The 121,931-nt window shown below is 37.5% G+C and overlaps 1 protein-coding gene across 3 annotated transcripts; it reads right to left on the bottom strand.

Annotated features, from left to right (window-relative positions):
* Window positions 1-1,571: 1,571 nt before the first annotated feature.
* On the bottom strand, window positions 1,572-112,870 carry asic4a (acid-sensing (proton-gated) ion channel family member 4a). 3 transcript variants are annotated; one of them, XM_079882086.1, is made up of 11 exons: window positions 112,781-112,870; window positions 104,609-105,477; window positions 16,875-17,019; window positions 16,498-16,625; window positions 14,928-15,081; window positions 13,939-13,992; window positions 11,930-12,083; window positions 11,713-11,804; window positions 7,383-7,462; window positions 7,030-7,149; window positions 1,572-5,369 (listed from the first exon to the last, which is right to left on the bottom strand). In XM_079882086.1, the coding sequence occupies exons 2-11, from the start codon at window positions 105,182-105,184 to the stop codon at window positions 5,253-5,255; spliced, it is 1,620 nt and encodes a 539-aa protein (XP_079738212.1). In that variant the 5' UTR covers window positions 105,185-105,477; window positions 112,781-112,870; the 3' UTR covers window positions 1,572-5,252. The 3 variants fall into 3 exon arrangements, with proteins under 3 accessions (XP_079738212.1, XP_079738211.1, XP_079738210.1); XM_079882085.1 differs by lacking the exon at window positions 112,781-112,870 and adding an exon at window positions 105,820-105,867; XM_079882084.1 differs by lacking the exon at window positions 112,781-112,870 and having other exon boundaries at window positions 104,609-105,722.
* Between the last annotated feature and the right edge of the window lie 9,061 nt (window positions 112,871-121,931).

Here is a 121,931-nt window from a genome sequence, read left to right as displayed (position 1 = left end):
CAAGTTGCTCAAGTTTAGGAATAGGAATGTTGTCCCATTCTTGTCTAATACAGGCTTCTAGTTGCTCAACTGTCTTAGGTCTTCTTTGCCGCATCTTCCTCTTTATGATGCACCAAATGTTTCTATGGGTGAAAGATCTGGACTGCAGGTTGGCCATTTCAGTACCCGGATCCTTCTTATACGCAGCCATGATATTGTAATTGATGCAGTATGTGGTCTGGCATTGTCATGTTGGAAAATGCAAGGTCTTCCCTGAAAGAGGCGACGTCTGGATGGGAGCATACCTGTATGTTGTTCTAGAACTTGGATATACCTTTCAGCATTGATGGTGCCTTTCCAGATGTGTAAGCTGCCCATGCCACACGCACTCATGCAACCCCATACCATCAGAGATGCAGGCTTCTGAACTGAGCACTGATAACAACTTGGGTTGTCCTTGCCCTCTTTAGTCCGGATGACATGGTGTCCCAGTTTTCCAAAAAGAACTTCAAATGTTGATTCGTCTGACCACAGAACAGTTTTCCACTTTGCCACAGTCCATTTTTAATGAGCCTTGGCCCAGAGAAAACGCCTGCGCTTCTAGATCCTGTTTAGATATGGCTTCTTTTTTGACCCATAGAGTTTTAGCCGGCAACAGCGAATGGCACGGTGGATTGTGATTGGTGATCCTCTGCCCATCTTGACTTCTGAGAGACACTGCCACTCTGAGAGGCTCTTTTTATACCCAATCATGTTGCCAGTTGGCCTAATAAGTTGCAAATTGGTCCTCCAGCTGTTCCTTATATGTACATTTAACTTTTCCGGCCTCTTATTGCTACCTGTCCCAACTTTTTTGGAATGTGTAGCTCTCATGAAATCCAAAATGAGCCAAAATTTGGCATGACATTTCAAAATGTCTCACTTTCAACATTTGATATGTTATCTATATAAGTTTATGAGATTTGTAAATTATTCCATTCCTTTTTTACTCACAATTTGTACAGTGTCCCAACTTTTTCTGATTTGGGGTTGTAGATGAGATTGCAACCATTGGGGGAACTTTCGATTAATATGTCATAAAATGTTATATTATGCTGCTCTTTTAGATTTAACATTTGTTTCTTTATACATTTTCTTCTGGGTCGTACATCATCTTTATCGTGCTGTTAATTACCACTTAAAATTGTCCAGTTTGTAAAAACAATTAATATTCTTACAATGGAAAAACATTTTGGACAGAAATGTGGTTTTCTCTAAAAAACATCATTCAAAATCGCCACCTTAGTTCGCCAAAATAGTTCTCACGAGATCAGGCTGTAAATATCAGTAATGTGTGTTTTTTGAGATGTAGAGTTGTCTAAAGCACCCTTTTAGCCTTCTGGTTATGCATCACAAAAGTGATTTAACAAAAAAAAAAAAATCTTGTTTTCTGCTGCTTGCTATCATACTGTCAATAGGGTTTAACTTGTAATGAACCCAGAACATTCAGTCAATATGTCCAGCATCCTCGGTGGAATTATAAGCCATCAAAAAGCACTTGGTGAGACGTGCTTAGCTATATCTCAGTGAACAAGAGCAAAGCAATTAATTTATCAAGATTTTATTATTGGACTGCAGTACGTACCATCGTTACATTTATAAAATGTGTTCTAACAGAAACCATGGTCATAACAGCAGACCTTTGTACAAACTGTATTATGCGTTCTCTGTAGTCTGGTATACAGTCCATTAGGTTCTGGAGTGTAATGGGTAATTAGCCTGATTAGTCTTGATGCCTTTAATCGTGTGGAAATCTCAACAGTCTGTTTGCGCTATATGCTGCTTCAGTGCCTCGTTTTATGGCCCCCTCTCGGAGCTAATAGTGCTCCGGCTGGCAAAAGCGCGTGGAAAAGGAACAGCATGTCAAAGTTAAAGCAGCGTAGCACAGTTTTAAAAATACACACAGAGCTCAACGCTGCCCCAATCAGTCTAGGATGGAACTGACATGTGAAGATGAATTAATATCAGATAAAGCAGGGGTGTCCAAACTCGGTATTGGAGGGCCACTATCCTGCAGAGTTTAGCTCCAGTTTGTCTCAACACACATGCCTGGATTTTTTTTAGAGAGCCTAGTAAGACCTTGATTAACTGGTTCGGGTGTGTTCAATTGGGATTGGAGCTAAACTCGGCAGGACAGTGGCCCTCCAGCTCGGAGCAGAATTGGACACCCCTGAGATAAAGGAATATTACAGTTTTCTGGACAGATTTGACATATTTCTCCAAACTAAGCTTTATATATTTAACTAATAATGTAGAACTAACACAGCAGGTTTATGCTAAATTCAATACTGAAGAATCAGATTTCTACCTTTCAGTTCATGAGTGTGAATTTGAACTGAATTGGCTACATTTCACAGGAAGTTGAATTTACTGAATTGGTCCCACTTTATATTGTGTCTTTGACTACTATGTAATAACATTTAAATGATTCATTGATACAATGCACTTATTGTGTACATACATGTTTTTACATTGTACTTATTTTTAAAAAGGTATTTTTCTATAATTACATCTATATTACACTGACTCTTCCCTTACACCTCCAAACCTGTCCCTAACCTTACCCGTATCCCACCTCAATAGCAGCAAAAGTGTTTTGCAACACTACATGAACACACGTACATTGTATCTAAATACATATTAGTTAAACACCTAATATAAAGTGTGACCCTGAATAGTTATTCAAATAAATTCAACACAGGTAATGCATTCTAGGATATATCTACATCATATAATGATTTTTCAAGTTATGGATCCAAGAAAAGAAAGTGGTTAAATACAACACTTTTCATCCCCCGACAAACTACTCCACAACTGAATTTAGAAAAGGAAAATTTGCTGGAAGAAACACTATAACTAAATGTGGGTGATTTTCAATCCATGCACGCACCAGCGCTACATGGTGGAATTGGACATTGTCCCAAACCACAAGTTGCTCCGGTTGTTCCTGCTGTGCCTCCAATATTGCTATTGCCTTTCCTCTTCCTCCATCATGTCCAATTTCACGCCTATCATCTCTTTCACCTGTAGTGTTTCAAGAAAATGATGTAATTTGTATGAAATCATGAATCAGTACAATAAATTTAGGAAAAGATAGCTGTGTTAATTGCTTAACAAGCGTGTAACAACATTGACCTCAGTTTGGAGAAACGTCTAATTGGTGTGCAAGCATCTTCCTTCTGATGCAGATCTGCCTTCTGGATTGCACAAAACCACCTTCTATTGCTCCATAGAAAACAGTTTCCACCCTAATAGCAAGGATTATAAAAGATAGTCCCTTTTTAAAAAGACCTGTGATTTGTGCACATGCAATTGCATTTCAACATTTGGGGCAATTCCTCCTGCACAGGTAAGATAGGCCACAAATGCAGAAATTTACAACTGGACAAGCGCATGAAGTTGACAGATAATGCTAAATCAAATCTGCGTGATTTGTTCCCGGGCAAATCTTGGACAATACACTGGTATGTCAACTCTTCTGGTCTCACTGCTGACAGCACAGTTATTTATGACAGTAAACTGTATTATTATGCATAACCGACTCAGTATGCCATCAAGACTCTTACTGTGAACCTTTAAAAATGCCACTCTGATATTAAAAGCCCATATTACCCATGATTACTTTTATATGGATGGACTATGTGCTGCATGTTTTGAATATGACATCCGAAAATGCATTCTGCAAAACATGAAAATAACGATGCAAAATCTCTCTCGCTGATGGGATCTACCCAACAGAGCAACTAATCTCTAGAGGATATACAGCTCTGTCATATATAGGACAATTCTGTGGTGCCCTATGTGGAAAAATAAAAAAATACGTACCAAATGTGCAGAAGAAAATTATGTATAATTTCTGCTTATTTTAATAGCACAACCTTTAAGCCATGAACTGTACCTGAAATGTCAGATTACAAGAAGAAATATTAGGGGTGCTACACAGTTGACTTACAGTAATATTAGTCATATCTGTAACCACAAATTCAATATGGGCATTTATAATATTAGGACTAGTGAAAATGGAAACGTTTTTAGTCTATGAATTGTCAGTGCTTGCTGAATTTCACACACAGAAAAGCCGGTGGTTTCTGATCGAAATGCTTTGCACATCTGGCCTTTTGTCAAAGAGACCGCTAGACATTTCACAGCTAAGAACCCTGAGAAAAACTCATCAACCGACTTTTAAACATCTAGCCATACGCTGCGGTGCATAAGATTACTCATAGTTTGCGAGTATGCTGAGCAGACCCGGTTTATCATTCTCTATGGGACTGTTGCACTCCGTCTCATTCAAAAGTGAAACTAGGAACATAAGGTCTGTTTTATTAAACACTTTTGGGAGGTCTGGGGGAGTGGATCCATCAGCTGATGGATGGATGAAACAAACCTTTTCCATATGGTTACCGCAAAGGCTTCCTCTGGCTCTGGTAGGCTGGGGGGCTTACTGTACGCATCATTTGGCTCTTCAATTGGAAGTAACCTCACAATAAGATTATGTTATTACTGCTAATGACACCCATTACCACTCACACGTTACATCTCTATAAATAACATTACAAAATTTGTGGATTATTCAATATACTTTAAGTTAAACCATTTGAGATAAAGGAAACATTTACCAAACATATCCAATAGAGATGGATACAAATTACTTTTCTGAAACACAAACTATTCTACACCGTCCCCCATGATTTCAGTGAAAAACCAGAGTTAAGATATTTATCTTACCCTCTGGGTCCTAAGAGTTGATAGCCATGATTCAAATACATAATTTACATTTTTAGATTAATCTGAATGATAATATTTCACAAGATAAGAATTCACCAAATAAAACTAACAGCTGACAAAATATAAAGTAAGAATGTAATGCTTCAAACAGGATATGTAGTATAAAGTGGCTCTAGATGTCATGCAGTCTATGCCTTGATATAGTAGAGGCCCAATACCAAGGTATTCGGTGTAGAAATTGTAGAGTTTCCACTGGTGTCATTTCCTGCGAGAGGATGGGGGAAAGGACAGGATTTCAGAGAGTCTCCTGCTGGAACGTAATGTCCGATCCGTGCCTGTGTTCGGTTCGAAGCGAGGGTTTAGAGTTCGACTTTGGCTGTAGCTTTAACTGGTGACAGCGAGAGAGATTAGCGCTGAGTTCTGAGGGTCTTTCACTGAGCCCACCTTCAGCACTGAGACCACTCTTTCTGCAGACGTCAACAGCACCAGACCTGCCGGCCGGCTTCCTAGCAGGCAAAGTCTTCGAACACTCGGTGGTGGGTACGGTGGTGATGATGGTGATTTGGGAGGATGGTGTTAGCATAAGCTCCCTCCGAGTGGCTCCGGCTCATCTCGTCAGAATCCTGATAGGAACAGAGAATGTCAGATGGGATTCTGTGAGGCTCATACATCTTACACACTATTCCATTGTGAATAAAACACCTTGAATGACTAACACCGTGACTCATTGTTTAATCTGTGGTGTGATAAAGAAAAAGCCACTTAAGGTTGAGACTTTACAGTGCTTTCTCATAGTTAAACCCCTTTGAACATAAACTAACTCACTGTTATATATGATCTTGAGTGGCTTATTGCATCGATAAAATGGTGGCAAATGTACAGTGATTTAAAGACAGCAGAGTTTTGAATTACTTAGATCACAACAACAACAAAAATAGTTAATAGGCTGTTTATGAATTAAAAGTTCTGTAAGTAATTTCAGCTGCTTCCTATTAGACTGAAATAGTCTGCCCCCATCTATTCCACTTTCGTTCCAGAATCTTGCCACCAATGAAAACAGAATATTTTTATGGAAACCATGATACAAGAAAAAATCAGGATTCTAAAGTTCAAAGGGGCAGCATTTATTTTAAATAGAAATCGTTTGTAGTATTATAAATGTCTTTACTGTTACTTCTGATCTATTTAATGCATTCTTAACAAATAAAAGCATTTACCCTTGTGTGACATTTTTGTCTTTTTCAGTTTCAGATCATTTTGCCTGTATTAATGCCAACTCCATAAATTGAATAAATTTCAATTAAAGCTTAAGTATTTGTGCACATTTCAGTATAAAGAAAAAAATAAAGAATGAATTGTTGGATCCTTAAAAGGGGCGTGTCATTGATTCAGACCATGACATCAAAATCTCACTCCAGCAGGCAACCAAAGTTGACAACCCTGATACTTGACACATTAATATATAATTGAAGGACACAGGTAAGCATAACCTACAGTACTGTGCAAAAGTCTTAATATAGGTTTTAATTCAGTTATTTATATATTTTGTTGTAGTGTGTCAGTAGGAAATATCAGTTTACATTTCCAAACATTCTTTTTGCCATTAATTGTAATAATCCAGTGAGATTTCTGTATGCACAAGGAGTATGCACAATGATCTGATCTCACCATCATCGAGTCCGTCTGTGATTACATGAAGAAAAAAAACTGAGATAGACTAAATGTGAAAAGTACTGGCACTTGTGTTAAAATGCTGTAACGTGAGAATGCTTTAAAAAATAAAATCACAAATTGAATTTATTTATGTTTTAACTTATATTAACTAATTCAAATCAATATATGGTGTATCGACCCTTTGCATTTTAAAACGGCTTTTGTCCAGGTACACTTGTGCATAGTTTTTCCAGGTAGCTTTGCAGGAAGGCTTGAAAATTATTCAGATTTTAGAGTTGGAATTTACGGTTTTACACTAATCGAACAATCTTAGGTCACGACGCACTGGCCATGCTGAATTGAATTAGTTTTGAGCATACTCCATTTCTCATGAATATAATGTGCTCTGCCAACATCTGTGTTCCTCTTCCATGAACAGAAGATCGGATTGCAAAAAAGAACAAGGGAGATTTGATTCAATCCTGGTCTAAGCAGACAGCCTGGCATCCCATTCATGGCTCAATATCCTGCCGCTGATGTCGTATTTCCCTCCGGGCTTTGTTCCTATTCACAGATTTGATCTGTGCTGCATCCTAACACTAGCGCTCCAGAGATTAGCTTGTGGCTTACCTTAGCTTTCATTTCCTCTAGGTTTACTGTGGCGACTGTGCTGGCCTGTTGCTGCTGCTGGGTTTGCTTTTTGTCATCTCTCTGTGGCCTGAGCAAACGCTCCAACCTGTGTTTGATCACCTAGGAAAGCGAGGGGGAGTGAGGGTGAAGAGGGCAGCAGGGAAAGTAGGACAAATGAGGGCTATAAACAGTTTTGCAGAATCAGCATTCCTGCTGCTCAGCTCAGAGGTCCAGTCTTATCTGCTCTTATGGGAAATACTGCTCACAATGGGGAAAAAACAGTGCAGGAGAAGAGTTATTGGTTAAAAATGAATGATTGTGGAATAGGCAGGGTGAAGACAATGCACGCTTACCTCATATACATAATCCAGAATCTCCAAAATGGTAAGAACGCTGGCTCCTATAAAAAGACCCATCTGCCCGCCAATGTCCCCTGAAAGCAAAAAATAACAAATAAGATTTTTTTTTTCAGACCATTTTACTTATTAAAATGCCTTTTTCTGACTGAAATTGTGTTGTTATTGTCAAATAAAAGTATTAAAATAGTTTTTTGTTCATTAAAAATAAGGCAGCAATAAAATAAAATGTAAATATTTGATGAATATTTTACACTTTAAAGGGGGGGTACAATGGTGTTTCATGTATTCAGAGTTGTTTACAGTGTTAAAGAGATGCTATGCTATGCTAAACATGGGCAAAGTTTTAAAAAAATATTTTGGACGAATAACGGAGAATTTCTATGCTGAAAATCTTACTTCCGGGTTGGTACAAGTTTCGGCTGGTTTTTTTTTAGATCGTGGATCTAATGACGTAGATAAGAGTGCAACTCCTTATATGAGCATTTCTCTCGGAAAAGCTCGCCCGCGAGCACGTCGACCAGAGGAGAGCGAGACCGCGCACATCAACGCGCTTCAACAGGAAATCATCGGCGCCAGCGCTGCATAGGATTTGTTCAAGAATGTCTCCAAAAAAGTGTGTATTTGGATGTGAGGGAAAGCTTACCGTGTTCAGTTTTCCAAAGAACCCAGTGTTACAGGAACAGTGGATGCAGTTTGTTTTTCCGGGGCAGCAACGGAGTGTAGGAAGTGCGGTTGTGTGTTCTGGTCGTTTCAGTGACGAATGTTTTATTAACAAGGCTCAGGTCGACGCTGGATTTGCAAATCGTTTGCTATTAAAACGTGGAGCGGTCCCAGTGATAAAAGACCCCATTTATGTAAGTACAACTGGATCAGATTTCTGTCTTTTGCTGGAAATCAAGAACTACCGCTTGACTCTATAGCTCCGCCTCCAGGACCTCGGCTTTTTCCGGAGAGAATCGGAAAGCTGTATTTTTCTTTTCTAAATATAATAAAACTAAACACTTTTTTGAGATATTAAGGATGCACTACTACTCTATAGGTACTCAAGATTAACATGAGATTAGGTGAAACTGTGCATGTTATGTACCCTTTAAAAACTTGGAAAAATAGAAATGTAGCCTTGGCAATTAACTGAAATAAATTAGGTTCATGTTAAAGTGCTAAAATTACTAAAACAAAAGGCCCTGAAATACAGAACTTCAAGCGAAATTGAACTGATGTGACGTCACTTCGAACAAAATCAGGCCAACACTAACTTCGTTTGGAGTTTGTTTTGAGAGTTCGAAACAGCTTGCCAAAGCGAATTTTCCATAAAAGTTCGCTTCGGCTGGTAAACACCTTTGTACTACCTTTGGTCCGTGGCGATTACGTAATAGGTAGGTCTTTCACTTCTTTCACGTGGAAATCTTTTCCACTTAATTTCTCCTGTTTAATCCTTGGAGGTCAGACGTCCGCGAGTGAAAACATGAACACACATGGAAAATGAAGTTGTAGGCCTACTTCTGATGAAATGAGACACTAACACTGTTTTGCATGTTTAATAAGGTAAAGCTGCTTGATTTTAAGCAATCAATTGTATAAAGTGCTAAATAAATGTGACGTGACTTTACTAAAGAGCCGAAATTGTAGAGTTCGTGCAAACATCCACGTTGCTATCATCAGATGCTTTACGCTTTCTTAAAAATGCTTGCTGTTTGCTACATTTTGTTGTGTGTTTATTTTGATATTGAGAGAGGAAAGTGCGCAGCACATTTACATATTCATCTAAACGCTGCTCTCATGTGGGCGGCGTAAGATGTTCGACGGTAACAATTTTGCTGGTCATGTATTTCAAACTTTGTTTTACCCCTAAACGAAGAAAGAAAAAGAACTTCGCCATGAGTATATTGGGGCCTTAAAACAAAGAAATAAAATGAAAGCTAAACAGAACTATTTTAAAAAGCAAACTAACAAGCACATGACAATATTCTTAAAAATTAAACTTAAAATGAAAACTAAAAATATGCAATATAAAAATAATTCAAAATATTAATAAACACTATAATATTATTCTAATAATACTAAAATAACACTGGACTTAATTTTTTTTTGTTGTTTGTTTGTTTTTTTGAGTGATCTAATAGCCTGTTTGGCTTAAAGGCACAATATGTAACTTTTTTGCTTTAAAGTAACAACATGTAGCTTTTCAACCTTCATAATATATTTCCAAGACCCTTGTGATAGTACATCGACTTACAATAGGTTGAATGAGACGTCTGCCAGAGCCTGACGGGGTCTGTATCGCTTTTACTGGCACTATGTAACTTCGCGGTGCGGGTAGTAACCAGCGCTCAAAAAGAACTACAAAATTCGACTGCTTTACGGCATACGTCACTTCGCCCACCACTTCCTCAAATGTGGCCAACCAGCGCGTTTGTTTTCGTGCGTCTGTTTTCGTCATGGCTGAAGCAGCAGCGAAACGTAAGAAGTCCAAGGTTTTGTCGGAGTAGAGTCGGAAGAGGAAAAGGGAGAGTGATAAACTGAAAGGCAGGACGAGGATCAATATGGGTGTATATCACCGATGCTGACTTGGCCGTCATGCTGTTGAACTAGTAAGTAACTGTAAATTGCTTGCATACTATCTTTAGTTTTTCTAATCTGTTGTCTGCCTGGCTACGTTACGGAAACTATCTGGTCCTCCATTTATTTATCTTCATGAATCAGCTAGTAGATGATTGAATTATCAATCTGGTAGCTAGTAAACACTAACATGCGTTAGTTTTAGATGGTTAGGATTCTATCGCTATCATTCTCGTTCAGATTTGAGCATTGTAATCGACATGCAAATCGCAAATGTTTGAGTTAAAATGTTTAGTCTACTAAATATGTATAAATTATAAAAGGAGGAAGATTAATAATATTATCATTGCCCATATGAAAAAAAACCTACATGCTTCATATACAGTAACCGTAAATCATTTTACGACAGCGGTAATGGACAATTCCGCTTCCAACCTGTAGGGCGACCGCAGAGGAAAAGTTCCATGTTGTTGCTTTAAAAATAGCAAAAATCACTATATGTTATATATTTTTTTTAGTTGTGTACTTACATTATCCCGACTGTTTCCAACAACTTTCAAACCAGGATAAATTTGTATTTAATTCGAAGACACGGCACGTTTCTTTATTTCCGTTTTGTCGCCGTCAATGGCGTCATATCCGTGTTGTCCCTGATTTCCGCTGGTACTGTCATAGCAACCAGAGCTATGAACCAGAGCCCTCTGATAGTAACCAAAGCGAAAGACGCAGACAACTGTGTAGTTCGCAATGTCTGTTTGCACGCTGTTGTTGTTTCGTTCAAACATTATGGACCATGGCAAGCAGACTTTGGAGAAAAAATGAGAACTAAAATGAGAATAAATATCAGCGCGGTGTTTTTGCGATGCCTAGAGCTCCCATAGACAGTAGCCTATAAACGAGAGCTCCACGTCCGAGACTTCGACCGCTCCTACATGTAGCCTACTTTATTAAACAGGTGAGCACATTTACATAAAACTAATCAATGTTATATAGTTCAACAATGATAAAATGTTATAATATGGTCTGTATGTTATTCAAATGTTGGTCTAGCTTACTGCTAGTCTCATACAGACAAACTAACACATAAATTTCAACACATTAAAATGCAGTTTAGTGTGCTAGTGTAATGTTAGACCAAGTGACACAGCGCTCCGTTACCTCACAAGTTTAATTTGTCTAATAAACTGACCTGTGAGTTGTAATTCTGCACTTGTGTGTAGTTCGGGAATGAAATGTCCATATTCCTTTTATATCCGCGGGACTCGCGTCGCGTGTGGAGCTGATAGCTGTCTCTTAGCAATCCCGAACTGCTTCATATCACAGTCATGATAAAAGCATTGATGTATTCAGTCATCCATAAACATTATTAGATCAGTCGGGTTGACGACAAGATCCATAGTTCTTAGCAAATGTTGCGTCATCAAACTACGCCTTTGTTATTGTAAAGAGGTTAGCGACCCCTAGTGGCGAAAAAATTCCATACTTTCCGTTTAAGTGATTTAAGCAAAAAAAAAAAAAGACGAAAAAATAAAGGGAAGCAATTCATGAGAATGCGCAAGAAGTTGATTAAATTATACAAAATTATGCAAGTTGGAACAATGTGAACCAAGGAATTGTTCACAATAAGACCAGGAACTTGCGTTAAGAACGTAAATAGTAAATTTTATTTTATATTGACATTAAGCTCAGAAATGCTCAGTTAAGATGCACTGAAAATGATAAAGTTTAGAAAATAATGTGGTAAAAGGAAGCATAAGAGACCCACCTAATAATCCTGCAACATCATATGCTTTTTTCTGTTCTATTGTTTCATAATTTAGAGCTTCGAAGAAAATATCCAAAACAAGAAAGTTGTCTCTAAAACAAAAGGACAATACAAAAGTTATGTGTAAATCATATATATTCATTATATATACAGAATCAATACAGTATTAGGCCTTTATTTGTTTAAAACTATATTGAAGGTGGAAATGTTGCCAAACCTGATGTATTCTTCTGACTTGTCATATTTTCTAGATAGGTAGCGAGCCGAACCCTTGCTGGGGATTTTAACCATGGACAGCTCTTTACCATAACGGGTCAGGTTACAGGGAGTTTCACAGGAGCATGTGTCACCTGAACTTTTCTGAAGCAATGCTGCAAAGAGGACACACATATCAGTTTAGAGCAGGAGACAGATGTGTGTGTGTGTGTGTGTGTGTGTGTGTGTGTGTGTGTGTGTGTGTGTGTGTGTGTGAGAGAGAGAGAGAGAGAGAGAGCAGGTGCTCTAGCCTAGCCCACACCTGCACACCCATTCTTCATTCATCAAACTAATGTGGAGAGATACCAGTGCTAAATAATCATCCATAAGATGCTTGAAACACACTTAACGTGTTGTTCAGATTTAATTTGTTTTCTGAAGGGCATCCAGAAGAGAGCACACACACACTTGACCTCCCTGAGAGGAAGTATCCTGAATGTCATGCTCATACATTTTGTGTACACTGAATGCACCAAGTATTAAGCATTAGTGCCTTCCATTTATAACAAAACTTAGTTTACATGCCACGGCATGCCCTATTTGATTTATATTATTATATGCAGATGTTGCAGAAAGGAAGCTATTTCACAATTTGTCAAGCCTCTCATAATTTAAAGTTCAACTACAGTCAAGCTACCCTTTTGAAAAAAGACTCTAACCACAAAGCTAGTTAGAAGCTAAAACTATATAACGAGGAATATTTATGAATATGTATTGTATACAAATTATGTATATAAATTATGTAAGCATACTATTTCATCCACAATATATAAACTACTGTTCAAAAGTTTGGGATCTGTTATATTTTGAGATGAGATCACAAGTAAAAATAAGTGTTTTCTGATTTTATGTTTTAAAATGTAATGTATTCCTGTGATCATTACTCCAGTCTTCAGTGTCACATGATCCTTCAGAAAAATAATTATACATGTTGATTTGCTGCTCAAGAAACATTAATATCATCGGTAAAAACCGCTGTGCTTAATGTTTTTGTGAAAACCATGATACTTTTTTCAGTATTATTTGATGAACAGAAAGTTCAAAAGAACAACATTTATTTGAAATATAAACTATTGTTACATTATGATTGTATGTACTGTCACTTTTGATCAATTTAATGTGTCCTTGCTAAATAAAAGTATTCATTTCTTTCAAAAAGATATGAATAGATATACTGAATAATACTAATACAATTGAAAAACTGTAACAATAATTTAGATTAGTCAAAATACCTGCAAATATTTGATATTATGATTACCCCTTATTATTATTATAAATATAATTTTTAGAAGAATTGTTGTAATAAATATTCTAAAGTTATTTAATATGAATCATTTACATTTTAAAATAAATTTTAAATTATGCATTATATGAGAAAGTGGGTATTTTAAGCCAACTTTTTATGTGTTAATAGGCTGTGTTGTGCTGTTATATAGACATGTTCCTGTATTAGGGTGAGGAAATAAATAAATATTAAAGTAAACTATCAAAGTTTACAGAATATTTGAATAGCCAGTGAATGCAAGTACAGTCCATTCTTTTAAGAGATATCTGGATTTAGTTCAACTACCCATTAAATGGGGTCGAGTTTCCTTTTGACTGCGGAGATAATTAAATTTCTGGCTTATTAGATAAGGGCTATCATAATTGTACCGATACATCTCTCATCATCAACTTTTCATGAGCCGCTCCATTTGCGAATGTCATAAAATCAGTGGAACAAGACACCTACAGCGAGCGATAACACCGCGAGAGTATCAGAGGGTAATGCACTACAGGGATACTCTAAAGGATGTCAAAGCGCTGGAGAACACTCTCCTTCTCGGACTGACTGAGTAATCCTGTTTCTCCCACCCCAGACCTCACCACGCACGGAATCATCTGTTTATCTGGGATTTAATTATTTGTGCCCACAACCTCCAGAGATATTACACTCCAGGGCGTTAGCAAAAATGAAAAATGCTTGCTTACCAAGTGCTTTGTCCACACATTTGATATTGCTTGGAGTACAGATATCGGCATCTCCTGAGAAACAAAATGCATAATGACTCTGATCAATCACAAGCAAAATGATTGCTGTTATTTCACCGCCAGCCAAGGAAGAAAAAGTGCGAGCGGCAGAGAAAGAGACAGCGCGGCTCTGCTTTGTTATTCATCCTAAAATGATGGAAGGCAGCGTGTGACTGAGGGAGATGGGTTTGTTTTCACCACGCCTCCCTCATGACCATCATTCTAGGCCTAATTGCACCCAAAATGAACTGATCCAAACCCTCCCTAAAGGCACATTTATAAAGTCTTTAAAACCCAACCCCCATCTACACACAATACCGCAGGAGGTCCCCCCCCATCTATCAAAATCACAACTGGTCTGAGGAAATATGCATGGCACCTAAGAGAAAATGGCCTTTGAGTTAATGCTTTTGGTCTCTCTTTTCAATTTGCATTATGGGAGATTGATTTGGAAACATTAAAGGAGAAAGGCAGAGAAGCAGAGCTTCCATTAGAGCCCGGCCTCCAACAGCCACACGCTCTCTGAGAAGCCACACTGATAACAACTCAGGTGTGGTGGAGTTAATTAGAAAAGAGGTTTCTGGGGACAGAGAAAGTCCTCCAGTCCATACGTCGTTGGTTTTCAAAAGAGAAAATAAATGCATTTGCTTTTTTTGAAGTTTGCCAAATGCTTCGAGTGGAACGTAACAAATCAGCAGGTCTGGGTTCGTCATTGGTGTCAGATTGCGATCGTCTAGATCTTCCCTCCAATCGCCCGAATGAACTATTCGAGCTCCTCGTATTGTGTGAGACAGTAAGTTAATTTAGAGACTTGCATTAAGCTTTCGGCTCCACTGCCTGGAGCAAATTAGATGAGAAGAGTTTATTCATTTAGTATTTTAGCAATTAGCAGAATACATTAGCACGCTGATTAGGTTGAGTGGGAAATTAATGCGGCGGTGTAGCGTTACCCGGCATGTGCACCATCCTGCAGTTGCACTCACGCAGAACCTCAAGAGTCTCGCAGCGCAGGCGGCAGGCGCTGATACTGTAGGTGTCGTAACCCGGGATCATCTGCTCACTGGTGGAGCGGCAGTTCCCCCAAGGCTGGGGCAGGTAGGTCAACTACACACAGAGAGGGAGAGCAAATGAGAAGAACAAGGAAGATAAAGTGAAAGGGAGACAGACAGAGAGAGGTTGCAAGAGTAGGAGAGAGACAGAAACAGAGAGAGAATGAGTAAATGCAAATTAAGTATGCAAATAAGCAGCGTTCTCAAGCTGAAGTGACTAAAGCGTAAGATTTTATTTGTATGTGGCTCGATTTTCAGAAGGCAAGCTTGATGAGTGGCCTGCCTCTGAAACAGAAATATTGCATTCAGCACTCATTTTTAAGAATGACATTGATCAAGTACCAGTCTGACAGAGGAATTTGAGATAGATCTGAGTTTTAAGGCATTCCAAAATATACTGGACTACAAAAATTTGTGTTTGTAGTACAAACATACTTTTGAATGCACTTCACCCTATCTAATTTCTAAATGCATGTTATTGATGTCAGTGTGAAAGATTCACCCATGCATGTTTTTTTTTTACCTCGTAATTTTTAATCAAGATGTCATAACTTTATCTTCCAGTGAAACGACATCCCTCTCTCTGGTGACGTATACCGGATTTCTCTAATCATTTAGTGTTCTTCAGTCCCGCACCTTTCTAACAATCGACTGCAAGCTTGCATTCAGATCTCCCTTCATTCAATCAACAACCGATGGATAGAAACAAGTCCCCGCACAAGATCTTTTTTTCGATAATCTCTTTCACTCGGATGAACATTACAAAATGGAGAAAAAAAATCAGTCACTACTTCCATTTCAAGTAAAATTACTCCTCTATCAGGAATATAGTTTATTATTATTGTCTGTTGCTCTATCCTCCTGCTTAAAATACCTGAGGGCATATGGCACACAGATACAGAAGGTACAGTTAGAGTTGGGGTACTTGGACTTGGACTGCAATTATGAATACACTCGGATTTAAACGCACTCGAGTGGACTTGGACATGGACACGGACAATAAGTAACAACATAAAATCAATAAATGTCTTCCACTCAAACTCAATAGTTTAAGGACCTGAACTCAACTTTGACTCGATAAGATGGACTCGGACCCAACACTAGTTACAGTAGGTCCCGAAATTGGAATATCTTCTCCAAAAGTCATCCATGCATATGTCACAAATAAGTAAATCCGCATTATTTGTGGTTTAACTTTGCAAGCAAGTTGCCCTTCAACTTTTAGTCACTTTCTCAACTCTGTGTGTGTGTTTAACACTGGCAAAGAAATCCCCCTCCACTAATTGCTTGTTTACTGGCTTACTTTATTTATTTATTCGCTTCAATATAACAAGGAACAATGTGTTCCTGAAATTTTGAATGGCAAGTACTGCATAACAATTCGTTAAAAAATGTACTTGGAAGGTTGGATTTTATCATAGGTGGTACTTGGCCTGAAAAGTTTGAGAATGATTCAAGAGAAGGGTTATACCCTTTGCTCTTGACAGGATACAAAGGTCTGGAATCCCGGAGAGACTCCAAATCCCAGCTGATGGATGTAGGGCGGCTCATCCTGACTGTGGATCTGAACACGGATTCCTGCCTCTAAAGATGTTTCATCTGCAAAAAAAACAAAAGAACAACACTGAGGTAAGAGAGCAGAACAGGCAATATGAATGGGAACACAAAGATAAGCCTCACATATCCCCCTATCAATACAAATGGGAAAAACAACATCACAAATAAACCTTGAATTTAAACATGTTTATCTTAAGAGCTTGTGCAGACACACTTCTGAGAAGCAGAAAATATGGGATGACTTTGCAAGTTTCAGACCAGAAATCATCTCTGTGTGGCATTATAACTCACTTGTCTCTTTCCAGATAGGCAGATATTCATCCTGCTGGATATCCAACATAATCTCCAGCCCGTTTCCCATCCCTCCTTGCTTTGTCTTCCTGGAGGTTGATTTGTTGCCATTGAAAGTATAGCATTTCCCATATCTTGTGTAGACCTATGAAAAAACATAAATGATTAATTAAAAATGTCATACTCTGGCATCGGGGAGGCCATAACAACACACAAGCTACAATCTTTGAAAGCCATAACGTTTGTTTTTATACGATTTAATACTTTAAAATGAACCTTTTGAACCTTAAAAGAGATGCCTTTTTAAGATGTGTATGATTAATTGGGGAAAAGGCCACTTTAAACATCAAAAGTGTGATGCTTTTCCAGCTCGTATGAAAAGCCAAATCAGACATTAATTAAAAGTCGTACAATGTATCACTCTGACAGTAGGCATTTGTATTTGGTGGCATAACAAACAATGTTTTCTCTGTCTCATTCCTGTCATATTCATTTTGAAGAGAGGTGAGACAGTTCTACAAGCCATACTACATTAGCATGCAATGCGTTTGTTCCTCAAACAAGAGGAAAATTAATAGTCCACATCCTCAGAAACATATCTGCCTCCAAAATGAAATCATCACATAAAAAGAATTGCTCCACGCGGGTAATATTGATAAGAGTAGACTAGATCAAAAGCAATAACTTTTGAAAATGGACTTAATATTCTTCCATAAACCACAACCACTAAATAAATAAATAAAAAGAAAGCAATTTGTTATTTATAGTTCCTGTCTCTCTTCAAGCAAAAGTGACAAAAAGACTATTATTCAGGTACAATGCATCCTGACGCACAGGACTCAGTAATGAAATACTTAAGAATAAAAGACAAAACCACTGACAAATAAATGTCAGGAGATAATGGATCAACTAAAAGCACAGGTGGATGAAGAAAAACTCTTAGTGGGTGTCTAGTACCTCAAAATACAGGAAAAAACACAGACACAATAAAACATTTTCATGAAATAAGTTCTCTTCACATCAGTCCTGGGAGCCCAATTCTTTCTGACCTTTACTTCTTAACGTTTTCAGATCCAATCTTTAGCTAACATGCCAAATCGAAACACTACCATAAATAGAAACAAAGCTTGATTTGTTGGATTAACTGAAAGCACAAACAAAGAAATGTTAGAAAGACTCTTGGCAAAAGTCCAGTACAGCTCTGGTCTCCAGCATATGTTGTATTTTGGATGCTGGTCCCAGCATGGGATGAAATTAAAATGAAAAGTCTGTCCTCATTTATTCAACCTCACATCATTCCAAACTGAATGGCTTTCTCTTACGAGGCATTTAGCAGAATGTCTGAGCCACTCTTGTCTTTAAAATGGATAGTTTAAGTTGAAGCAAAATTACTGAAATTTAAATAAAAATAAATTGAAGCAATAGAAATATATATATATATATATATAAATGACAAAAGCACACAAAGTTACTAAAACTTAAACTAGAATTAAATGGAGTGTCTATTTACACCAAGTGAAAATAGCCCACTTTTTAGAGGCTATTTACACTTACTCCGCCCACCATTGACCAGTACCTACCCAGTATAAACCAACCTACAAAGAAATTCATGCTGGTTTAAGACAAACTTTTCATCAGAGTGACTGCCAATAAAAAAATATTTTTATAAATCAACCAAATTTCTCCATCAGAGAGGCTTGTTCCGATGAAAAGGGACTGTTAGGGGCCACACTTGTATGTAACACATAGCTGTTCATTTAGCAGCCTGCATGTGGAGTCTGATATCAGCTGGCTCTGTGCTGAATCAAAGCAGGGCTCTCCGAGCAATATGGGTGTGCAGTAATTGCCAGCTGCAGCTGTGGACGCCTCACACCACACAGCTGTAATTAAGGCTGGAGACAGCCAATGTATTCACAAGCAGACGCTGGTCAAACGGGATACAAGAAAACGGATATAAACATCATTTTACATAATCAGACTGCAAACAGAAAACACACAAACGCCACCATAGCCGTACTGTTTAGCTCATATAAAGTGTCACACAAATGTGTCAAATACATTGATGCAACATGATTAAGTAAAGCACTGTATTTTCTAATATATTTTATAATCCAATGAAAGAAAATTTAAAAAGGTCAAAATGTTAAATATGGCATTTAAAGTAGTCATATTAGTCAGCATCAAAGCCAGATTTTCAGCATGATGGTGTGCAAACTGCCTTTTTGAGTGACATGAGGTGTATTAATGTGAGAAGGGGCAGTGGAGGAGACAGAGGTCCAGCAACAATCGATTCAGTCCTGTTTATTGACATGTTTAAGTTTCCATTGCTGCTCTAATCCGGTCCGATAGAAAACCAAAGGGACTGCATTGAAAGAAAAGACCTCTCATTTCACAATTTTGCTCTGAAACTTCAACTTTCAGGGGACGGTCCACTTTGTTCACAAATTATTATTTTTTTTTGGTAGGGCAATGGAAGCTTTCCCATCATGCAGCAGTGGAAATGTCTGCTGGCACAGTCTCCTCTGCCTAATTTCTCTGCTTTAGAGCCCAGTGCCCAGAGCGCCTCTGATTGATGGACCATTTTCTCTTGTAACATCTTGCCCAAAGTCAGCAAAGGTAAACAGTCCAACATTTGTCTGTTCCCAGAAACAGCCATCCAGCCTAGTATGTTACTATATCCTCCAGGTGCACAACTGCCACTGTCTGATGAGTTATGGGCATTCAGATTATTATTATATATTTTTTTTAAATGTAAATCTAAATATTTTTTATCAAAAGAAGTATATGTCTATTAGATCCCATAGAGCACAAAAAATTATATTCTTTTTTTATTTTTCTGGCCAAAATATATCTTTTAAATATGCTAAATAACTGGTGTAGACAGTGCTGCTTAAAGGTGCAGTAAGCAATTTTTTTGATTTTTGAAATCAACCCAAACAAACACACCTCTCCCTTCATTTCGCCACCCCCAAAATGCATGAACACGCAATGCAAGAGTTGAAGCGATGCAAAATAATGCTTTGTGAAAAATAAAGCAAAGACGACGAACGAAACAAACAAAAAAGGAAGAGTTGGTTGTCAGTCCCCAGCAGACAAACAATGGCACTCAAAACTGTCCGGTTACTATATAAATACAACAAAAGCATATCTTGTTTCTGTAAAACAAAGCAAAATGTTACTCATATGAAGAAGAAACAATGCAACCTCTGTGTCCTTTTTCAGTCCTTCCTGCTTAGATTTCTCCAGCACTGGGAAGATTTTTCTAATATTAAGGCAGGTCCTAAAGCTCTTGCCTGATCATTTCCAGTGATCATTTCCTCTGCTGGTTTGGGGGTGATATTTGTAATGTTTTGTAATGTCTCTCAGCCACAGGGCCGGTTTTGTGCTGAATTCTGTGACCCTAGTAGGCGACGGTACGATTATATTTAGGATTGGGATTAGGAGTAGGTTGGATTGGCTCAATACAGCGCCTACTAGGATCATAGAATTTAGTGGGTCACAGAATGCGGCACAACACCGGTTTTCCCTATGCGCAAACTACACAATGTGCGTAGGACCCCCAAACCAGCAGGGGGCCCCCTTGCTCTCAAAGATAGCATATCACTATTTAATGTAAACATATTTTTTATAACATGCGTCTTGACATATGGCTTCCAAACCCCGACAGCAACATAGTGTCAGCCCAGATCCGGCCCACATCTGCACATGGATTCCACACGGCCCAGATGTGGGCCAGATCTGGGCCGACAATATGTTGCTGTCTGAGAACGAAGCTATCTGTCTGGAGCAGAAAAAAAGAAAATGTGCCAAGAACAAAGTAGTTATGTATTTTTTGTAACATTTTAAATTATTATTTAGTCTTGACAAACTAATAAATTCATCAAAAAACAACAACAACAACAACAACAACAACAACACAATACTCCATTCCAGATAACCTGATTCAATATTGGTCAACTTTGTTTCATTAGAAATGCCCCATGGTGAAATGTAATTTTCAGCTTGTGTGTAATGTCAAAATGTTCTTGTGTGTGGTTTAATTTATAAACACATTCCTGTTCAGTCATGCAAGCTGTCCTGTGAGTGCTTTAGAAACAATTCCCAGAGAATTATCGATGTATTTTCATATGTTTACTTAAGCTTTCTTAATTTAGGTGTCAATGAAAATTTGGATTTGATTTTACTTTATTTTATTTCTGGCAGTTTTTATAGAGTTTTCCCTTTACATATTTATATACTTTTTTTTCATAAAGTGCAATTTGTTGCATCTTGCATAGAGAATACCATTCTTATTATACTCAAATTTATTGAAATTCAACTCACTGTATAATGTCCGTTGGCATTGACAATGAAACTGCTCTGAAAGGGGGCGTTGATTTAACATTTTTAAGCACTTTTATCTTTGGTCAAATAAATACAATCTTGGTGAGATTAAGTGACTACTTTCAAAAACCGGTAGTATATGTGTATATATATATATATGGATTGAAACTGATCTAAAAATCTTTTATATAAATCAGTGGATTGAAAGAATTTGTTCTTCCCAAATGTAAATATATCATTACAAAACAAATGCTTGTAGAAGTACAGAATGTCCATTTTTGACAAATTTCCATCTAAAGCTAATCTGAATGTAATGAATTTGCTGAAATAGCAGTCTGTTCAGAGGTGGGGAGTATAATTTTGTTGTGACAAACATATAATATTTGCTTACCTTTGAAACCATTTCACAGTGAACCACTAACCCACAAGCTTTCAGTTGCAACCTTTGTTGTAGAGATGCCTGACTGCAAAGCATTTGCATAAATCTTCCCTTTTCACTAACATCCAACTTAATTGGGCTTAATGTCTGGCCATTAACTGTCCTCAGCTACTATTTCCCCTCTAAATTGCTTTGTTTCTTCCCCCTTCCACACAGTTTGATGTGCCTTTACTGTCTTTCTCTTCCTGCACTGAATTTCTGCACAAAGATGAAGTAAAACCCAAAGCCTCTCATTTATGGCAGGCATCTGACAGATTCCACTCTCGGCTCTTCTTCAATTATCCAGGGAAGCTACATGAGAACTTCAGTTTCTTAACATGCAGGGTGTGAGTTGGTGGACAGACTCTGAGTACAAATTCAGCTCTGGTGTTTGAAGGATTTGTGCTAACTGCCTCATAAGAAATTTGTAAGGATCAGAGTGCTTTAGAGTGAAAAATGTATCAGTCATTCCCTGGTCATATAAAATGTGGTGCTTTGATTGACAATATGGTGATTTAACCATTAAGCCAAGAGATATATCTGAAAGGTACAGTACTATTGCTGACTGAATTTCAATGTTAAATTAGTAGAATTTAAAGGTGCCCTTGTAAACAATATGGGGTGCTTTTTCCAAAAGCATTTTTATTCAACTATGTTCGCAAGTTTCATCATTAGCAACATGGTTCAACAATTTTGTGTTTCCCCACTCTTGACAAGTGGTTAAGCATAGTTTCTTGTTAGTACATCATGGACTTAAATAAGAGTCTATATTGATAGTGTATATCATGTTCTTGGGCAAAATATTAAGCTAACTTGCAGAACAATCTATATCTTTCATTATAGGCCTACTATATTTAATTTGTTTTTACAACTTTTAGTTTGTTAATAGAATAAAAACACCATTTTTGAAGAATGTGTAGAATTGAAATAATCCAAGATATTTGAAACGAACAAAGACATTTGCTTGACTGTTTTTCTACTCCCTATTTCTATGACAAGGACCATTTGGAGTTCCCAAAGACACAGTAGTGATCAAGGCCTGTAAGCCAATATAGCCCCTTTCACACTGCGCTTTGAACCCGGGAAATTGCCGGCAAATTGCCAGAGTGCCTTCTGTGTGAACGCAAACACGACCCGGGATTTATTCCGGGATCGATGCCGGGTTGGGGACCTAGTAACATTGCCGTGTTCAGTCCCGGAACGCGCGCTGTGTGAACAAAAGCCGTAATAATGCCGTGTCTAGTGATGACGCTGAAGCGCGGGATCGTTCGCCAACTGTGAAACGGTACGTAATGCGCAAGTTTATGATCGAATCAGAGAAAAAAATGCACAAGCGTGGTTTCTCGAGAGAGAAATCGCAGCTCATAAGCAAACTTAAGACACTGCTGAGACATTACAAGTCACATCGATGTCACGTGTCTTTACGGGATTTTTACGGGTTGTGTGTGAACGCACTCTGTGATTCCGGAAAATCACTGGCAGTGTGAATGAACCAAAATCAAAAGAACCCGGGTCACTTTATCCATGTATTTTCCGGAATCTCTGTGTGAAAGGGGCTTCTGTGTGCACTTTGGGGGTCTATGAATTGTCACACCTTTAGTACGGCATGGGGGAAGTGTAATTATCTGATTGGTCAGTTTGAATGCTGGGTTTTAGTCACATGGTCAGGAAAGGATAGAAGAAGATTGAAACTGTTGCTCTGTCTTTTTGGTGCTCTGGCTCTCTTATTCTCTGGGTCCCTTTCTTGGGGCTCTCTCTCTTTACCTCCTCTTTCCTCTTACTCTCTACTCTCTCTCTCTCTCTCGGTAACATCAGGTAACATCTTTCATATATGCTGGGTACAATTAATGGTAAATGGTAAGTTATCATCATCGCATACATCTATTTTGTAACTATTTTTGTCATTAAACCTTTTCAGTTACAACTAATGTGTTAAATAGTTTTGATTTGGTATTGACTTTGAAGTACATATTGCAATACAATATTGTCACTCTCTATAGCAACACTCTCCCACATATTATGCTATTGTAACTGTGCTTATTTCCGTCGTAAGTAGCAGTGGGTGGAATAGACAAGAAATGTACAGTTTTCTACCATCTTGCTAATAACATTTCTTTAGTCATTCGGCAGTCTTGCAGCTTGAACCACTGCAGAAAATCCACCCTTACAAATGTGTGTGTTCTTGTACCCGGGTGAACTCTGAAATATGACGTGGGATTGAATTAAACATCTGGTAGTAGTCCCACACTGTAAAAAAAAATATAATATCAATAAGTTATGACAACAGATGTGTTTACATTGCATTAACTCACCAAAAATTTTTTTTTTTTTTCAGTTATACAAGATTCAAATATTTTTTTTAAGTCAGTTTAATGTAATGTAAGTTGAAATGACTTAAACATCCAAGTTGATTGCACTTAAAAATTACAAATTTATTTATTTATTTTTTACAGTGCAATGATATCAAAATGGACAGTTCTTTTTTATATAAATATATGGAATATTGCAGTGTTTATTATAAATTATTTATCCGTGCACATCAAAAAATTTGAATTTAATCAATGTGCCCTCATAATCTTAAATCAAAATAACTCCCCCTACCTCTTGCTCAGCGACATTTCTTGTATTTACTGGTGTGATGCCACTCACAATAGCAAACCACTTATCCCATAAAGTCATGATGGACAAAATCAAGTCCCGCCTTACATTTGTTCTTGTTTGAGAAGCTGTTACACTAGGATATACGGCACAATGGGGAAGAAAAGAAGATTGAAACTTCTATTTTATGCTGACTTTGATCAGAAATCAAACACACCCCTGAGCAGCAGTTGTTCATTTATTCAGTAGTTTAGAACGGGTATACTGTACATATTTTTCCACAAATAAACAGATACACAAAACAGAGGTCATGACTCTTATATTTACCAAAACCAAAACTGAATGGTCTTGCTACAATGGGTTCATGCGAGGCTATACCTTAAAATGAGCTGAAAACGAGATGTTTTAGGCAGCTACAACACTAGTGCAGAAAACTCGAATTGCAATTGATTTTGACATTAACATGTCAATACATTAAAGAAATGCATAGCAGATATAAATATTGTGTGAAATAGTCTTATTATTAAATGTTATGTCTTAAAATACTGCCTCTATAGGCAGCTCACTAGGTATTAGAGGAGAGCGCTAGTCTTTCTTTTACCTAACATATCAAAATCTTCAGAGTAAACGGTGGAGACTTTTAAACAGTCAGACTAAACAGTTGAGCCAGAAAGTGCCGTACAGCATTACGCTCCATTAGTTCAGCTCTCGTGGGCAGCCGCTCAACTCTGCATCTACGGTATCTCTTTGGCAAGCTATCAAACACGTTATATTTATTGTATCAATTCTTAACTTCATTAAACAACTGACTGGCAGTATCTTTTCCTAAGCAGCTTATCCCTCATGCACACCATGCAGAAAAATGGGCCATGTCTCGAGGACTCATCGACACCGTTTTACACTTGTTCTGAGAGGATTATCACAGTTCTTTATCTTTCTGCATCAATCTGAGGTGGAAATGCTCACAGATCCGACACAATCTGACACTCACATAGGACACGTCAACACAAAAGTATGTCCCTCTCCAGTGAGAAGAGCCTCTCTATTGTGATTGTTCATAAGCTGAAAAATACATCAAGTAATCACAGTAAAGAGGTCTATCAGTCAAACATTTCAAGGTCTAAGGGAGCATGGGAGTGTGATAATAATATAATGGAGAAATCCCTTCAAGATAGCATCAAAGCTTTCCATTACAATGCTATAAACTGAGAATACTGGCCGAAACATTGTGCCTCATTAAAGGAATATTTCGGGTTAAAACAAGCTATTGAAAGCATGCTGTTCTCAATCTTTGCACAGTTCGTGAAAATAAAAATCATGCACTTACAATGCATTTACATGCTTTTATGTAATCTTTAGGTAAATACAAATGCCAAGCAAATGCTTTTGGTTCATAGCTAGCAGGTATGCCTATGGTAGATTTAGATGTGTGGATGTGTTTGACTCCTGCACTCTTCTTCAAGGTGGGATGTCACCATGGCTTATTCTCAAACTGTCGCTGTCCTCCTCAACACTATCACTCAGACCTCCAGAGAGACTGAAAAGCGAAGCGGATGAAACGCTGAAGCGTCCCTCTGTGCTGCCGCACCATTAAAAGGCACATAGCTGATAACCTCAAGGGACCCCGAGGTAAGCTTCCTTCCTCTGTATACATGTTGGAACATGCCAGTTTGCAACAGAACTGCGGATGGCCGCAACTCTCCTGACCCCGACCACAAATATAAACTAAAGTATCTCTCTCTCTGAACTCTAGAGAGAAACATACACTACTGTTCAAAAGTTTGGGGTCAATAAGACTTTTTTTTAAAGCTACACTGTGTGATATTTTCCCCCATCTAGCGGTGAAATTGTATATGACTACCCAGTGAATATTAGTTTCTGTTCCTTTCAATTTCGAGGCCGTTTTAACTCCTACGGTGGCCGTATTATTCCAAGATTAACATGGCTTCCAGTTCGACTTCGTCCAATTGCGCCTTTAAAACTATTACCTGTGATCCGTCGCAGCACAGATTTATGTTACAAGGTAAACAATACTTTTTCACCATTGACGTGAGGAAAAGTAACGCAAGTTATACTAGAGGTCGTTCTGGCATTATGCACAACCATGCTATGGTTAGACAAGCAACTGAAACTTCGAATTTACACAAATAGGCTGAATTACCTGTCGAGAAGAAAGCAGGCAACTTCGGCGTCCGTTTTAAAATCTTTGCTCCTCATGAGCTCTTTCCATCTGGGAAAAGTTACTCCAATATTGACTATGGTCTTGCTGATTTGCCTGTCGCGTTGACGTTTTAATTCTCTCTTTCGCTTCCTTGGCGACTCTGCTACATGTCCTCGAAAATAGGCGTGATCCTCCATCAGCAATCTTTCAAATCATACCAATTTACAGGTATGTCCCTCTTTGGCTAATGTATTTTTAAGATGGAGGGGCAACATGGCGACCGGCATTCGAACCCCTCACCCGTATGTACTTTCAATGGCAGATTATAAACTTACGAGAATACTTTATTACTTGAAAGAAGTAAATATACATAATGAGCACATCTATTTTTGAAAGAACTAAGTGTTTTTTGCTAAGAATCAACAAAAAAAATTACACAGTGTAGCTTTAAGAATAATTGTATTCAGCAAGGATGCAAACTGATTAAAAGTGACAGTAAAAGCCCTTTTTAATGTGACAAAACATTTCTGTATCACATAAATGCTGTTCTTTTCAACCTTTTATTCATCAAAGAATCCTGAAAAAAAGGATTGAGCACCAAATCAGCATTAGAATTATTTCTGAAGGATCATGTGACACTGAAAACTGGAGTAATGATGCTGAAAATTCAGCTTTACCATTGCAGGAATAAATTACATTTTGAAATATATTAAAATGGAAATATTCCACAATATTACTGTTTTTACTGTATTTCAAGTCAAATATATGCAGCCTTGGTGAGCAGAAGTGGCATCCTGCAAAAACATTAAAGATTTTATGACCCCAGACTTTTAAATGGTCATATATATTAGTTGTATATACTGAATAAAAGTAAAGGAGTTCCACTAGGAAGGAGTTTGAGCTCCACAATGTTAAAAGCAACCATTACAAAAAAATCATTTATACCTGCATCTATTAATATTTTAAATTGTGAGATGTAGTATGAATTCTTTTAAATGTTTTTCCCTTCATAATGTTGTTGTCGTGTGTTGTATGTTGTGTACTATAATGCAGCTTTGAGTCCAAGACAAATTTCCTGAAAAAGGACAATAAAGTATAGCTCTAACTCTAACTCTCTAAAGGGTTATCCATTTCATGTAGACCTCTTTTTTTTATTTCTCAGCTTTTTCCAAATATCACAGACTATGAGTATTGAATATTGTACTGCTATCACATATGTCATCTGTTTACTGTAGACACAGTGCTGCACTACATATTTTTGAGAACTGATGATACACTCTCTGCCTGAGGGTGGTCAGATAAACTATTTTACTTGATAGCCTGAACCGGAGCTCAGCTGAGTGGGGAAATTTGCAGCTGCGGCTTGTGTGGCTCTGCAGACCTTCAGAATTAATATTTTTTTTATTAACCGTCTGCCATATGGGCCATGTTTGGATTCACTTGTCTCCTTTTCTCCACATACTTTACCACTCAGTGATTGACCGTGTCTGTTGAGCTGTCGCCTATGTTTTTGAGACGTACTTTGTTTCCTTCAGTTTTAATTAAGGTACCTTTCTTATTAACATAAGCCTGCATTTTACCTGCTTTCAATCTCTAACTAAGGCTCAAAACAAATACCAATCCAGTCTGACACTACAGAACAGCTGTTTCATTCGCTCCTCATCTGTGATCGCTGAGATTTAGCTGAAAAGGAAAGCCAAATAACTTCCTTAGGTGCTATCAGCATGACACCTTATTCATAGTAAAAGGGTAGGAAAATATAAGTGAATTAATTACCCTGGATGTTCATACAGCCTCTGGATACAGACAGCATGCCAACACTAGACAAACAGATTTGAGATGTTTTAAAAGTGCCAGAGAGTGCAAAGTATGTGCGACAGTGTAATGAAAGTCGCTTCTCTCATGTAAATAAGACATGCAACACTTGATTTATTCACAAGGTGGTGCAATAGCCACAAAATAACATACTGCATAAACAAAACAAACAAATAAATAAAATAAAGTATTTGGGATCTGAAAAGTCCAGGTCAAAAGCGGTTGAGCACACTACAATGTAATCAAATAAAATGGAAAACGTGAAAGTTTGACTTGATGTGTCAAATATCAGCCTGTCCTTCCAGAGATTTCACAACTCCATTATGGGACTTTGCCTGCATTTCTCTCTATCTTCTAACTGAAGAGATGTATCAGAACTGCTGGTGTGCTATTAGTGGTGTGGAGCAGGGCCATCCTCGCAGATGTTCGGCATGTGGACTCCATGCTTGCCAAATTGGGATCACAAGATGGCAAGGTACTCCACCAAGGCCACTCCGGCTCCCCAGCATCAGGGCCAAATGGATGGTCAATACTCTCCTTCCATAAAGAGCAACTAATAAGCTTAGCTTTCTCAAATACACGTCTAAAAAGTTTCACACTGCTGACTTGCAGCTGCTTGATTTGCAAGTTTATCTGGCAAACATGTCTTAGATCGTTTTTTTCCTTATTCCCTGCTGAATGAGTGACAGATGTTTTTCGGATGCATTGTATGGCAAAAGTACAAGATTCAACATCAGAGCCTCTTACAAGCTTTCAAATGATTCCTGGAGTCCTGAGAATAGCAGACAAATGGAAGAGGAATAGACATTTGAAATATGTTTGTTATGGTCAGTCTTCTTAAATTTTTTTTTTTTTTTTTAATGAAATAATATCCAGCTGGAGTGGTGCATTTTCTCCACTCAATTTTGTATTTGGAGTCAGTAAGATATTTTGTTTGTTTGTTTGTTTGTTTTGAAAGAAATTGTATTAAGCAATGATGCATTAAATTGGATGGAAAAAATAAATTGAATTTCAAATAAATTTTTCCACAAAAATATTAAGCAGCACAAATGTTTTCAGCATTGATAATAATAATAAAAGCAGATCAGAATATTAGAATGATTTCTAAAGGATCATGTGACACAGGCTGAAAATTCAGCTTTACCATCACATAAATAAATTACATTTTAAAATATATTCAAGTAGAAAAGAGTTTCACAATTTCACAATATTACTGCTTTGATCAAATAAATGCAGCCTCGGTGAGAATAGCTTTGAGCAGATAAGCACATTTAAAATGCACAACCTTTCTTTCCTGCAACAACAGAACAGAAATATTGATGGCTTATCTTGCACTACACATTTTTTGTCCAATCAAAGGCTCTTGTGATTGTTAAGGAAGTTTGTTTCAGCCTCAGAGTAAAAAAAGAAAAAGTTAATTATGAGAAAGTTTAAGATAAGAAACTAACTAAATAAATAAATAAAGACTTTTGCTAGATACAAAGACATTATTGTGAGTTGTAAAGTCACAATGAATTGATATGTACCCTTTGTGTTTCAATAGGAAATACAACAAAGGATGGAACACCTCTCTTGTCAGGTAGATATTTAAAAGGAATGCAAACAGAAAAAAAAGACTGTGTTTTTGTGTCGACAAAAATGAAGGTGAATACCAATCTCCTCCCATTTACCACAGTAAAAACAGTCTCTCTTCCAGTCTAATTCATGTGTTATTAACATGCGCCAATAGCGCTGAACTATTCCTAGCCAAGAGAGTGTCAAATAACGTGCATCTGCAAAAAATTGCCTGTTGCTTGGCATTTGCATTCGGCGCAAACATCATTTGAATTTTTCATTTTCTAAAGGTTCTTTATGATTTTGCATTATGCAGTCGCAATGACACGTGCTGGTTAGCCCTGATTCCACCTGTGCGCTGTGCAATCTAGAGGGGTATAAGTGACACGGATGCCCTCGCTGATAACTTAAACCCCATTCTTGGAATTATTTTTTCCCCTCAAACACTGACATGAGAGGGAAGTTAATTGATTGATTCACCTTATGAGCCCCAGACGGTCCTGAGCTGAGCGAGCTGAGCAACATGCTTCGATATCTTCCCCTTCATTTGGACTGAATGAAATTAAGATTTTGTTCAATTAATCTGATGCGCCACTCAAATTCATAATGGAGCTGTGAACTCCGAGCAGGGTGAGAGTCAGAGTCATGTTGAATTCCAGATAGTTTGATCTTGTTTTGATTATTTTTTCAATCAAATCTCAAGGTCGTGAAACAGGGGACCAGAGAAATGGAAATATATCCCCCGGTACCCACCACGGCAGCTGACAGATTTTGCAAAGCTGAACCTAATCACAGCAGAATACAAAACATTGCATTTCATCACTGAATGCATTAACAATTCCCAATAGCACACATTATATATGTAAACAGCAAAGCGTGTTGGCGGTGAGATATGAAAATGCTGCGAGTTAATTCTTTGATATGGTAATCTTGATACACAGGTCCATTACATGTAAATAGTGAGGGCATGGATTTGTAAGTCAGAGGGATTTTGTCATTTTAAAAATGTTTAACTGTATCAATTAGTCTCTGGCCAATTTCTTTTTGGTAATAACCTGAATCTATTTCGACTGGCGAATAAACAAAGGACAGAGGTCTGGATATCCATAAAAATTTGATTTAGAATGCGAGACGAAATAAATTACCAAGCTGTCAGACAGACGCGAGCTCTTCTCTCTCTCACTGTCTATCTCTGTCTCTTGATGTGGACATACTGTCCTGTAAAAGGGGAGATGACAGAATTTTATGTGACTGTTTGGTGCCTGAGATGAAGGAACATAATTAATCATGGTCTAGAGGTCTAGTATGGCATTCAATTCAGGGTTTAATGAATCAGCTTTAGTGTCCTTAAGTTCACCTTGCATGTTTTAACATTTGCTATTATTTACCTTGCTCTTGTTTTTATATTTACAGTTTTCATTTTACATTTAGTTTAAGTTTTAGTCATTGTATTATGCCTCTGTCATTTTCATCCGTTTTTTTTTTTTTATATTTAACTTTAATTTATTTTTATTTTAATTTTTGTTCAAATCAATAAAGAAAACTATTTTTTTAATAGTTTTAGTTAACAATAACAAGACTGATGGTAATATTAAAAAGCATCCCTAACAATAAAAATGAAATTAAAAATAAAATAACGCAATTAGAAACACTGAAACTAAACTAAAATATATGTTATATATTTTACACTTTGGCAGCACAAATATATGAAACAAAAATGTACAAAAATAATAATAGTAAAAGGTAACTAAAACTGATGGAAGGAGTATTTGTGAAACCTGTTTGAAAACAGGCAATATATTTACAATTCTGTTCGGTGATGCTAGTGGTGCAAAAACAACACACTTCGCCTTTAAAACTGAAAATCATAGATTGTCATGGCATCCCTGAGGTGAAATGCACAGCAATCAATCTACCCCAATGAATCTTCAAGGTCTAGGCTACACCTTGAGGTTTACACACACAGTGCACATTTTAAGAGGGTATGCACCTTTATTGATGTGCGTGTGTGCGCGCGTGCATGTGTGTGTGTGTGTGTGTGTATTTTGTGGTTGGAGTTGGTTGTGGGGGACAGTGAATATATAGATCAATGAGTTTAGCTTCCCTGAGTTGCTCTTTGTCTGGTGGTAATGCTTTGTGCAGAGGTGGCAACTCCAGGGGGTTTAAGTCAGACTTCTTATACTGATGTCCAGGAGATTGTGCTGAACTATAGGAATGCCTGTGCAAGAGCTAGAAGATTTCTCAAGCAGCCATGTCCACCTCCTCTAGCCCACCACCAGCAGCCACCCTCTGGTTTACTTGATGGGTCATTTTTAAACACAGCAGGGCCCGAAAAACACCAGCGAGACTGCTGTTTCTTCATCTATCATTCATTCACTTCTCTGTTTTCAACTATAAATCTTAAACCTCCTTACTGACACTTTAAAGTTTATCTTAATTATTATATATCTGTTATCACCTCCAATATATGTATATTTTTAAGTTCTGGTCTTAAATTAAATGGATAAAATGCTAATTTGGATACAATGCAAAATTCTAATTCACCAAACAACAGAATGTGTAATGCAATTTTTAAAGATTTTCTTTATGGGTTTTCTTTTTTGCACTGTTAATATCATCAAACAAAACTGAGGTTTTCTTGACTAAATTGATGCCATTTCAAAGTAAAGTGTAAAATTAAGGAATTTGAAATGAGAATATAGTGAACAAATTGTCAAAAGGCAAAACCTATGACTAAAAAAAAAAAAAAAAAAAAAAAAACATTAATAAATTAAGAGGACTGTCTAAAAATGCAAAAAAGTTTAATTTAATGCTCATAGTGGCAATATATTAAAAAAATATATATTTTTAAAGCATATTATCATGAACTGCACAATAAACTAAACCTTACACCTTTCATTGTACAAACCACAGAAAGAGTTGCATCAGTCTTGCTCAAAATTTAAATGAAGTTTGACCCTTCAAGGGAAATCTCCAGATAGAAAATTAACAGGTGTGTGCCAGTTTCTTTCCTCTTTTGTATGTCTTGAAGTTCTCTATTGGATTTCAAAGAATGTGAGTAGTAAATTGGATCAAAGATATTGGACAGCCTGAACCCTTGTGGCTCCTTTGTCCACTAGACACAGGAAAACCTGAACAGAATTTCAGTCATGAATCTCATTATCACTCCAGAACATAATATAGCATTATCCAAACCACATGCATCACCCACTGACAAAGCTGATTCTTTTAAGGAGTTTTCATTTTGGCAATTTACACTGGATGCAACAGATTGTGATCTGCTGTTAGTAAGGGAGATTTCCTTCCCAGCCCACACAGAATGTACACCGTATCTGTTCAAGTGTGCTGCTCATTTCTCGGTGACCTATAACCCCACACATTAGCTCTGAGTGTACGATACTTCATAAAGAGATCAACAAACTCACCCTTTCAAAATCCCAGTTTAATTAAAACTCAGTCTGTCATACAGTAATTCAAGGTCTCCTTTATTAAAAAACATATATAATGATGGGGGGAAAAAATGAAAAAGTCTCCTCTCCAGAGAGTCCTCCAGTCAGTGGGAAACAGTTCGCAACAATACAGCTTAATTTCCCATGAGACCTTGGGCATAGCAAGTATTTAACAATGGGAGGGACAAGCCCATAGTGTGTAAGCAAAAGGTAAGGTCTTTTTCCACCCCAACATCACCTGAGAGCCATCTCAGTATTTTACTGCAGGATTGCACTTTTAATGACACCTGACCATAAAAAAACTCTTTGGTACAATACAAACCGTGTCCCAACTCTAATAAGACCCTTTTGTGTTGGGGCACAGAGTACAAAATCAATCTGTTCTGCCTTCTAGAACATGCACAGTGTGCAAATATGCTAATGCACGTGTGGAATCACCTCCACAGTACACAGGACCAACCCCTACGTGGTCAGAGTAAATATAACCTTTATGTGGGAAAAATGAGACACATGTTTGGCGAAACGGGTTCCTTGCGAATGCATAAACTATGCAGCAAGGCTTTGCACCTCAAGCACAATGGATCCTTTGAAGAGCTTTGCAGTCAGAGCCTGACTGAGATTTAGTACTGAGGAATAGACTCCACTGGTACTACTCCACTTCTGTACGCAAAGGCAGAATGCAGAACAAACTGTTAGAGAAAAAAAATATATAAATATATGAGTATATTTTGTATTGTGGGTGGTATTGTTCCCTCAATCTCCTCTACCAGAGGCTTAAGAGCTTCAAGACATGGCACTGCGCTGTTCTTTGAATTGTGGATCTCGCTGTTTTTCCATGGAATTTGTAGAAGACGTTCCTCAAGCTGTGGTTTCGAAGTCACCTTGACATACTCTTTCTAACGCTTCATTCAGTAACTGGTATCTCCAGTTTCTCATATATCATCTATTCAATGTTACTGCCAGATGGGACCAGCACATCTTTCATCTATGTCCTGCTACTGTCTATGATCACATGTTGGTTTGGTTTGCTAGTACTTGCTTGTGACTGGATGTTGAAGTCCCACCGGATCTCGGGCTTGTCATTTTGGACATTTCAGCACTGACGTATGCCAGGGAGTTGTTTGTGTTGTTCACTGTATTTGTTGTTGCCACCTGCATCTATCTTCCCATTGTAAGGTGTTTGATGGTCTCTAGGGCTTTCTTGCACATGCTGGGGTCTTTTGTGGTGTTGTAGACCCCTGTCACTATTGATTTGGTGCTGAGCGCTCATGATTAGTGCCTCTGCGCTTTCCCAGTTAGGCCATTTCTTGTAACGGAAGGAATTTTCCAGAGTCAGTTGTTATCTAGGTCATGCCATGGCATGTCCTGTGCTCCCATCTCCTACAAGTCTTTATTAAATACATTCATTGGCATTACCAATTACTAGATAGATGCAGAAGAGAAATTCTTCTTTAGATTTTTTTCAGTGACTCTTTCTGCAAGTTACATTGATAAGCCAGTTGATTGAATGAATCACTTAATGGATTCATTCAAAAACACTGATTCATTAAAAAAGACTGTCTTTACTAGTGTCATTTGAATTATTCACTCAACTGATTTGTTCAACAATACTCATTCAGGGCCCCAAATGGCACACTCCATATGCACTTTCCGTCTTGTGGACTTACAATGGCTGTCGCGTACGTGTGTCCGTTACAGTAAGTCGAGTTAAACTGTAAGGCGGCCCATTTGTCATTTTAGGTTTCAGAAGGGTGCTCGCGAGCGCTCCCTTTGGGGTCGATATGTGCCCTTTTGCCGAGCCTGCACAAGAGAGTTCTGCAGCAGACTTCTTCCCAACAGTTAAAGCGGCGCTACGTCACAAAAGTGCGGACTCGACGGAAGACTGTGAGTGCTTACCAATTGGGACGGGCCAAAGTGAGTCAATTGAATCCTTCCCTGTTGTTTAAAGTTGTTTAAAAACACTGATTTATTCAAGAACATATCTACCGTGTGTTGCTCATAAATACACTGTTGTTGATTCTTATTTTACTTTGTTTGAAATTTCTTCTTTTTTTGGGGGGCGGAGCAACAAAGACAAAGTAATTGTCAATAATGTATCTAAAAGTTACTCATGTTAGTAAGTTACTCAATATACATTTTTATTATTTGTTGTGTGTAATAGCAATTTCACATCACATCGGTCCGAATATCAAACACGACAGCATTCTTGCTTTTAATACTTAAATTTGCATTATGCTAAAATCATTTAATGCTAAAATCAGTGACGTCACAGGAACATTGCGACTAGGTGAACGGCGTGGGCCAATAGGAAGTAACTAAGAAAGTGAAAGTAAAAGAGAAAGACATGGGGAAAGAAAAAAACATTGACAACGCAAGGACGTAACAGTATTTATTTGGTAAAAATATGCCATTTTCTCCTAAACAATCTGATTCTAATTTAATAAAGAAGGATTCAAAAAAAATTATAATAATAATAATTCAAACAAAGTGTGGCATCTGACATTCAGTCTGGCTTTCATAACAAATCAGACTAGTTCAATTCAAGTAACAGCTGAAGTGCTGTGATCTTCTCAATGTAAATGTAGCGTACAGAATGCTAAATATTCCGTAACTAATCTAGTTCAACCTGTACAATGACTGAATCTTGAATGTGCTCTGTAGAGAAAATGAACTAATGCTCAAGGGAAGAGGGTTATTTAGGGTTATGCTCAGATTTGAAATCCATCTTCACTCGAAAAACATCTGGTTAGATAGAACACCAAGCTGAATGCAATATCGGCCCTTCAGGAGAAATATTGTTTTACTCACAGCGGCTAGAGCCTTTTGTTTGATGCATGTATTTCATGAAGAGCGTTTGACTCCTCTGGGCCTTACGTTGCTGTAGAACAGAACGGTCAATTATGAAGGGCCCCAGCCTGGTGCATTTCTTATTAATGCGTGGAAGCAAATATCATACTAAATCGATCTCACAAGACTTGTGTCAAATGCAGACATGTTCCATAGATAGAGCTGATTGAAGAATTCATGTGGGGATTAAGGTCTGAGATGAGTGAATGATATGTATACAAGCTGAAATTCATGCAATTCACAGAGGAAAGCTTAGCCGTTCCAAATCTTTGCTTTTCATTCAGCTAGTGTTCTGACTAAGGCTTTCTATTCTATTGACAAACAGCATATACAGAAGACGATTTCATGCAATTCACCCACTCAGTATGGATCTTTTTGAGGAGATCAGGGGATTAAGGCAATAACTTGCAAGAAAAAAAAGCGGATGATCTTACACTGCAAAACATCGCAAAATAAAAATATTTTTCTTAGGAAGAACTTTTACTTGAGCAATGGGATGTTCCTCTTCGGTAGTGGAAAATTCAAAAACAAGCAGTGAATGAAAAGTGGATGGCAAAATTTAGTCAATTCAAATATGTATTTTACCCAAAAGTACAAAACAACATTTTACTCCCACTTAATCTGGTCTGTCAAGTTTTTAAAAATGTTATATATCCCACTATTTTTCCCTATTTTTAACAGTGTTGCTTTGTGCTTTAGCTTTTAGACAGTTGCATATTTAATTCATCCCCTCTACTGCTCCACGAGCCATTCACATGCAGACCGATGTCTTTGGCAACAGCATCACAACTCACACAGTTCTTTGAACGTTTTGTGCAAATATATTGTGCCCTGCTTCTTTCAGCTGTTTTTGAACACAAGAAAATATCATATACAGTATATACACCCTTAGAAATGCTTCTGACCTGGGTTAGATGAATATGTGAGCTTGCCTAATCATAGAGCAAACAAGTCATCCACAAAACATATGCGTTTCCCAAAGCCAACTATGAGTGCAAGTTCCGTTGTTACCAATAGAGTTCAATTTGGGAAATGCACATCAGGTCGATTTTGATATTATGTTGGTTTTATACATCCTTAGCATTGGGTAATTTTACAATGCTTAAACAAATAAGAAACCCTGAAGTATTAGCTTGTATGTTTAGTCATTGGCAGATAATGTCTTAATCTATGTGTAATACACTGCATGCTGTTAGCGATGACATCAGTAGGTTCTTATAGGACATTCTAATCCTTAAATATCCAGTGGGGCATTCTTTTATCCCTCCAGTTTGTTCCTCACTGCTGTGTGCTGAGTGGCAATAGAGTGGACGTCTCACTCCCATCAGCTGTAAAGAGGGATTAAGTGATAGATTTAGAGCCATAGCCTCTACAAGACCAGCCAGAGGATCTGGAGCGAAACAAGACAAGACCAGTTTTGTATTGAGAGTCCACTGACATTTACGAAAACAACATAAAGCCCAATAAAAATATGTAGTGAGGGGGAAAATGTATTAACAAAAATGTCAGGTAAAAAAAAAAAAAAAGTTATTTGTGTGGTAACAAAAAATATGGTTTTATTCAAGTCAAAAATATAATTTCATTTGACTGAAACAATCTGACTAAAATAGTTTACGAAGATCAAATTAATTTGATGGATTAAAGCAAAAGGAAATTGTTTCTTGAGGTAACAATTGCACCAATCTTGCAGTAAATCAAACTGGTAGATGAAAGCCATCTGTTATACTTAATGCTGACATTTTTTAGTTGTGAATATGTAAAATGAGTCACTGGGTGGGGAACTACTCCTGTGCATCTGAATACATGACAGTCTGGTGGAGGATGGGAATAAGCAAAGCATCTGTCTTTAATTCCTGCCCCCAGTAGAACTAATATCTGTATCTTTACTGTTAATATAAATGCCTGTCACACCTTGGTTAAGATGAGGGTAAGTGTATATGTGAGGGTATATTATATATATACTCACATATCATACCCTCAGAAGTTGAATTATAGATGGACAATAACCATCTTGTACCTTGAACATTACAAGCACAGTAGTTAGAGTACTACATTATTATTAATTGCATGTATATGAATATACAGTATATATTCATATACATGCAATTAATAGTAATCCTGAACAAGTAATGTTGTACTCTAACTACTGTGCTTGTAATGTTCAAGGTACAAGATGGTTATTATCTATAATTCAGCTTCTCCACAGCTGGGATTTTACAGTTTCCTTTAAACCGTAATGTGGAACATTTCTCAAGAAAAACATGAGGTGAGTGGGTTGGGATATTGTTGGGGAGAAAAAAAAAAGGGCAAAATGTATCTAAAAATTTCATTTCTCTGAGTGTTCTCCGTAATGGACAGAGGATGATGAAAAGGTAGGTTTTTCCTAGATGGATGTGGCTTGAGTTGGGCATTACAACCCACTCAGTTTGCATCAGTAATCCTCTTAGGAGCACTTATGCCACATTAGCCCTGTTTTCAGCCCAGGAAACCCAGCACACCAGCACCTCCATTTCCCTTCTATTTTAGGACACCCAAAAAATGGGCAGACAAATAAAAGAGCATAAGTGACGTTAAATTATCTGCGTTCGACTCAACATAGAACTAACGTCAGATCTGAGGAGAGAGATGGCATATAATTGAATAGAAAAGCACAAAGCCTCTGCAGATCGCATTCAAAACTACTCCGAGCCTGCAAATTTGCAAGCAAGTCACGACCCCGGCGAGCCCTAAGTGCAATTTCTACGTCAAATCTTGCTCGCCTGTTTGTGTGTCTCTCCGTCACAGGCAATCCAAATTCCCCCATCAGCTGGGTGGCAGAAAACACGATCCCTGACAACTTTTCACATCAGCCAGGGATTAAGGAAGAGGGGTTTACGCTGGCCTTGCCAAAATCAGGGATAACATTTTTTGATTCAGCAATTTAAACTAATTTCAAGGCTGGCTCCGCAGCAATTTTCTGGATCAATGGAATGTCATAGTTGGCTTGGTCACCAGCCCTCTTATCGCAGGTGGCTCCAAGAGAACGTGCCTATGCTAATAGCTGACGCTTGGATGGTGGTGTGTGGTGTATTTAGCACATCACAAATTGTCCTGATTCGAAGAGGCAGACGTTTTTTATAAATAATGTTGAAAAAAAAAAAAAAATTACTTGAGAGTTTATTCCAGCAAATAGCTTGAGTCGTTTTCACCGAAACGTGTTAAAAAGGAATCCTAAACGCAGCTGTGATCTGGTTTTCAGTTTCTTTGATTGCCGTTTTGAAACTAATTACATATTAACATTACAGCATAATTTTGCAGAATTAAACTGTCTGTTAAACTGCTAATGTAGCCCACAAGCTGCTCTGAAAATGTCCAAGTGATTCCCTCATTAAACTATAAGAATTGTGAAGCTATGTGAGTCACAAAGTCTTGACTGATGAAAGCAAAAGTAATGCAGAGTAAAAAGGGGGAAACGACTTGTCTATAGAAATGATGGCCATATTATTGTATATTATACATTATAAAATGCATATGAAGACTTCAGATGCAAAAGCCTCTAAGTGCCATCTGATATTTTCTTCTAGAATGATCATTTTTATCAAGCTTGTATGTTTATGTTCAGTTATTTCACTTTAATGGCAATGAATATTACCTGTTAATTGTCATTAAAGTGAAATTACTGAACTTAAATATACGAGCTTGATAAAAATGATCATTCTAGAAGAAAATATCAGATGGCACTTAGAGGCTTTTGCATCTGAAGTCTTCATATATAAATAGTAAAATATTAAATGACGTAAAGTAAATAATGCTGAAAAGAAAAACATAACCAATTATGTACTTGATTATTTTTGAGTTTACTTAGTATAATATTTAATAAGTCATATTTTTAGGAAGTGTCTAATGCTTCTCAGTTCTATTCAAATATACATGAATCAAATAAACACAAATAAGTTTAAGTTCCAGGTAGCACACACAAAATTAATATACATATATGCTTTCATCACTGTTTGATTGAAGAATGATTTTTTTTTTTTTTTAAGTAATGAAAGCTTTTTTTAGCTGCATTTGCCCTCTTCACTGGGTCTTGAATTTAATCATTGTTAGACCATTTGTCAGTTTTATTTACACTGTTGTTGTTTAGTCACAACATTTTGTAAATCATTTTCGTATGAATTTAGGCCGTGCTTGTTCCTAATTAAAATGTTCCATTAGTTAACTGTAACCCCTTTTTTTTAATGAAGGAACTCTATTTGACTCATTGTATTGAAAAAAAAAAAGAAAAAGAAAAAACCTGGGAATAGATTCATTTTAGATATATTCTATGTAAAAATATACATTTTAAAATTTTAAATTTGTTACAAAGAATAATAAAATAAAATAAAATAAAAAATGACAGGAGAATGATAACAGCCAGTATTTTGCGGACTATCCCTTTAAGCATAAAAACGAAAACTTTGTCATCATTTACTCGCACTCCTGTTTTCCAAACTTCTATCAGTTTCTTTCTTCAGTCGAACAAATAATAGTTTTCATTTTTTTGGGTGAACTATTTTATGTTATTAAATGTGATTCAAATTAAAATATTAAATTATGTTAACTATTCTATGCTATTTTAAAGGTTCCAATAGGTTTACGTGCATCCAAGGACATATAATATAATATAATATAATATAATATAATATAATATAATATAATATAATATAATATAATATAATATAATATAATATAATATAATATAACAGTATATTTTGCATGATCATCAGCTGGTCGGGCAGAATGGTTTCTAGACAGCAACATACCTGTAGTGTCGGCCCAAATCCGGTATAATGCTGAAAACTGCATCTTCATGACATGTTGACAACATGAAGCAAACTCTTCCAGGCCTCAGCTACAACTACAGTGTTTGCGGCCAGGTCAAAGTAGATGTAGTTCGCAGCAGTTGGAGGTAGCTGATGAAGACCACAGGCATTATACAAATATGTTGCACTGTGACGTAGGTATGTAAAAGGAAGTGCTGACGTCTTGTTTGTTTCGGCAGTTCAGAATTTGATTCTTTCTTTTAGGAGACAATAACTTTCTTTCTCCTGCACTTTGAGCTTTAGAACTTTGCAGACCTTTTACATTCACAAACATGTGTTACACACTTCATGGAAGGACAAATATTCGAAAAAGCACAGGGCCCCTTAGTTTTAGCTCATTTCATTGCTGTGTAGTCACACCAAACACAGTATGCCATCTCTTCATGATAGCAGCGCAGACCACCTCAGGCTACTTCATAAACTGAACTATGTAAATAACAATAACTTCATTTCAGTGAATTCACTTCAGATAACATTTTGCATAGCAGACATGCGAGTGAATATTTTTTTAAAAAAAGGGCAGTCAGACTCTTTGGTTAAGGGTATGGCAGAGAGCCTTGAGGCTAATAATAAATAAATAAAATAAATATCTACAAATCATTTCAGTCGAGTGGCTTCAGGGTGGCACTGCTGAGGACAGTGTTATAACATTCTCAATTTACTGGAGCTGCCGGCACCTTCATTACATTGAACACGAATAACTCAAATGTGCATTGGAATCCTCAAAGTTATTGCATTTTGTGAATATGGAAAAGAAAATAGATATCACTATTGTAATTCAGTAAATGTATCATTTTAGACACATCCGATGTCCAGTGCTTCTGCTTGAAGTCAGTTTTTCCTTTGAAGTTAAAAACAAGAACAGGCCTTTTTTAGTTCTTACCAGGCCTATGTATAGATGTACCACTTGTGGGGACGTTTTTAATTATTATTATATTTGATTATATTTACACTGTACTATTATCCTTTGTAAATGTTAATAAAAAAGTCGACATGAAACGGAAATTGTCATAGTCTTTACTTGCCTGCATATCTTAATGAAACGGGCCTTGATTTTGTCCATCAGGAATAGATTGGATTGGTGTTATTATTAAATGCTATTGCTACTATCTCATGAGAGTGACAAGTCGTCCCACCCTCGCAGCAGTAAACACATCATCAATTGTTAATTGTTAGTTGATGTTAACTATGTAGTATAGTAATAAATGAAACTTTACTGTGTATAATATGTGTACACTAATCGAAAGTGATATTTGAATGTATTTTCTGTTTAAAATCCAAGTTATCCTGCGTTAAAACGCATCATTATGCCCATCACGACATATTTTTAAATATATGGTGGCAAATTTTGGTTGAGACGGAGAGGTTTGGGGGGGGGGGGGGGGGGAGATAAGGACTGGTGGAGGAAGGAGAGGTTAATCCCCCTGTTTAATCTGTAAGGGTATGGGAAGCCCTTATCTCCCTTTTTCTGGTGCCGACACACGCTTTCTGCTCACCGAGGCTGACTGGTCGAGATCACTGAGCGGAGGTGCAAGGGAGGGTTGACTGCCATCCCTCATGATAGTCCCTCCGCCTCAGCCAGGCCCCAGACCCCGGCACGAACAACCACAACGCTGATGCTATCGGCTGCCCCGCAGGCTAAAAGCATGGTGTTTTTTCCTCAGGGTGTTTGTTTTTCAGTAGGAATGATGAGGGAGTATCTCTGGAGGCCCAAGGCTCACCATCAGCTCAAACATGGTCTCCAACAGACTGAAATCAGAGCTGAGAAATAAGCAGCTCTCACTGAATAATAGGCTGAGTGCCTTTCCGGGACAGAAATGTACAGCTTGTCAATTCAAAGCGTCTAGAATGTCACTTCTAGTACATCCATTTAAAAGGTGCTTCACAGCCTCTAATCAACATTGCTGCTCAAGGTGTTAATGGTAATGCCAACAAAAGGTGTTTGAACATTTTTTCTTTGGCTTTTATTCTAGAAGAGGTGCGGGAGGATATATCCATCTCCCCTGTGAGATAAGAACAAAGTTTGTGTTGGAAAAGAAAAACTCAGTGGGTGGAAAAATGAGCCTCAATACGCTGTGTACCTGTTCATTTGTTTTCATATAAGGAACGCGTTCCGCACTGACATTAACCTTACAACTCTTATTAGTGGATGAGCATGAAATATGAGGGTGGAGATGAGAAAGAGAGAGAGGGTTTGGAAGAAGAAAAGGAAGAAATGAGTGTGTGTGCTTGGCTCGCACATCAGGTTAATGCTGTGGATTGCCCAAGGAAGAAATGTCACATCAGCTCTCTTTTAAAAGGCCTACACCATCCGGTCATTACCAAGGACAATGAACGAATGATTTAAAAAAAAAAAAAAACACTCTTTATCCACTCTTCCATCGTCGGCCTGAACAGTTCGAATGGTAATGAACAGTTACAGTTATATTTCCACTTTAGCTTGGTTCGGCACAGCACGATGACAAACCAGAACTCATGGTTTAACGCCTTCAAAGACTTCTAACTGGAAATGGACACTGCTCTCAGAATATAGTAAATTATTGTGAACATTACCCCATATGTGTTAGCAACAGACAGACAATGAAGAGGAAGGTGACGTTTCAAAACAAAGAGTTTAATAAAAGTCCACACAATAATCCACAACAGGCTCAGAACAACACATTCTCACCCCAAAGCGTCACTTTCAAACAAGCTTCAATATCTGCCGCTCAAAGCACCCTTTAGCGTCCATATGTGACGCTTCGGTTATGGGTAGGTTTAGGCGTCATGTAACTGACGCTTTCGAAAGTTCGTCAATATCCGACGCACAAAGCACCCTTAGCGTCAATATGAGACGCTTCGTTTATGGGTAGGTTTAGGTCTGTGGTAGGGTTATGCGTCTCATATGGACACTAAAGGGTGCTTTGAGCGTCAGATATTGAAGCATTTTTGAAAGCGTCAGTATATGACGACTTGGGGATGAGACGAACGGGCTGCTCAGAATTAAAGCAATTTTCACGGACGCTAACGTAAACGAGACCGGACACCAAACACAGGAAAAGTATGAATTTAAGTAGTAACACAAACAAGGTAAATTAACAATAAACAGCTGAAAACAACAAACTAATCATGTTAGTAACCATACAGACAAATGAGTGGCAGGAAATTCAAACAAAAGGAACACATGTGACTGATGAAAACAAACTAAAAGTCCATGAAAACGAAACTAAGAGCAAACTAACTGAATATTTGTATAAATATGTATGTCTGATAATTAGCACATCTTTAAAGCTACACTGTGTAACTTTTTTAGTTGATTCTTAGCAAAAAACACTTAGTTCTTTCAAAAATATATGTGCTCATTAATGTATATTTACTTCTTTCAAGTAATAAAGTATTCTCTTAAGTTTATAATCTGCCATTGAAAGTACATACGGGTGAGGGGTTCGAATGCCGGTCGCCATGTTGCCCCTCCATCTTGAAACTACATTAGCCAAAGAGGGACATGCCTGTAAATTCAAGCTTCGCCTTTTGCGTTTTTCACTCAGTGACACCGTGACGAATGCGAGGGGGAGATTACTCGCGAGCTCGCGAGTGCCGGCAGATTTGAAAGATAGTGTGGTGTGTGTGTGTGCATACTCACATTTGAAAGAGAGAATTAAAACGTCAACGCGACAGACAAATCAGCAAGACCATAGTCAATATTGGATTAACTTTTCCCAGATGGAAAGAGCTCATGAGAAGAAAAGATTTTAAAACGGACGCCGAGGTGCCTGCTTTACCTCGACAGGTAATTCAGCCTGTTGTAATTCATTTGTGTAAATTCAAAGTTTTATAGTTGCTTGTCTAACCATAGCATGGTTGTGCATAACGCCAGAACGACCTCTAGTATAACTTCATCCTCGCGTCAATGGTGAAAAAGTATTGTTTACCTTGTAACATAAATCTGTGCTGCGACGGATCACAGGTAATGAATAGTTTTAAAGGCGCAATTTTTTAAGCTATATAAAAAAAAGGACACTGTAAATTTTAGTTATTTTTAATTGCTTTTACTTTGTACACATTGTAACGTTAGCCTAATCTGATTAATCGGACTAAGCCGATTCCAAGGGTGACGTTTACCTCCTGACATCTGTCCTGTAGTTTTATTCATTTTAGACGTATTGTTTATTATTGTCATGGACGAAGTCGATAACTGGAAGCCATGTTAATCTTGGAATAATACGGCCACCGTAGGAGTTAAAATGCCCTCGGAATTGAGAGGAACAGAAACTAATATTCACTGGGTAGTCATATACAATTTCACCGCTAGATGGGGGTAAAAATCACACGGTGTAGCTTTAAGATAGATTCTCTTAACTGCTGGGGTTTCCATCCAAACGTGAAACGCATTTCTGAAAATCAACTACAGAGAATGCAAAACATTGTGCATTTCCATCAACTGTGCTATGCTCATTATGTTCAGAGAGCATCCAGGTATGTAAAATGAGTTAATACAAAAATCCAGAAAATCCACCTCAGCCTAGTGCAGAAACTTTTATGTGAATTTTGAGTTTATGCACATATCAAGCATTTCCATTCAAGACGTCTTGAGCACAAATTCAAAATTCGGAAACCCAACAAATGAAACGCAGGAATAGAGAGGAAAATATTGAGGTGTTCCAATTCAAGCAAGCCACCTGCTTTGTGAAAATGCAAACAGCGGGCAAATCACGTTTGGATTTGCTTGGATGCTAATGAATTTTGATAATGAATTACTGGCTATGCTCGGCAGCTCATTTTAAATGGGTTGAAAAGATTGTTCCAAGTTAATCTGAAAAGGCACAGTGTTAAGTCCAAATGGGAAATGTTCCCTGAATCAATTTTCGCTACAACAGGAAGAATAAAACCATTGCCTAAACCTGGAACTCTGGCCTCAAGTAAAAAAAAAAAACATATAGCATTTATCTCCCTTTATTTTATGTTTATTCAAAAGGGGCAGTATTCTTTTGCACAATAATGACATATCACACGCTATTTACATGATTTCACAGAGCTTCCCCAGCTGTGTTTTAAACTTCATGCCAGAAAATAAAATGAATCTGTATTCTTCAAGAGTCCTAGGCAATTTATAGCGGTTAACACACCCACAAAGGCTAATGGCTGACATATTAAGTGATCATAAGCTTTTAATGGCCATTAAGTCTCAAACACTTGGAGAGATCATCTATTTAAAATGAGCAGCTGAAAATAGCCCGCACAGCTGTCATCTTGCCAATCAGGGAGATGCTATGAACCTCCAAGTCCAACTCTCTGCAACTCTCCAACAATTTTCTACAGTAAATTAATACCAATCCGAAATCTTGTTTTGAAATGAAAGGCACTAGTGAAAAGAGCCATTAGCTTAACATTTGGTGACAACACTTAGGCCTACATTTAAAATAGTTTTTGATAGGAGTTGTCGAAGTTTTGGAGAACGTGACACACAATAGATGTTCTTAACAAAAGCAGACGCTAAAATGAGAATCATTAGTGCTAAACGGCGAGTTTAGATTTATGGTGGTGGTGAACGTATACTGCCAGCCGAGCTCTTGTTCCTGTCTCCTCCTGTGACAGAGAACACTTCCTGCATCTCAAAGGGCTTCAGATGAAAAGACTCAAACCGATCACACGCCTACATAGTGTAAGTTCAGCAGTGCAGCACCCCCTGCTGAGAGCTCTGTGGATTACTGTCTCTCAATGATCACTACCCATCGTGCAAAGCAACAGTTTTAGAGACTTCTGCCTACTATATCAGTGATGGAGTATGTTTCATTCAGCACTGGTAATAGTTGCCCCTATACATCTAGAACCAAAGTGAGTTAAGCTGTTTGCGACAATGTTTCGACTGATTGCAACGGATTGTGAAATCTGAAGAGGGTCAATAATTTATCTGGGGCCGTATTCACAAAGAATTTTAAGGCTAAAAGTAGCTCCTAACTGGCAAATTTAGGAGCAATTCCTAAAAAATAATGGGCGTGTCACTCGTAACTTTAGGACTCCTAATTTTTTTGACTAAGAGTAATTCACGAAGCATTTTAGCCCTAAAAGTAGCACCTAAGCCTGGGACAGCTTAAAAGAAGTCGAGAGGACTCCTAACTCACTAAGACCTATTCACAAACCGCTTTTTGTGGCATTTCACGTTGCGATGTTTTGAATTGCGTATGCGGCGGCTACAGGAGCTTCCAATCGCGAGGGAACAATTTTGCATTGTAGGCATAACTAGGGATGCAATAACGCCACCAACAACAACCAAAACTAGGCTACTCATTGTATGTAAACTATTTGTAACGTTTCATTGTGAATCAAATTAAAATGTTCTTCTCTTTGCAAACGTAGGCAGAGGCATATAGTGACAGATTAATTCAATAATGTTGCAAAGATATTGCATCAATCCATATGTTTCATTAGGCTACTAGGCTATTTGTTTAGCCTTACTCTTTATTCATTTAGGCTATTTATTCAGTTATTCATCATCTTCCATCCTTCGCACTACTTGTGTAGCGCACGCATTCTCAGACCTGTCACCTGTCACTCATCATCGTAGGGGAGGTGTTTGGAATCATTCCCGCGTTACAATCATCAGCCAATCAAGGTGGTCACTTCAGTCAAGCTCGTGCATGAGTAATGACGTCATCCATAGCAACGAAGACTCACTCTTAGTTTAGGAGTTGTCATTTTTCTTTACTAAGAGTAGGTCTGAAAGGCGTTGTGAATAACTTTTAAGAGAAAACTCCTAGCTAAAATCTTTTAGTGCGATTTAGGAGTATTCCTAGTGGTAAGATAAAATGCTTTGTGAATACGGCCCCTGATCAATAATGCTTTCAAAAATATTGTTAAGAAAAATGCAAGCGGAGAGACAATTCGCATGATAGGCGAATATTGACAAAATTATACCGTTAAAAAGTTTGGGGTTGGTAAGATTTTTTCATTTTTGCAAAATAAGTCTCTTATGTTCATCAAGGCTGGGTTTATTTGATTAATAATACCATAAAACAGTAATAAAGTGAACTATTATTACAATTTAAAATAACGCTTTTCTCTTTGAATATATTTTCAATTTTTTTTCAAGATTCTTTGATGAATATAAAGGAAAAAACATTGTATTATCATCAACATAGAAAATATTGTTGCTTAATATTTCTGAGGAAACGGTGATACATTTGTTGTTTAATGATCAGAGAGTTTAAAGAAACATCATATATTTTGTAACATTATAAATGTCTTTACTGCCACTTGAATCAATTTAATGCATCACTGCTGAATGAAAGTATTATTGATCCAAATAATCAAAAAAAGGAGTAATATCAAACAAAACAAAAACAGATATTAAGTAGACTGTTGAATATGCATAATAGATTTGCAGATCATGTGATAGAGGAACATTTACTCAACCAATAATGCAAATTTAAAAGAAGTCTGCCATGTATAGAGGAATAATGTCTGTTTAAATCAAGCAGAATCATAAAATCAACAAATAATGCAGTGAAGCTGTTATATGTATGTAATACGTAAGCACATATTTTCCAAATATTCCAGAATATGTAATAAAATACAAAAAGGAACAGTTAACTTACTCCGCTCAGATGGATGCATGGAATTATAATGATGAAGAAATCTGAACTCGGCAGCATGATTTTCCTTAATTTAAACGTTATTACGTTATATAATCAATGCATTGTCACACCTCTGATAGCAAGACTGTTTGTGTATTCAAGGCAAAGAAGCATTTTTCTGACTCATTTGCCATTATTATCTTTTAGGGAGACCTGCTCAGCACCAGCAGGTCTTCTGAGGCAGCAAGAAGCTCAGACTGAAGACAGCCATACAAGAAGCACATCTTGTGACTTTCAGCTGTCAATATGCTTACTTTCCTGGATCAATTCATTTCCTTTTTCTTGGCCACTTCACACATTTCATCAAGCCTCATTTTAAATGCCAGTGGTTTCATTGATTTCCAATAGGGTGACTCATGTCTCTTGGCCAGAGCCGGGGCAGGGAAATTTTAACATTCACTCCTAACACACTCCATTGCACTCAGATATGCCGCAACTGTACACAGCCCTAGCGAGAGGGTGTAAAATGTGTTTAATTCAATCGTTACACGCCGTCTGATATCAAAAATATCCCACAGACCACCTCGAGAAAATCAGACGGTTGAGTGTGAAGGAGGTTCAACCTTCTTGGTGTTCTAATATCTTTTCCTGTCAATGAAACGTTGCCCTTCGACCTCCCGAAGCTGTCGGGATGGAGTGGACACCATAAGACATGTGGAGTGCAGGGTCAATCTCTTGACGAATGCTCGACATAGAAGCGCACCCAACAGCACTCAGAGCGGAGGCTCTGTCCAGGGGACATACTTGCGTGTCACATCGTATAACATCACAGGAAGTAGGAGAAGGTCAGTCAGGGCATGAGTGCCTCAATGTAAGTCTCTGAGCTAATGGGGGGAGGGGGCTCTGCGACTGGACTAAGCCAAAACAATCAGTCCCTTGATGATTAGAGAGTGTGAAAATAGCCCTCAGATCACACCCTGAATCCATCAGACCCTTAGTGGGGAGAATTTGTGCCGCTGCCGCTACCAGACAGACAAAGCTGCCCACACCATTAGTGTAATTGTCAGATTGAAAGCTTTACCGTAATTGGCCGACTGGCTGCTAATCTCCAAGAGAGTCATCAGAGCTTCTGATTAATGTGTCATGGTCAAATGTCACCATGGACGATGAACACAGGAAACATGGTCTTGATGCCGTCTCCATGGTAACTCACAAATGTTAATATGGTTCATCTCATTGTCTGGTCCTTCTGTACATTGTCATTGCTTTTTTGAGTAATGCTAATTGCCAATCATTTCCAATTAGTGTACATTGCTTATTTTTAAGTACTTTGTTAGTATTTTAACAAGTTGTAATGTATAAAACAAACAAAAACAAAAGAAACTACCAACTGAATCAGTCCTGTGCTGATACACTCATATTAACATACACTACCGTTCAAAAGTTTGGTGTCAGAAATGGAGTTTGGTGTTATTTTTCTTAAACGAATACTTATTCAGCAAGAAGCATTTAATTGAGCAAAAGTGTAAATTAAGTGTAATGTTACAAAAGATTTCTGTTTCAAATAAATGCTGTTTTTTTTTTTTTACTTTCTATTCATCAAAGAATCTTGAAAAAAAAAATTAAAATGATTTCTGAAGGATCACGTGACACTGAAGACTGGAGTAATGATGCTGAAAAATTAGCTTTGCCATCACAGGAATAAATTACATTTAACATTTATTAAAAAAGAAAATAGTTAAATTGTAATACTGTTTTTACTGCATTTTTGATCAAATAAATGGTGTGCAAGAGTCTTCTTTCAAACTTTTGAACAGTGTATCACGATCCTTCTTTACATAATATCACAACAATACTTTAGATCCTCACTATTTAAATTTATTTATGAGTTCATTCATATTATGTCATACACCCAATTAATGTAGAAGTTTGTCTCAACTCTGAAACCTCCATTTCTTAGTGTAGTCAAAAACACTTCCACAAGATGCAGTTCCTGCTTCTGAGTTTGCTTTACGGTTGCAAATATTTATTTTTGTTCAGTTGCTGTTTCAAATCATGTAATGAGAACATTTGTTTTAATCACTGAAACACAACAAAATAATATAGAACACAAGATGCAAAGAGTACTACTGGGGTATAAAGTCCGTATCTCGGTGCTCTTCGAATATGGGATAGTGCCATTGCAAAATAAAAATCCTTTATTTATTCATGGCTATAGCAATTTTAAAAACATTTAAAACGCACACACCCTGATGAAGGCGTATTAGCCACAATGTGTTGGTGTGTGGATATATGTAAATAAGTGAATAAATTCTTTTTTCTAAATTCTCGAGTACATTGGCCTTATATGATTTTTACACAACAAAATAATTTTCATCCAATTTAGACAATTGGCTCAATAGCAAACAATGCAATTTACACATCCGGAGTGTAAGATGTTGCATTATTGTAATAAGCAGTCACCACAAATAGTGAAAATGTTTAGGTTACCAAACCAAATTTACATAAAACCCATAATGCCTATCCTCACCTATCCATGTGTCATCAAAAGATTAATTAACAAACACAAGCCTCAGGTTTTCTGTTAATTGTGACAGTGGAACAGAGTGTATCATCATCAATACTGTAAATGATAGTGTAAGAATTGGGTATAAATTACTTGAACTAATGTACACTGTAATCCATTTATGGTTTACAACTGTACTGCACTGCATAGAGACTTGACAGTGTGTTCTTACAGTGTGACTGGCTTGATGCTGTAGTTGACCTTTCAAGACAGGGTTAAGTTACAGTAATTTGGTGGCCCCTGCCATGGTAGGACCTCTGTTTATCACACGGTGGACAGTTACAGCTCGGACTTCATTTGACACAACACCTCCCTGCCCTCTGCCTCACTCTCTCTCATGCCTTCCTCTTTCATAGCTCCCGTGCCGACGTGTCCACCTCTCTGATGGGCCTCTTGGCTCCTCTCCCAACAATTCAATAACATTCTTGATGAATACGGTCAAGAGCAAAATTGGTGATACTTTAAAGGAACACGGCAACTCTTTAGGACTAGCTTATTCACCGTATCCCCCAGAGTTAGATAAGTCCATACATACCCTTCCATACATAGTCCATACATAGTATGTATACGGTTAGAAGATGGCTGTGTCACATGTGACCTTGTTATTTGTACACGCTGTGACTATACAAATCACAACATGTAAATAGGAAAATGTTGGCGTTATTTTGTCACTTATTGGGAGCAGTAGGCTAGATGGAGCCATTTACCTCTAGTATTTGGGCTAGCCGTGGGTGCGTCAGACAGAGTTACGGCACGCACGGAGATGAGAAGGGTATGTATGGACTTATCTAACTCTGGGGGATACGGTGAATAAGCTAAAGTCCCAAAAACTCTGCGTGTTCAAGAATGAATTATGTCTACTTACATTCAAACAAAATTTGGGTGTTGATACAACACATAAAAAGAATAAAAACATAATATGATCACATTTTTATATTACGCAAACCATTTACGTTGGTTGTTTAAAATATTTAGCAAATTTGTGTGCTGTATAATTGAAAATAATCTTAAATGGATTGTTCAAGCAAAAATAACACTTTTGTCATCATATATCAATCTCATGTCATTCCAAACCAATACTGTTCGAATCACAAATGAAGACATATTTTATATTCTCTCATCATTTTGTCCAAAAAGTCCATGCAAACTAAACTTACACACATTAAAAAGTGCAAAAGACATTCTAAAAGTAATACATATGAATAGAACAGTTTAATCCACATAGGACAGTACATACAGAAAAATCCTCATTGGTTTACACGTCAAGCTAGTAGAGTTGAGCTTTCATTCACCATATTTGAGGTGCTCTATGTATTTCCATTGATTTGATGATGATGAATAAAAGCCTAACTTAAATGTTAATCATAAAGTTATCGTGTCTCTTCAGAAATGGATCAAACCGCTTGATTTGTATGTATTCCTTTTTTACAATGTCTTTTTTACAATGTTTGGAATGACATGAGGGTGAGAATTTTTCACTCACAGAATTTACATGTTTTGGATGAATTATGAATGAATCAAAAATGAGTATGCAATGACCCGTTTGGTGATTACTAAAACCAATTAAATTTACCACTACAGTATTTGTGAAAACTGTACCAAACATAGGAATAAAATATACACAAATGAAAAACAGTATTTGCCATCAAAGCAAATAAAACCTCAATCAAATTACACACGCAATTGACTTCATGAGACAGACTAGAGGGGGGGTAATATGAGGGACTCAACAAAGATGTATGACCATGACAATGCAATATTTCGCTGCCAAATAAGCCAATAAACTCACATCAGTAAGCACAGGGCTTAATCTACAGTCATACAATCAGTGTTAATCTCTCTCAGTGTGTATCTGATCTTCTTGTGTTAAGCATTGAAAATTACAGTCATGTAATGCAAACACTAAATAAGTAATGCACCTGCAGTCTTAAAATGTTCTGACAGACAAATTATGCACCTAACAACAAAGCACCTGTCATGTCAATATGAAATTTCTCGTGGACAGTTTTAGCTTACCTATGCACCTGCTATGACCACTCAGGTAACACTGATGATGCCCTGAAGATGTGGAGATCAAGGCAAACTTCGTCACGGTCTCGCCCTAAAAAAGCAGCAGCATTCACCTTGCTCTTGTCAGCAGAAAGCGACCAATCCTAACACAACGTTAGCTAACCCAGCACTTTGTGAGCCTGGGTGGAAAGCAAGCCTTCTCTCAGAGTCAGCTGGTTCATGTTATGATATGTTTGGGGAATAATTTTGTGAAAGGTAAAGACTATGAGTTGATGATGTGGAGGAATGAGAGTGCCTGCTGCAACTGATAAATTATTATTGATTTTACAATCATAAACACAGACAAAAGGATCAGAGATTGTACACCAGCACAGGCGCTTCTGATTATGTGTTCCCTTGACAATTTCAAGATAAAATATAGATTTAACACATGCTTGCGCTCAAAAGATAAGAAATGCCTGAGGAGAATTTTAAATCATTGTATACTCTATATTATTACTTTGTAATGGAGATAAAGTAAATTGTCCATAGTGCGGATAAATGCCTTTTTGGTTATAGGGCCTTAAAGGGATAGTTCATAAAAAATAATAATAATAAATAAATAAAAATGTCAGCATTTAGTCACCCTTACATTGTTCCAAACGTATACGACATCTGTTCATATTCAAAACATAAATGAATATATACTGCATATATGGTGGTATTGTTGTTTCAACTTAAAGTAAGTGTTCGTGCTAGTCAACTCAAATATCCAAGTTGTCACTTAGTACAATTTAACATTTCAAGATTTTTTTTTTTTACAGTGTTCGCCAATGAGCCCAAAAATGTACCAGTTACAGGTGAAGTGAATATTGTTGATAATCTCCTAACAATATATTAAGATATGGGTAGATGGTAAGCAAACAATCAGTTCTCATAATCAACGTGTTGAATGCTATAAGCCGCTTTCCGACCAAGTAGTTATAGAAACTTAGTTCTAGGAACTGTCCACTTCTAAACAGTTCTAAGAACTACTCTCCCCCAAACTCGGTTTTGCTGTTTGCGTTCGCACTGGCCAAGTGGCCATAGGAACTGGTAGGAGGGGTAAGGGAGTGACGCAAGCACAGTGACTTTTATTTTGACGGCGCGACGGACCTTTATTTTGGCGGCGCTGAGAACGCCAGAGCAAACAATGCTCGCATTCTCTGTGTTTATTAGTTAGCAATCTGTCCAACAGTACTGTTTAATATTTTATTAGATAGAACTGTTATAGAAAGTAGACAGTATATGAAAAAAGGTTATTAGCCTATGCCGTGTGGTTGATGTCCAGTGTTGCTAGCTGGGCAGATAAACATAATCATGTTTGGCTTGGTCCCCTCAAAGTTGCGTTGGATTTTCTCTTCAGCATAAAGGTTTAGAGACCCATCTATCACTATTTTCCATGTTTGTATAGTTAGTTTATGGAGTAAATATATAGGCTATAATCTGTGTGTTTACATTCTAGCTGTTTTAAAAATGGCGGGTGCTGGTGTTCCGCGTGCGTTCGGCCATCAGCGTACACTAACGTCATGGATAGTTCCCATAGTGCTGGTTTAGACCCTACTCTGAAGTAGGACCTAAATTAGTTCCTACAAATGGAGTTCCTAGAACTAAAATCATTCCTAGTTCCTGCGGTGCGAACACGCCGACATCCGGGTACTTTAGCCAATAGTTCTAGGAACTGTGAAAAGGTTCCTCCGGTCGGAAAGCGGCTATAGAGAAAGACTTTGACAAGAGCCAAATTGTTATGGCAAGGTGACTGGATTAGAGTATTTTTTAATTGGCAAGGCTTGTGTGTTGCTCCCGGTCAGCAGTGGTGAGAATTTACCAACAGTGTTCTGAGGAGGGACAACCCACAAACCGGCGATAGGGTGTTGGGCGCCCAAGGCTCATCGATGCACGAGGGCAACGAAGGCTATCCCGTCTGGCAATGTTCTGCTGAGAAACCCCAAGAAATGCCACAGGACACCTTCGGGGTTCTTTTAGAGTCCATGCCTTGGTGGAACGGCGCTGTTTGCCATGCGGAGGCAACAGCATATTAGGCAGATGGTCATAATGTTTTGGCTCATTGGTGTATTTTTAATATTCTTTCATATTTTTTGTCCCTCCATTGAAATCCATGCAAACAAAATAACAAAAAGACAACATAAAAGTAATCCATATGAATCAAGTGGTTTAATCCACATATACAAACATCATTGGTTCTTGAGCATCAAGCAAGCACAGTTTAGATTCTGTTTACCATATTTGATGTAGGCTACACTATGTATCAAAATGTATGTGAATAAAAGCTTAAATTAAATCTGTTCATCATTAAGTAGAGTCTCTTCAGAAGATTTGGATTGAACTGCTAGCCTTATATTTCTTTACGGAGTCTTTTTGTACTTTTTGAAGCACAAAAATGATGGTTTGAATGGACTTTCAATGGATGTACAAAAATTATGAGAAAATAAAATAGCAAAAATATCTTTATTTGTGTTTCAAGAGGAATGAAAGTCTTAGGAACGAGGGTAAGTAAATCAAGACAAAATATGAATTACTGGGTGAACTATCATAGTTCATGAAAATGATGAAAAGCCACCATTTACACACTCTTTCTTCCAAGCCGTATGACATCAGGTTACATGCAAGAACCAATGAGGTTTAGTTGTTAGTTGATGTTTGCGCTTTGTATCACAATCTTTGATTAGGTATGTGATTGCAAGTTTTGATCAATGTTTGAGTTTACATTTAAACTGAGATTGAATAAAGGCTTACATTTCTTCCATTCATCACAGAAAGCGATCATGTCACTTCTGAATATACCAATTGAGTCATATGGATTAATTTCACATTACTTTTATGTCCTTTATTTCTTAAGCTTGAAAGTTTAAGACTCGATCATAATATGAACAAACTAATGCTCAATAATGTCAATATCATTTCAGTTTAGGGTTGATATATGATATGAAAGGAAACTCTATTATAATGCAGATTACTTGACGAGAAAACCATTTTGAGATGGCAAACAGATGATACATATCATTTTGACATGATGAACAGATGTATCTAACTTAAATTAGGTACATTCTTCACTACAGTAAATGACTTCATCATCAGAGTAATATTGGAATTGTGGAAAAAGGCCAAAACGTCACTAAAGATCATTACGCTGTTGAACTTTTTGAAATGAAAATACTAACAAACAAGAAAGAATTCTATTAGGTTAACATTAGGAAAAAGAGACTATTTATATGTTCTGATGAAGCAGCTGGTTAATGTTAAAAAGGGGGTTGGGAACTCGGCGATGCTGTTTGCGATTGTACTCTCGAGGCATTTCAATGGCTCTCTCACTGTTCACAGATCCCTTTGCCGAACACAGCGGCAAGTGGAAGCAAATGTTAATTAGCGCTTGTCAGCAGAGCCTTGCCTTTAAAAGGGGCCGTAGAAAAGGTCAATGTATTACATTATTATTTCTTCTGCTTTGTGACACAGGAACTTTCCTCCCAAGTTTACGAGTTAGTAATGATCTAGTGAGCCACACCAGAATTGTGGTGTCCAATTAGCTAGACTCACAATGCCATATGGCACCTGGCTATTAGAGTTTCACAGAAGTCCTTAAGATGAGCTTCGCTGATGTTTTATTTTAAATTTGGCAACAACAGTTCTCTAACATAAATCAAATGGAAAATTGTATCTTCTACTTTTAGTTGACCTTTGGAAGTCTCTCTTGTGGGCTGAAATCAAAAGTGAGCCATCTCAAAATCAGCCTCAGTAATCTCTCTATTCGTACAAGGTGCTTAAAATGCTTGAAGTACTTGAGTTTGAGTCCTGGAAAAACGCTGAAAACAGCCATATTTATGAAAAGGTACTTGAAAAGTGCTTGAATTATTGAAAGACAATATATGTGAAAGTAGTGTGTAATTTTATCGATAAAACAATCTTTTCACGCGAAATTAAAGCTGCAGCCCATCTGATATAGAACAATTTCGGATGGCTATGAGCATGATATTGCTCATATAAATATCAAAGTATATGATACATCTTTCATTCTTCAGGTCAATCATATATTACAGTTTTTTTCGATTGCTAAACGACAGTGAGCACAACTGCAGCTACATGTGCAAAACTCTAACTACAGTGTGCACTACCAACAGTCACCTGAGCTAAACAGTTCACATCACCTGCAAAACTCACTCCAAGCAACACAACTCTTAACACATGGCTCAAAACAGGCTCAGTGCATCCAAACACTATGCACAACCCTCACTGAGATAACACACACTGTCACTCAGAACACACTGAGAGTAAAAACACTAGCATCAAACACCAATGCAGAAAATACAAACTTTTCATCTTTACAGTTTGAACAATTTCAGTGACTTCATACAAAGTAATATTTTCTTCAAAGAAAAGAGTGACATTTTTTCACATGATTTATTTAATTTTTTAGAACATAACAATTCTTTAAGGTAAATGAAAATTAGCAGTTTGCTTCAATAGTCTGTAGTAATTTACGGAATTACAGTAATGAGAAAAAAAAAGGTAGAAACTAAAAGTACATACGAACATGTAATGTAATGTAATTCGAACAAATACAGTTTTTTACAATCGCTATGACAGTTTTTTTCAATACATTTAACAAGTTTCCTAAACTCTTAACGCACCAACACACCTAAAACACACAATTGGCAAAACGGTTAATTTCATGCTCAAAATCACACATTGTAAATTAAACTCAAAAACTAATTTTCAAAATACAATAATACACTAACACAATACACTATGTCTACCAAAACACTGCAAACATGTTTCAAAATCAAATAATTATTCAAAACACTAACACACGTTCTCTTCCAACAGGAACATTTAGTCAATCATAACACAATGTCATAAAAACACTATGATCAGCTGAAATTACAGAAACTGCATTATTTTATATGTGTCAGGTCTGCCCTTATACAACAGACAGTATACTGTATTGTACTGATCATAGATTGTGTTTTGCACTGCAGTTTTTTTTTTTGTTTTTTTTTTAAGTCTCTCTACATTTTTGTTTTGTTTGTAATGTAAATGCATGCATTTTGTTGTTGTTGTTTTTTTGTTTTTGTTTTTTTTTTGCAGCAGAAATTCAATACAACAAAATAAATGACCCTTCTTAGAGTAGCTGTATGTATGGTTTATGAGAAAAGAAGACAGAGACAGAATTGCTGCAGTAACGGCTTTATTTGCAACAGGACATTTCTGCAATATAACAAAAATATGCATATAGCTGCCATTTACAGTATTACTGTATGTGAAAATACAAAATATACAAACAGAAAAGGCCATCTTCTAATCTGCGCGGTCTTCTGCATTTGTCCACGTTCTCATCCACATCACACCTGATATCTTCCCTGGCAAGGCATCTTGGGAAGAATCTTTTGGCTTGCCTTATCCTGGTAGTGTTCAGCTGTGATGTCTTGGTATACAGCATTTTTTGAATACAGGAGGGACATTTGGTCCTGTGGACTATGGTCAAAAAGCTTTCATCTCCAGGCTGAGAAAACTCCTCAATGGGGTTGAGGAAAGGGAAGTAAGGGGCAAGGAAAATGGACATCATCCTCTGATGGGCGTCAAACCAGGCTGTGACTATAGACGGGAATGGTGGAATGCCACATTGTCCCATATTTGCATAACTTCAATCAGCTGTTTCTCACTAGCAATGGAATAATGTGAAAATACAAAATATACGAACAGAAAAAGCACCAGAAGAATGAAAAAAAGAGTCATCTTCTAATTATTTGCATAATTCAATCAGCTGTTTCTCAGTAAGAATAGAATAAAATACAGGGGATATATTTGTCTTTCAATTCACAATATAAGCAGCTGTTTACCTTGACTTTAGCCTGTAAGGTTAGGTTTAGAACATGGTGTTATCTGTTCTGACATACAGTGTTAAAGCATTGGTAAATTTGGCAGTAAAAATCCATTGTTTTGGTCTTGTTTGAGCTTGTGTGTAAAAGAAGTTCAAGCATTTTAAATTTGTGTTAACTGTATGCATTTTGTGTTAAAGCAACAAGAAATGTGTTAATAGTATAGCTTACACAGACGGATGTAGTGCTAACTGTGTTAAGAGTTTTGGAAAATTGTTAAATGTATTGAAAAATCTGTCATAGCAATCGTAAAAATTGTAATTCAAACTGTAATTGAGGGGCTAATCCTGCCTCTCTCTAGCATCAGGCCACAGGTTTTCATCAACATCACATCTAATGTTCTCTCTTGCCATGCACCTGGGGAAGAACCTTCTGGAGTGCCTTATCCATCCCTGGCAGTCCTCTGGACTCGTGTCCTCACATCCGGCACGCATGGCTTCCAAAAGAGACATTTGGTCATGTGGGTGGTGACCAAACACTTTCCACCTCCACCCATACAGAAAAACAATATATTGAAATATATTTTACGTAAAGTGTCGAAAATATATGTGGCATATATTCCAAATACATTGAAATATATTTGCATTGTTGGTCACTTACTGTATATTTATCATTTTGAAATATATTCTGAAATATAACATTTACATTTACATATATTTAACTAAAATATATTTATTGGGCCAATTTCGAATATTTGCATATATTCCAAAAATATATTTCAAATATTTTTATTTTGTGTATGGGAGCCTTAGCTGAAATTGCAATCAGCAGTGTTTGAAAGGCACAAGGCTGAAATCTATTCTGTTTTGAATGTGTGGTTCACAGTTTTGACAGCAGTGTGTTAGCATTTGAACAAAGTGCTGTAAATCCACAGTGTTGTGCAGGTTGTGGTTAAAGTCATGGGATAAGTGTGTAGAGTTTTGAAAACTGTGTTCAAGCAATGAAAAACGAACTAGAGTTTGGTCCACATGAACTGCTGCTGTGCAGACTGTAGTTAGAGTTTTGCACATGTGACTCCAGTTGTGCCCACTGTCGTTCAGCAATCGAAAAAAACTGTAATGTGTCAGAAAAATCAGTTTGAAAGAGGAAAGCGATATATTTGTCGCAGTATCCTTTCAATGGGTAAAGTTATACAGTCATTGCATGTGCTCCACTTTATTTGTACCATTTTGTTTTATAGGTTTATTTTTATTAATCTATTTACCTTTTATAGAATTTGAAAGATATTGTTTGATAAGTGAGATCTCTGATTGTAGTCTTTGAAAGCCAAAAAAGTAGTGCTTGAAAAGTCCTTGAAAGTCCTGGAATTTCATATCACAGTACAGTATCTGTACAAAACCTGTGTGTGTGTGTGTGTGTGTGTGTGTGTGTGTGTGTGTGTGTGTGTGTGTGTGTGTGTGTGTGTGTGTGTGTGTGTGTGTGTGTGTGTGTGTGTGTGTGTGTGTGTGTGTGTGTGTAAAACCCTCAGCTCCATTAAGATAAGATCGTCCCAGCTGCATTAGAGTCACACCAAAATTAGATCCATAAGAAACAGGTGTTCAAAATCAGCACAGTGCCGAACAGATTGAGGAGAAAGTGTGCGCCATATGTATTTATTGGTTTTACAAAGCAGTCAGGGTCTTAATGCTTCCAAGTCGCTACATTAACAAGATTTCGACTGTCTCATGTCGAGTCTCATGTCTCACGTTACAAAATCTTTTCATTTCGAATTCATAACATCATTTTATCATTTTAAATCCTCAGCCATGCGGTGATAACAGAAATGAACAGTCACTACTGCCAGAGCTGCATCACTAGGCGTGATTGCGTGCGCCTCTCTCTTTAGCGGGAAAAATCCTCAACCAGGTGAGAGTCTTTACTCCGGAGTGGGTCATTAATCAGGTATCATTCTCGTTCAATACCAAGCGAACGGGAGGGCAGAGATTATGCAGTATTATCGTCTCCACCTTCATCATCATGACATTTGTTACGCCTCACCAAAGAGGGGCAAATATTCCTATGATGTAATGCAATGTTTCAAAATCATCTTGGAGATCATCAAGGGCCGGTGGATGCGGAGTCATACTAGCCCTTTTTAAAGATGCCTGTCCACTGACAGAGGTGGGGTGGTGGTTTATTACCATGTCAATAGCAGCCAAAACAGCCATGCTTTATATTCACTGTGTCCACTCGGCCTTGGCGCAGATCTCCTGCACTCTCCCTGTAATGACACACTGGTCCAATCACAGGCCATATATCCACAAACACAGTTAGACTTTGGAAAATGACATTTCTAATCCGCAGCCTCAAGCCAGGTGGGATGATCTACAGCAGTTTGCATCTTGGCATATAAAACATAAATCTGACTGGCTCGTAACTTATGAACATTATAATACAGAGGCTCATGTGACTCATTCGGTGAAGCGTCTCTGCCTGGCAGAGGAGCATCTTACAAGTCTCTTTTCAAAGTTTTCTGCTGTCCTTTTTTTTTCAGGAGATGTGTGGAACATACTACATAGGACAGACCTGTGCTAACATGAGGAATTTGTCACAAGGTCAGTACTGTCAGCACTTGTCACGATATCAGTACTGTATTGGTCAACATGTGTTAAACTAAATTTTACATTTACAATGTACAATACATTTATGTAAAATGTAAAATGTACAATACATTTTCAATAGTTTTTTTATGATAATTTATATATATATAAATGATCATAAAAAAACAATTGAAAATGTATTGTGCATTTTACATTTTACAAATTTATATATATATATATATATATATATATATATATATATATATATTCTGTTTTCATTTTAACTTTAGTAAAAATCTTAGTAATTTTGTTGTGTTTTTACCATTTGTATTAGTTTAAAAAATAATTAAAAAAATAATTTGTTGTAAGTTGTAATTTGTTTTATTGTTTTACTTGTGGTTAATTTAGGTGTTGTTATTTATATTAGTTTTGTTAGTACATCTAGTTAAACTAAATAAAAATTTACAAATTTCCCTTGGCAAGTACAGTAGCTGAATTAAAATAAGTTTGCATGTTTATATATATTATATTTTAGTTAAAGTTTATTTTATTTCAAGTAGCAAAAGTTTTTTAATTGTTTTATTTTTAATTAACTATAATAACCCTGTTCCTTATATCATAAATATAATTAAAAAAAAGAAAAAAAAATGTCAAAAGCAAACAATCTTGATAAAATAATGATAAAGACTGCTGACACTATTTGCATATAATTATATGCAAATATTTTTATTTTAAAGAACATATGAATCATGAAAATGAATTCTATGGATTATGTTGGTCTTAAAAAATATACAGTTTCAACTAATGGCATGTTTCTTGAAGGAGTGAAATGGCCTATAATAATAGCTTACACACTTCAGGTCAATTAATTTCACTTTCGTTTGATTTTCTTGACAGGGTTCAGGTTTATGAATTTATTTTAGTCTGAAATGTTTAATCAACCTTGTAAGCTTTAATTTAATAATTGCATACTTGCATGAACGAACAACATGGTGCAGAAATTAGATGCTTTCATGGACCAAACCAGCTCATTAGCTTTAAAAAGTATGAGCGTTTGTCTTGACTAGATAGCTTTGTCTTAATCTTAGTTTAGTTTTAGTTTTTGCATTACTTAAATAAATTGTTCATAGCTGAATCATGATGTTATCTCGTCCAGCTCACATCATTTCCCCCTCTTTCTCTCCCCATATTTTTTTCTACACTTAAAAACATGTCTAAAGTGGATAACTCGCTATTTATGGCAGTACACCTTTATGCACTCTAGATTCCTTTTCGGCCAGTTAGTCATCAGAGGGAGCAGATGGCTAATTTGAGGCACTTGCTGTGAGTGTAGTAGAGGATGTCATGGCTCACGTGTACACGGTAAGATCAAGAGGGCGACTGTGGTGTTTTAGGTTCATGCTGTTACATGGATCCCAGGCATACTTGAGCACCCTTGGGGCTCAACACGAAAGTCATTTACACTTCCACTGTGCTCAGTGTCACACAGAGTACCGACACTATACACACATCCTGCATTAGGGCGTAAAGTTACAGCTGCTGTAGACCTCCCCTCACCCCGCGGGGAGCAGCACTGTTCAACAACTCACACATCCGGTTCTGGGATCAGTCAATGCCGGGGCTTCTGTAAATCTATACGGGGACATCCTTTGATTAAATATTAATATTAGATTACACTTTATGAAGTAAATCTCTCAATATTATTAGAACTAAAAAGGTCAAACTAACTTTAGCCTCAGGCTTGACCAAAGAAAATAAATTGGCATCATTTAAAACACCTATGTGGAAACCCCTTTTCAAATGATATGAGAGTTGATGGATATTGCTTTATATTAATATTTGTTGTAAAAATCATTAATATTAAAGTCCCCCTGTAATCAATAATTGCATCCTTTAAAACTCATCTTTGATCACCAAAATTACATATTTAAAAGTTTTTTCCTGTGAAACAAATAGTTTGAATGTAACTCTACACCCTTGCTTCATTTAGTATAGTCTCAGCCTCGGACGTCACGCCCATGGACCGTTGGCTGAACGTCTGATGCATATGGCACACTTTTCTGGAAACACTTCAGGAGTTTCGAAGTCGCGACCTTATTGGTTGAATTCTACAGGATGTCCGCGAGACGTGTGTGTCGCGTTCTTTAACGGTCCGTCTGGAAACAAATGCCGTGACGCCAAAACCCCTCGTGGAAGAAGAAAGCCGTTGTGTTTACAACTGAGACAAATGAGCGCTTACCAGGATCAACTAAACGCTGGATTTTCAAAAGTATGTGAAGTTTGCGGCTCCATTGTTGCAGTAAACTTGCACAATGTTCTTGAATGAATAATTTATTAAATGCACGCCGGTCTGTTATTGTAGGGACATCGACATTATATTGGCACGTCCCTAAACATGACGCGGAACAAAACAAACTGTGATTGGTTTAGTTATATGTCAGTCAAACGTCCTCTTGGCCAAGAAAAGCTGCGATAGAGTCCAGACCTTCTGCCGTCAGTCTGAAGGTCTGGCTACGCGAGACTACATTTAGTATAAGCGGAGCCATGAATATGCTAATTAGCCCCGCCTCCATTCACTCGGCCAACTTAATGAGTTAAACGCTGAACAATGGTATCGCTCTTTACAACGTCGGACACATAACGGTAATTAATATGATTAGCCTTTTGCTTGACTATGTTGTCAAACATCTAATAATGTGTTGCTAATGTTACACTAGCTTTCCTGTAGCTCAAACAGTAGAGCGTTGGTGCTTGCAATACCAGGGTCATGGGTTTGATTCCCAGGGAAAGCAAGAACTGATAAGATTTAAAAAAGAAAGCAAGAACTGTGAAAATGTGTACCTTGAAATGCAATGTAAGTCGCTTTGGATAAAAGCGTCTGTTAAATGCATAAATGTAAATGTACACAAACCATGTTCCTGTTCACCATCTCAGAGTCAGACTGCTGCCTTCTAACAAGAAGTATCCTTAAAATATATTCAATATATTCAGATATAAGTATCCAACTCAGAACGTCAGTGGAGAAAGGCATATAGTTCATTATAGCATCATAATATATTATTAATAACAATAATTCATTACATTTATATAGCGCTTTTTCTCGGCACTCAAAGCGCTTTACATAGAAGGGGGAATCTCCTCAACCACCACCAACGTGCAGCATCCACCTGGATGATGCGACGGCAGCCATATTGCACCAGAACGCCCACCACACACCATCTTATTGATGGTGAGGAGACAGAGTGATGAAGCCAATCAGTCAATATGATTAGGAGGCCAATGGGCAAATTTGGCCAGGTTGCAGGGGTTACACCCCTACTCTTTCGAAGGACATCCTGGGATTTTTTAATGACCACAGAGAGTCAGGACCTTGATTTAATGTCTTGCTTTTTTACAATATAGTGATGAAAGTTCTGCAAGGAAGACTCAATTGTTACGTCACTTATTACCTTCTCAGCTAACCAATCGTGTTCTAATACTCGTAGTATAAAGGATCAGTACTTACACATGTCTAAGTTCGCAGATGCTGACGCCAACATTCACCTCCATCCTCCCCACCACCATCAGGATGGTCCCTCCCCATACCTCCCAGGGGGTCAGCTGCGCCCCCAGCAGGCGGGAAATGCAGATTACGTTACTCTCGGATTGCGAGTTACGGACGGGGCCTACGCCAAAGAACTTTATAACACAATACTTGCAGGGCTGTTAATAAATGTATGCTTTGTTACGTCATTTTGCCTCCCGAGTCTTTCTCGTAGAACTGGGGTATTAGGACACACCCTGCTGGCCTCACTAACACCTCCTCCAGCAGAAACCCAGTTTTCCAGGAGGTCTCCCATCCAGGTACTAACCAGGCTCAGCCCTGCTTAGCTTCAGTGGGTAACCAGTCTTGGGCTACAGGGTGATATGGCTTTAACCGTCCCACTATTGCTAAATCTACCCGATTTCATAACAACAGAAAAATATACCGGGATAACCTGGCTTCTCTTGAGACTTCACTGCTTCAGAGCAATGTTTGTGATATGCTAAAGCCCGCCGGCACGTTGAGGTGATTGGTTACAAGGTAGTTTGTGATGTCAGAAACACCAGCGATTTCAAACCTCGTTTTTGAGACTGTCTTTAGATCCCTGCAGTTTTAAAGAGAAAATACTCAGCAATTGTGTTGACTTTGATATTAAAAACACCACATAGACATTTAAACAACATTAAAAAGTAGATTTTCACCACAGGAGGACTTTAAATAAAAAGATATAACTTAAATTATACAACTTAGGATTTTTAATATGTTTATGAATGGGGTTTTATGAATTTGCCTCTAAATGCTCAGTAATAATGATATACAATACAGTTCAAAAGTCAGTAAGTTTTTCTTTTTAAATAAATTATTCTGCAAAGACACATTAAATTGAAGACATTTATAATGTAACAAAAGATCCTGATAAATATCAGTCTTTATATTTAGCAGCACAACTGTTTTCAACATTGATAATTATAAGAAATGTAGACTGCTGCTGAAAATTCAGCTTTGCCATAATATTGACTCTAATTTACATTTAAAATATATTCAAATAGAAAACAATTATTTTAACCAACCCCAAACATTTAAACGGTAGTGTATATCATTAAAGCTCAATATTTAGAGGCAAATTCAACGCACAAACTCAAAAAACATTAAAATATGTCAAATGTAAATAATTATTTTTATTTACTGTATATAGAATATAGAAGAGAATTTATGGCAAGTCAACATCTAAAAATATTTCAAAACATTGTAATTGTTATGATAGTAAATAAAAGCATGCACCGTTAAAATTCAGCAGCCACCCAAGGAAGATCCGCCTTGAACAGAATCATCATCCAATATAAACCAGGGAGGAGAGGACATCTACTCAGAAAGCAGCTGTGGTAAAATGGCTATCAGTTTGCTGAGGCACATGTACTGTAGCTTCTCCAGGTTGGAAGTTTGTGGAGGTTGTGCCGTGATCTGTTCTACCCTACCAGTAAAGGTCAGGCATGTTTGTGATGTGCTCTTTATCTTTCTCACAGGCCGGCTTTTCTTAAATTACCTCATTATGCTCATGACAATATCAAGTGCGCCCAGGAGGCCCATGTTCTGTACTACAGATGATGTCGCCACCTTGCTTATGCATAGTCACACGCTCCCGCCTGCTGTGCATTACAGCCGATAAGCCAGCCGGGTCACGGGGCCTGTAACCGGCGGCACACAGCACCATGAGTGTCTTACAATCGCTGCCAATTACATGATTCCTGTTTTAAGACACGCAGTGTGTTCATAAGACAGGACATCCCAAGGGCAAAAAGGTTATATGGCTATTTTAAACTTCACACCTTTTGGGGCAAGTATCATTTAAAATATGCACATATTTTAATCACTGAACGGTAGGAAGCGTCAATCTTGGTGGCCCTCCGTGAACCACAAGACCCAGCCAAAAACTAAAGGCTATACCAAACATAATTCAGTGTATTATAACTAAATTGAACTACTGTATACAAGACTAACAGGAAAACAGCTCCTGCATTGCTGTGGAAGTAATTTCCTCAACTGTATCTTGTCTATGAGAAATGGATTCAGAGTCTTGCTTATGGTCTTTGGGTTACATCATAAGCTCAAAATGTGAAAGCACCCTCAGAGAGTTAAGACAAGATTTGAAATATCAATACAGAAGTCATTGATCGAATCCAAGCTTATTGTGTTTGCAGCCAAATTCTTTTATACCTTTAGAGGTGAACAACATTAATGCTCTTGACCTATATGCAAACACAAAGAGATCGTCTGACAAACACAGAAGACGAGCAATAATTACAGCAAAACCAGATCAGCGAGCAATGACTACCTCAACCACTTATCCAAAGATTAGCCTCTCCATGACCCCCATCCAGCACCAAAATCCAGGGGATTCTGGAGGATTAACAACATATTTACATAATTAGGGTCAGAAACTGGGAAAAAATCCTCCAGCAAAAAAAAAGTGTGGCATATAAATGCATATAAAGGTTAAATAATAAATAAAGGAGAGAATACAATATGCATCTATACTGCTTAAATACACATTGGTCCACATAAAAAATCATCTCTGATATTGATCAAACTCATTGATCACTGAGGTTTGGAAATGAACCACCAACATTTGTGCAATACTTAGTGAATAAGTTGACCATGATCCATAAAGGTCAGGACACGGAGGCTTAAGGTCAAGTCTACCCTTGAGAGAATCTTGACGGATCCCAATAGTGGCGTTACTTCAAATATATAATTGCTGTAAACTCTACTACATTAATGTTAAGCATTTAAAAAACAAACAAAAAAAAAAAACAAAAAAAAAAAACAGCAATTATTATGCAGTTATTTTGTTATTTATTCACATAAACCAATAGCCTGTGTAACCTAAAAGAAGCAAGTCAAAAAGAACAAATGGACCAATTAGCAATATGTATCAACAACATTGCTGTAGGAACAAAAACATTTAAAACATTTTTTTATTTTTTTAAATTGACATTTATTTCAGCTAGTCAGACATTTGTTGGCTGGATGGATTTGTCTGCTAAAACACAATAGTGATTAGAGTAGATCCACACACCTTTGCTCACCATTGTGTCAATACTATTAAACTCAAAAGGTCAGACGCTCCTTGAGGATCTGGGTCTTTAATCAAATGTATTCAAGATTAAAGTACTCAAAATATTAGCACCAGTAAAAACAAATGCAAACTTTGACCACAGTATGGTCAAATCATATTTCACTGCATATATAAATAAAAAAAAAAGAACATCCAACAGCTAATAATTAGCAGTTTCACGTGTATTATGATTATGAAACCAGACCACCCACCAACACCTATGAAAGGTATGATTCTCACATTGGCAATCTATCAGTCTATTTCACACTACATATCATTAGAAAACACCCACTGCCAGGTCTTATACGTAATTATGAACAAATATATCAAAACAAGAACAGAACAAATGTAGCATAAATATTTTTTTGCACTCAAATTGCTCTAAGGCTTTTTACCCCCTCTACTTTTTTCTCACCTGTTTGAGAGAGAGATTTCCCATATTTCATCTGTTTTAGGTGGGAAGCAACTTTTATGCAGACTGCTGATATTTGAGAATTTTTCTTTTATTAAGGGCTTGTGAATGCTCTTGTATCTTATGTTCCACAGTTATTCTTTCAGGCACGTATAGCACCAGTACCAGTTTATAACACTTAACCAGTAATCACAAAACTGTTCAAGGTTAATACAAATACCACAAAATTATGATTATAATACAAATTCTGAGCTTTTCAAACTTCCCAATAAAGCTATGAGCAGGGTGATCTCATGTATACCTGTAGATATTTAAACATAAATGTGCACACTTCACACCATTTTTGTACATTTGGATAGACATTGAAATGCACAATATCAACATATTTACAGCATCTAACACTTTAAGAGATGTACAAATGTTTATGAATCCTCTGAGGATTAGTCAGAACTGAAATTGCCTGAACGTTTGCCAGGGCACCGCCATTGCGACCTGCTTTACTCAGACAAAGCCCATATTTATTTATAGATGAAATTTCGGTGGGACTAATAAAAGTGAAGTGATTGCACTCTTTGTACGGCTGAAATTAATTAAACTCCAAACATATGAAAAACAATTTACTTGTTTCTTACTGTATTGGTGTGTGTATTTCAAGACCTCAATGAACTGAAACTGTTAAAATGAGTTAAATATGTTAACTGCACTAAATAAATGTGATGGCAGTAAACATTTAAAGTGTCCCTATATGCTATTTTAAAGGTTCCAGATTTTGTTTTGGAGGTCTAATACAATAGATTTACATGCATACAATGTCAACACTTTAATTTCCCCATAATATCAATTGCAGCATCACCTATTTTCTCACAGTGTCTGAAACGGTTTGTTCAAGGATCTTGTCTCTCAAAATCCCTCCTTTCCGAGAGCCTACTCTGCTCTGATTGGTCAGATGGTCCAGTCTGTTGTGATTGGTCAGATGGTCCGGTCTGTTGTGATTGGTCTACTCTGCTCTGATTGGTCAGATCCTCTGCCCAGTCTGTTATGATTGGTCTACTCGGCACTAATTGGTCAGATCTTCTGCCAAGTCGGAGATTGGTCTACTCCGCTCTGGGGTGCGTTTCCCATACAACGACATAACTTGATGCTTCACTACCATAGTACGATGCATCGCTGAAGAAATCAACTAGCTAGTTACGACTGTTTCCAAAACCATATTGTCGCAAAGTGGTCGTCAACCACGTTGGTTTATGACATCACGCACTTGGTGGAGTAATAACAACTTTTAATGAATCTGTTTGAGATCGAATTAACGCTAGATGTTTTGACATAAATTACATGGCATCTAAAGACTATTTCTCATTTTTCTCAGTTATTTTGCTTTATTTCCAGATTCAATCATAAGCTCGTTCTTACATAGTAGAGCACGTTCGCACATGCGCAGTCTTCAAAAACTGTGCTTTAAATCTCTTGACAAACTAAAAGATCCATATGTCATACAAACTAGAAACTATGCTTCTAACCACAGGTCGAGAGCCACACAAGTTTGAAATGCTGTTTGCGAATGCTCGTTGGAACGATGGTTTCAAGAAACACCGACTTGTTGAACTACGCTGATAACGACGGAACTTGCGAACATAGTTGGCTAACGATGCTTTTGAGAAACCCACCCCTGATTGGTCAGATCCTCTGTCCAGTCTTTTGCACCTGATACATACAAACAATAACAATGGTGTCAGTTTTACCATATCCTCATCCTTTGAAGAGTATGCAAAGTGGATTTGCTTTCAGGGCACAGAAAACAGTGTCTTCTCGACTTGTCTACAACACAAACCAAACTCTTCCAGGCCTCAGCTACAACTGCAGTGTTTGAGGGTGTGCCAAAGTAGATGTTGTTCGCAGGCAGCCAGTGACGAACATAAGCTGGCATTATGCAAATATGTCGATTTATAACAGGAAGTGAGACTGGAATTGCTAATGACTCATTTCAGGCAGTTAAGAATCAGTTCTTTCTTTTGGGAGACAATAACATTTATTGTACAGTTTGATCTTTGAATCTTTACAGACCTTTTACATCTATCCACCTCATTTTTCATTTAAGAGCAGAAGTGGCCATTTGTAAATTCTGTCTGGTTTCCAGTGTCATCTGCTTCCAGTTATTTTTTCCAATTTTTTATTTTTTGCTGTACAAAACAACTTGTTCCGCTGCTTGATATTGCAAACTGCCATTTCGTACCATATTATTTAATGTACTGTCTTAATTATAAACACACTGGTTTGTAGGGCAAATAGTTTTACCATTATTGCACTTTGTCATTCTTCTCATTATTTTCCTAGTAGCTAATGAATCAGAAGTTTTGCACATTCACAGAAAACAGCTTACTTCTGCGTTGAAATAAGGTGGATAACTACATGAAAGGTAAAATCTGAAACAGCATAATAGGGGCACTTTAATTAACATAATTTACTAAAACTGTAAAATCATTTTATTAATTACATTAATTTAATATTCTATGAATCTCAAAATATTCATAAACATTTGCACAGTTCTATATGAGTAAAAGTGCCTGCATTGTAGATGCTGTCTATCCATATTTTCAAGGTTTTGCTGTCTGCTTGAACATATGAAAAATACATGCGTGCTAGAACCACACTACATACGAATACTTTTATTGTTGCAAGAAGAGTGCTTGTAAATATGAAACTCTTGGTTTTTGTGAAAACCAACAGTCACAAAGCACATTTTTCACTGCTAACCACTTTACAGTTACCAATAACAACCATCTTACTGGAAAGCAGCACATTCAGTTTTTCAGAGATCTCTTTTGTTGCCATCTTTCTGCTGTTGAGGGGCTATATTAGCTTTGGAGACCTCTGAGAATTTACACATGGCAGTAGCAACAAAGCTGTTTTACTGTGTAAACTGCCTTTTGTTTTCCCTTTGAAGGTCTTCATTTCTGTGTTTTATTCCATGGACTATAAAAAAAAGATACAAATAAAAACAGCACTGCTGTGAGGTCTCTTTACTGCTATGAAATGCCAATAGTGTTGCTTTCAGCTGGAGAACACTGTCATAAAATAGAAGCATCAGACTGTCCTCTATCCTCTTTGACACTGACATCTTCATGTGCATCCAGATTCTACACCTCTAACACAATCAACATCAATGATGCAATATCTAATAAAAATATAGAGACGTGCTAATATACAGTGCTATGCATAAGTTTAGACACCCATGCTAAAGTTGACTAAAAAGAGGAATAAAAAATCATCTTTTGGAAATTGAACTTAATGCCTTAATTTAAAAAATTAGGAAAAATCCAATCTTTAAGGACACCAATTTTCTTTGTGAATGAATAATGTATCGTAAATAAATAAATGTTCTTCCTTAAAATACAGGGTGCATAAGTTTGGACACCCCTATGTTAAATTCCCATAGAGGCAGGCAGATTTCTATTTTTAAAGGCCAGTTACTTCATGGATCCAGGATACTATGCATCCTGATAAAGTTCCCTTGGCCTTTGGAATTAAAATAGCCCCACATCATCACATAGCCTTCATCATACCTAGAGATTGGCATGGAGTACTTTCCATAAGATCATCTCTCAATGCAAATCAAACTAGCTATTAGGCTAACTGAAATAAAACCATGCCAATCTCTAGGTATGGTGAAGGCTATGTGATGATGTGGGGCTATTTTAATTCCAAAGGCCAAGGGAACTTTATCAGGATGCATTGTATCCTGGATCCATGAAGTAACTGGCCTTTAAAAATAAAAATCTGCCTGCCTCTATGGGAATTTAACATAGGGGTGTCCAAACTTATGCACCCTGTATTTTAAGGAAGAACATTTATTTATTTACGATACATTATTCATTCACAAAGAAAATTGGTGTCCTTAAAGGTTGGATTTTTCCTCATTTTTTAAATTAAGGCATTAAGTTCAATTTCCAAAAGATGATTTTTTATTCCTCTTTTTAGTCAACTTTAGCATGGGTGTCTAAACTTATGCATAGCACTGTAGTAGATGACGTATGTATATAGACGTGTATATTTTACAGCAAAATACATGTTCTATAAGGATCTGAGGTTGTCAATCACTGCATTATTGAGAAAGGAGGCACTTCAAACATTTAATTGAATAGAGAAGGAACTTATGATAATATCACTTCAGATCTAGGTGTTTTAGACATGCTAATTAAAACAATTTACTCAAAATTATAATGATAAAGTAGTTCAGGAAATCAGCATTAAAAATATATCATATATATCTTATACCACTCTTTCCACTTCCACTTCCTTTTAGTTACATTTAATGCCTGTTGTTTATATAGTAGACTACAGTCAAACGCATGGTTTCAATTGGGATTTAGAGATGGGGGATTCTGGATCAAACAAAATATGGACTGGAGCATACAGGAAAGGGAATGGATTGACAAAGAAACACTATAACCTCTAGTCAAAGGCTAGATGAACAGGCTCCTGTCTCTCTTCACTGTTTGACATAGCATAGTTGAGAGTGGCGTCTGAGTAAATACATCAGAATCTGAAGTTAAAGTCGCCCGTTGCTCATGTGCAGTGACTGACAGCCTAGTGACAAGATACAAATGTGAGCCTTCATCACTCTGGGCACACACATAAACACTCACCACCCCCGGGCTGCACTTTGAATTGCTAATTTATTTGCCACACAAAAAAAAAACGATGAGATGCATTCGGAGAGAGAGCGCCACCACTTTACACGCCTTCCATCTCCAGACTTCCTACGATGTCATCAGTTCAGGTTGTTTTTTGCTGTCCTGCTGCTGGCGGATGGACCGGACAGTCTTCCATTTTCAGTAGCTTTGATAAGCCTCAATGTGGCACAGTTGGGGATGTGAGAGGGGAAATGATCAGTTAGAGATGCTGAAGCTAGGTGCACTGCAGAGAGATTTTGATTGACTTTCCACCAGGGATAAACTGTGTTTGGGCTGAACATTGATGATTTACAGAACTGCTTGAAGGAAACCAGGGGAGTTTGATGATGAGAGAAATAATTTAGAAGAGAAGAAGTGTCTTTGTGTTTGCCTTAATGTGGACCCTGCCCAGTCAATATAAATGTGGAAATACAAACCAAGCTCCTGCTAGGAGCTGAAATTTAGCTCCCTTCCCCTATCTTCATTTCCTTTATAACATATTAGTCTTAAAAACAACATGCAACAGCATTTGCAACACATTTAACTTTAGTAATGTGAGTGAAAGCGAATATTCTGTGAGAAATAACAATAAACAAAACATTCACATCAGGATGATATATTCAGTGTTTCTGGATAAAGGAGGACACAGATAAACTATTGTTGTAATAAACTGCACAGCCGTATCTTAAAGCAGTACAACATTTCTTTTAATTACACACTTTTAAAAACCTTTGACACAATCATCTTAAGTTAATTTTCCTACTTTCTACTTTGTGTGAGAAGTTCTTCTCGTTCTTTATGTTTTCCCCAAACATAGTCTTTAAAACACAATACATGTATTGCATTAGACTTTTATAAAACATACCAGGCTATTGTGTGCAATTGCTACAAAACATGTTTAGTGTATAATTGAACTGGGTCACATTATCTCTGTCTAAAATGGATCATGGGCTCAGGCCCTGATGTTGGCAGAGTCACTTAAATTTAAGGAATTAGTTTGTTCAGATGTTTCAATGTGGGTGGAATTGACAAACTTCTCAACACTACTGGAAATGAAGGCCTAACACACACCTAACACAAGTTCACAAACACAGATTTTATACTGTATGTTGTTGGATTCCAAAATGTGTCAGACTGCAATTGCATTCTCACGAATCCCTCAAGTGGTTCTGAATTGGGTATAAGCATGACGTGTGTTATGATTCCATCCAAAGTTGCAATTTTAATTTAACTTAGCATAAAACATTTGTAAATAAAGCACCGTTTCCATCCAGTGATATGAAGACAATAAAACCGTAACTTCCCGATAAACTGGTGCCAAAAATCAATAAGAAAAATGGAAGTTGCTGCAGTAGGAGAAGACACTGTGGGTCTTTTTAGTATATAAAAAAAATGACTTGCCCCTCAGAGCATGCAGACGGACCACAATAAATGCAATAACATGGCCATGTTATACAGTTATAGGAGGTAATTATACAGAACTACTTTGACGACAGCCTTTGGCTATAGGCATTTCAGAATGACTAAAACAACATTTCACATGCTGTACAACAAGATCGGTCTGCACTTTCGTCCAGTTATGCCATCGCATTACTTCTTTTTTTTTTAAGCGCATCAAGGAATTTATTCGGTAAATGAGTTTCCATCATAGTTTATGTGCATGTCTTATATCGGATGAAAAAAATGATCCAACTCAAGTGAGAAATTAAGTTTTTATGCACATTTAAAAAATGTAAGACAATCTTGGTATTTCCATCCAGCGTTTGTCATCAGTCATTCTACACTATATTATAAAAAATACAGGTACCAGTATTAGCACGCACCAAAAAAAAGTCACAGCACTTGTAATGGTATCAGTGCAATCCTGGTTTAAATTGTAACCAGAGAATGGCAGGTTTAATAGAAATTCATTGCATGCAGAAGGAGCAATCTGCACTTCTGTACTTGATTGTTTTCTGCTTATGCCGCACACGTTAACATATGCCGAAACAAGATTTTATAATTGATGTGATACCTATGTGGGTGCGTTCTGCAACAGATGGGTTCCACCAGGTCTGAAAAAGATGGGATTAGCCAGAGAGCAGCATCGTCCTTTATGGAGAGATCTTTGTGTTCTGGCCAGAGCTCTGTCTGTGGGGACTTGTGCCTTGGCTAGTGGGGGTAACAGATGGGTTTCCCCATCTGATGCACGTACATGCAGCACTGGCTCATATAATTCCATTCATCTTTTAAACAAGTTTGGTGAAAAATCAATTTCAGGCTATTCAATAACAAAATGCTTGGGTCAGGAAATGAAGATTTGAAGTGGTTGTTAATTTGCTGAAAGGCCTTTTGTACAGCACATCAATAGCATGCGGCATGAACTTCAGCAACGAGTTACCACGCTAGGGCACTCAACATTACTTGTGTTTGGCTTTCTTCATTTATGAACTTTGTGGTTCAACAAACAAGCTTCTCCATATGGAACACTTCGAGCTTGTGAATAAGAACCTCTCAGGGAGAGATTGTCATCTGCTTGCCAGGTGTGCAACACATCTTTAAGACTCGTCCTCTGTTAAAGGTGCCTCTTGTGATAGAACATGGAATGTTAATGCATTATTGACCAAAAAGCCAATCAAGCCAAAGGCCTGAAAAGACAGAAATATAAAGCATTGTGTGAAACACATCAACCTCCACTAATAATTTGTAAGGAACTGAAATGCTAGAACAATGGTATAATGGCAAAGTTTCTCTTTTCACTACACCGATTACAGCCGCCCAGTGAATATTGCCATTTTCTTTGAAAATAGCCACAGCACAACCATGGAAATGTGTCTTATAGGAAACATTATCCTGCACCTTCAAGATCACATATAGCACTGAAGATTATAAACTCTGGATCGACAAATAAGGGTAAAAGCAGCTGAGGTACCCTGTGATTAAGCAAAACTCGACTTTAAAGCGCCTCTGACAGGCTTTAAAGCATTTTAAGCAACTCCAGGCATGGTTTGAGAACCTACAGAGAATGCGAAATGATCAGGCCTCCGCACACTCCATAATCTCCATGACTCTCCACGCTAAAGCTGATAAATTGTATTAGATTTCTCTTTAATACACAGGGCTAGGACCGAGCCAGCCTCTGAAGTTTGGGCACATCTCTTTTCCCCAGACGGAGTGTCTGGGGTGACATGAAGAATTTAACTCAAACTCCGATGGGAACACACCAATCAGGTAGATATATTATAGGCCTGTCTTGATCAACAGATCCCGCTCTCCGCTCTCAGAGCGCCCACTCCACATCCAATTTTTATTTATCTGTTTTTTTTTTTTCTAGACTTGCTTCTCTCCTTTACAAATGCTTTCACTATTCAAATTTTCTTTCGAGTCGCTACAAATAGGCAGGTTGTCTTGCACAGCTCTATAATGATTCAACAAGCATAGCCCTCTCAGTGTGGATTCACAGAAAGCCAAAACATTCATGTGGCCTCTCGCAAGTGCCTCAATGTCCACTAACAGGTGAGTTGATAAAATTCAAAGCAGGTTCCAGTCGAGCTGGTGGGGACACTGCTTAACATTCAAATCATGAGGCTTCTGGCTAGTTTTAAAAAAGAAATGTCAGGTCATTATAGATTGCAATTTTTGCCTGAGTAAAATGAATACATGAAATCTTTATTACCCACCAGACACCGAGCAGGGGTGGAGCGACAGCTTCAGAATAACTCGGATTCTTATTCTCTCCCGCCTTCCCTGGTTTCATCAGAGAAAGTTTTCCCTTTTTTTCCCTCCTCATGCTTCTTTTACAAGTTCTCAGGCCTGTCATGTCAGGGTCACTCTCTAATCAGGAGAGGGCTTGATCAAAGCTCCAGGAGTGAGGAAAGGAACACAGAGCCTACTTTCTCAGAGGGCAGGAATTAATACCGTTCCCCTGTCAGCCCGGATACCCCAGCCCACCCTCTCTCCCACCCCTTCCAGCCAATGCACCGCCTCTCACCGGGCCTGATGGCTCCGACACCTGTTGTAATCAGGAAGATTAAGTATATAAGGAGAATCCCAAATATATACTTCCAACAGATAGATGATGAAGCTGATAACAGATAGAGACCAGCCAGACGCTGAGCAAACTGATTAAAAAGCTTCTGAAGTTTGGGACTCCCTGGAATGTGCTTCCTTCCAATCCCAACATCAGTATGTTACAGTGCACATTATTTTATCTTGTCTTGTGAGCAAGGATAATTATCATTGTTGAGAAAGATTTGTGGAAACCAGCCATGGATAACTCAACAGAGGGACAAACTGGGAGATGTTAATCGGTCAATTAAAGTCATTCTCTGTAAAAGAATAGACAAGATTGGACTCTGAACTGAAAGCAAAACCTAGACATGAAAAAGTATAGAAAACCGCTACTTTCAGGAAATGGAAAAAACACTGTATCTTTTATTAAGCACTGTGTTGTCAAAGTGGATATTGTTGCTTTATATTTGGTCAGACACTTCGTGTCATTATATTATTAACATTTTACCAAAATCAAGCTCATAAGGAGTTTTTGACCAGCGGATGTCAGACATGCATTTTGTCTCTAATTAGAACGGCCGCATTCAAGGCAGTATGTGCATTGCATTATACGGTTTCATCAACTTACAGGTTATAAAGTTTATTGTAGCTATGTGGACGCTCAGTTTTGTTTTGTTTTCTTGTCATTTGGCCACAATCTTGTGTTATAAAAAAATGAAGTCACGGGATGAGGAGATGCTGACTCAACAAGCATGCTATTATTGAAGACAGCACTGACTATGACTCGACAACAAATGTTCGACTGAGACACTCATCTGTTTGAGGATCCAGTGGAGTTAGGAGGTTTAGTCACAAGTTATTTACTTTCAGTAGTTAAATATTTGCAAAATCCACACATAGATGTAAAAGGTGCTCAATAGTAATGATTCATGAAAAATGTAAAAATTACGAAAGACAACAACGATATTCACCTTCTTCTAAGAGTCAGATTTTGTCCTGTTTTTGCTTTCTAGTCAGAGTGTTTTATATTCACCTTGCTTTGCAATCCATTAGCTGATAGAAGTGAAAGCTTGTTTTTGTAAAAAAAAGAAAAAAAAAAAAACTTTCATACATTTCTAAGTGACGAGATTAATTAGCATTATACATTCACATACAGTATAAGTTCTGCATACTTATAAAGTACAAAAGACAAAATAAAGATATAAATCCCCTGAAATAACCAATCATTTTGATGATGATATGATGCTACCAAACTCCCCTATTGGAAAACACTTTATAATAATATTCAGTTCAACTAATCATTTACAAAACATGACTAAACATTTATAAATTATTAATAAGTGATATGTAAACATTTTATGAATGTTATGAATGTAATCTTATGAAAGTTATTAGTTGATACATTATCACTTTTTAAAAATTTTAGTATCATTATCTCAACAAACAATGGTTAATCATGAACAAACCATTAGTAAATGATCAGTATATAATTTATTGATGTATTGTTAAGTTGTATGCTGGTCTGTGTTCAAAAGCACAAACATGCAGGTCTGCTAAAGCAGTATTTTGTAAGAAGAGTAATTTATTTCTTTTCATGCAGATACACATTTATAAATGACTCACAGTCAGAAGATTCCAGTGGGTTATGTTAAATCATTTCACTCATCAGCACAGACTTGGGTTCTGTGTGGGATCTAGTGATAATGTGAACCGGTTTTACCTTCCACTGAATCTTACATCAGGTGCACAACGGTTAAAGAGACCATGTGTGTCAGAGAAGATCGCTGTCTATACCCTCACCAGCCAGCACTTACACTGCAGTACACACTACAAAGTGTTCAACACCTGTTATAGATGCTGTGTAAATGCATGAATAAATCATTTACAAACACTTTCTGCATCCCCTAGTTTTAAGTGTAAACTATTCATCATCACACGTAAACACATTTACAGATCTTTGTTAAGTTATGTGTGTAACGTGATCTCAGGAGCGTATTTGTGCGTTCTGTGCGAGATTTCTTGTGCCGTATTCAACTCGTTTAGAGAAATTCCATCACTTTACACAAGTCTGAACTTTACTATTTACTTTGTTATCATCATTTAATCATTTAGTTTTGATTTTGTTTCCCATGAGACAGCTCCTAATAATTTAGTCAACTAATAATTTATAAATCATTTATAACTGCATTAACAAAACCTTCATAGAATGTTAGTTATTAATCATTTATGAACTTATAAGTAATTAGTTAATGAAGTTAATTAGCATTTACAAAACATAGTAATATAACTGAATTAACAAATCATTCATAAAATGTTAGCATATCACCTATTAATCATTTCTGAATGTATAGTAATGTTTTGTAAATACTTATAAACGACTGAACGTTATTATAAAGTGTTACCATTTTTTAATAGCTAAGCATTTTCATTATAACAGCACCTTAATAGGTTTAGCTTGAATAGCTAAAACCTGCATACACAACATGCACTTGGTTTGTGGAGGCTGAACATAACCAGCTTAAAAAAACAACATGCTGTACATGTTATCAACCAAATGGAAAAAGCACATACACAATCTCTTTGGAGGGCATTTTAGGCCTGTGAAACTCATAGATAACAGCATAACTGAGTGAGACATCTCACCTCAATTATGGGTTTTCTGCTAATGAGAAAGGTGAGACATTGCTTGCTTGGTCAAAGCTTTATGCAACTTCAAAGCTTGTTTGTGAAGGTAAAGTAAAGACTTACCACTGTGCCAATCTCATATTCACCATCACTCTCCCTATATGCCCCATGGTGAGTGCTCTCAGTAGCATAACCTAGGGGCCTAGCATGACATGAGGACTACTAGAGACTGGGGGTGGACTAACATTCACTTCATCTAGCAAAACAGCACTAATTCGACCAGATGTTGAGAGCATGAAAGAAGCGTCACGTCTACAGAATCTGCTCCTCTGATGGGTCGACTGCTATATGAGGCTCTGTGCCCTAATGATGGGCAGGTTATTTGATTCTTGCGATTGTACATGCCCCGCTGTCAACAAGCCCCTTGACTCCTTTCGTTTGCTGCTCCGGTGAGCAGGGACACTTATCTGCGAGAAATGAAATCAAGGGTAATTGCATGTTCATGCCACAGAAAACGCTGAGTACCAGACAGCGGGAGACTCCTTCCTTTCGCCAAATTATCCTGCTAACAGTCTGCTTCTAACTTGCTCTGTTAAGCATCCTGTAGAAAAAGATTGTCCTTGATCTGTGTGTACAATTTAATACAAATCTTTCTCACATTAAGTCTCTCCATATCTTTCTCTTTTTCTGTCTTGTGTACCTGCCAAGGGCATTTCTGTGCCAACTGTAAAAAATATTTGGATGAGAAAATAATCAACAGTGCAGAAATAAAATAAATAAACAAAATTATGAAATATGAGATGAAATCATGAGTTAATCACTCATTTTTCTAAGGTGATACGGTCCAACAGCGACACCAGCATCTTTTTGCCTGACTTGAGCTCTTTTTGCTTAGGTGTGGCGTACAGTAAATGTGTGGGGGGAATCGCATTATATAAGTCACTGTGATTGGCTGAATATCAATGTGATTTTAATGACCACCTTTCATTTTCAAAAATGATCCAGAAACCGGCCCGAATGGGTAAAACTGGTAAACATGGATAGTTTAGTTGCAAAGTAAACAACTCACTCGCTTGTTCATCACCACTTTCACCCTAAATGGAAATGGCCTTGAAATGACAATCTGTGAGTGAGCTGTTTTTTAGCAACCACTTAGTTTGGCGAATTAAGTCTCCTCCGTGCATTTGACCTTTATTCTTTTACCAAGCATTTTATGACTAATTGTCCACAAAGAAGGTACTAGTAAATAATAATAATAATACTAAAATGAACATGAACAACAGCAAGTAATAACAAATTAAAGACAGAAGAAATATTCTTATTACTGTGGTGTTGTAGTATTTTTTTTTTTTTTTTAAGTTATAAATAAACTTTCAAACTTTGAAGTGACTTGGTTTTAATAAAACAGTATGTCAATAAAAACACAAAAAACTGTAACATTAATAATAGAAATGGCATTCCACATGGCTTTAACCCATAAACCTTGAATGAAACTGGAACATGAATTTCCATTGAACTAAAATCCCACAACCTTCCACATTTCCATCAGCTTTTCAGAAGTCCACCACATGCTAATGTACACAAAAACACCACTGAAATATACAGAACATTCTCATAAAAAGAGACAAATGACAAGAACCACAAACTGTCTAATAAATAAATTAATTAAACCAGCAGAACAAACTTGTAATGTAAAGTTACATTTCGGATTCAACAACCTTGTGGACATCCCTGACTGTTGTTTCTATTCAGTGTAAGGTAAATACGCTGCATGTTTAATTCATTGTGAGCTTTTCAAATCAGAGTTCATGAGCTCTTACATATTCCGAGCAGGCAGACCGACGCGGTCCCACTCTTGCTCCGCGGTTCACACCTTTTGTCTTCAAACCCTCACACTTCTATTTTAATGAAATGCTAATCCCAGGTAAGTTATTCCACTGTTTGTTGGAAATGCTTTTATTTATGCAACATCCAAGTACATGTTCTGTCTACAGAGATCAAGCCACACTCCAAGATCTGCATTCATAAAACAAGAGAAAGAGAAAGAGAGAAACAGAAAGAAAGAGAGAGAAAGGTGACCTCGTCGTGAGCTTCATTACACCTGCTGTGTTGCTGCCTTTTCATGTATAATCTAAAGCTTTCCACTCAGTTTCACTGACTCATTTCTATGTGGTTTCATTATTCGTTCAAAAGTTGTCAAAGAGGGACTATGTGAACACTGGTTCCATTACATGTAAAGGCTGCCTGGAATATCCAGCATTTTCTGCCTGAGAAATTTGCAGTGGCCTTAAGGAAAATAAATACCTAGCATTAGCCTCAGGTTCATTTCAATTACAGATAAACGTGGAGAGGATTATGTGATCTGCACTGATTGTTGGAGTTTGTTCAGAGAACAATTAGAAATCCCACAGAGAATCAAGGATTCCTCTATATCACTGTTGGGAAAAATTGCTAAGTAGCAGCACTACATTTAAAAAAAAAACTAAACACTGAGAAAATCCCCTTTAAAGTTGTCCATTTATGTTTGCGATTGTGCTGCATTCACTCACAAAAATAAATGTTTTATATATTTGCGGTAGGAAATCTCTTCATGGAACATGTTCTTTACTTAATATTGTAATGATTTTTGGCATAAAAGAAAAATCGATAATTTCGACCCATACAATGCATTGTTGGCTATTGCCACAAATATACCTGTGCTACTTGTGTCTGGTTTTGTGATCCAGGGTCACATTTTATCTCTTCTAAGTCTGATACTATCACTAAATTAGATCAATTCTATTAATTCATTCAAAAATCTTCATTGCATAATAATAATAATTATTGTTTACAATGTGGCTAATTTGTACCATTTGAATGATGTGAATTTTCAAAGAAGTCACCAGGAAAGACCACCCCAAACCCCGCCCCTAAATTTACCCCTCACTGGGGTCTAAACAAATTGTATGAAAACGTACAATTCATATGAAATCATACTTACGAATTGCTGTGAGATAACGTTGGTAAGGAAACTTAATTCAATATTATATCTCTCTCTCAAAAAAAAAAAACAGTCTTGAAAGGAGTCATGCCCTGTTACGTATCTTGTTTTTGTTTTTAGGGTATACTAGAATAGGATTTAATGCTTGATTCTTTGAAAAACGCATTATTTTTCACATATTTTACATTATTGAAGCACCTCTCTTGCCAGTCTGTCTCAAACACTCTGTTTAGTTCCTGTTTCACTGAAGCCCCTCCTTCTGAAATACAAAATGTGATCTGATTGGTTGAACTGGTTGAACTGTGTGTTGTGATTGGCTGAACTGCTGCATGTTCTGTAAATGTTAAAAGCTAGCAGAGCTAACAGCCTTGCCCGTTGTTTACATTGTATAGCAACAACAAAAGTTATAAGAGAAAACATAACAACAAATAATAAAACATGCTTACAGGTTGTGATCCATTAACAACTTGTCCCGAGTCCTGACTATGCGGGAACTGGAGTGCGTTCAGCCCCGACAAAACGTTGCACAACGTTTTTTAAACAGAAACGGTGATGCGTTGAACACACTGTTCTGATGATGCAAGAGTTGCAACTATGGCAGCTGAGAAGGCCATTCTTTGTGTTCTTTGTGAAGATTTTTCAGAGCCTGATGAAGTCGGTATAAATATGTTTAATACTACAAAATATGCCCGATGTTACAGTTACTGCACTTGCCGCCCAGAACAAAAGAGAACATCCCAGTCGAGTGAAGGGATTGCTGAAACTGAAATGTAAGCACACATCTTACCTAATTCAGACTAAAACACACCTATTTAGCCTCACATACTGACTTTATTTGTAGTTCATACTGTTTTAATACCCTGTATTTTCTTTCTCATTTTTAGGAAAAGCACTTAATTGTTTATTTCTATACCAAATGTCATACATTTGCAATGAAGCTAAAATATAAACAACTAGCCTACATTATGTTGATATCCTATATTTTTACAATAAAACTTACGACAAACATGTCTTCTAATATCCTCAGTTGTTGCGTATACCGAGCTGCATCAAACACATTTGTAAATTACTTTCCTTGAACCCATTGTGCGAGTTCACTTTAATACCGCGTGCTTTATATACATGTTGCTGCTGATTGGACTGCAGTTCTGACACACCCACCAAACAAGAGAAAACGGATCTCAAACCCCGTTGCACGCCATTTCCAAGAAACATGACGTTCAACCCGGAAACCGTAGCAAAACGTTGCGCACCGTTTTGAACTTGAACGTGGCCCAGCTGTCATGGACAATCATCTAATCATCACACCTGTTCGTTATCATTTCATTATCTCTGTGTATTTAGTTCCTGTTTTCAGTGTTTGGTGGTCGGTTTATGTTTGCGTGTGTTTACCCCATGTTTCACACACGCACAGTTAAACCTTCTGTCTGTTTGTTTTAATATTAAAATCACTTCGTACTGGATTCTGTCCATCTTGGTCTTCGTCTTGTGACAATAGTAATGTCCTTTTATTTATCTATTGATCAATGCAAAGATGAATGAATAAGAATTGTGTTGCATAAATCCTGGCCATCACAGCCAGCATTGTACTCTCTTAGGTTCTTGAAGCTGTCCTCCATACAATGTGTAGCACACTGGGGTTCGGGGACAATGTTAAAAATAATAGTAATAAATTTTAACCGCTGTTTTCTAAGTTTGTCCACCTTAGGAAGGCCAAACAAAGGGGTACCAAAGAGCAACACCATGCTGCTAAAGCAGGTCTTGGTTTTCTCTAGCGCAGCTCAACCAGGCATCACCCCCTTCTGTGCATATTTTGTGGGTAGGGATTATTTAAATGAGTATTGTAGCATATTGTAGTCCCAACGAACTGTGTGTTGTAATTCTTAAAGTGTTTTCTGTTAAAGAGAATATCTCCCTTTGGAGTGGACTTTGAGCTTTGTAAACTTGCAGTTTTTGTTATGCTCAAACAGCAAAACTAACTAAAGTTGATAAAGTGAAAAAAAGCATAATAGGACCCCTTTAATATCATAATTTTGCTTTTTAAGTAGATTAAGAATTTTTTATTTTTACAAAATGCCTTTCAACTATGAAGCTTATAAATTATAAGTACTATTTAACTATAGTTTCAAAGGTCCTTCCCTCAGCATTGCTCTTTGTTAGCTGTCGAGGTTGGATGGCAAGAACCTACTCCTGACTGTTCGGCTCACACTATGATGTTTGTATTGTAATATCACCTTCAGACAACATACATTCACTCTCTATTAGGCAAATGGGATTCTGGGCTTCTTTCATGGGACTTATGCATAAACGAAATGTTAACGTTCTTCATTTTCTCAAGAACAGGGCATGAAGGTCAAGAAGGATGAAAAGAGGGGAAAAATTGTACTGTGATTTATAACTGAACAGCTGTGACATTTATTCCTGGTCTTAACGGATCCTTCCTGAGGTGCTCCATTAGCTGTTCTTTAATCCGGACGAGAATGTCAAGGACAACGTCAAGAGTTCTATCCCTCATTAATAGATGTATTTACTCTAAATGATGCCCTTATCATTGGCTGCGTAACTAAATTAATTTAATTACAAAAGAAGGATGAGGCATCATTTTTGCTATTGCAGATCTCATTGACATTTTCAGTTTTGGAAATGTGTTATGGGAAATATGCAACATGGATGAGGGCGACTTCTGTTCTGACCACTTAATGTGGCTATGTGTGCAAAATCCACTAAAATTAAAGTTGCTTTAATGCAGAGTTCTCTCCAAAGGAGGCACCAAGCAAGGTGTCACGTAATGAGCTAATTTGAAATGAATGAATGAGGACTAGACTACTTTTGTTTGGAATAATTCCCCATTTTAAAGTGAACAGGTGTAATACTTACCAAAGAGAAATCAATCAATTTGTTCTGCTTCCTGCTACAGAAAGCATGAACAAATTATATATACAATTCTGCGGCGAGTCACCGAATTGTTTGCTTTTAAATTTTATATGGAGCTCATAAACGGAGCTCATTCTGCCGGGAAAAGCCAGGGACATGACACGATATTAACAGCCCAGCATCTCTCTCTCCCTGCCTCTCCCGGGACACAAGTGTTAATCGGAGCCATCAGGTCCTTTCCTGCTGGATCAATGTCAGCACAAATTTCAGATTGCTTTCCTGATGCACGCCAACTTATCTGTGATTCAACTTTAATAGGTTATTGAACGGCACAAGCATTTAGGGAGCAGGGCCGTATTTCAAGTTATTGACAATCAAATCCACACAACTTTCTCATTACCATACATTAGGACAAACAGAATTAATCTTTGGGAGCACTGTCAGGTGAAAGGACAACACTATGATTGAAAGAGGTCACAACCTGGGCTGAAAGAAAATAAATGGATAATATCCAGTTGAGTTTGGTACGATAATGCTTTTCCAATAGGATTCTGTATTTTTACCAACTTTCTATTGAACATTACCATACGTCTATCTTTAAAAGCAAACACTATTATAATGCTAATGTCTAAGGATATCAAAATTATGTCAAAATTATTATTTTTTTTAACAAGATTTTGCATAATAATAAGCCCTCCTTCCATCTGCATTATCTCACCATGAACTACATTTCTCATAACTCGCTGTCTGGACTCATTATGCTCGATTACATTTAGCTGTGTCTTTTAACTCTGCCTATATAAGCCCTGTGTGTTCTGTCATTCTTGGTGAAGTCTTGTATGAGTTACCTCACTCGTACGAATTTGGACGATTTGTCTCAACCACAGTGATGGGTAGGTTTAGGGGCGGGGTCAGGGGTAGGTCATTTGTACGAATTCATACGAATTGGGCAATTCGTAAAATATGTACGATTTAGCAAAAATCGTACGAATTTGTACGAGTGAGGTCGTATGAATTCATACGAATTAGCCACCTTGTAAAATTCGTTAGTTGGTGTGAGATCGGGTTGGTTATTCTTGTTTCCTGTGTCTTGGTTTTTGATTCTCTGCCCGTTGTTCTGGATTACCCTTTTGCCTGTGTTTTCTGCCCTGTTGCTTATTTGGCCCTTTGCTTGTTATATGGATTAAGATTCTGGATTGTCCCAATAAAGCTGAATTTGGATCTTCAACCCAAGTCTCAGAGCAGTTCATGACAAATTTTTAAATTGTGATGATGTAATAAAAATTGTAATTAGTAAAAAAAAAAAAAAAAAAAAGTGAGTAGGGGAGCGCAACGTAACACGCTTGTTGTAACACGCTTGTTTTAAATACTTCCGCACATGCTAGGATGACGAAACTTTGTGTATTTACTAGTTGCCATATCAACACCATATAGAAAAACAAAATTCCGCCAAAATTATTCATTTTTTGGAAGATATCCATAGACATTTATTAAACCATAGCAAAAGTAAATTTCTTACTTAAGTTAATTTTTCATCTCTTTTTTTTTGTGTTTATTTAAAATAAGACAAATCTGATATTATTTTAATCTCCAAGATGTTATTTAACAGTTGAGATAGTTCTTTAATGCTTCGCTAACTAGCAGAAGACACTAGCAGGGTTTAAATCCCAGTTGTGCAGGCGGGGGCATGTTGTAACACTGCGTTACAATGTGCCCCAATTAGAAATATGCTATTATATTCTATACTTTTATTAATTTTATTGAGAAAACGTGAGAAAAATGTGAATAAAGACTGAGAGTCAATGTTCAGAAATTACTAATTATTTATTTGTTTTATTATGTTGTATAGCTGTGTTTTCATGTGTTCGTTGTCAAAACTCAAAAATTAGTTTATATTTAATTATTAAAAATTGCCATAATTTTATATGAAAAAGTTTTTTAATTGTATTTTATTTAGAAAATATTTTAGTTTGTTTTGTATTTTTTTTTTATTAGATCAGATAACATTTTAAGCTGTCATAGGTTATGTTACAATGTGCCCCACACATGTTACAATGTACCCCACCTATGGGGCATGTTGTCACATTTCACTTCCATTCTTTAGGGGTATATCAAGAAAAAAGTATATACTAACTGTATTAATAAAACAAAAACACATAATTGTACTAGACGTGGGAAATTAATGTGGGAAAAAATAAATACTCTGAACCATAAGTAGATGTCCACAAACTGAGAAAGTCAAAAAGCGTTACTTTGTGCCCTGCTCTCCCCTATAAGAAAAAAAATACTGACCCTGAACTTTTAAATAGTAATGTATATTACATCCAAGTGAAAAGTAGTATTATTTAGCAAGAAAAATGTGAAATTTAAACATTTCCATTATTGGTCTCAGACTGTTGTACTGTATAAAAGTCCAGCTGAATATCGAGCACTGACATGTGTTCCTTCTGTTGGTTATGAACGTGTCAAGAACACTGGGTGGCCGTTTAGTGGGTCCCAGCTGCTGCCAGCAGTTCTTATGCTGCAAATGTCCGACATGGCCTTGAATCACACAGAGCAAATTTCACATCAAAAGCAACAGACTTCAGACACAGGCTCCAAACTGACAGTAGTTTCTGAGCTGAGGGAAAATGCAAGAAACCTTTTTTACAAGAAGACTGAGCTACATACTTTCTGTCTGGGAGTAACAATGTATTATAATAAACGTTGGTAACAACAACAAAAAAACTCAATTTTCTTTCTGTCCTTTAAACTCTGTTTAAATCGGGTAAATGCTAAAAGAAGAAAATGGGACAGGGTAGGTAGCCACAATTATGATTTACATATTCATATATCAGGGCTGTGTTTTGGCTGGTTCTGTGACCACAAACAGCTTTAGCCTACAGCATGTGTGCGACTACAGCTTACTGTAGTAAACAGCCTCAGCCATTAGTGCTCCAAAGGTGTCAGAAAAATTTCACTCAGTATGTCAGCGCCCTGATTATCAACACTGAAATCCTGCCGGCTGCAGCAAACTCGCCCGGATTTCTCCTGAAGGTGCTTTATACGACCAGTCAATTTACTAACTGAAATCATAACTTGCCTCATTGCAAACATGAACTTCATCTGCAAACATAAAAAAGACAGTTTAAGAGTTAGCATACGTACCCACTGCTAAATTACTAAATAATTATACTCCACAAGGTCATTTCCAATGCAGAGTCATGCATTTTTCATACAATGGGTCTTTAAAGAACAGCTGAATAAATAGATGCTGCATCACATTTCACTCTGCGGCATGATGCAAAGTAATTGTGTCCTTTCTAGTGGCTTCATTACAGTGTAATGTGTTCTTCAGGACACTTCATAACTGAAATGTACTTGGATGGGAAAATGAGGGGTGGCGAATCAAGCAGAGCTTGATGAATTAGATGACATTTCCATGAATCTGAAGGTCGAGTGGTTTGTCAACATCGATGAAACCTTGAGATGAATGACTGGCTAATGTGCTGCGTACCTCACTGTGAACGTCATTGTTACGGCATTGTCTGCCATATAAAGTTCGCTGTATTCACACTGTTTGAATTGATATATTGCATATTCAGATATTCAAACAACAAAATGTTCTGCGGGTCATGAAACTTTTGTAAAAATGCTCAGAAATGCTGGCGGTGGCAGGCAGCTTTTTTTCAAAAACAGGGAAAGAGTTAAAAGCGATATCGATTCAAACACCCACGTGATCTTATTTCTAAATGACAGCAATCCGTCTGTGTCTATTCAACCTTTGACAAAACCACACTGGACGATTCAAATCTGTGTTCATGCTTCCGCTGACCCAGAGAGAGCAGTTGTTGTGTATTAATCATTGAATCATTCATTCAAACGGATTTTTAAAAATGATGATTTAAACATTTTTAAATAGACTGCATCAATCATTTTGTCAGAACCTCTAATAAATTACATGTTGTTGTTTTTTGTTAAGTTTGTTAAGAATCGTGATCTCTATTTGAAAGAACCAAAAAAAAAAGTGATTCTCAATTTATCGAGAATCGTGCAGCTCTACTGCTGAGGAAATAATCATTTTGTGTGCGTTTATGTGTGCCTAGGGCCTTTGTAGATAGTTAGTTGTCCAAAGTGGCCCATACTAAGCTCCGATCGTTAAGACTCGTTTGTTGCCAGATAATTACAGTCACACAGGACCATTTTCAGTATCATTTACCACACGCAATGCGGCTTATTAGTTCTAACAAATAAACATGCTGAATAAAATTACTAGAGAGATACTGAGATTATTTTCAGTGAGCTGGATGCAGCTAAACTTACAATACCCACACTAACCATGCTTGAATTTACAAGCTAAGGGCCCTGAAAAACTTCCATAAGCCCCATCAAATAAAAACTGTTCTACCAAAGGACCAATAAAAGTCCATAAAGAAAGAAATGAATAAAAATTAGCTGGAAGCATTTTTGTTAATCCAAACAGTATATCCAATTCACCGCTACTCGTAGAAAAAAAAAAAAAGACAAAAAAAAACATTCCCCTCTGGAAGCTTGTGTTCAAGAGCCTTCAGCTCTGCTATCTGCGCTGAAGAGAGGGAGGTTCTGCATCCGTCTCCTGAGGGAAGGATTAAAGAAAAAAGGGTTTGTTGCTCAAAACAGAGACAAACATGTTTTTACCAAGATTTAGATTCATTGTGCGACTACGGGATGCTCAAAGTTTGTGTACAGGCTATGTGGCGATTTTTGACGAACAGTTGATAGCGTGTTCACAGTTTTATAGCAGTTTGACTTTATTTTCCCACATTATATTGAAGTATTGCAACAGCAGCGGTTCTCTGTATAGCGGTATTCATTTCTTAAACATGACAGTTGACTCACACAAAGCTAAGAATGTGAGAATTTTCAGGAACTATTCAACAAGCAATCAACCAAACGAAACTACATTATAAACAAACAAATACATAAATACAAATTCTGAATTAATGTTGTCCTTGCAATCCGATGAGAATTGGAGATGCTGATGCTAAATTTGCAATTTGTATGCAACCTGTTTGCACACGGAGTTCAAGGTTGTCACGGGTGGTTGCAAGAAGGCAGATGAGGATATAATTCCAAAACAAAGGTTTATTTGTAATTGAACACAGGCCGGTAGAACAGGTAGCAACACACATTAAATATAACTGAGATTGGACAATGACTAAATGAACAGACTTACCTTAAATACAAACACAGATAACACTGATTAACTAAACACAGGTGATACCGCTGAACTTAATGACAGTAACCATAGAAACGAAGGAGTGGCGGGAAAAGAACAAAGGAACTGAAAGTCCAAACAAGCACTGACACGTGACAGAGGTATCAACACAAATTTTACAAAACAGTACACTCTGCTCCGTTATGTGTGCAAGTGTACAAACAAACCCCATAGATCAGCAAAAGGCAATGCCAAGTGTGTGACATTCGACATAATTCAGAGCACAGGGTAGTCTTCCAACCAAGCAGACATGCCAGCCCTTCATGCTCTGCTAGACCGCAGACCAGAATACACTGAGTGACATTTATGTTCTTTTATTATTTTCCACTTTAATGTTGCCTTACCCTCTCCGCACTGACATTTTCATGCACTAAACAGAACAAAGATTTTCACTTGTGCGATTCATTTGATATTTAAGCATATGCTGCTTTTTCACGCAGTAATTAAACCGTGGCAGCGAAGACAGAGGAGAAACGCACATCCATTACCCAGACCAGCCCGTTCGCGAGGCCTGATTAATTTTTAACATGTATTTGTAGCTGGTTTAATTCTAGGATTTTAGTCTCGTGGAGATTCAAGCTCCATCCTGAGGAAATGGTAATCTTGCTTGACTGAAAACAAAATGAGCAAATTAAAGCGTCTGCGTCACAGTTTGGTCAATTGATTTCAATCAATAATGGCAGTGGTTTTGGAAGAAAAATGAGATATGATGAAAATATGATGTGCTAGAAACATTAAAGTTTTGCGAACACTTTACAATAACATTACATTTTAAAACATGACTTAGTTAAGGCATTAGGTACTGTATCAGAAAACAAAACTTTTACAGAATGAATCAATCGTGGTTAATTAAAATCATTTCTACATACAATATCGTTCAAAAGTTTGGAATCGGTATTTTTTTTTTTTCAATAAAAACAGTAATATTGTGAACAATTATTACAATTTAAAATAACAGTTTTCTATTTGAATATTTTTTTAAATGTAATTTATTCCTGGGATGGCAAAGCTGAATTTTCATCACCATTAATCCAGTTTTCAGTATCACATGATCCTTCAGAAATGTTCTAATATGCTGAATTGGTGCTCAGAAACATTTCTTCTTATTATATAATTTATTATCTTATCATCTGTGCAGCCTAATATTTTTGTGGAAAAAACATAGACGACGTGCTGCTATGCGCAAGTAAGAATTGCTGCTGCTGTAAAATATAGCATACATGAATAACCCGTTGCAGATCTATACAGGTGGAGCTGGGGAAGGTGGAGGGTTTCTGAAAGCGTACTGTATTGCTACAGCAAATGTTAACCACGTTTTTTTAAGGTTGAGCTACTGATACAGCAGGAACCAATCAGCTACACCCTATAGAGAATGATGTGATTGCAAGCAGATTAAGTTAAGGACATTTTAGCCTGCGCCATCTAGAGTTTCATGGCAGAAATTAAAATATGAATCTTTTGTGATAATTAAATGTCTTTACTGTCACTTTGGATCAATTTAATGAATTCTAGCTGAATAAAAGTAACAATTAATTAATATATATATATATTTTAAAATACACTACTTTTGTTAAATCTTTTAATTATTTAAAGGATGCTGATATCTAGCCTTTAAGAGAGGCTGAGATGAAAGATGGGGCCTAACAACAGCTATGATTTGTGGTGACGTATTTGACGTGTAGCTTGGAAACTGGACGCAGAATATCATTGTGCGCCCCGATTAAAATCCAGTCAGATATAAAGACAGACGACTGCTGTGCACCTCTTCAGGGCTTATCACTTTCTTATTGCCTCTAAGCCACGGGGAAGAGGAACTTCTGAATGAAAAATAAGCTCAAACAGAATTTCTTGCGGCATGTGTAAACAGCATGCCAGAGAGTATATCCATCTTGCTGCATTAGAAAAGTGCACTGCATTAACTTATTTTATTGGCACACATGCATTTAGCTATATGCTGAAGTGCAAATATATCCATACGGATAAGTTTCTCCTCATTATCAAACACAGCAGACTTCCCGCCAAAACCAGAAGAACAAGATAATTAGTCATGCCGGGCTAGGGCCTGGGAAGCAATCTGACAGAGGAATATATTGATTTAGGAGGGAGGGTGAAGCAAACAGCCGAAGTTAGGGGTTACTATCAATCTTCTCCTCCAAGTCTATCAGTATATGATGAAGCACGTATGCACACTCGCTCACATACACTCGTTCCAACAGATCGCCGGACAGCTTGTCAGAAAGAGACAAATGTAAGTGGGAACTAATGTCTCTGTGGACTCTGGAGGGAGTTTACAGCCTCCAAATATTAGGGCCCTGCTTTTTTCACCAAGTTTAAAGCTATCCCTTGAGCTGTAGACTTTTCGGCTGTAGTCGGCTGGCTAAATCGGAGGATGATGAGAGGAATAGTAACACAGGAAAAAAAATCCTCTGAGTGAAACGCCGCCTCTGCATTCATAATACAGCGATCAGTCTCAGGTGTGGGTTGTCTTATGGAATGCTGCTGCTGATGTGTTTAGCCTAAAGAGCGCTGATCTATTTGCCGGGGATTTGAATAGCCCCGCTGTGATTGGTTGTGTGTCTATGTGTGTTTGCTCCGTCTGCCCTTGTCTCCTTCACACAAACATAAACACTCACAATAGTCCCCACGTCCCCTAAAAGCAGGAATGCCTTGAGGATAAGCATGTTTACAGCTATGCCTCTCACATGCAATTGCGTCTCTAGCGTACTGAAGGAGGGATACAATGTTACGGGCAGCTGAATGCTAAAGCTTTGAGTGGGGGATTTTTATGTATCGGCAGTTCAGCGGTTCAATAATCTGTGGAGACCTGCGACAGCGGAACTGGGTGGCTAATTGACGGGCTGTTTGGACAGAGCCGCGGGATTGCGGTCACTTTCACGCTCCCTCAGTCCTGTGTTTCTGTCAGGAAGACGGAAGGAGGAGTGGGGGGAACGCGGAGAAGAGCCAGACGTTGAGCCCGCAGGGGGACCTGATGTCACTCACACAGCACAGAGCTCTCGGAGAGAAAGACATCCTACCTCAGGAGCGAAGAGTGCCAGTTCCTCGCAAACACAATGTGAAACACCTGTTACTGCCAAAAGCCTTCACATGTCTCGTACCTCAAGCACACGCGACACCGCTCCATCTCCAGAACTTTATAATTCTTGAAAAAGCTATCCGTTAACCGTATGCCTATTTATCTCAATGACACTTGTTCAGTAGGCCTACGGTTGCATAGAAGTGCCATGTTTCAGCCCCCATGCCAAGAGTCTCAAACTCTTCATTAGAAACTATCCTGAATTGGGATATGAAAGTCAGCAAAACAAAATCAATTTCACACTTATAATGAAATGCTTTGAGAAACTAGTAAAAGAGGAATTGTTACCTAAAACTAAGAGTCTCTTAGACCCTCTTCAGTTTGCTTATAGAACAAAGCGAGGTGTCGAAGATGCAACAGCAACTCTACTAAATATGGTATTACTACTTGGAGGGTAGTAAAACACACGTTAAGCTCTTATTTATTGATTTCTCATCTGCTTTTAATTCCCTACAACCCCATATTTTTGCATAAGTTAATTACTCATTTTGATCTTGATCTTAAGTTAGTGGGTTGGGTCTTTTTTAACTGAAAGAACTCAGAGAGTGAAAGTAAATGGTAGTCTTTCAGCCCCCCTAATAACATCTACAGGTTCTCCTCAGGGCTTTGTTTTGTCTCCTTATTGTATATATTTATATACAAATGATTGTATAAGTAAATATAACAATAGGCATTTTGTAAAATTTGCTGACGACACCGTTATTGTGAGTCTTCTATGAAATTGGTCATGGTGCAGTGGTTGATAAAATGGTGTGATGATGCCTGTTTGCAGCTTACAGTTTTTCTCGATTGCTTAAACACTATAACCAGGCTTTTGAACTAAAATTTCAAAACCATAACGCCATTTATCAAAAAGCACACCCATTTCACTAAACTATAAACACTATTCCCTGTTTTGACACATGAGTCAGATTTGTTGAACTGTCACTGCAAAACTCTACACACAAATCCCTTCATTTCTCATTGCCTAGACCATGTTGTCATTTAGAAAGCACTAGCATTCAATATTGTTCACTCAAGTCAGCACAGCTTCAGCTCAGTTAGCACACAATTACCCAAGTGGAAACACTAAGAGTCAAAATTTAACACACATCAATCAGAACCTTCAATAGATATATAAAAGGGCCCAAATCAGTTTATTGCGTTTTGGAACAATGGATCCAGAAAGACGTGAAGGAAGAGGGATAAGAATGAGGAGGAGGAAGGGCAAGGACAAAAAGACAAGCAGTCTCAGATGAAATTCAAGCCACTCTAGTTGCCCATGTCTTTGTCAATGGTATGACTATGAGGGAGGCTGGGCTACGAGTAAGGCCAAATTTGAGTCGCTTTACCGTCGCCTCGAGAACCTTCAGGGAGGTGTGGTGGCAAACGAAATTCTATCACTGAATAAGAGACAAACAGTTCCAATAGTCTTTGATGAGGTTTATTTTCTTGCAAGAAAAGGCCAGCAGTCGTACAGTCACACAGAGTGGCTGCAGAGTGTGACAGTGAAGGCATCCTTTCTCCTTTATAGTCTTGACTCCCAGAATGTTATCTTTCTAGGCAAATGGTATTTCAACCATATGTGGAACATTCTTAGACGTGTCCATCATATTGTATCCTTGAGTGGAGGCCCTCCTGTTACGTCCCAACACTCTTTACCATTCCAATACAATTCGAATTCCATATTAGAATATGGTTTGTGTGTGCTCTTTTACTGTCATATGTTGGTCACACACATCTTACTGTAAGTAAATATAAAAAAAAAATTTGAGGAGAGAGTAAAAAAAAAAAGAGTAAAAAAAAAAAAAAGAAGAGTAAAACAGGAAAAAAAAAAAATGTTTGTGTGTGTGTGTGTGTTTTCTGTGTATGAATAAAAATGTGCCAATGTATCCACTGGTTGTGTCTTTTGTGTTCATCATGTGAAAAGGTTTGTGATGGGGGAACAACAAGCAACATAACTTACAAGTTTTGGAAATGTTGTATTGAATTTATTGCACCAGTGTCTTAGACTATGTTGTAGTGTGTGTGTGATTTTGAGGGCTTGTGTGTCCTGTTTGAGGGCAAAGTTTGGTTTTTCAGCAAGAGTGAATGGTTTTGAGTGTAGAGCTTCATTTTGACCTGAAAATAGGATGTTTGGGGAATTGGGTGAGACGTTATGGATTTGTGTTTATAGTTTTGAGAATAAGAGGCATAGTTTCAAGAAATGTGTTTAAGCAATCGAGAAAAACTGCAATGTATCTAAGACAAAAGATATGGGCTGCGTTTCCCAATAACGTTGTCTCTTAGCGCTACGAAGACTTAAGGTATAACTTAACTAAAGGTGTACCATTTCTAGGCGTGTTCCCCGAACCATACCTTAGGAAGCTGCTTAAGATATACCTTCTTAACGTGCGACGTTACCAGGTGCTGTCCGTGGCGATGGTCTGATTCCGATGGCTCGAGAATCAATTATTCTCTCGTGCAGGGGCTGCTTCACTGCGTTATGTGAGATCTTTTATATGTCTTTATAGAAGAAGCACTTTAGAAATAGTTGAAATTGCATTTATTAGGACCCTCATGGGATATTATAAAAAATAATCCAAACTATAATAGCCTAGCCTACATATTTTAAGATTGTATCATATATTGCTGCCACAATAACCATTTCAAATTTTTACGTGCTTTCTTCTCTTTCCCATTTTTGTTTGCTGAGGTGGAGCTGCGATGAAATAGTGTTCTTGTAAATACTTTCCAGCATTTCAGTAATAAAAGTGTACATCTTACGTACGGTGCTCGGCAGTGATCAAAAAGGATTTAAACTGTTTGTCAAAAAACAGTACTTAGGTAATTTGGCCAGGGATATTTACGCGGGTTGGGTGAGAAAAAACACTGACATTATGGATTTGGACGGCAATAAAATCACAGACTTACCCTTTTAAATGTTTAAAATACCTTACGAGCCCATGATAAACAATTAGCGTCCGAATAGGACTTAACTGACAGTCTGCTTTCACTGGCCTTTGAAAGCGCTCCGCGGACGACGCCGTCTTTTAGAACAACTATTCGCTGTATCGCTGCCATAGTTTGAGCAAACCCCCCACCACAATCATTCCCTTTAAAAAACTATTAAGCCTTTAATGGTTTGCCAGCTGATGTACCTTTGGATAATTATAATTAAAAATCTAACAACAATCAGTGTAATGACAATTTTATTCTTTGCATGAAAACACTTGAATTAGCCTAAATGAACACTGTCTGGTGTATTAAAACTTCAGAATTATATTCGTATAGACCTGCAACAGTGATAAGGTAAAGCTAGTGGTCCAGACCAACCTTCCGATCGTATGACTTACAGAAGGTATACTTAACTAAGAACGTTTTGGGAAACACGTATTAACGATAAGGTACAGCTTAAGGTGTAACTTAAGAACGACGTAGCGTTAAGAAGGTTTCGGGAAACCCAGCCATGATTATTGATTTTAGAACACAAACACATTTTTCTCAAATCACATTTATTAAGAGCGAGAAGGTGGATTGTTTTGATGTGAACACAGAGGCTTTGTGTAAAAAGGGACAGTAGCGTCTATATTGTCTTAGAAAATTAAGATACTTTAATATAGACTAGACATTGATGGAATTGTTCTCTAAGTCTTATATAGAGCCGATGCTGTCCTTTTCTATTAGCTGCTGGTTTGGAAATCTTAGTGTGAAACATTAAAATGTACTAAATAAATTAGTCACAAACAGTGGGAAGATTATTAAAGAACAAAGAAGTTTGACAGTTCTGTTTGTTGAGTCCATTCTGTGATAGTGACCATATACCCGGAGTTCTCTATGCTGCCTTCAGGTCGTCGTTATAGATTACCAAAGATGAAAAAATAACCAATACAAATACTCCTCTGTTCCTTGTGCAATTCGATTGTTAAATAGTCTTAAAGGAATTTCTTAGGTTATTTTTGATATATTTTATGTACTTTTTGTATTTTGTAATTCGTAATTTATTAATTTTACCTATAAGATGTACTGTACCAAATTGCCCATAAGAGACCTTAATAAAGCTTGACCTTGACTTTTTTACAAGCCCTCAAAAATATATACTATTTGTGATTTAAAATATTATTATTATTTCTTCTTTTTTGTTTTTAATACATTGTAACATTAAAGCCACACCAGGTAGGAATTCCGTTTTGGTCAAACAACGACCCCTAGAGTCGCTGTGGACTACTTGTATTTAACGTTACTGTCGTAAATACCACTCACGCAGAGCAGTCTCTTCACTCACGGCCTGATACCCTCCCCCCTGTATACCGGTCCCTGTTCAGTCGGATGGAAGCTGTAACGAGTGGAAATAAGGTGTGTCCCCTTTAAGAGCTGCGCGCGCCCTGTTTAACTTTCGGCAGTCTGTATTGTATAGTGCCTCGAACATTCCGTAAGCGGATTGTTTCTGTTTGATGCTCATTCGTGTCCTATTTTGTCTATCAAGTAATGCTGTGGACGGTAAAACGTGTGACAGACAGTTACACGAGTTCGATTGGGTAATAACAGAGACAATTTATATAAAAGGACTTTGGTAATAAACACAACGCGTTTCAAATCGTCGGACATTGAACATCGAGCTAGCCTCCGAAGATGTCTAAGTTACTAATCCATCAACAAGAACGCCAGGTGCTTTTTAGCTCAGACCAACGAGTGAAAGCTTGTCCGAGTGATATACAATATAAGCAATATACTTACAAGTCCAACAGCATGTGAGGACGTGTTGGGGAAGTGAGGTAGCCTATGCCGTAAAGCAGTCGAATTTTGTAGTTCTTTTTGAGCGCGGGGGTTACTACCCGAACCCCGAAGTTTAAAAGTACGATTAAAAACTATACAGACCTCGCCAGGCTATGGCAGACATGTCATTCAACCTATTGTAAGTCGATGTACCATCACAAGAGTCTTGGAAATATATTATGAAGGTTGAAAAGTTACCTAGTGCTGCTTTAATATGTTTGGGGGTCAGTAAGTCTTTGATAGCACTTCATTTTACAGTCCTGTTCTGCATGTACATACTATGAACTTATTGTTGTAATTACAATATCTTTGTAATATCTAGGTACGGACCCTGAAGTTACCTTATATTACGCATTACTTTCTTAGGTAAGTACACTGTAAGTATATAGATGTAAGTGCATGTACTGTAAAATAAAGTGCAACCAAGATTTTTTAAAGAAATTAATACTTTTATTCAGCAAGAACACTTTGGTCAAAAGTGATAGTAAAGACATTAATAATGTTACAAGAGATTTCTATTTCAAATACTGTTCTTTAGAATTTTCTATTTATCAATTGTAATAAAAAAATGTATTACAGTTTCGAAAATAATTTAAGCAGCACTGTTTTCAACATTGATAATAATAAGAAATATTTATTGAGCAGCATTACAATGATTTCTGAAGGATACTGTAACACTGAAGACTGGAGTAATGATGCAGAAAATTCAGCTTTGCCCTCACAGGAATAAGGAACATTTTAAAACATATTAGAATAGAAAACAGTTGATAACTGTCAATGGAGAAAGATGCCTTTTGCTTTCAGATGGTGGAAGCTATAGTTATGACATCTACCAACACATACTAACCAGCTAAATCATGACCCCTTGGTCTGGAGCATGTGCTAACAACTAGGTCACAGTTCTAACCACATGAAAGAAAGATTAGTTGTGCAATACTGCAAAATGCACAAGACATTTGAAAACTCTGAAATGACTTGTTTTATTAAAGATATATCATCATACCCCAGGAGCCATTGGCACAAATTCAGTTCGAGTAAATCTATTAAAGCATATGCTTCTCAACACCAAACTGACCTGACAAATGCTAACAGAGGCCCTATAATAATATCTGTCCTCACCCTGGGCTTTTGATCAATCTAGGTCAGTGTCACTTGGTTATCCATTGGAATATATGCACAAGGGATCTGTCCTTGCTTAAAACAAAATTGGAAAATGCATCTGCAAACAAAGCAAGCGGGAGAGCAAACAAACACGGTGGAGCAGGCTAAAAGAACCAAAGACCTCTACTTACGTGGTGGACTAAGCTAAAGCATTCACAATCCCCTTCACCACCAGGAGCTGACAGTTAGGTGGAAAGGAAAATTGAAGCGAAGCTATTTACATTCAATTATGTCTAAACATCTTATTATGATATCTATTGTGAGCAATTATCATGAGTCAATAACAGCTGAGTGTTTTAATTATACCCCATGTCGAGGGAAACAGAAAGCAAATAATGCTGCAAATCACACACGCACACACATTCGCACACACATTTTTCTATCATGATGAGAACTTACCAATGACCTCTATTGGTTTTACACTGAATGCATGGTATTTTCTATCCTCTAACTACAATTTTATTAAGACATTATTTAGTATGTGTATTAAGCTAATTTAGCTGATTTCAGGGTTTTTCTGTCCATGTTTGGACATTTGGCTCCCACAGTTATCCGAAATCTGATTTAGACTTGAATTAGGGCTGCACAAATATTATAATTGCAATTCATTTGAAAATTGTCTTTTTACATTTAATCAGTTTTGGCATTTTCACATAAGCACAAATCAAGAGAATGTCAACTCATACACAGGGTTAATTGTACATATAGTTTCCGGATTTAGTTTTATTTATTTATATTATTTATAATATACATTAACACAATGTCTACACAATAAAAAACAGTAAAACCTTAAGAAGCTTTTCTGAAAAGCTAAAACATTGAATATTAATTCCAATAATTACAAATTATGTTAATGTTTTTTCTATTAAAACAACAACAACAACAAAAATGTTGTATTGTAGCTCAGAGGTTGTGCAAGTACATTTATTCAGCAACCACAATTGCAAACAATATTCATGTATGTATTTATTGCAGTTTGTCACTAAGAATTTTTGCTTACAGATTTGGTAACAGCAAATAGCACAAGTGGCCTTGTAAATGAACACACAGTCAGTGTGAGTTTTTACACTCTCATTTGAGCAGAATATCTCAGTTGATGTTACTAATGTTTGTCTGTGTTTTTTGTCTTCTGTTTATTCGCAGTGCACAAAGAGTGTGTGTAAACACTAAAGATCACGATTAAGTAAAACACTAGGTAGAAAATGTATCTATTTAAGAGAAAATCTCTTTGAAATCTGTGGCAAACCCCAAGCATGAAAGCTCGCGGAGGCTTGTTATCAATGCAAGTTAACAGAAATGTCAATAGAAGAAGAGAAAAAAAAAATTCTTCAGGATAAATAACCAGAGAGCCAATATCGCAGATGATTATGCTGAATTAATCAAAAGAAGCAGAAATCACGGTCTTGGTCAAAATAAGATTAATCGTGCAGCCCATACCTGGAAATGATTAAGACCCTTCTGTCAATGTCAGTAATTCAAAGACCTATTCATTTTACATAAATACAAACTTCATGAACATTCCAGACTGATGTGCTGTTTGTAAAATTTGAAATGTGTTATGCATGTCAACTGCAATAAGCTTTCTAGGAAGAGGAAATTCTTGTATCCACAAGACAGACAAAATGCTACATTAAATTGGAATGCAGTTACATAATTCATTTACCTCAATGAGGCAAAATGGAAATGCTATTTTTATTAACATCAGCATAAATCAAAGACCATAAATTAAACATTTGTGCTTGGCAACAAATGAATATGAAATGAATATGCACATCCAATTTGAAAATTTCTCTTTGATTTTTGGCCCTTTTGTTTGATTATGAAACCATCTGATGATTCACGATGCAGACTTTCAAAAGTACCTCTGTTCTTTTGGTATAATGATTATTGTCGCAATGTTTCTGAACGGGAAGAGCTCTAGGACACAGGGCGTGGGAATGACAAATGAACAGCTCATATTATGAGTGCAATTGCTGAAACCAAGTAGTGGGGCTAAATGCCAGGGATGTGATTGATCGAAAATATACCGCTTTCCCTGCTGATGCAGTCATTAAATAAACACAGCATCTGGAATCGGCTAGACACGAGCACGCCGTGTGCTCTTTTCCTCAGGCTAGCGATCCGCTCGCACCCAGAGGCCAGCGAGCTCAGCTAAGGTCATCTCTCACACTTCATGCTAAAAATATCAGTCGTCTGCTGTTAATACGAAGCTTCCGGGATGGTCGCAGTGATCCCGGTTACTCTTACATCTGCAATCTCGTCACACAGGAAAGGCTAAAGAGATGCTTCCCAAAATTGCTCCTTGTTTTTCTGCCTGGGTTGCGCAGCCCGTGGGATGGAGGAAGTGTCTCGTCATGCGTGGAGACAGCAAGATGCCTGTAACTAATCTAACTGACAGCCTCTCAGACACAGATCACAGGGCTGATGGGAGAGAATGGTGGAGCAGGGAACTTTCCAAGCAGATTAATTTATAAAGAAGTACTTCTGTGGCTCGTGAGAGGCCCGTGCCTGACATGGGATAGCCCATCCCATCTTCAGAAACAAATACTTCTTAAAATAATTTAAAAAAAAAAATTCGGTCCTAATTTACTAAACCTCATGTTGTTCCAAACCTGTAGGACTTTCTTTCTGCAGTGAAAGACACATGGAGAAATTATGAAGAATGTCTGTTTTTATTTTTTTTATTGTTTATTTTTGAATGGTAATTGAGGCTTTCATATAGTAGGTTCAGTGAATTTTTGCAGACAAAATCCAGTCATTTCTATAGGAATCCACATGACTGCGAATTTAACCATGCAGACTTCGGATTGTGTTCAGGTTGGTCAAGTGGAATCACCAGACTGGCCAAAGGAAAGCTATTCGAACTTCTAAAGCTGTGCTTCATGCATTGCTACACTATTGACAATGGACCCTTCTTTTGTCTGCGAAATTTTGCTAATGGACCACACCTTAAGTCTTTTGAAATAATAAAATAACTTTCTGTAAGGAATTTAAGTTGATATTCAGTGATAAGACTTCCCTCCAATTGCTATTAATCACTGCTAATGGAACAGGAGAGTCATGAGTCAGAAGAACTAAATCTGACCTGGTCTGTGAATGAATCATCAAACCAACCGATTTAATAAAAAGATATCACTCAAAAGAATCATTTGTTCATGAATCAGACATTGTTACTTCTCTCATTATCTCCTGAGAACATATCAAAGAGACCAAGGCCAGATGATTTTAATGCAATAACGACTTACATTCTGTTCTGTTCCTCAACTATTCATCTCACAAAGCTATTATGTGGCTCCGGAAGACTCGCATTTAAAATGCTAAAGTCATACAGACTACTTTTATGAGACTTTTAGGCTTGAAAGCTTCAGTCCCAATTCAGTGATACTGGACTAAAATACATTTTAAAGAATTTCTCCAATGGGCTCCACAGAAAAAAAAAATCATACAGCTTTGGAACGACATGACGGTGAGAAAATGTGTCTTTTAATGTCTGATGCAGTAAGCACAAACAACAGTGAGGACAACACTTCACATTTGCCTGTCACATGTTTTACCGCTTTCTCTTCTCAGCATTGCTTTTATCTTTCTGCAGAACAGTACTTTCCCTGCTGTGGCCAATGGGGAGAGAAACCATACAGAAGAGGTGAAAGAAAGTAGCAGTGGAAGAGAGAAGCCGAGAGAGTCTCAACTGTCACTTTTAATTTCTTGTATCATAAATGGTACTTAGGATCAAACATATGTATCTACCTGAGAGAGAAACCTTGAGTTGAACAGAAGACTAAAGCTCTACGACACATCAAAGGGTCACTCCATGTTATCAGGATAAGACGGAGAATGTATCTGTCTCAGGAAGATAAGGCTATGTATGTCCAACACATCCTATTATGACTTGACAAATGTTCTTTGCCATTACCAAAGCAATATTCATTCATCCATCCATCAATACACATAACTTTAATAAATATGGCATGATGGACACATATAAGACCTTCTGGAGTGCACTTGAGGGGCGTATGGAATTTGTTTTATTCGTTTTAACCAATTTAACTAATGCAAAAATCATGTATGATCTCAGACTCTAAATATTTAATTCCAACAGTGACAGGATTGAAATACAACATTGAGGAAACTTCACTCTTGGCATAGGCGGGATGAAAAGTGAGCGAGAGTTTTTACAAAGCAATACTGTTGCCATGCGCACTTTCAGTGACTGACACTGGTGGAGGTATCAAACATCAATATACAAATGCACCCTGCTCTTCTCCCTTGAGGAGAACAGCTGAATCTCCCGCTGTTGTCTGTGCATTATAAGAAATCATGAGTACAGGGGAAAAGGATCCCTCCTGTGAACACAATGAGGGTAGCAAGCCCAGTCTGTGCCCTATTTACAAAGACTATGTCCAAATGAATAGTCACTACAGTGGAAAACAGAGAAGAAAGCATATCTATCACCTCACCGCTGACAGAAACTGTTTTCTCTTGTAAAGATAAATTGACTGTTTGCAACACCTGCAGACTCCTAAGTTTTAACTGAGAACAGAACATTCAGTCCTAAAGTGCAAATAAACTCACTATTCCTGCAATATGACACAGGAAAATTGACATTTATTGCTCATTACACCTCCATAATGTTTTTGATTCTAATAATAAATGGCCAAATGTGGTTTTTACCATTTCCTTTTCCTCTAAAGTTAACTTCCTAAAGCAAAAGTGCAACTTTTAAAATCGCTATCAGAAACTTTCCTCAAGCTTACCACTGTAAAGTTTCCGGCCGAGCAGTTCTGCCCACTGAAGTTGCAGCTCTTCAGCATCTCTTCCAGCTGGTGACCCGTCCGGTTAAAGATGTCCTGCATGTCCGGTGCCGGATACTCCAAATCGGTGGGCTTGTGGCCATCCTTGTTTTTTGGGGGCAAGCCGGTCAGGTTGGCCAGGTGGTAGATGTCGGCGTCGGTAAGAGCGGAAAAGCGGAAACGGTTGATGTTGCAGATGGTCACGGCGGGGAACACCATCTCCGGGGTGGCCTCCTCGTTCAGCGCAGTGACGTGAGGATGCTCCAGGTAGGAGATGGCACACTTTGCCGCCTGGTACAGAAAGAGAGCCAGGGACACCAGAAACGCGAGAGCCCAGAGGGTCTGTCTGACGCCCAGCCGGCCCGACACAAAGATGTGGTTAATTCCATGGAGAGAGCTACCACTGGCAAACCCGGCCAGGTCCTTGACTGGGGGGCTGCAGCTCTCCTCGATCAGGCTCTCTTTGTCCCCATCCTGGTTGCCTTTTTGCTTCTCATCCTCCTCTGCAAATTTGATTTTGCAAACAAATTCGATCGGCATGTGGGCAGCCAGGTCTGCGTTTGGGATGCTTGGATAACAGCTTGGAGCCCCAGTTTCCACTAACTCCCGTTGCTCTGACGAACAAGATCTCAACTCCAGAAAGAAAGGAAGGGAAAAAAAGGCATGCAGAGCGAGAGCGAGGGCGGCCGTTGCAGTCGCGTGCAGTGGAGGGAATTGCCTCTGTCTCTCAGTTCCAGCTCTTCAGTGCTGATGCTCGTGGTGCTGCGCTCGGACTGCTCATCTGAGCACTTGTTCAGCACGCTTACGAGTCCTGCTTACCAGCTGTGATACACCTAGGAAAACAAACAACAACAACAAAAAAAAAAACATATACTAAACCTCTTCTTTGCTTTATAGACACAGATAAAAATGCAGCATTTTGGCTCAAGCTAAAAGAGGCTGGGGGGGCTTCTTAATAATTCATGAGGAAGCAACACTGATTATTTCCTCTTCACCGGCAAAAGCAGCGACAACTCAAACACCCCCCACGCTCTCAGTCCTCTCGCTTTCTCTCTCCGTCTCCCGCTCTCTCTCTCTCTCACACACACACATACACATACGTACGTATACACTCGCAGCCCCCTCTCGTTCTCTCGCTCTCTCACTTAATCCACTTGTTTGAGATGCTTTCTTACCCCTTGACCACAATAAGTTGCCATCAAAGGCTGCTTCGCTGAACATCCCGGACAAGATGAGAACATCAGGAGGGTCAGTGGATTTTAATGTCGGCCCCCCACCCATCCACCCCCACCTTAGTCCCAGAAGACATCCTAATTGCGACAATAATGAGGCGTGAGGAGTGAGCATAAACAGCTCACAACTCTGAACAATCAATCTTCAAGAGAAAAAAAAACAAAGAAAAAGGGAAAAAGAGAAAGAAAGGATATTGATCGTGCAGAAGCATCAGTCAAAGATTAAGGGAAGCAGTACAACGGTCCTTTCTTATCAGGAATTAATGGTAGCATCACTGGGCTCCGGCACGAATTTGAATTAGTGCCTGTCTCCCGATCTAGGATCGGATGACACAGAAGATGCAGAAATACTGTATTGATCTTGACCCTACTTTCACACTTTTTAGCTTCTTTCATAGGCGAGCACTCTTGTGCTGTTAATAGTGTTTTTCTATTGCCAAACAAAATTATGTAAAATGCATCTCCCTAATGCATAGTTTTCTTCTATAAATGCAATTAGCTTAACAGGTCACATCTCTGTGGGATGAAACGTTTGGAGAAAAGCAGTGTTTTAAGGCTTATCGAAAGGCATTAAAAATTCAAGAACCAAAACAAACTTTTTGATCTCTCTTACTTAGTACTGATTAGTATTAAGCATGTACAACAGGATACATACATATATATATATATACATACATACATACAGTACCTATGTACAACAGGATACATACATGTATGTTACATAAAAGGGATGCATAACATAAAATAAATGTAAAATAAAATAAATGTATGTATATATTGTACTGTATAACATGAAATAAATGTAAAATAAAATAAATGTACAGTACGTATATACTGTATTATACTGATAGATAGATAGATAGATAGATAGATGGATAGATGGATAGATAGATAGATAGATAGATAGATAGATAGATAGAGGGAAAATGAACTCGTGAAACATTATTACAGTAGATGTGTCATCAGTTTGCCTAAAAGAACACAGAATGTACAAATGTTTTAAGCACCATTTACGCGTGGTAGGGAGCACGTGTACATTTCTTTCGTTAGACATTTCATTACATTACATTCAGTGGTGGCTGCTGGTCTTTCAAAGAGGGGAAGCTCATTTTCGGCCTACATCATAAAAATTGTCCATTTATTTATACGCAAATTCTGCTCTACGTTCCTTTTCAAGAAAATGAAAGTTTGTCTTTCGACTACACTTTACAAAATCCGCAATGGGACTGAGCTTGAATAGCTTCAGCATCAGCAACTTTTTATAGTACAAAATCGCTGTCAATCAAAAAGAGATGCAGTCTTTCGACAGACCTCCAATCATCACGCGTTCTCCCAGAGTCCAGGCCAGCCCACTCCTCCATTCACCCCCAGAGACGCTGAGCATCCGTAGACGGGACATAATCGCAGCATTTATATAGTTTTATTCTAGTTTCGAAGCACTGAAAAAAACTGTTCAAAGCAGCCCGATTGAAGTCAATGGATGCTAGGCTTCAACAGGGAAATGCACTGTGACGCTACGTGAATGTATGAGAAGGAAATCGAATCAGTCGACCTGCTATGTAGCTGATTCTGAACGAATTCGTCTTCGAGATGAACGTTTTCTAACGCATTTTTAGTCAATAAAATGTTAACACAATAGTACATATTTGACCATGAATTTTTTGACATTATAGGGGAAGCCGAACTTCCCTTGTAGTCTTAAAGAAATCCCCACTGATTACATTACTTTCACAGTGTCTGGTTTGTGTTCCCCAGGTAAACACTAGAGGTCCTCTTCCTCCACGGTGTCATTCACTCATTTGACTACATTTCCCATGTTCTGTCTATTCATTGATCATTGCACACAGCTGTTTCCCGTCACCTTGTTAGTTTCTGTGTATTTATACCCTTGCTGTGTCAGTGTTTGTTGTTTCCTCAGGTCTGTTCTTGCTGGTTTCTCAGCTGTTTCTTGTTTTGTTCTTGTTTTGTTCTTGTTTTGTTCTTGTTTTGTTCTTGTTTTGTTCTTGTTTATGGATTGCCTGTATGGATTTTGACCCTTGCCTGGACTGGATTACGAATATGGATTACCCCAATAAAGCTGATCTTACCTGTTTGCGTGTGCATTCCGTGACAATTACATTTAGCAATTAGAACAGCTTTACAAACGATTTACAGTTTGTAAGCTAGTTCCTCTGTGAGCTAGTTCCTCTGAAACCCTTCCTCCCCCAGCTCCACCAGCTTAGATCTGCTATGGCATTTATGTATGTTCTATTTATGCAGCAGCAGAAGACAAGGGCGTAGATTTGGTTTGAACATTGGGGGGGGGGTTGAAGTTTGGCTCTGCATATTTTTCATGTGATCATGGTATAAATATTGGGGGGGTTGTAATGCATAGATTTAAATATTGGGGGAGGTTATCTCCCCCCCAACCCCCCCACAAACTACGCCCCTGGCAGCAGATCTTACATGCTCACAGCAGCGAGTCAGTGTATCTATTAGCAGTAGCAATAATCAACAGCAGCAGCATAGACGATCTAACCCTCCAAGACTAAATAAATTAACATTGCAATATTCAATAACATGCTAATACTATTCAAAGAGTTGTCATGATCGAAATAAATATATATATATATTACATGGCTTGGTTGAATTCTAATGTAAAATGCGGTGCTAAGTATAACACACCGTTGCCATGAAAAACAGAGCATTGCTATGGACGCAGGATTCTAACCGTAGAGACGGAACAGACTATTTTCTTTAGCGGAAGCAATACAAACTCCTTTTTAAATCAATATTTTGTGTCAAATTATTGATTTATTTGGTAGGTAGCCATGTAATAAGCGGGATAATGTAGAGCAAGGTGGTTATAGCGAATACAACCCCTTCAGGCTGATTCAAGACCCCTCCACTTCGTGTCAGGGTCCTGATCAGCCTGTCGGGGTTGTATTCGCTATAACAACCGCCTCGCTCTACATTATCCCTTACATAAACACGAAAGCATGGATCCATTAGAAATATTTAGTAATAGTTCTACTGAAATGTATTTGCTAGAAAAAAAAAATATTTTTAGAACTCAGTCTGACCAATATACTGATGTATAAGGATATATGATGTATAATAATAATCAATCATTAGATGTTGTCAATTTCAAATAAAAACTGGAGCCCACTAAGATCGCATAGACATTTAAAGGGAAAGTTCATCCACAAAATTATTATTTTCAATATTTACTCATGCCATTTCAAAATCGTTTGACTTTCCTCCTTCTGTGGAACACAAAAGAAGATATTCTGACCAATGTCTTTTTTTTTTCTTTTTTTTTTGCATACATTGGAAGTCAATGGACACCAAAACATTCTTTAAAAAATCTTGGGGGAAAAATAACTAAAATACAGGCTTGGAACGACATGAGGGTTAGTACATGATGACAGAATTGTAATTTTTGGGTGAACTATCCTTTTAAGCCTCATCTACATGAATACATCCCTTGATATAATCTGGGAGTGCATTATGCATTATATCTGTGTATAATAGGTTTCCCTATAATATTTTCGATATTGTTCTCTGTAAATGGAGATCTCCTACCTCTATATTTACTTTATGTGGAAGGGCACCCCTTACTGTGAAAACTTCTATCCATAAATAAACAAGCTTACCTCACCTTACATTACACCTGTGTGGGATTCTGAAGGAGCGCCGTTACTACTCTGACAAATGCAGATGTGTTTTCCTAATTGTAAAGAAATTACTCAGTGTCATCAGTTAATTATAAGGGACTTTATTGGGACAATAAAGACAAATAAATGCGACAACAAAGTGTTTCCCACTAATGTGTCCTACAGCCCAAATACAGCCCTACAGCCCAAATACATAATGCATGCTGATCATGTGCATGAGGAAATGTGTATTTTCCTCTTAACACCAGTGTCTAAGCAATGCAGGGTTACTCTAAAGCAGAAGAAAGCTGTTTTTATGTAAAGTTTCTCTCCAGTCTTGTGTTTTTCGGTTTCCATGCCAGGTCATGTTTTCTTAGAAGTGTTAGTGGGACCTTTTATTTTTAGCTCCAGTAATATTGACAGATTTACTTCTCACAAAATGACTCCTCACTGGAAATATTTCAGCGTTTATTTAAAAGAGTGCATGATATTCTAACATTCCACTTCAAAGAATGCCCTGGATAAACATACGCAGAGGTCTGGGTTAATCCCTGAATATCAGACTGGCACTAGAATCACCCCTGCGTCTAGCTTTTGACACAAATAGCATTTAGGGTTTTTTGTGTGTGTGTGTGTGTGTGTACTTATCTATGCAACACTTTATACAACAGTCACTTGATGGTGAGCCTCTAGAGCTTCCTGGAGCCTCTGGGTTTCTCTTTACTCCTGAGTGGCAGTGTTCTCCAAAGCTATTCAAACATTATTTATGCATCTATCAGCCACCTAATGCTCCAGTCCGTCAAACATAGAATGCTCAGTCAGTCATACTCTCTGCATATACCTCATAACCTAACACAAGTTTTCATTTTAAAGAATTTGTTTGCTTTAAAAATTCTTTCCCAGAGGAGACTGTTTTCAGTTACATGTTGGAAGCAAAATGGAGCTTCATCATGTTGTTCTGATGGATGCACTGTGGGGGGAGGGAGGACAGGGGGAGGAATGAATCCTAACCTTGTTCCAGTGATATGAGACAGCAACATGCTCAGAGGACACATCTGTCATATGGAATAGGAAATCTCCTAAAACCGAGTAATGCTGCCTTTGGTGCAAAACATGGACATGAGCCTGATGTGCCAGTGAGAACGGTTCACATCATATAAATATTTGCAGCTATCTATTTTTACGACTTTGCAAAATATACTGTACAGTATTGTATCGGCAGGATTCAACCATAAGGTTTAAACTAAAACTGACATCTGCTGCAATAAACTACTGACCAATAGACTAATTTGGAGCCGACGTCACAGTTACGTCACAGTGTTAGCTGGTGACAAAACAAAGGGAAAACTGGAGGCGGCCAATTCAAAACAGCACAGATTCGGCTACATAATAAGGAGCTTAAATTATTATTATAGTTATTAAATGTCATCTTGTTGTGTTGTTGGGTGCCGTGCAAGAATCGACAGAGTACAGGCTCCAATTTGAAATTTTATCGCATAATGTTTTCTAAATGATTGTGGTTATTTGTGAATCATCTATGATTGTATACATTGTTTTGATTGATTGTGACTAGACTTTTTGAAGAACCTGGTAAGAAAGGGTAATCAAATACATAGTTAAAAAATGAATATGCTGTATCTGGAATTTTTATTTCTAGAAAATTTTCACATCCTTAAAATTGCACCGTAATGTCACTCTTTACATTGTCGTCTTCTGTCTGGCGTTGGCGCTGGCTAGGCAGAACTGCAGATCGTAGGCTACCACACAAGTCTTGTACGTGACCATTTAGTACAGTTATAGGCATCTAAAGATTTATATGCCCTCGGTTTCTCGTTACGCTCAGTTTCTCTATCAGGTCGGTGTAGAAGTTAGGCCACTCAACTGGAGGTAGCGTTAACGTTAATCCTGTCAGATCGTCCATCCATTGACTAAGCGTGTACGGGTCAGCCAATCTGGGATGTCCATTAAAATAAACTTTTGCAAATAACAATTGCGGTCCTGAACAGTGAGTGACCTTGCACATTAAGATAAAATCGGATTTTCTCCAGTCATTATTAAAAAACAAGCTAACAAAACTTGCAAAACTAACGTTAGTGAAGCGGCCAGAGGGATCGTTCTGCCACCACCTAAGCTCCGCCCACAAAAACGTCACCAACTGAAAAGGGGTCTATAACAGTACCACTGTATTTTATTAGTATACAGTGAGCCAAATTCAGTTGTGCATGCAACTTATTTTATAGATATTTGTGACTGTTATTATGGTAAAAGTTGCTTGAGCATTTCTATTCTGCACCAGGATCCCAAGGTGAGATATTATCAGGAGCAGTACGTTTGGAACGGTGTGAGTGAGAGAAAAATCTTCTGTGAGGGATATTCATTCCGGAAGTGTCAGGAATACCTTTTGAAAACCACTTCTGTCACTGCTTACATGGACATTATCTTGGATAGCACATTTCTGCTATAGATTTGTCTTCAATGATGTTATAGAGGAGAGAATGTAAGACTTTTCCCCAATTTACAGAAAAACAGCAGAATGACATAATGTGAATCATCCTAAGGAACAGTGTTAAACAAAACTATTAAAAAAAAAAACCTTTTTGCTTATTGAAATCAATCTGAAATAAAATAAAGTATTTTAGATGAAAACCTTCAACTTAAAAAAACTTCAACAAAAATTAGAAATGCTGCCTTGGCAACTAACTGAAATAAAATTTTAGTACTAAAATGACTAAAACTAAAACTGAAATTAAATTAAATAAAGCTAATAAAAACGACAAAAGCACATAAAATGTACAAAAAAAGTATTTATAATAAAAACCTAAATACTACAATAACACTGAAGAGGAATCTCTGATGGTATTAATACAATATTTACCATATTCTTTGAGAGGCTGACCTTTTGTCTGCAGCCCTGGAGAAATGTTAAATGAATTAATGAATGAACAAATGCATAAATCAAGCAATGGACAAACCAAAGACAGATGAAATTCTACTTCAGAATGACAAATCATATCACTCAGTCACTCAAAAAATAATATTCAGGAAATGTCTAGAAAGGGCATTTACAGTGCAAGATAGAAAACAGCCTTAGCCAAACAGGTTTATTTCCTGCCTCCACCCAAAATAAAAAATAAATAAACAAATAAATAACCAGCTCCAGTCATTAAGTTGTATTTTGGGATTTGTTGGATTGGCGGTTCCATGAGGTGTCAGCACAGAAAAGCAGAGCAAAATGGGGAGAAGAGCTGGATATTTCTCATCTTATACACCTTTTCCACAAAAGTGGTGATGGTTCTTGGATCAGAGCTGGTGCTTGGTTGGATCCAACCATGAATGTCTTAGGGGGCGATGTGGAGCTGATTTTTTTCTAGCCCGCAGAACTGCCTTTGAAGTGGTAAACACACAGAGCACACAAAAAAGGGGACAAAAGATCACTGCAGTCATTGTGTATCAGTAACTAAATCTAATGATCATTTTATATGCAAGCAGATAGACCTTCCGGTGAAAACTTCAAAACTGCATTTTTATTTCATGTTCAGATGCCGTTGCTTCAACCCACTATTTTTGATGTACTAAAGCGGTTGTGGGAGATTTGAGAGCACTGCTCTGGTGCTGTAACCTTGCATGATATTCTGAGGATTCAATGCATAATAAGAGCTTTCATTGACAGGCTGAGCCCGTTTTCACATCAAGTTTGTAGAAACTCACTTTGTACCATGTGTAAATGCATTGCCCTGAAGAGCAGAGAGAATTTTAGTAGACTGACAAAAGGACTCGCTCTGTGAACTTCAGAGAAAGGGTCAAGGTTCATTTTTTTCTCCCCTTGGACCCTTCTGACCCTAAGAATAATGTTTTATTGAAGTGTACTGAAACCACTCAATATATCAAAATGTGATTAGTGTTTCATGTCCAGCAGAACAACTTAATTTGGCTCTTTCACGCTTTCCGACTCGTTTGATTTGTGATGGTGGGGAGGTGAAAGGTCGTCAAATGGGAAAAGCTTGGAGTGGCTCTTGAAATAAAGCCAAGCATTGTATCATTATCTCTGAGTCCAGTCAGAGGTAATGGCAGTCCTAAAGGAAAAAGCCTTTACACGTGTGTCTAGTGGTTGTCTTATCAAAGACTATTCAGAATTCTTGAATACACATTTTACGTTGTTGCAAGATTTAATTACGTTACTCCAGCTCAAAGTATGTCCATGATGACAAGTAATATTACAAACACCACAACTGTAAAACATATTCATTTCATTTCTTGCAGAGATCTCTGGAATACAAGATTCTGATCAATTGCAGCATCCAGTGGTGACATATACTTCAATTCAAAAGTTTGGGGTCAGCAAGTTTTTATGTTTTTGAAAGAAGTATCTATGCTTAGCAGTCAATTTGATCTAAAATTGTCAAATAATCTGTTTTTTTCTACTGAAATATATTTGAAAATGTAATTTATTCCTGTGATGGTAAAGCTGAATTTTCAGCATCATTATTCCAGTCTTCAGTGTCACATGATCCTTCAGAAATCATTCTGATTTAATGATTTGGCGATTCGTTTTACGATCTCTTAATGAACTTTTTTAAGCATTAAAGTGGTAATTGCGTAGCTGAAATCTCTCAGATTTCATTAAAGATACCTTCATTTGTGAAGATGAAAAAAAAGTCTTACGGGTTTGGAACTATGTGAGAGTGAGTGAGTAATTAATGACAATTTTCATTTTCATTTTCAAAATGAAGACCCTACTATTCTCCATTTATGTCTCTTACACTAGTCTCACTCTCTCGTTCAGAGAGCTTCAATATTAATATTACTGTTTTCGCTAGGCTGATTTTTTTGTAAGGGATAGGTAACATCTAAAATAATTCAAATTCAAATCAAAAATAATTTTATGCATATTTATTTACTTTGTAATATAAGCATGATAATGTACAGTCAGTCGTACGTCTTTTTTATATATAAAACATATAGTAATACGGAATTGCTACTTTAATAAGAACTTTTAAAACTTCAGTGTCAACTAAAACAGTATCTTTCCCCAATTGTTCAATGTCAACCTCTATCAAGTTTTGTTATATTACTGACTGACTGAACAAAACCAAAAGTATTCTGCCCATGACAATTAATAACAGACTTCTCTGCTTTGACAATACTCTCTGTGATCAAATCTGAGTTCTATTTTCCACAAGGATACAGCAAGAGCAAAGGAAATTTGAGAGTAACCTTTCTTCTCTGGTCTTCGGATAGTAAGAATTATTGTTTTCCCCCTTTGTTTCATTTCATTTCACTTTGTCCTTCCAAGACCTCAAATGGGAAAGAAAGGCACTCTCAACTGGAACAAAACCTAAATGTCACAGGCTGATTTTCTTTTCCCTTTTTTTATATATATATATTTTTTTTTATATATATATATAATAAAGAAACCCAAAGAAAACTCATTCATGCACATTTTTACAACACACAGCTGCCTGTAAATAATAAATGAACTACTCTTTTGGAGCTCTTCTTAATAAAAAGTCCTTTCCATCCTGGGTTCACTGGACGTCATTGTGGCCCAGTGTGAACTGAAGTGGTTTTGCCCTGCATCCCTCTGGGAGCAAAGCCAAGGCCCTTTGTTTGTGTCCCTTCACTTCACCTCCTGCGGCAATAATATCAATCCTTCTCCAACCAGGCAGGATAGCACAAAGACAACACACAAACAAACAGGTCATGCACCACCAAGAGATTTTTAAAGCAGACACATTTTATACAGTCAATAATATATTGACAAAACGACTAAACACAAATATTTATGCATATACCCATATAAAGCTCACAGAGATGTGAGGATTTCATTTAATGTGCACATCAAGAGAGACAGTGACTAAGAGAAGTACCTTAAAAGGCTAATTTCACATCTATTCCCCGGTTCAATTATCTATCTGTTAGTGTTTGATGTCTTGATGCAGAGGGGGTTGGGGGGCGCTCATTATCGACAGCTGCTGTGTTGCTCCTGTGCTCACTGGCTGTCAATTTCTGGACAGATGGGTTTGCAGACCGCAGCCTGAGAGGAACCACTGACCATCATCAGCACAAACAGCCACCGCCCTCAAATCTCAGAGTGTTAGATTCATTTTCACAAGAAACCTTGCTAAAATACTGGTGCCACTGTCACTGAGACATAAGCACTGTTCCAAAACCTAGAGAGCTGCCTTGTTGCACTACATGTATACCACCAACATTAGCAACATTCCTTACTATCGTGGAACCTAATAGAGTGGTGCAGGGATGACACCAAAACCCAGAAGACTAATTCGCCACTGATTTTCCTATTGGATTTTATAATGGGGTTTTCAATTTATGAGTAAAATAAGGTCTGCAGTAACCATAACTTGATGACACTTGAGCATTTTGTTCTCCAACGTAAACTGCACGCACTCAAACATCAAACATCCTTAGTTACTTATTAAGAGTGTTTGGGGGTAACTAGTGCTTAATTTGAGCCGAATCCTGTTCCAGAAAATGTCAGATTTAGAATGTTTGCAATCCGGCATTGTTTTTAAACGATCCGGCAGAAACTACTGCATTACATGGTGACTGAGCATGCACACTGGCGCTCAGCATATATATTTCTGTCAGGACCACTATCGTCAAATACGATTGACAGTTAGTGTACAGTTTGGATTGGCAGTATGGTTCTGTTCTGGGCAATAACTCCCTGCTCCCTCCATGCAGCCTAGCATGGATAAGAACAGGGAGAGCAGCAATAACCCCCCAAAACAAAACCATATGCCAATATCCCCCAAACACAAACTGACAGCAACAATCGTTTTTTTTTTTTTTTTGTATTTTTATGTAACTAAGTGAGCTAAGGCAACAAGCATGATGCCAATACCTGAAAAGCTTACGCAACAAGCATGTTACAATATCGCCAAAACGTCAGTCATATTTTCATTTTCCATATCCACGAGTAAAGCTGATGGTGTTTTCTGACAAAAAGAGATCCCGAAGATGGAACTGCTAATAAGGATATCAGGAGACACGAACAACGGGAGTTAGATCAGTCAGAATCATAAATCGATGTAATGGAAAAGGCAACAATGTCATCGGTGAAAGAATATCATTGATCAAGTGAATGATTTTTGGTCTCAACGTAGCTATATACGTGACAGAATAATACACTAGGCTGTAGTTAGGGCTGTGCAGAAACTTGTGAACGATGCTCTTACAGTTGTGCCGTCACTGTTTAGTGACGTCATTGTACGTTCCGGGAAAACTTAAGTTGTATGGTCATTGTCGTCACAGTGCCTTTAAATCGGGCAAATATTTATTTACAAATTAAGCACTGAGGGTAATGCATTACAAGTAAAGTAATTTATGTAATCAGATTACTTTTTCAAGTAACAAGTAAAGCAAAGCATTACTTTTAAATTTACAACAAAATGTGACCCGTCACGGAAACCAGGGACACAAGTCGGCAGCACAACTTTCGAGCAAAATGAGAAAGAAGCGGTTTTTTTTTCAAAATTGGTGATTTTCGTTTTTTTGCAGAATCTGTTAGTTGAGCAACGCAACAGGTTGAAGCGCGCGTCGAGTAAAGACAGTGCAGTGTGTGCGCGAGCCACACGAGAAAACACCGTATCTGCGCCACTGATCGCAGTGGCAACGAGCACTTTGAGCACTTTGATCACTTTAATTTAAAAAAAACACATTTCAGCGCTAGTATCTTATTTAAAAAATGAACGAAATGAATGCTCTGCCAGTTAACTGGAGATGTTTTGTTTATTTGTAGAATCGGTACATTCGTGTCGCGAGATGTTTTAAAAAGTGGTGGGAACATGTCCCATCCGTCCCACCCGCAAATTACGCCTATGCCTATTTCCATAGTTTATTGCTTATTATTTATCATTAGCAAAAGTTTGTTTCATGTTGCACGAGTAGGCTACACCGAAGAAAATTCCTAGTCTGTGAAACCTTTCATTGACAGTGGCAATACAATCTATTCTGATTCTGATTCATACTTGGAAATATAGTATGAATAGCTATGTGATATATATATCACATAGCACATCCTGTTTTTGATTTGAACATTGTCTAGAGTTTATCTAATTTTTTTTTCAGTGTACACAAGAGTTGCCTATACAGTTTTATCGGTAGATGCTAAGAGACATTTATTTATATATTACCTGTTTGCAAACTTTATTTTTATTTTTTTCTTTGATGGCACATTTTCCTGACCTTTCTGCTCTACAGCTTTACAGGGGGTATGGCTTATCTAAATGAGATGTAAATGAGCCCTATTATCACTCCCAGCAGGAGAGAGAGGTGAGAACTTCACAATCTTTAGAGGCTGTTTTCTCCCCTTTGAGCTTTTTTGAGTGCCTACCTTCAAATCGCCATAACTTCTCCAAATATTATCAGATTTCCATGTGTTACACATCGTTGGAAAGCTTGGAGACTACACTTTCAGAATCTATGAATAACTCAAAATGCCCCCGACTTGTGTCCCTACTTTCCGTGATCGTTCACAAATATCTGAGTTACTTTTTAAAATAAGTAACGCAAGTTAGTTTGTTTTCCCATTTATTGACTGACACCTCTCCTGTCCCCATGTCCACGGGAGTAAGTGCTGAGGCATTGTGTGCGCTGTGTAAACATGACGATTCTAGACTGAATGTGAACAGGCATTTACTCATCTCAAACATAAAAACAGTGAAAAGCAAAGTCAGAATATTACACTCTGTATTCGTTTCACTTTTGGTGTGAAAGGGCCTTTACATTTGCCCAAAAACTTTTATTAACTTCTATTTTTTATTAAAAACAAACAAGCAAGTCCAGCCCAGGTGATAAAAAGTACAGCAAAAGTAATGTAACAATACTTTCTATAAAAAGTAACTATCAATCTGTCTATCCCTGTCTGTCTGTCTGTCCATTCATCTACCTAGCTGTGTCCGTCTGTTTATTTTTTTCAATTAATATGTAAAAAAAAAAAAAAAAAGCACAAAATAGAAAACGCAAAAACATTGTCTATGGAAAGGAATGGAATGTACTGTAAATAAAATGTAATGAGATTTATAGCATTTAGGAAGACACAAAACTACCTTTTGGAACAGTTTTTGCTCTGCAACAGTGCCTATGATGTCTTAAAATGCCACCTCCATATGCAGTTCACTAGGTTTTGGAACAGAGTAATGAAAACAGCTCAGTTTGAGCAATCTCTCCATCACTGCACAGAGAGCAGCTGCTGAATGTCCTGGTGGAAGAACAGGGTTGATCTGAGGGTACTGTCCAAAATGCCAGATGCTATAAAGAGCTGTTTTCTTTTTTTTTCTTTTTTTTTTTGTGTTTTTTAAGTATATGAGATCTTAAATTTGGATGAAGAGATTTGAGGCAAGAACAAATCCACAAACTAAGATCCTGATGTAAGACTTCGGGTTAAATATATGTAGATACTATCTGTAAATTGCATGCGCATAATTTAACACGTTGTGAATATATCAGTGAATTTCAAACGCGCGTTGACATCACATGCACAAATTAGTATAAGTGAAATGTACAGCGACTACCTTTTGAAACTAGAGAAGAAGATTTTGCACTTTTTAACGATCCTCTGATATCCTCAATGATTAAAGAATGACATGCCAATGGAACAGTGTCTGGTGGGACTGACCTGCCTCAAGATATTAGAACTTGAATAAATCACGTAATGTTGCTGTATCATCTATGTCCAGATCAATCTTGCCTGATCAATAAGTCTGTCTCAACTCATGATATCGTAGAGGCAGGAGAATAGGCACCTGGAGCGTATTAGCATGAACGAGTGAGTGGTCGACAGTATGGCCAAACACACACCACCACTTCAATTACATCAAATGAGCTTGCACAGGTTTATAAAAAGACAGATTTACCTTGCTTTATAGTCTCCATGTTACGCATGCTACATGTAAGCCTCTTACACGGTTACTTACCAAAGTAAATTAATAAATAGACGTGAAATTTTAAATGAAATGCATTTAATGTGTGACTGACATGTGGATGTGTATTTATACAGATATGCACATTAATATCTGTTTAACTAAAACAATGAAAATAAAAAGTGGCAGTACTCCAGTCTCAGCTGAATACAGTAGATAGTAGTTGGCAAAGAGCGGGTGGTGTTTTATGTGGCACATAATAGGTTGTTTCTTCATCAACAAGGAGACAATGACAATTATTGTTCTAAAAACACACACTTGGTGAAGAAGTTGTCTTTCATTATCTGAAACAGAAATTAAACAAATGAATAGCTCAGGCCAAGTCAAGCTACAGCTCATTGTGTCACTTATTACAACCCTTGGTATGTTGTAAAGAAAAGCAATAAATAGAATGATGGGTAAAGATATAGAATCAACTGAATGATTTACACATAGTTCTACATAAGAAAAAAGAAATATAAGAAAAATGTCAGATGTGAAATAAATGTGAAATACTTCAAATAAAGCAGTTTTTTTCCCTTCCATATGGACAATGCTGTTTTGGGGTTTTCTAAATAATAGTATTTGATAGTTCACCAAAAATGATTTACTCTGCCTCATGATGAACATTTGAAGAACATCCTGGTCACTCTTTTTCAGTGTAACTGAAGTGAATGAAGACTGAGGCATCAAGCTCCAAAAATACAAAAAGCATCATAATTAATTGTATCACAAGAGATCAATACAATTGTGCTCTATATTGCAAGTCTTCTGAAGACACACCCCATCTTTGTAGGGGAACATAGACATTTTAATTCAGCATTTACTGGTTCTCCTTGGCATGTCCATGATTAGTGACAAATCATTCTGTTTAGTCTGACTTCCTTAATGAATCAATTGATTCAACCACTCTGATTGATTCGAGAATCGAGACTTACAGACTCAATCTGGTTGCAACAATTAACAGCCCACTATAGTGCAACATGTTCAGTGAACCAAAACCTAAAATTGCATGGCTTCAGAAGACAGCAAACATAGGGCTTGTAAGCGGAGTATATTTTAGTATGGTATTTTTATGGTGCTTTTGTGACCCTTTTATGAGTTTAAAAGCTCCAGTCCCCATTTATTGGGATTGCGTGAAAAAGAGTCATTTTATTCAAAATTTATCCTTGAAAGTGATACAGACTTGAAACAACACGAGGGTGATTAAACGACGACAGAATTTTCATTTCTGGGTGACTTTGCCTTTAAGCTTTGGTGAACCAGATTCAAGTTCAAACATGTTGGGGGAAAAAAAAGTGTCATCAGTAATGCAAAAATTAACCACCAAATACCCTGATTATGAACACATGCCTTGCGGCGGCTGCTTGCTTTAATTAGATGAACGGACTATATAATACCAGATGACCTTTACCACCTCCAGCGCTTTAGCCTCCAGATCGGGACATTTAGTTGTCGCTGTAGACAATTATCTTGCAGGTACTACCTGCTGAGTCGGATAATAGTCCTTAATTAGCACAGGAGCAGGGAATGCAGACAGAGGTCTCTCCTTGTCTTTCGGACTGCAGCAGGGGGACGAGAGAGTAGAGGAGAGTCAATCATGTCCACTCTATTGCCTACTCACTCACTCACCCACCCAGCAGGGAGCTTTCTGCTCAGATCCAGTGCTTTCAGCAGGGTGGGAATGATGATGCATTCAGAGGTGAGTGAGTTACCAGGGGGGATATGATGGTCCTGAACTTCTAGGGCTGCCCCTGTCTCTCTGTCTTTCAGAAACGTACAAAGAAACATTGAATGCGCCGCTGGAGTGCAGAAGATTTCTCTGAAACTTCACAGTAGCTTACAAATGCTTGGACCTGAATAGAATGCGAGCACTAGAAACGACAGGGGTGAAACCATCCAAAAAAACAGCAGGAACTATAACTCCACATATTCACATATTCCAGCATCAAGATTGGGTTTTATTCTCGCTTTTCAAACAGACATTAAAGAGTGGCTTACGTAATTGCATATCGCTTTATTTCCAGACTGCGTGTTTATATATACGTGCTGCATTTTTAAAAGAGCTTTCATGGCTCCTCATGGCGTGCTGCAAATGCACTAGGCGGTGAACCCCTGGTGAACAGATCAGTGGGCCAACCAAACGGATGGAGCAACAAACATGATCATTCATCTATCAAATACACTTGGGATGACATCTGTCACCAGGCCTCTTTTTTCTTCCCTTTCCTTTCCATTTACAGCGCTAGCCTTATTGATCTAAAAGCACAAAGCAAAAGTACACGCTAATACTGATGTCACATACCAGTGGCTATTTTTTTCCACAATCCCAATGCAAAGTGAATGACATCGGCGTCACAAAGAGACAGTCTACAGTATCGACTTTCTGAAGTACTGTAAGGCAAAGACATGCTCAGACGCTGGGGCCTAAATGTCACACGCAACAAAAAGCACTGAATATTTCCCGCCACTCATCAATTATCCGGAAGCCGTGCGG

Source organism: Squalius cephalus (genome assembly GCF_949319135.1).
Source record: "Squalius cephalus genome assembly, chromosome: 9".
In the NCBI taxonomy this organism is placed as follows: domain Eukaryota; kingdom Metazoa; phylum Chordata; class Actinopteri; order Cypriniformes; family Leuciscidae; genus Squalius; species Squalius cephalus.
This window is presented reverse-complemented; position numbering and strand designations above follow the sequence as displayed.

Bases quoted from the DNA above. Each gene is read 5' to 3' on its own strand.
- asic4a (XM_079882086.1), bottom strand. From the start codon at position 105,184: ATGCCGATCGAATTTGTTTGCAAAATCAAATTTGCAGAGGAGGATGAG. The intron at 15,082-16,497 runs GTATAACCCTTC...CTCTGTGTGTAG, and splicing joins TATCCTGTCAAGAGCAAAGG to TTGACCTACCTGCCCCAGCC. The intron at 11,805-11,929 runs GTTTGGCAACAT...CTTTTGTTTTAG, and splicing joins AAGTCAGAAGAATACATCAG to AGACAACTTTCTTGTTTTGG.